The sequence below is a fragment of the Pan troglodytes genome, chromosome X (assembly GCF_028858775.2).
Source record: "Pan troglodytes isolate AG18354 chromosome X, NHGRI_mPanTro3-v2.0_pri, whole genome shotgun sequence".
In the NCBI taxonomy this organism is placed as follows: Eukaryota; Metazoa; Chordata; class Mammalia; order Primates; family Hominidae; genus Pan; species Pan troglodytes.
Window position 1 is genome coordinate 98,378,934 of NC_072421.2, and position 144,179 is coordinate 98,523,112.

General features: G+C 40.7%; 4 protein-coding genes, 1 non-coding gene and 2 pseudogenes across 9 annotated transcripts; 2 read left to right on the forward strand and 5 right to left on the reverse strand.

The window, feature by feature from the left end:
- The first annotated feature begins 22,118 nt into the window (after positions 1–22,118).
- CSTF2 (cleavage stimulation factor subunit 2) lies at positions 22,119–43,209 on the forward strand. Of its 3 annotated transcripts, XM_009439331.5 has the most exons (16): positions 22,459–22,758; positions 23,811–23,889; positions 24,532–24,701; positions 25,569–25,705; positions 26,163–26,282; positions 26,397–26,534; positions 28,910–29,033; positions 30,316–30,378; positions 33,096–33,155; positions 33,338–33,424; positions 33,803–33,944; positions 35,022–35,197; positions 35,468–35,760; positions 39,622–39,732; positions 40,519–40,644; positions 42,988–43,209. In XM_009439331.5, exons 1-15 carry the CDS (start codon positions 22,701–22,703, stop codon positions 40,639–40,641), a joined length of 1,881 nt encoding a protein of 626 aa, XP_009437606.1. In that variant the 5' UTR covers positions 22,459–22,700; the 3' UTR covers positions 40,642–40,644; positions 42,988–43,209. The 3 variants fall into 3 exon arrangements, with proteins under 3 accessions (XP_003317595.1, XP_009437606.1, XP_529072.3); XM_529072.7 differs by lacking the exon at positions 33,338–33,424; XM_003317547.6 differs by lacking the exons at positions 33,096–33,155; positions 33,338–33,424 and having other exon boundaries at positions 22,119–22,758.
- LOC112207204 (small nucleolar RNA SNORA9) lies at positions 24,901–25,033 on the reverse strand. The gene has a single exon (XR_002941659.2). It is a non-coding gene; the product is annotated as a small nucleolar RNA SNORA9 (small nucleolar RNA).
- A 2,388-nt stretch (positions 43,210–45,597) lies between the features above and the next one.
- On the reverse strand, positions 45,598–76,708 carry NOX1 (NADPH oxidase 1). The gene is made up of 13 exons (XM_016943719.4): positions 76,417–76,708; positions 73,037–73,132; positions 65,787–65,897; positions 65,461–65,545; positions 64,971–65,122; positions 64,694–64,875; positions 64,473–64,605; positions 53,645–53,737; positions 52,561–52,796; positions 52,182–52,344; positions 51,690–51,836; positions 50,902–51,026; positions 45,598–46,348 (listed from the first exon to the last, which is right to left on the reverse strand). The coding sequence occupies exons 1-13, from the start codon at positions 76,459–76,461 to the stop codon at positions 46,222–46,224; spliced, it is 1,695 nt and encodes a 564-aa protein (XP_016799208.3). The 5' UTR covers positions 76,462–76,708; the 3' UTR covers positions 45,598–46,221.
- LOC107971140 (heterogeneous nuclear ribonucleoprotein A1-like) lies at positions 57,322–58,673 on the reverse strand (annotated as a pseudogene).
- A 13,164-nt stretch (positions 76,709–89,872) lies between the features above and the next one.
- LOC112206857 (heterogeneous nuclear ribonucleoprotein A1-like) lies at positions 89,873–91,128 on the reverse strand (annotated as a pseudogene).
- XKRX (XK related X-linked) lies at positions 91,028–131,819 on the reverse strand. Of its 3 annotated transcripts, none has more exons than XM_009439318.5 (4): positions 130,246–131,819; positions 125,058–125,326; positions 116,945–117,407; positions 91,028–91,166 (listed from the first exon to the last, which is right to left on the reverse strand). In XM_009439318.5, exons 1-4 carry the CDS (start codon positions 130,617–130,619, stop codon positions 91,127–91,129), a joined length of 1,146 nt encoding a protein of 381 aa, XP_009437593.1. In that variant the 5' UTR covers positions 130,620–131,819; the 3' UTR covers positions 91,028–91,126. The 3 variants fall into 3 exon arrangements, with proteins under 3 accessions (XP_009437593.1, XP_063659868.1, NP_001182063.1); XM_063803798.1 differs by lacking the exon at positions 91,028–91,166 and having other exon boundaries at positions 115,769–117,407; positions 130,246–131,057; positions 131,172–131,568; NM_001195134.1 differs by lacking the exon at positions 91,028–91,166 and having other exon boundaries at positions 116,125–117,407; positions 130,246–130,666.
- On the forward strand, positions 113,019–113,913 carry LOC104003950 (ribosome biogenesis protein NSA2 homolog). The gene is given in 3 exon segments (XM_054676908.2): positions 113,019–113,129; positions 113,132–113,158; positions 113,161–113,913. Coding segments are annotated over 3 exon segments (777 nt in total). The 5' UTR covers positions 113,019–113,035; the 3' UTR covers positions 113,817–113,913.
- Positions 131,820–144,179: the final 12,360 nt, after the last annotated feature.

Sequence of the window (144,179 nt, forward strand, 5' to 3'; positions counted from 1 at the left end):
GACACCAATGGAGTGTGGGTGAATAATCAGGCAGGTGTCCCCGCAGTGATTAAACATCAAGGGAAGACTGTCTTCCCAAGTTCATGACTGGCGCCGGAGTTTTGGGTCCATGGATAAAATGTGTCTCCTTTGTCTCTACTAGAGAGGAAAAAGAACTGGAATTGGAAGGACAGAGAGATTGAAGGGTAGCGAGAGAGGGAGACTGAAGGGTGGCAAGAGAGGCTGGAGAAGAGAGTAAAAAGACCACTTACCCGATTTGAAATTGGTGAGATGTTCCTTGGGCTGGTTGGTCTGAGGACCCGAGGTCATAGGTGGATCTCCTCATGGAGTGAGGGCGAGGACAGGGGACTGGTCTCCCAAAGGAGTCCTCCTGTCCCGGGTCTTCGGCACCAAATGTCACACGCGTCCATGTGAAGAGACCACCAAACAGGCTTTGTGTGAGCAACAAGGCTGTTTATTTCACCTGGGCGCAGGCGGGCTGAGTCCGAAAAAGGAGTCAGCAAAGGGAGTTAGGGGTGGGGCAGTTTTATAGGATTTAGGTAGGTAGTGGAAAATTACAGTCAAAGGGGGTTGTTCTCTTGCGTGCAGGGGCTGGGGTCACAAGGTGCTCGGTGGGGGAGCTTCTGAGCTAGGACATTTCACAAGGTAATGTCATCAGTTAAGGCAGGAACAGGCCATTTTCACTTCGTGATTCTTCAGTTGCTTCAGGCCATCTGGATATATACGTGCAGGCTTGGGCTCAGAGGCCTGACAACCACCTCATCTCCCTACAGGAGGCCAACAAACAACTTAGAAATGCTAACCAAGAACTCTGTAATCTTGTATCTCTCTTAAAGAAATCCTCAGAATTCCTTACTTCCCCCTTGGTACCTCCCCCTACACCCCTACTCTACCCTGACCAATCTGAACTTCCTGGACCAGATCTGTCCGCCGCCTCTACTGCATGTCTAACACTTGCTCAACAGAAGGCAGTTCAGAGTCTGACTGCAAAGACCCCACCCCCTCATGATTCCCTGACAGCTCCAATGGCAACATCTCATCTGGAAGATGTGAAAAAGGGGGACCGTGCAGGGATATCTCTCATGATCACCCTATTTTGGGAACAACTGCTAACAGGTAGGGGAACCCTGGTAATTGTCTACCAACACCCTGGTCAAAGGCTGAATTCCAAGGCATAAAGAATTTCCTGACCCCCATAAAGATCCAATTGGGTTTGAGTATTTGAGCTCATTGTCAGAACCTATGACCCAGGTCATTCAGAGTTTTATCAGCTAGTCTACATGTTGGTCTCAGAAGCTAAAGCTAAGGAATGGCTGGGAAAAGCACAATGGTCAGACTCTATAGCAGATTTGACCCCTGAAGGCCCAATGGAGCCACAACAACCAGCCCCCACAAATCCAGAAGACAGGCACAAAGATGTGCAGGAATGAGCAACCACTCTATTAAATATCATTCCTTCAGTGTTCCAAAGTGTTGTGGATTGGAATAAAATCCAACAATGTCACCAGAACCCAAATAAATTAGTTTTAGATTATTTAACACATTTTGATAAAACTTTAAAACAACATTGTGGGATGTCAGCTGATTGCTTTGAAAACAATAAAAATGATACATTATTAAATGCAAATTTCTTAAACGGACTAGATGATGATTTAGCCACCCTTATAAAACACAAATTGGACCACAGCCAGAACTAATGAACTAGTTAACTTAGCTGACCAATTATCCCGCACTATGATAAAACACGGAAAAACAGAAGATTGCCCAAGTTATGCATTTACAGCTAAAGCAATTAACTTCTCAAGCCTCTCAGCCCCAGAAAGATTTTAAGCTCCCTCGGTCTGAGGACTCTTCCCTCCCAGTCTGTTACAACTGTAAATGACCGAGACACCTTATGATGGATCGCCTTAGGCTGAAACAAAAGAAAAGGCAGAATGCAACTCAGGAAGACAAGGGGTGCTCCAAGGAAATACAGGGGTTTCACCTCTCCAAATATTCTACCCTGACAAACCAATTGGGGGAGATTAATATAATAATAAACCATGAGTTTACAACTGCCTTAACTGACATAGGTGTGACTATCTCTGATAAATCCCACCTTATTTAGAAACCCCATTCCTCAGAGTAATGAAAGAATGAACATGGTGGGTATGTCTAATAAAATGATCTCATGTTGTAAGTCCAAACCCGTACCTTAGGGTTCATCAGGTTCCACTACCCTGTCACAGGCTCTAAGTGTGACACACTCAGTAGGTCCCATATGTTTCTAATATGCACTGGGGCCCCTGTCAATCTTTTGGGCTGTGATCTCAACATCCATAATGCCCATATCTCTTTTTCATCAAAAGGTGAAACTTTTTTAGAATTGGAGCCAGGAGACCAAAAATACCATATTTAAAAATGTCCTGACAATGTACAATTTAGTACTAGTAATGTTAAAATGTCATCTTGTGACCAGGAAAATAAAATGGAGACAGAGAAGGAAATATTAGGGAAGAAGAGAGAACATTGGAATACAGAGCAGGAAACAGTAAAACTCCTTTTAGTTTCCCCAGTCTTCCTGTTAACACCAGAAGCGGAGCACTTGCTCAAGGATGTGTCCTCCCACTTATAGTCTCAGTCAAATACAGATACAGAGAAAGTATTCTCAGCCATTCCAATAAAGGTAGAGATAAATCCAAAGAAACCTCTATCCAACCTTAAACACTATCCTCTGCAAAAGGAAGCCATAGATGGAATTGCTCCTATCATACAAGATTATCTGAGAAACGGGCTCATTATTCCCTGCACAATCCCCTGAAACAGCCCTATATTCCCTGTAAAGAAACTAAGCGGGAGAGGATGGAAATTTGTGCAGGAATTGAGGGCAATAAACAATATCATAATTCTCAGGCACACAGTAGTCCCCAACCCACAAACCCTTCTATCACCTATATCCACTACCAGCCAGTATTTCTCAGTTGTGGATCTCTGCAGTGCCTTCTTTAGTATTCCTGTAGAACCAGACAGCCAATATTTGTTTGCCTTTATTTGGAAAGAATGGCAATATACGTGGACTGTAATGCCCCAAAGGTATACAGAAAGTCCCACTTAGTGTTCCCAAATATTAGAAGCTGATTTAGAGAATTAAATATTTTCCCAGGGCTCAACATTCATCTACTCTCCTTTGTTCAGACACACTCTCTTCCTCTCAGGAAGATAGTCTATATTTACTCAAACAGCCACCAAGGGACACAAATGTCTAAAGACAAACTTCAGCTATGCTTACCTTAAGTTAAGTATTTGGGACATATTATCTCAGCCAAAGGACTGAGTATTAACCCTGATAGAGTGAGGAATTTTAGCTTTCCCAATGCCCGTCACTAAGAAACAACTTAGAGTATTTTGGGGCCTGGCAGGCTATTGTAGAAACTGGATACCAAATTTCTCCCTTATGGCTCAACTTCAGTGTACATACCTAAAAAATGAACAACCTGATCCCATCATGTGGACTCCAGAGGGACAATCAGCTGTACAACAAATAAAGGAAATTCTGACTAATGCCCCAGCCTTAGGGCACCCGAACTACAAATTGCCTTTCCCCCTTTTCATACACGAAGTTGGAGGTACTGCATCCGGAGTACTGACCCAGAAACATGGTGATCATCAGAGACCTACAGGCTATTATAGCCAACAGCTGGACCCTGTGGCTCAAGGGCTGCCTCCCTATGTGAGAGCAATAGCAGCCACGGCCCTTCCATATAAGTCTGTTGAAGAAATAATTATAGGTTCCCCCCTTAACATTTTTGTGCCACATTCTCTTGAGACCCTTCTAAACTCTCATCATACACAACATCTGTCTGTCAACCGGTTAGCCTCTTATGAAATTTTGCTTTTATCATCTCCCAATATTACTAGTTCCTGCTGTAATAATCTTAATCTGGCCACTCTCTTGCCAGGCCCTTCTGACAAAACCCCCTCATGACTGTGTTCTGATGACTGGCTGACTTCTCACCCCCAGGACAGACCTACAAGAGATGCCACTGGATAATGCTGAGATAGAATGGTATACAGATGGGTCTTATTTAAGAGGAGAGGATGGAAATTTTATAGCAGGATATGCTGTGGTTTCCTTACTAGAGGTAATTGAAGCCAATCCTCTCCCCCAAGCCAGATCAGCTCAAGTGACCAAATTGGTTGCCCTGACCGAAGCTTGTCAATTGGCAAAAGACAAGGCTGCAAACATTTACACTGACAGCCACTATACTTTTGGGGTTGCTCATGACTGGGATGTTATGGAAAGAGAGAGGATATTTAACCCCCTCAGGGCAACCCATAAAAAACGGACAAGTATCAGAGTTGTTAGAAGCTGTTCTAACACCAAAACGCTTGGCAATTATAAAAATCCCAGGTTGGCCAGGCGCAGTGGCTCACGCCTGTAATCCCAGCACTTTGGGAGGCCGAGGCAGGAGGATCACGAGGTCAGGAGATCGAGACCATCCTGGCTAACATGGCGAAACCCCGTCTCTACTAAAAATACAAAAAGTTAGCCGGGCGTGGTGGCGGGCGCCTGTAGTCCCAGCTACTCGGGAGGCTGAGGCAGGAGAATGGCATGAACCTGGGAGGCAGAGCTTGCAGTGAGCCGAGATGGTGCCACTGCACTCCAGCCTGGGCAACAGAGAGAGACTCCGTCTCAAAAATAAATAAATAAAATTAAAAAAAAATCCCAGGTCACTCAAAATTAGACACCACAGTAAGTCAGGGTAACCAATTTGCTGAAGCCACAGCTAAAAGAGCAGCATTCAAGCCATCAGCCCCAAGTTGGAAAATGGCCATAAAACCCAAAACACTTAAATACATGTTGAAAGAAACCCAGAGCATAGCTCCTACAAAAGAGAAATCTACTTGGAAACAGGCAGGGGGATACTTGTCTCCCAAAACTGAAATATGGTGTGGACCTAATTATTCCATTCCAAGAAACCCATTATTCCAATGGAATGTCAGGTGTCCCTTATGAAATATGTTCATAATCTAACCCATTGGAATCCAGATAAAATAATATCCTGGTGTAAACAATATTATTGGAAACCATCCTTCACAGTGGCACAAAAAGTTTACTCTCAGCCGGGCACCATGGCTCACACCTGTAATCCCAGCACTTTGGGAGGCCCAGGCAGGTAGATCACCTGAGGTCAGGAGTTCAAGACCAGCCTGGCTAACATGGCAAAACCCTGTATCTACTAAAAATACAAAAATTAGCCAGGCGTGGTGGTGCGTGCCTGTAATCCTGCTTCTTGGGAGGCTGAGGCAGAAGAATCGCCTGAACCCAGGAGGCAGAGGTTGCAGTGAGCTGAGATCACGCCATTGCACTCTAGCCTGGGCGACAAGAGCGAAACTCCATCTCAAAAAACCAAACAAAAAAGTTTACTCTCAATGTGTTATCTGTCCCAAACATAACCCAGGAAAACCCCTCCATGGGGCCCAGGGTCATTTTCCCCTTCCGGCTGACCTTTTGAGGTATGACAGCTTGATTTTATCCAGCTGCCATCATCTCAATGTTACAAGTATGTTTTAGTAATGGTCTGCATGTTTTATCATTGGGTTGAAGCTTTTCCCTGCAGGCAAGCAACAGCCACGACAGTTGGAAAAATCCTACTAGAAAAAATTGTCCCACTGTGGGGAGTCCCCTGTGAACTTCACAGTGACGGTTTAATTTAAAACTATGGTATGAGTCTTTGAAAAGAAAAAAAAAAGCCTTTCCATCAGTAGTAACACTGGCACTCTTCTTGTTAACCACTCTCCTTAGGGATGGTACCTGAAATAACAAAGGTCACCCTCTTGAGATTCATTTTAAGTGTAATTCCCTAATGAGCAAAGGTGTACGTGAAATTGTGTTCTGACTGATACCCTTCAGCTACAGATAGGACTGACTTGGTTTAAAGTGTTCTATTTTGTAAATCATTCCATTTGAGTCTTTCTGATGAACTTCGCTATCTCAAAATCTGTCATTTTAGTGAGGCTCCAAAATGAGCAGAAATAGGCCTGATTAGAGTAGAGTGACTATCAAATAGCAGACTTTCTAGGAGCTATAAATAGAAGTTTTAAAAAGATGTTTGGATATATTTGACTATTCAGATCATGAAAACAGAAATTACCCTGCCTACTACAAGGACAGACTGATGGGAAATTATACACCAGGTCAACTTAACCTTTAAGCAGACAATGCTGTAAAAACTAATGGCTTCTCTGATATTTATTGTAAGTTTTAGTACTGATCTCCTTTTCCAGTGCTGCACACTCCTGTGTTTGGAACTTTAATAGCTTTGCAACGAAATCCTATATCCAGTTTCCTATAATTTAACTGAAGAAAAACACATCCAAATAAAGGTCTATATTAACAGACCAGATAGCATCAGAAATCATGTGACTATTATGATTATCAGAATATGTCTTAACTTTTTAGGGCAAAATTAACACTGAAAGTTCTAGCTTAAGTGTTGACACTTTCGTGGGGAAAAAAAATCACTTTTGAAACAGACTTCAGTGTATACCCAATAATTTAAAATTATGTGAAATGTTTTAAATTTGTGAACTCATTACTGTTTTAATGATTCCGTTTCTTGAGAGTTTAACCATAAAAAATTGCTATTGCAGATTTATTTTCAATATGCTGTGCCTGTAAACCATGGAGTTTTCCCTGTTTGTAAAAAGACATTGTAGATAATTGAATGTTTGATTTTAGAAAGGTCATTGGTTTCTTGTTACACATTTTGTTAGTCTGTTTTTTTTGCTTATTGGGTTTAATATTGTTCTTGAAAATAGTTGATGCTATGTTATGTATAACTTTTCTAATAAAAGTTGTGTTATAAGTTGAAACAAATTATAGTATTACAGACTGGCTACAATAACTTTATAGGAAGTCTGAAAAATACTCAAAGTTCTATAGCAACCAAGCAAACACCTAGTCAAGAAAACGATACAGTCAAAATGGTTAGAAATTTTGTGACATTTTTACTTGCCTGTACCCCATCCTTCCCTCCTGGCACACCTGGGGAAGCAGCAGCCCTGCTCCCAATTCCCTCCCTGGAACCCCAGAGAGAGGAGAGTGGACTTTATTTGCAACATTCTAACCTGTCAAGGGGCTGCCTGAGGTACTGGTCTCTGTTTTACCTAATTCGGAGGTCAGACAGGGAAAAGCAACATGGCTGGATACTCAGGCTCAGGAAAAGCCACAGGAAATGATGGGCACTACTCATGAACACTGCAGGGGGCCTACAAACTCACAGATACCTGGAGCAAGAGATCAGAAGTAGAAGAATACAATAGAACATCTAAGCCCACCCTCCGAGAAGCAGAGGTGAGACTCTTTAGGAAATTGAGACATTTTAAGCAGTCATGCATTCAAGGGAACTGGAAAACAACAACAACAACAGATACCCAGGCCAAGGCAAAATGCATAGCCAGAAGAGGTCTAAGAAGACCTTAAGACCTCACATGGGGCTGATCCCAAAGCTGACAGCATGCCCTGCTAATTAGTGAAGGTCTTCCCTGGCACAGAACCTACTTGTAATGACTAGCAGAGGTGGCTGTTTTTTTGAATGATCAATTTTAAAAATGAACAAAAAAATAACAAACCATGCAAAGAAACAGGAAAATATGGCCCATTCAAAGGAAGAAAATAAACTGTCAGAAACTGTCCCTGAAGAAACACAAGGATCAGAAGTACTAGACAAAGACAAAATGTCTTAAATATGCTCAAAGAGCTAAATGAAAACTCAAAGAACTAAAGGAAATGAGAAAAATGACACATAAACAAAAGAGAATATTAACAAAGAGAAACTATAAAAAGGAACCAAACAGAAATTCTGGAGCTGAAAATACAGTATCTGAATTGAAAAACGCCTAGAGGGTTTCAACAGTAGATTCAAACAGGAAGAAAAAAGAATCAGTGAACTTGAAGATAAGTCCTTTGAAATTATTGAATCTGAAGACCAAATAATAATAATAATAATTAAGAAAAGTGGACAGAGACTAAGAGACCTATGGGATACCATCAAGCTAACCAATATATGCATTACAGAAATCTCAGATGGTGACAGGATAAAGAAAGGAGCAGAGGAACTATTTGAAAAAATAATGGCTGAAAACTTCCCAAATTTGAGGAAAGGCATTGATTCACAAATCCAAAAATCTTGCTGATCTCCAGGTAGGATAAACCCAAAGCAGTACATACCAAGACACATTATATTCTAACAAAAGCCAAAGACATGGAACACTGCAGGGGGACTACAGACTCACAGAAACCGGGGGCAAGAGATCAGAGGTAAAGGAATACAATACAAAGTCTAAGGCCCCCTCAAGAATCTTGAAAGAAGCAAGAGAAAAGTAACTCATCATGCACAATGGATCTTCAATAACATTATCAGTGGATTTCTCAGCAAAAACCTTGAAGGACACAAGGAATTGAATACCATATTTAAAGGAAATTTTTTAATTGTTATTTTATTTTTCCATAAGTTATTGGAGTTCAGGTGGTATTTGGTTACATGAGTAAGTTATTTAATGGTGATTTGTGAGATTTTGGTGACCTGTCACCGAAGCAGTATACACTGCACTATATTTGTAGTCTTTCATCCCTCACCCACCTCCCACTCTTCCCTCCAAGTCCCCAAAGTCCATTGTATCATTCTTATGCTTTTGTGTCCTCATAGCTTAGCTCCCGCATATCAGTGAGAACACATGATGCTTGGTTTTCCATTCCTGAGTTACTTCACTTAGAATAATAGTCTCCAATCTCATCCAGGTCACTGCAAATGCTGCTAATTCATTCCTTTTTATGGCTGCACAGTATTCCATCATATATATATACCACAGTTTCTTTATCCACTTGTTGATTGCTGGGCATTTGGGTTGGTTCCATGATTTTGCAATTGTGAATTGTGCCGCTATAAACATACATATGCAAGTTATCTTTTTTGAATAATGACTTCTTTTCCTCTGGGTAGATACCCAGTAGTGGGATTGCTGGATCAAATGGTAGTTCACTTTTAGTTCTTTAAGGAATCTCCACGCTATTTTCCATAGTGGCTGTAGTAGTTTACTTTCCACCAGCAGTGTGGAAGTGTTCCCTGTTTACCACATCCACACCAACGTCTACTGTTTTTTTTATTATGGCCATTCTTGCAGGAGTAAGGAGGTATTGCATTGTGGTTTTGATTTGCATTTCCCTGATCATTAGTGATGTTGAGCATTTTTTCGCCATTTGTGTATCTTTTGAGAATTGTCTATTCATCTCCTTAGTCCACTTTTTGATGGGATTGTGGGTTTTTCTTTCTTATTGATTTGTTTGAGTTTGTTGTAGATTCTGGATATTAGTCCTTTGTCAGATGTATAGATTCTGAAGCTTTTCTCCCACTCTGTGGGTTGTCTGTTTACTCTGCTGACTGTTCCTTTTCTGTGCAAAAGCTCTTTAGTTTAATTAGATCCCAGCTATTTATCTTTTTATTGCATTTGCTTTTGGGTTCTTGGTCATGAAATCCTTGCTGAAGCCAATGTCTAGAAGGGTTTTTCCAATGTTATCTTCTAGAATTTTTATAGTTTCAGGTCTTAGGTTTAAGTCCTTAATCCATCTTGAGTTGATTTTTGTATAAGGTGAGAGATGAGGATCCATTGTCATTCTCCTACATGTGGCTAGCCAATTACCCCAGCACCATTTGTTGAAAAAGATGCCCTTTTCCTACTTTATGTTTTTGTTTGCTTTGTTGAAGATCAGTTGGCTCTAAGTATTTGGGTTTATTTCTGGGTTCTCTATTCTGTTCCATTGGTCTACGTGCCTATTTTTATACCAGTACCACGTTGTTTTGGTGACTATGGCCTTATAGTATAGTTTGAAATCAGCTAGTGTGATGCCTCCACATTTGTCCTTTTTGCTTAGTCTTCCTTTGGCTATGTGGGCTCTTTTTTGGTTCCATATGATTTTGGGAATTGTTTTTTCTAATTCTGTGAAGAATGATGGTGGTATTCTGATAGAGATTGCATTGAATTTGTAGATGGCTTTTGGCAGTATGGTCATTTTCACAATATTAATTCTACCCATCCATGAGCATGGGAGATGTTTCCATTTGTTTGTGTCATATATGATTTCTTACAGCAGTGTTTGTAGTTTTCCTTGTAAAGGTCTTTTAACTCATTGGTTAGGTATATTCCTAAGTGTTTTTTTTTTTTTTTTTTTTGCAACTATTGCAAAAGGGGTTGAGTTCTTGATTTGATTCTCTGCTTGGTTGCTGTTGGTGTATAGAAGAGCTACTTATTTGTGTACATTAATCTTGTATGCAGAAATTTTGCTGAATTCTTTTATCAGTTCTAGGAGCTTTCTGGAGGAGTCTTTAGGGGTTTCAAGGTAAATGACTGCTATATATAAAGTTTCAGTGGCACAAAAGAAATAGCACTCAAATATAAAATTTTCTTTTTAATTCTCAGCAAGGCTAGTTACTTCTCTATAGAAGGGTGCGCCCTTACAGATGGAACAATGGTGAGCGCACACTTGGACGAGGGGAAGGGGTTCTTTTCCCTGACACACATGGCCCCTGCTGCTGTTGTTCCCCTATTGGCTAGGGTTAGACCGAACAGACTAAACTAATTCCGACCAGCTAATTTAAAGAGAATGACGGGGTGAATGCTTTGGAGGGAGTCAGGGCAGAGCAGGTAGCAGGTAATTGGAATGAGTTAGGGTGGAGCAGGTGATTGGAATGTAGGGTGGAGCAGGTGATCAGAATGAGTCAGGGTGGAGTAGGTAACCGAAAAAGGTTGCTTTACGAGGAAGTTAAGTTTAAAAGTAGAAGGCAAAGAATTGAACATACTGACATATTAATTCTTCGAAAAGAAATTTAGAACTCATATCTAACATGATCATATCATCAGCAAACAGTGACAGTTTGACTTCCTCTTTACCAATTGGATGCCCTTTATTTCTTTCTCTTGTCTGATTGCTTTGGCTAGGACTTCCAGTACTATGTTGAAGAGGAGTGGTGAGAGTGGGCATGCTTGTCTTGTTCCAGTTCTCAGAGGGAATGGTTTCAACTTTTCCTCAATCAGTATTATGCTGGCTGTGGGTTTGTCATAGATGGATTTTATTACATTAAGGTATGTCCCTTGTATGCCGATTTTACTCAGAGTTTTAATCATATAGGAATGCTGGGTTTCGTCAAATGCTTTTTCTGCATGTATTGTGATGATCATGTGATTTTTGTTTTTAATTCTGTTTATGTGGTGTATAACATTTATTGACTTGTGTAGGTAAAACCATCCCTGCATCCCTGGTACAAAACTTACTTGATCATGGTGGATTATCTTTTTGATATGTTGTTAGAACTGGTTAGCTAGTATTTTGTTGAGGATTTTAGCATCTGTGTTCATCAAAAATATTGGTCTGTAATTGTCTTTTTTGGTTATGTTCTTTGCTGGTTTTGGTATTAGGATGATGCTGGCTTCATAGAATGAATTAGGGAGGGTTCCTTCTTTCTCTGTCTTGTAAAATAGTGTCAAAAGGATTGATACCAATTCTTTGAATGTCTGCTAGAAGTCTGCTGTGAATCCGTCTGGTCCTGGACTTTTTTTTGTTGGTAATTTTCTTAATTATCATTTCAATCTCACTGCTTGTTGTTGGTCTGTTCAGGGTATCTTATCCTTCCTGATTTAAACTAGGAGGGTTGTATTTTTCCACGAATTTATCCATCTCTTCTGGGTTTTCTAGTTTATGTGCATAAAGGTATTCATAGCAGCCTTGAATGATCTTCTGTTTCTGTGGTGTCAGCTGTAATATCTCCCATTTCATTTCTTTCCTTTTTTTTTTTTTTTTTTTTTTGAGATGGAGTCTCACTCTGTCCCCCAGGCTGGAGTGCAGTGGTGCCATCTCAGCTCACTGCAACCTCCACTCCTGGGTTCACGCCATTCTCCTGCCTCAGCCTCCCGAGTAGCTGGGACTACAGGCACCCACCACCACGCCCAGCTAATTTTTTTTCTATTTTTAGTAGAGACAGGGTTTCACTGTGTTAGGCAGGATGGTCTCGATCTCCTGACCCCGTGATCCGCCCACCTCAGCCTCCCAAAGTGCTGGGATTACAGGCGTGAGCCACCACACCCGGCCCTCTCCCGTCTCATTTCTTACTGAGCTTATTTGGATTTTCTCTCTTCTTTACTTGGTTAATCTTGCTAATGGTCTATCAATTTTATTTGTCTTTCAAAGAACCAGCTTTTCATTTCATTTACCTTCTGTATTTTTGTTTGTTTCAATTTCACTTAGTTCTGCTCTGATCTTGGTGATTTCCTTTCTTCTGCTGGGTTTGGGTTTGGTTTGTTCTTGTTTCTCTAGTTCCTTGAGGTGTGACCTTAGATTGTCTGTCTGTGCTCTTTCAGACTTTTTGATGTAGGCATTTAGGGCTATGAACTTTCCTCTTAGCACTGCCTTTGCTGAATCCCAGAGGTTTTGATAGTTGTGGCATTATTGTCATTCAGTTTGAAGAGTTTTTAAATTTCCATCTTGATTTCGTTTTTGACCCAATGCTCATTCAGGACCAGGTTATTTAACTTCCATGTATTTGCATGGTTTTGAAGGTTCCCTTTGAAGTTGATTTCCAGTTTTATTCCACTGTGGTCTGAGAGAGTGTTTGATATAATTTCAATTTTCTTAAATTTATTGAAGCTCATTTTATGGCCTATCATATAGTCTATCTTGGAGAAAGTTCCATGTATTGTTGAATAGAATGTTTTATTCTGCAGTTGTTGGATGAAATGTTCTGTATATATCTGTTAAGTCCAATTGTTCCAACGTATAGTTTAAATCCATTGTTTCTTTGTTGACTTTCTGCCTTGATGAACTGTCTATGGCTGTCAGTGGAGTAATGAAGTCCTCCATGATTATTGTGTTGCTATCTATCTCATTTCTTAGGTGTATTAGTAACTGTTTTATTAATTTTGGAGTTCCAGTGTTAGGTGCCTATATGTTTAGGATTGTGATATTTTCCTGTTGGAAAGGCCTTTTACCATTATATACTGTCCCTCTTTGTCTTTTGTAACTGCTATTGCTTTAAAGTTTGTTTTGTCTAAGAATAGCTACCCCTGCTCGTTTTTGGTGTCCATTTGCATGAAATGCCGTTTTCCACCCCTTTATTTTAAGTTTATGTGAGTCCTTATGTGTTAGGTGAGTCTCCTGAAGGCAGCAGATAGTTGGTTGGTGAGTTCTTATTCATTCTGCAGTTCTGTATCTTTTAAGTGGAGCATTTAGACCATTTATATTCAATGTTAGTATTGAAATGTGAGGTACTGTGGCTTTCATCATGCTCTTTGTTGCTTGTGTACTTTGGTTTTTGTTGTTTTTGCTTTTTAACTTATATTTTTGTTTCATAGGTCCTCTATGATTTATGCTTTAAAGAAGTTCTGTTTTTATGTGTTTCCAGGATTTGTTTCAAGATTTAGAGATCCTTTTAGCAGTTCTTGTAATGGTGGTTTCCTAATGGCAAATTCTCTCAGCATTTGTTTGTCTGAAAATGACTGTATCTTTCCTTCATATATGATACTTAGTTTCTCTGGATACAAAATTCTTGGCTGATAATTATTTTGTTTGAGGAGGCTGAAGATAGGTCCCTGGTCCCTTCTTGCTTGTAGGGTTTCTGTTGAGAAATCTGCTGCTAATCTGATAGGCTTTCCTTTATAGGTAACCTGGTGCTTCTGTCTCACAGCTCTTAAGATTCTTTCCTTGGTCTTAAGTTTGGATAACCTGATGACAAAGTGCCTAGGTGAATATCTTTTTGTGATGAATTTCCCAGGTGTTCTTTGTGCTTCTTGTATTTGGACATCTAGGTCTCTCACAAGGCCAGGAAAGGTTTCCTCGATTATTCCCTTAAACATGTTTTCTAGGCTTTTAGAATTCTCTTCTTTCTCAGGTACACTGATTATTCTTAAGTTTGGTCATTTAACATAATTCCAGATTTCTTGGAGGCTTTGTTCATATTTCCTTATTCTTTTTTCTTTGTCTTTGCTGGATTGGGTTAATTCATAGACCTTATCTTAAAGCTCTGAATTTCTTTATTCTACTTGTTCAGTTCTATTGCTGAGACTTTCCAGAGAATTTCACATTTCTAAAAGTGTGTCCAAAGTTTCCTGAGTTTTTGACTGTGGTTTCTTTAAGCTATCTATTTCCATGAATATTTCTCCCTTCACTTCTTGTATCATTTTTTGAACTTCCTTGTATTGGGCTTCGCCTTTCTCTGGTCCCTCCCTGATTAGCTTAATAACTAACCTCCTGAATTCTTTTTCAGGTAAACCAGGTATTTCTTCTTGGTTTGGATCCATTGCTGGTGAAGTACTGTAATTTTTAGGGGGTGTGGAAGAGCCTTGTATTGTCATATTACTGGGTATCTCAGCCGTGGATACCAGCACCTGTTCCAATGGAGGTGGCGGAGGGTGCAATGGACTCCGTGAGGGTCTTTAGTTTTGGTGATTTAATGCTCTATTTTTGTGCTGGTTGGTCTCCTGCCAGGAAGTGGTGCTTTCCAGAAAGCATCAGCTATAGTAGCGTGGAGAGGGACTGGTGGTGTGCAGGGCCCTAGAACTCCCAAGATTATATGCCCTTTGTTTTCCACTACGAGGGTGGATAGGGAAGGACCATCAGATGGGGGAAGGGCTAGGCGTGTCTGAACTCAGACTCTCCTTGGGTGGGTCTTGCTAAGGCTGCTGTGGAGGATGGGGGTGAGATTCCCAGGTCACTGGAGTTGTGCACCTAGGAGGATTATGGCTGTCTCTGCTGAGTCATGCAGGTTGTCAGGGAAGTGGGGGAAAGCCGGCAGTCACAGGCCTCACCCAGCTCCCACACAAACTGAAGGGCAGGTCTCATTCCCACCGTGCCCTGACCAACAGCCCCAAGTCTGTTTCCAGGCGGAGAGTGAGAAGGGCTTGAAAACTTGCTCAAGGCTATCTGCCTCCCAGCTGTGAGAGAAAAGGGCTTTAATTCTTCTCCCTGCCTGTGAAGTATGCATGCCCAATTCACGCCCTCCGCTGAGTTCTGGCCAGGAGGCTTCTCGCCACATTCAAATTGTTACAAAGTTCAGCTAGAGAATTCCTTCTCCCTGTGGAGTTTCACCCCCTGCTCCTCTGGCCGATGGATCCCTGTGGTGCCAGGCAGGAATGGGCTGCTTGGGTCCCAGCAAGTTCCTGGGTCCTCTACCTCTGTATTTCACTCGGCTCTCTAACTTGACTCAGCTCCAGGTAAAGCTGGAAACTTTACCTGCAAACAGACCTTCAGCCTCTCCAGTGGGGGTGTGTCTTCAGGAGAGGAGGGTCTACCTTTCCCACTTCCGCAGTTGGGAAACTCACAGGAATTTTTTTTTTAATGTCAACAGATAATTCTACATCTTGGAAAACTGCCCTTCAGAAATGAGGGACAAATTAAGACATTCCCAGATAAATAATAGTCAACATTGCATGGGAATTTTTGGCCAGAACAATTAGGCAAGACAGAAACAAAAGGCATCCAAATTGGAAAGGAAGAAGTAATATTATCTCTGTTTGCAGAGGATATGATCTTACAGGTAGAACACTGTAAATATTTCCCCAAAATCACTGTTAGAACTAGTAAATGAATTCAGCAAAGTTGCAGAATACAAAATCAACACACAAAAATGAGTTATGTATCTATATTGGCATTAAACAATCTGAAGAGGAAATTAAGAAAACAATTCCATTTACAGTAGCATTGAAAATAATAATATTCTTAGAAATAAACTTAACCAAAGAGGTGAAAGACTTGTACACAGAAAACTACAAAATGTTGCTGAAAGAAGCTAAAGAAGACACAAATAGATGGAAATACATCCCATATTAATGAGTTGGAAGACTTAAAATTGTTAAGATGTCAATACTACCCAAAGTGATCTACAAATTCAATACAATCCCTATTATTAAATAAAATCCTAATTATGTTTTTGCAGAAATAGAAAAATCAACCCTAAAATTCATATGGAAATTCAAGGAATCGCAAAGAACCAAAACAATTTCGAAAAAAAAAAATTTTTTTTAACTTGGTGGTCTCTCACTTCCTGATTTCAAAACTACAAGCTACAGTAATCAAAACCATGTGGCATAAAGACAGACATACAGACTAATGGAATAATAAAGAGCCCAGAAATAAACCCTTGCATATATGGTCAAATAATTCTCAACAAGGGTGCCAAGACCATCCAATGGGGAAAAGAAAGTCTTTTCAACAAATGGTGCTGGGAAAACTGTATGTCCACATAGAAAAAAATGAAGTTGGACCCTTACCTTGCACCATGCAAAAATTAATTCAAATTCAAATTAGATTAAAGACCTAAATGTAAGAGCTAAAACTATAAAACTCTTAGAAGAAAACATAGGGGGAAATTTTCGTAACAAGATTTAGCAAAGATTTCTTGTATCTGATACCAAAATTACAGGCAACAATTTAAAATTATATGAGTTGGACTCCATCAAAATTAAAAACTTTTGTATATCAAAGGACACTATCAGCAGAGTGAAAAGGCAACCCACAGAATAGGAGAAAATATTTGCATATCATATATGTGATAAGGGACTAATATCCAGAATATATAAAGAACTGCTATGACTCAACAACAAAAAAAACAAACAACCTGATTTAAAAATGGGCAAAGAACCTGAACTTCAAAGAAGTTATACAAATGACCAGTAAACATATGAAAAGATGTTCAACATCACTAACCACTAGAGAAATACAAATCAAAACCACAATGAAATACCATTTCACACCCCCTAGGATGGCTATTATAAAAAACAGAAAATAACAAATGTTGGCAAGGATATGGAGAAATTGGAACTCTTGTGCATTGCTGTAGGAATGTAAAATGGTGCAACCACTGTCAAAAAGAGTATGACAGTTTCTCAACAGATCAAACATAAAATTACCATGTATATTAGTCAAGGTTCTCCACAGAGACAAAACCAATAGGCTATATATAGAGAGAAAGATACAAGAGGGGATTTATTAGGGGAATTGGCTCATGTGATTATGGAGGCTGATAAGTCCCACAACAGGCTTTCTGCAAATTGGAGACCTTAGAATGCCAGTAGCATGGCCCCATTCAAGTCTGAAGGCATGAAAACCCAGGGGGCTGCTAGAGTCCAAAGGATAAAGAGCCTGGAGTGCTGATGTCTAAGGGCAGGAGAAGAGTGTATCCCACCTGCAAGAGCCAGAAAAATCTTTCTGCTATTTTTGTTCTATCCTGGCTCCAGCTGATTAGATGGTGCCTGCCCACATTGAGGGCAAATCTTCCCCACTTAGTCCACTCACACTCACATGCCAATATCCTCTGTAAACACACTCACAGAAACACCAAAAAATAATGCTTCACCTGTTCTCTAGTTATTCCTTAATCCAGACAAGTTGACACCTAAAACTAATCATCACACCATGGGACCTAGCAATTCCACTTCTGGGCACAAAAGAACTGAAAGCCGGGACTCAAAGAGATACTTGTATACCCATGTTCATAGCGGTATGATTCACAATGGCCAAAAGGTGAAAGCAACCCAAGTGTCCATTAACAGGTGAAAGCAACCCAAGTGTCCATTAACAGATGAATAAACAAAATGTGTATTTATATATAATATATATACAATAAAATATTCAGTCTTAAAAACTAAAGAAATTCTGACACATGGATAACATAGATGAACCTTAAAGACATTATGCTAAGTGAAATAAGTCAACCACAGAGGGACAAATATTGTATGATTCTACTTACATGATGTACCTATAGTAGTCAAATTCATAGAGACAGAAAGTAGAAGAGTGGTTGTTAGGGGCTACGAGGAGGGGATGGGCAGTTAGCATTTAATGGGTATGAAGTTTCATTTTGGGAAAATAAAAAAATTCTGGAGATGAATGGTGGAGACTGGCGCACAACAATATGAATGTACTTAATGACCCTGAACTGTACACTTAAAAATGGCTAAAATGGTAAATTTTAAATTATTTATATTTTACTACAAAAAAAAGGTAACATACTAAAATGATCTCATGGGTTTTGTGAGAATCAAATGAGATCCATGTAGAGAAGCCTTGTAGTCTATATAGCCCTTCGCAAATGTTAGCTCTTCTTAGTCATTATCACTCCATTTTCCCCAATCTGATACCATTATCCACACACTTTACCCAGCCACACTTACCCAACAGCACACTGTTTGAGTTTGAGTGCTATCTGGTGAATACTCACCTTCATTTTGCTAAACCCTGGATGCCATGTGCTAGCCAACAATATCCCATTGTTCTGGTTCTTAAACAAAACAAAATCTCAAAGACTTCTCCCTCTTACCTAGTTTTCCCCAATGATTGGCTTTGAAGCAGTCCTTATTCAGTAATAAGAGGTCACCATGCCATGGCCAAGAATAGGGCAAATCTTCCTCCAATTCAGTTGAACTCCCTGGCCGTCTAGCAAACAACATATCTCATAACACATCCTTTGAGCAGGTGAACAACTCTGAACCTTCTTTGAAGGAACAGGATTCTGGGAAAGGAATAAAAGAAATGCATGCAGTGTGTATTGAGAATAAAATCTATTAGCTAAGAAATAAAAAATGAAAATGCTACAACATGATCAGTTTTGATGGACTAGACAACTCTCTGTAGAGTAGCCACAGGGCTGAACCCTCAAATATTCCCAGAAAGTATAGACATTGCTGTAGAACCAGCCTGATAATGCAGCAGTGCAGAACTTAAGAGTGATATTTCTTTCTAGAAAGCAGACCAATTGATATCTTCATCCTGTAATTGATCAGAATCCACGTCAGCATTCAGGTGCTCTCTGGCTACAAGTTTCCTTAGCTCTTGCAGGCGCTGCTCATTGAAGATTTCTCTTAACACAGGTAATGCTACCAGTCTCATCTGGCACCTTTTTCATGCAATGACAACTATCCAGGAGTTGCTGCCTTTCCAGATATCCCCTGCGAGACCAATGAGGGATTTTATTCCATGACTCTTTGAAGAGGTTCAAACATGGATCAAACATGAAGTAGTATGTACCCCAGCCTTAGAAATTTAATCTTTTATGACTGGGAGAAAGAACCCAAGTCTCTGTGCCTTCACAGTCTTGAATATCTCTGCTTGTTTCACTTGTGTTTACCTCACTCAAGATTCTTAGTGTCATCGACATGACTGGTTAAGAACTCAGGACTTTTCAACAAAGTTTTCTGCCAGTGCCCCACAAATCATGACTGTGGTCTCCCAAATTCTTTGATTCTCCACTAGGTTCCCTTTCTCCTCCATTCAAAGCCCCAAATAACATTTACCCTATATATTTAGTCCCGTTTTTTGTAGAAATGCTTCTTTGCTTGTGTTCCCCCTACCTTTTCATATCATACCTACATCGTTAACTGAGGCTCAGTCATAACATCAACAACAGCATGAAACATCCCACCTTCTGTCTTCATTTTGCTATAAACTGGAGGCAAAGGAAATGCTGTCACTCAGGGAGTATATCAATGAAGGGAAAGACTCTCACAAGACAGGCACTGAGGCAGGAGTCACTAGCACACAGTGTATAAGTGAAATCTAAATATAAAAAAGCAAGCACTTGGGATACATCCCTTGCACACACCTCCTCTTTTATAACCAGTAGAGTGAAGTTGGTTGCTGAAGTCACAGAATCAATAGTCTATTTCCCACAGACGGCTGATGATAGCAGAACAAGCCCTGGCTAAGTCCCCCACCCTTTTCTTGAGTAGCTCATTGTTATGAGCCACGGACCCACCATCACCAGGTCACATGTTCTGTACTCTTTCCTAAAAACAGTGACAAAATATGCTGAGCCATCCATATTTCCTCAGTTACATTGAGAGGCAGGAGATATAACAATTAAGCAGTCTCTGGAGCCAGAGCAACCTGAGCTCAAACCATGCCTTAGCTTGCTTGTTGTGGGACCTAGGCAAAGTTACTGAAACTTCTTTAGACATGTTTATCAATAAAATGGGTACAGTTGACTGGCTCCAAGACTTCTTGACCTCTTGATGTATTTGCCCTGCATAATTCCTAAGACTGTGATTATAATGGATTTTACTCTCATGATTAGGTTTTCACATAGCACAGTTGACTTTAATACAGGGAGATTATCTGGGTAGGCCTTGCCTAAACACAAGAGCCATTTAAAAGCAGAGTTCTCCCCAGCTGGTTAAAAGAGAGAATCTCTGGTCAGAGATTCACAGCATCAGAAGGTTTCAATGTGCCATCACTGGCTCTGAGATGTAGAAACCCACATGTAAGGACCAAAAAGAAGCCCTTAGGAGCTAAGAGCTACAGCCCTCCAGCCAATAGCCAGCAAAGAAACAAGGACCTCGGTCCTACAACCACAGCCAACCAAATTCTGCCAACAAGAAAAATGAGCTTGGAAGCTGATTCTTCTCCCAAAGATTCCAGATAAGAGTACAACACCTTGATTTCAGCCTTGTGAGATCCTAAGCAAAGAACCCACTCATGTCCACCCAAACTTCTGACCTACAGAACTGTGAGCTAATAAATGAGGGTTGTAAGCCACTAAGTTTGTGGAAATTTGTTACACAGCAATAGAAAACTAATACAATGAGGACACAGCAAGTGCTTAATAAATGTTAGCTTTTATTATTACTAATTCATTGGGATCAGCTACACAGTTGTAAGAAGGCTAAAGTAAAAATTATTTATGCAAGGCTGGCAGTGCAACATAGCATTCAGATCCAGGGTCCATTTGGTCTAATATGGCTGATATTAAGTGTTTCTCAAGGGGAGAGACATCATTGGCATTCAATGGGGGGAGGGGTTCATCCTGTAGAACTGCCTTGGACATGGCAGTCCATTTATCATCTCTGGCTTCTCTTCCCCTAGCAGTAATCATTGCAACAACTGAAAATGCCACTGTACATTTCCAAAAATGCTCCTCCACAAGGGTTGAGAACTTTGAGAACTACTTTAAGGGAAATTTCATAAGAAAGCATGCGTGTCTTAAATGCTGCCATAAAGCTACCTCAATAACTACAATGCTTCTCAAATTACCTGACCCTAAGAATCGCCAGTGGCACTTGTTTAAATATAACGATTCCCTGGAGTCCCATTCCATAGGGCTGGGGTGGAGCCCCAGGAATCTATACTCTTACTCAAAGACCCCAGGTTAATCTTTTGTTTATGTAAGTTTGCCAAACACTGAGTTAGAAATATACTCAGCCGTACATGCATTTAGCAAAAGTTCACCACAACGGAACAATGACACACCAAAACTCTTTGAAACTGTGCCTTCTACAGAGCTGTAAATCTCCTTTTGGACCATTCCATTACACAAGGTGTCCTCTTGGTCACACAGTGATTGCAAATGGGACTCTAGAGTCATGGAAATGGGTATACTCTTCTCAAACTTTCCATCTTTACCAGAATTACTTCTTAAAGTGATATGCTTCACGGTGTAAACTAGCACTTATTAATTTTTTCTAAATATTTATCATATTTCATATACTTTTATTTTGGAGATGGAGTTTCGCTCTTGTTGCCCAGGCTGGAGTGCAATGGCAGATCTCGGATCACCGCAACATCCATCTCCCGGGTTCAAGCGATTCTCTGGCCTCAGCCTCCTGAGCAGCTGGGATTACAGGCATGCGCCACCACGCCCGGCTAATTTTGTATTTTTAGTAGAAAAGGGGTTCTCCATGTTGGTCAGGCTGGTCTCGAACTCCCGACCTCAGGTGATCCGCCCGCCTCGGCCTCCCAAAGTGTTGGCATTACAGGCATGAGCCACCGCGCCCGGCCCATATACTTTTAATACATGTGGAATTAATAAAAACGTCCATGCCTCCAATTCTGTGGCTATTTTACCGTCTTCCTTTTTCGGACAAGTCCCTCAAAGGTAGCGCTCTTGGCTCCTTCCTTTGCTTCTCCCCTAACCCTGTCCTCCTGAGGTGCCCCCTGGATTTCCTCCAAACCCGGCAGGGTCTGCCTTTCCGGGTTGATACAACGACCTGCCCTGCATGCCATATCCCAGGCGCGTGGGCACCAAAGTGTGGAAAAACCGATGAATGACGTTTTCTGTTTCCGATACTCTGCCTGCCAGAATCCCCTGCCGCACCGCCCCACCACGAAGCACATGGAACCCACGGACTACACGAGGACAGAGGTCTGTTCTCCCTTTACCTCTCCCATTTCTTCAACTATGCTTCTCTCGGCTGGCATGCCCTTTCCTCATCTCACTCCACACACGAACAGGTTTAGCAAATAATATGCACGCTGCTGGGACGGGCCCAAGCATTTCCCTCCCTTGATAGGGCGGAACTAAAATGCAAGCCCCACAGTTGTCAGCAAAGGACTTCCCTGTTACCATGGTAAAGCCGCTGCGCCTTTATTGTGGTTGAGGAGTACTTGCATCAACCTAAGAGAAAATTAATAAGAAGGAAGTCTGCAGGCTGAAACCCTTCAAATTAGCCTGGACTCGCCTGCATCTGGCTCGGAACAGAGTTAATCTCAGGAGTGAGAATATAGCCCTCCGGTGGACGCAACTCGCGCCTGCGGCTAACAGAATGTCTCCAGGGGAGGGGCTCTGCGTCCGTTCCGCCCAGGCCCTTCCGGCTCACGCGCCGTACGGAAGCGTGCTCAGCGCTGGGCCTGTGCTCCGTACGGAAGTGTGCTTTGGCGCACCGGAAGCCGACTCAACAGAGCTATGGCGGGTTTGACTGTGAGAGACCCAGCGGTGGATCGTTCTCTACGTTCTGTGTTCGGTGAGAGGAATTCGTTGTAGTCAAGCTTTGGGGAGGGACTCCCCTCTGCACCTTCTATCTCATGAATCGCTACCGGAGCCGCTGACGGTTCGGACGTGCAGTTCTCCCTGCTTATCCTGTAGGGCGTCCAACCTGGTGGACTCATGAGCAAAGAGATGTTCCCATTCTGCCGAGGTCTCGTAGGCTTTCCGCAATATCAGTGGGGAAGTTAGACTAGCGTTCAGCTTCTGTGCGTTTCTCCTTTCATGAGCTTCAATTATTCTCTAGAGGAGAAGGCGCACGGCAACAGCTCCTCACTGTCCCGTACTACTTCTCATCCTCTGCCCCAGAATACAGACTATATGCTGAGGGTATAGATCCTAGTGTCCACTTACTGTCCTCTCCTAAGGACTTTCATCCTTTGCTTTTTATCTGTAACATTTTAGTGCATCAATAGTGGTAGCGGCCACCTGGTGTCCTGAGATGGCTTGTAAGTGAATGAATGAATGAACTATTAAGATCTCCTCAGAGGAATTTTAAAAAGGATCGAAACGATTCTGAATTATCTTTTTGGCTGAAATAAGTTGTTTTTAAAAATACGTGTGATTATTTTAGAGTACCATTTGAAAGGGACATGACAAAGTAGTTCAGAATACTTTGTAAACATCTTTCACTACATTCATCGTCATTCTCCCTTAAATGTTGTATGTGTGGAAATACATAGGAACCTGTTTTAAAAATTATATTAAATAACATTGATATTTTTTGTAGTCACTGATGAGACTTGCAGATCTTTAGGTAAATACCAGTGCCGAAGTATTTATTTGCACCAAAGTTAAGGAAAATCTAACACGTGTCAGATCAGTCTGAGAACTAACATTTGAGAGTACCTACACATTTTGTATTTAGTTTCAGTGGTATATTTCCTTTGTTAAGAGGTCTGAAGAAATACAGTGGAATTGGGATTGGAGAACACTATTTTGAGTCTTATATTTGATGATATAAGTTTACTTTCTCACTAAAGATCTATGTTATAAACTCAGAATTTTAATGTTACCTATTTTCTTCCTTAGTGGGGAACATTCCTTATGAAGCTACTGAAGAGCAGTTGAAGGACATCTTTTCTGAGGTTGGACCTGTTGTTAGTTTCAGGTGAGATCCCCTTTTCCTTCACGGTGGGAGCTTCTTAAAAATCACCACAGATTTGGCTCTTAGTAATAATGGCAGGTTTTCTTTACTGGTGACTTTTCACATACATTTTGTTCTTGTAACAGCTTTATTGAGATATAATTGATATACTATACAATTGACATTTATTCTTACCTAAAATATGTTTTTTTCATTAAAAATGTTTTTTAGGCAGGGCATAGTGACTCAAGCCTGTAATCCCAGCACTTTGGGAGGCCGAGGCAGGCGGATCACCTGGGGTCAGGAGTTCGAGACCAGCCTGACCAATGTGGTGAAACCTTGTCTCTACTAAAAATACAAAAATTAGCCGCCGTGGTGGCACATGCCTGTAGTCCCAGCTACTCGGGAGGCTGAGACAGGAGAATTGCTTGAACCCGGGAGGCAGAGATAGCAGTGAGCCAAGATCATGCCACTGCACTCCAGCCTGGGCAACAGAGCAAGACTCCATCTCAGGAAAAAAAAAAAAGTTTTAAAAAATATTTCTGTGAGGCTGTCAGAGATATAAGGTTATTTATGTTACAGTGGGCCCAATTAAAGCATGGCAATGTTAGCAGGAACCCTGTATGTGTGTAACATTTGTTCCTGACACTTGGTTCTGCTCTCCAGATTGGTATACGATAGAGAGACAGGAAAGCCAAAGGGTTATGGCTTCTGTGAATACCAAGACCAAGAGACAGCACTTAGTGCCATGCGGAACCTGAATGGGCGCGAATTCAGTGGGAGAGCACTTCGAGTGGACAATGCTGCCAGTGAAAAGAACAAAGAAGAGCTGAAGAGTGAGTACAAATCCAACTTGGATGCAGTATGAGTTAGTAAAGATGTAACAATGAAGATTTTCCATTTCTGATATGTTTTAGAATATGCTGAAATGGTTAGCCACACAGCTTGTTTATTACTTGACTGACCTGATGTGCCTGAGTTAGGCAAGTATTATATATATCTTTTTAAAAACTTTTTATAAATTTTTTTTCAAGTAATTGTCTGAAATTTCTATACCCTTGCTCTGGATGGAGCAGGGCAAGGCCTCAGACCGTTTCAGAACTGTTCTGGCAAGCACTGTAGGGATGCATAGGGTCACTGCAGACCTAAGCATGCTGGAGGCTTGCTAGTAAGTGTATATCTTTAAGAAACAGATAAAGTTGACATTAGAAATTCTTCAGTTGCTCCAGCCTGGGCGACAGAGTGAGACTCTGTCTCAAAAAAAAAAAAAAAAAGAATTTCCATTGCTAAGGAGTTATTTCCAGTTAAAGATGAATTCAAATTCATCAAGCCATTAGTAGTACTAACTGTGGCATTAGTCATTCCTGTCACTCTTTTCAGGAATTTTTGAAGTTAGCGTATTTTTCTCTTTTAACCTTTTGTTTCTGAAATGACTTGTTAAAAGAAGTCAATGTGTCTAGTTCTCTAACTTAGGTTAACATTGTCCTTCCATGTGATCATGATCCCCAGCTTTCCTCTGAGAACAGAAAATACACTCTCACTTTCCTCCACAGAAACAAGAGGCTTTCACATCATTTATTTCTCAGCTCTGGAGAATCTAAAATTATCAGCTGGTTCTTACAGCAGCCCTGAAAAGTAGATATTTGAAATGATTAGCTTTTTGTTTTGCCTCCCTAACTTTCTTGTACTTTCTTCTTGATTAGGCCTTGGCACTGGTGCCCCTGTCATTGAGTCACCTTATGGAGAGACCATCAGTCCTGAGGATGCCCCTGAGTCCATTAGCAAAGCAGTTGCCAGCCTTCCACCAGAGCAGATGTTTGAGCTGATGAAACAAATGAAGGTGGGAGGAGGCATTAGGTTATGAATAAAGCAAATCACATCAGGTTTTCAAGGAGTTACTTGAATTAGTTCCCTGAGCTCAAATAGAAGTTGTCTGTAGACCACCATTTCTTGCACCTTCAATATTCTGTATGTACACAGTATATTTTACCTTTTGTACAAAGAGCTTTCTATTTTTGTACACAAACACAGCTATCCAAACAATCCAGCTGGAGTTTTGTGGCCCATAGATGTCAGATGTAGATATTAAAATTTGGCTTTTTTCCTAAATGATAATATCACAGTATTTGAAATGCCTCTTTCTTCTCTTGCCTGCCATGACCAAGGTTTTTTTGTGCCATGCAAAAACTAATGATAAAGAGCCTCTTGAATATTACATTTCTCAGAGGGGAATGGCTCTAAATCACTATCAGTTTCTAAGTCATAAGTATTAAACCTGAATCTGCTTATCTTCTCAGCTCTGTGTCCAGAATAGTCCCCAGGAGGCACGGAACATGTTACTTCAGAACCCTCAACTGGCTTATGCTTTGCTGCAAGCACAGGTAGTGATGAGAATTGTGGATCCGGAAATTGCCCTGGTGAGTGCTTCTGGTTCTTTTATGGAAATGGTAGGGTAAACCTTGAATGGGATAGGAACTACCTGATTGCTTTGTTAAACAGACAGCTCATAGGTTTGTCTTTTCACTTTTTAGAAAATTCTGCATCGCCAGACAAATATCCCAACGCTGATTGCAGGCAACCCTCAGCCAGTCCATGGTGCTGGGCCTGGCTCAGGATCCAATGTGTCAATGAACCAGCAGAATCCTCAGGCCCCTCAGGCCCAGTCTTTGGTAGGGCTTTATCCCTTAACATTTTTTTGTATCTGTCTTAGAATGTCATTTTCTTTTTAGGAGAATATATTGAAAGAAGAATGGTCAGGAACCAGAGATGATAATTTCAATTTCCAGGCATAAAAGCAATTTCCAGGTTGCAGAGCACATGACATCTGAATGAATATAGATTCGATTCCAAGTTTGTAAAACAAAGAGATCCTTCCCGTATGCCCTTTTCTTATAAGCTAACTTTGTGTGTATGTGCATGCCTGGCACTGTGGTTGGCACTTCGTTATTCCATATGCATTATCTCATTTAATCCTCAAAGCAATTGTATGAGGTTGGCACTCTTATTATCTCCATTCTTACTGATGAAAAAAGTAAAGCTTGCTTTCAAAGCATGACACAAAACCTTAAAGCCATAAAAAATTGATACATTTGAAAACTAAAAAATTTCTATATAAAGAAAAAAATAAGTATCAAAGACATGACAAATTGAGAAAAAGTATTTACCACACATGTGATGGAAAACAGACTAATAAAGAGCCCATAGTCATTCACAAGAATGTTTATTGCCTTAGAGTGAAAAATTGGAAATGTCCTAAATGTACATCAGTGGAAGAATGGAGAAAATGTGTGGTACATTCATCCAGTGAAATACTGTACAACAGTTAAATAAACTACACGTATCAACATGAATGACTTTGAAAAACATAATTCCATACAGCAGTTAAGATGAACTAGGATACATAATATCAACACAACTCCAAAACAGTGACATACGGACATGAAACTAAGTGAATATGGATGCATTCCCGAAATGTAGGATATATGTTTCTGCATAAATCCCCAAAATATGTGGAGTGAGTTGCAAAATAATATATTAAGTATGTAATGATTCATATAAAATTTTGAAACATTAAGAAGACATCTTAGTGGTCGTCTAAGGAGAAGAGAGCACAGGATGCAATTGGGGAAGACCGTACAGGCCATTGGTTTATTTTATTTACTTATTTATTTCCTAAGCTGGGTGGCTATTTTATTTTCTATATGATTTGTATATCTGTAATTTTTCATAATAAATTTTAAAAGGCCTCCTATAAATTAGTAAGAAAATTTCCAATAACCCAGTAGAAAAATGGGAAATAGACATAAATATTTCACAAAAGGAGAAATATAAATATATAAAAATTTATTCAACTTCAAAATAAGATAATGTAATAAATTATTTATATATGTAATGTTATAATGTAAATAGAAACTACAATAAGCTACCATTTTTCATCTCTCAGGTTGGCAGAGGTACAGGGCAGGGACCAGCAAACATTTTTCTGTAAATGATCAGACAGTAAATATTTTTGGCTTTGCAAGTCACAGGATCTGCCACAGCTACTCTGCCATGGTAGTATGAAATCAGCCATAGGCAGTAAGTGAACAAGTGTGTGTGGTTGTGTTCCGTTAAAAGTTTGTTTATAAAACCAGGCAGTGAGCCCGATTTGGCCCATGGGTCATAGTTTGCCAACCCCTGCTCTAAATAAATAAATACATTTTCAGAGAGAGAAAAAAAAAGCTAAGGCCCAGAGAGGTTAGCTGGTCCAAAAATTGACACAATTATAAGTGGCAGATCTATTTCTGAACCTGGTTTTATCTGACCTCACAGCCAGTTTTCTCTTAACTACTTTCCTATACAGCTCTTCCTTTTCTTTTGTAGAGTTTTGTGTTCCTTAAACGTATATGTGATTTTTTTTATATAACTTGGCTTTTATTCTTTATTTATTGAGCTGTTTCTAATTCAAGGGACTACTCAGTTTTTTGGGGAATGCACAGATGAAAAGATGACATTCTCTTTTTCTCAACGAGTTTTAATGTTAGCATTAAAAGAAATATATTTCACATTCCCCCGAAACCAGAATTATATCTAAGGACAGGAGTGAGAAAAGATTGGTTAAATTAAAAAAAAAATTTAATTTTAAAAATGTGGACTACCAGCAGTTTTTTTTTTTAAAGAGTCCCAGTCTCCTTTTATGTTTCTTGGGTTTAGGGCTTTTTTTTTTTTTTTTTTTTTTTTTTTACTCTTATTGGCAGCCCCAATCATGAAGTTAACAATAGGTGTTATGTGCTGCCTTGCCACACAGATAAGACTTGTCAATCTCTACATTGAGAATATGTTCCATCTTAACCGTGTTCCATATAACCAGGCTCATGACGTGTATTGCTTCTGTGGAGTTTAAAGTGTGTGACAAATCTAATGCTGCATAAGACATGCCATACAAAAAGGATGTTTAGTAGTGTATTTGGGGCTGTTCATTTGAAGAGGACTTTTAAGGTCGCAGACTTAGTATATTGAGTATCCACAGAGGCATATACATACTCTGTTTTTTTTGCTTGGTCAGGGTGGAATGCATGTCAATGGCGCACCTCCTCTGATGCAAGCTTCTATGCAGGGTGGAGTTCCAGCACCAGGGCAAATGCCAGCTGCTGTCACAGGACCTGGCCCTGGTTCCTTAGCTCCTGGAGGTAAGTTTCATTTAGTCTTCACCATTTCAGTACTTGCTAAAGTTTTGTCATAGCCACTGTTGCAGTGCAGCCAAATATGATAATGGGACCCTTAGGTAAAATTAATACACAGCTAGAAAGTATATATCTTAGGTGGAGGAAATAGTAGATTTCTTACGTTAAATCCTATATGTCTAATTATAAGAACAGGGAAAGGGACAGTAAAGTGAAAGAGCATAGTAAAACTTCAAAGTTAACAAGGGGGAAAATGGAATGAGTGGAAACGAAATCAAGCCAGCAAAAATAGAGAAGAGGAAAAAAGGAAGAGACAGTGTAAAATAAGTAATAATAAATGTAGAGTAAGATGGAAGGAATAAAAACTAATGTAGTTGTTACTCTGCTAAATATGAATGAACTGTTAGATTAGGTTCAAAAGCTCATGAAGAAAACAGACCAAAAAATACAAGGTCACATTTGTTATAGCATATTAAACTGACATAAAATTGTATTTTAACAAACATAATCAGAACAAACAACAAAAGGGAAAAAGAGAAATTTAAAAGCTATATACATTTATTGAAAATGTATAGATCGGCAATTAATAAGAGTATTGCTCATATACTTGTAACTGTTCCTTGTTCAACAATTGTAACTAAGAAGATTGAGTGAAATAATGATTCCCCATATGAAACATCTGTATGAACACATGATGTATTACCAATATTTAAAGTTTTTTTATGTAACAAACTTGGTTTTTGTTAATTTATCTAATCTAGGGTAGGTTGAGTACAACACTACTCATGGAGAATGATTTAATTCTAAATTGTTCTGTTCTGTAGAGAATCCAGTCTGCAGAGCTAAGTTGATGAGGAATGGAAGAAGAGATTTTTTGAAGAAATTTCTGCAAACTCAGGAATTTTTTGTATCTACTTTAGGATTGTTATGTATCTACTTTATCCTAATAGAGTTATACTTGTATTTAAATTATCTTTCATGATAGGAGGTCCATGGGTAAGTGACATTGTTTTCCTGTATTATAGAAGAGCTTCCTGCCAAGAGTTTGGTAACCAATGAGATGAATTATTCTTATTGAACTCTCTATTCTGTCACTGAAACATAAAGTACAAATTGTAAATATACTAACAAACCCCATCTTCTCTCTCATTGCATTGTTGAATATCTTCCTTTGTAGGTTTCTGCTTGTGGAGCAGAATGAGGAAATTTGTAAACTCAGCCACTGTTCTAATTTTTCTTTTCAGCTGTTCTAATTGGTGTTTTTTCTTGTCTGCCCTTTATCTTCTAGGAGGAATGCAGGCTCAGGTTGGAATGCCAGGAAGTGGACCAGTGTCCATGGAACGGGGGCAAGGTAAATAAATATTAATGTCTGACTAATGTTAATTGGTCATGGAAGTGTTCCACATCCACAGTATCTAATATGGCAGCCACTAACCACCCATGGCTATTTCAATATTAAGTTAATTAAAATTAAGTAAAATTTAAAACTCAGTTCCTCAGTCACAATAGCCACATTCCAAGTGCTCAGTGGCCACAGGTGACTAGTGGATACCATACAGGACATTACAGATATAGAACATTTCTATCATCGTAAAAAGATCTATTGGACAGTGCTGGTCTAGACTTTCCACCTGGTGATTCAGAGTCCAGCTCTACAAGAATTGATAATGAAGCAAGTGGATCGTTTGTTTCCTGATTCCTAGTCTAATAATTCCACTGACATGTTCTCTCTCCCTGTATGGATATCTGTTGACTGAGTAAGGAATTTTAATAATGAGCATGTAAATATGTGGCTGGGTATGTAGAAGACTAGATTTAAACCCCAGAGAAAACTGGGAGGGAATCATAGGTCTGTAAAGCCTACTTAATGAACATATGTTGTACCGTGGCTGTACTGCTATATACAACAGTAGCTGCTGCTCCAAAATCTCCATGTTGTTTCTTCATGTTACTGGAGTTTGAAGGACAAGAAAGTGCAGTGGTTCAGTTGGAAACAATGTTAGGAGGAGAGATCGTAAGAAAAGAAAAGGAACTGAGTGCATACTATATGCCAGGCACTTTAATTTTCATAAATAATCTTGTGAGTTAGGTGGCAGCACCTCAGTTTTACAGGCAAAGAGTTGGAAGCTCAGAATAAGTTACTTTCTCAAGGGGACAAGGTAAGTAAATATTACTGTATGAGTAATGTGGACTGGATTTGGTGCTCTTATTTTCTCTTCCAACTAGTAAGTGGCAGAGCTAAGATTCAGAAGTCTTTGACTCCAGAATCTGTCCTCTTTCTGTCACTCCACACTGCCTCTGTTAACTTCCAAGCATATTCTTCAGTGTCTTCTACTCTTATTCCTTGGGAATAAAATGATGGGAAAGACTGCTTTGGACAAGCATAGAGAAGCTTAAGGTTTTTTCTTTTGTAGCATATGGCTTATAAGTGGAACCCATTTAAAAAGCAAAATATTGGCCAGGCACAGTGGCTCATGCCTGTAATCCCAGCACTTTGGGAGGCTGAGGTGGGTGGATTGCTTGAGCTCAGAGGTTTGAAACTAGCCTAGACAACATGGCAAAACCCCGTCTCTATAAAAAATACAAAAACTAGTTGGGCAATGGTGGTGTGCACTTGTGGTCCCACCTACTTGGGAGGCCGAAGTGGAAGGATCACTTGAGCCCAACAGGTTGAGGCTGCAGTGAGCCATAATCGGGCACCACTGCACTCCAGCCTGGGCAACAGAGCAAGACCCTGTCTCAAAAAATATATATATATACACACACACACACACATATATATACACACATACATACATAAACATTAATATACAAGCCTGTGGTTTTTACACTGGGGTTGGTTGCTGAAGTGACAGAATTAACTTTTTCTTGTTAGAAGTCTGACAGCAGGACAAACTCCCTGGCCAAATATCTCATATTTTCTCTAAGCATCCCATGCTTTTGTGCTGTTGTACGTCCCTCTATCCCCACCGCACCACTGTCAATAGATCATATATGTTCCCCAGAGTATTTCTGCAGTAATGAGAAGGTATTAGGGTTTCAGTCATACTTCTGCCTGTCATGGGGCCAGCACTCAATCCATCAGGTTTTAGCTGTTTAACGCATACTTGCACAAGACATCTTCCTATTATAGTTATCTTCACCTTTTTGTCAGAAATTGACAAAGGGAAGTGACTCATGTTTTGAGGGTATTTCCAGGATGTCTTCATGCAGAGACTAAGTGAGATGAGCTTTCTTTTATAGTCTCCTTCAGTACCCAGCAGAGGAAGCAAGAGTCTTTTCGTGTGTGCCTAGTTTGTCTTACTTTTCCTGAAATCCATGCTGCTTTTGTACATTTGTAATGCTGAAAGGAGACGGAGATGTTTGAGAAGATACTTCTTGCTTCCCTGCCATGTTTGTTTAGTGTCGGTTCCCATGTCATCTCATTAGTCTTTGTTTGCTGTTGTCATGATGTGTATTATCAAAGACTTGCTGTGGCAGAGTATTTCTTGTGGAGTGATATTCTCTTTCATCATGTAAAGTTCATTCACTGCATTTCCCCATCTGATACATTTTTGACAGCAGAAATTTTTGTGCTTTAAAATGTGACAAAAATAGAATTGCCGTACTTCAGTTATGGCCGTTTCAGAATGAATCTTGCCTTCCAGATTCAGTGCAGTTTCTTTTATGTTTTGCTTCTGAAACTACATTTATGTTCTTTGCATAACTAGAAGATTCAAAACTATCCTTTTTATATATTTTTTTCCTAATGATTTCATAAGGAGACCTAACGGAAAACTAGTAGCAGAGGTGAAAATCGAAAATGTCAGGTTATTCCCACCTAGATCAAACCAGTGCCCCCATGGGATTCCCTTTCAAAAGCTATCTGGTCAAAATGGAACTATTTCAGAGACCCAAAGGAGCTAGTGTAGTTTAGGGAGATTTTGTAGCCTGGAGCAAGCCGATGAACTCTTGGCTTTTTAACTTATATATGTAAATCTCAGTCTCCATGTTTGTGTGTTTCTGCGTGTGTATGCAAGCTATTTTAAGTGTCTGCTCTTTCTCCTTTTGAACTTACTGCTTACCTAGGAACCCTACAGCACTCGCCCGTGGGACCCGCCGGGCCTGCATCAATTGAGCGAGTTCAAGGTACCCATTGTATCTGTGGGTTTCCTTTTGCTTGTGGTGTTCAGGGTGGGACGTTGAGAGGAAAAGAGCTGCGTGGCAGTCGTCCTCGCGTTCAGAACCCAAAAGGGTAGTGTTTTTGGGTTTTTGTTTTTTTAATTTTTTCCTGTTGAGGCCACAAGCCTAAGATTGACCTCTTCACACAGGGCAGAGAACATGGATGATATGGGCATCTGTCCGAGGCTGTACTCCCTCCCTACTGGTGTCAGGAGGCTTGGATGGAATAGCAGTCTGTAAGGAGACAGCGGGTTCTTGCAGAGCCATGGCAGTGTTCACATATGCCAAGACTCTACCTCTGTTTTGTGACTCTGGTCCTTGAACTAAGATTGATTAGAAGGAAAACCAGGAGCATAAGTTTCTCCAGGTCGCAGTGCTAGTCCTTGGCAGGTTGCTCCCCAGTTTGCTCTTTATATAATTCCATCCATACCTCTGACATGGCACAGATTCTGCCTACACCCTGCTTCTGTTCTTGAGCTGCAAGAGGATTCTGCTGTGGTGAGGTTTCACCCACTCTAAGGTGTCTGAATTATGTTGTCAGTGGTATATAGAGTCATTTCTTGTTTGCTTATGTGTCTTTCACAGCAGTAACTCCCCGTTTGTTTCCCTGTCAGTGCCGATGCAAGACCCCAGAGCAGCTATGCAGCGGGGATCCTTGCCTGCGAATGTCCCAACCCCTCGAGGCTTGTTAGGAGATGCTCCGAATGATCCACGGGGAGGCACTTTACTTTCTGTAACTGGAGAGGTAGAGCCTAGGTAAGCACTAACATAGAAGGAAACAGTTGAAGAAATCAGAATTGTCCCTTCTTCCCTGAGAACAAAATCTTTCTGTACCAGTTGTACCTGTTTGCCTACTTCAAAAGATAGATCAATATTCATGGCCACTGTCCAAGGATAAGCACTTCTCCTAAGGCAGAACTATGTACTTGAGTATGTCATTTTGAGCTACTATATTTTTAGAAATTGGAAATTTTAGTATACATACTTGAACAGGGAAATTTATAGTAGTGGAAATATTAATAATAGCAATAATAGGCCGGGTGCAGTGGCTCACGCCTATAATCCCAGTACTTTGGGAGGCCAAGGTGGGTGGATCACTTGAGGTCAGGAGTTCGAGACCTGCCTGGCCTACATGGTGAAATCCCATCTCTACTAAAAATAGAAAAATTAGCCGGGCGTGGTGGTGGGCGCCTATAATTACAGCTACTGGGGAGGCTGAGGCAGGAGAATCGCTTGAACCCAGGAGGTGGAGGTTGCAGTGAGCCGAGGTCATGCCACTGCACTCCAGCCTGGGCAACAAGAGTGAAACTCCATTTCAAAAGTAAATAAATAAATAAAATAATGATAGTAATAATAATTGACATTAATGGGGATCATGCCTCTGACTCTGCTCTGAGTACTTTACTTAGATCATCTTATTAAATCCACAAGATCCTGTGAGATGGATACCATTATTAGTCCCATTTTACACGTGAAACTGATGTGTGGAAAAGTTAAGTAATGTGTCCAATATCACACAGCTAATAAGTGATAGAGCCTAGATTTGAACCCATACATTCTGAATCCAGAGCTCATGTTCTTATGCATTGTTCTGCAAACTCATACATATAATGAATATTCGTTGATTCCTCCCTAATTATGAACCAAATAACGAAATTCTAGAATACGTGGATTTATATCTCTGTAGCTTTTCTTCCATCTATTTGGTGTTATTTTCTTGTTAGTATTCATAGACTACATCAGCTGTTTGTTGGATGTTTACTTACTGATCTGGTTGGTACTTTGTTGTTGTTTTGTTCTATTTTAAAATATAACGTTTTTCTCCATCTCCAGAGGTTACTTGGGACCACCTCATCAGGGTCCACCCATGCACCATGTCCCTGGCCATGAGAGCCGAGGACCACCCCCACATGAACTGAGGGGAGGGCCATTACCCGAGCCCAGACCTCTAATGGCAGAACCAAGAGGACCCATGCTAGATCAGAGGGGTCCACCCTTGGATGGCAGAGGTAAGGGGAGATCACATTGCAAATGCCATAATGAACTCAACTGTCTCAGGCTCTAATCTGGGATAAAGAATGCTGGAACATTAGGTTTGCAAGCATCTTTAAGGTTTATCCACAAATCTGAGAAACTGGGGAGGAGACAGTAGTCTCATATGTTAATAGCTGAGGGGACAAATGTGACTAGAAGAGATTTCTATCTTTCTTGGATTGTTCATCATTCTTGCAGTACATGCAAGTAGCTACATAATGGTTTTCTTACATTTTTCTTTATAGGTGGAAGGGATCCCCGAGGAATAGATGCACGAGGGATGGAGGCCCGAGCCATGGAGGCAAGAGGGTTAGATGCCAGAGGATTAGAGGCCCGTGCAATGGAGGCCCGTGCGATGGAAGCTCGTGCAATGGAGGCCCGAGCGATGGAGGCCCGTGCAATGGAAGTCCGAGGGATGGAGGCCAGAGGCATGGATACCAGAGGCCCAGTGCCTGGCCCCAGAGGACCTATACCTAGTGGAATGCAGGGTCCCAGTCCAATTAACATGGGGGCAGTTGTCCCCCAGGGATCCAGACAGGTATGTGTAACACTGACTTCTGGCATCCAAGTGAAATCTTGATCTATTCAGGAATTGATTATTGAGCCTAATTATTACTGCCTTCTGACTTGGGCTGTTTCTTAGCTTGTTAGAAAGGGAAGACTCGGATCTCCCTGTAGCTTCTCTATCCCTTAGGGTGGTGATTTTCTGGCTATCAGGATTGTAGTTCAAAAAAAAACAACCTTATCCCACAATAAATAGCTATTCATTTGGAGCAGAGCCCCTGAAAATTTAGGGGTTAGAAAGTAGTCTTCATTGGGGTACAAACCAACATCATGTACACGGTTTTTTCCAAAATATACTTGCCCGGATCTCATCCGAGGTATAACTCAGAATCTCTTATCAGTAGGATCTGAGCATGGATAGTTTGAAAAACTTCCCCCAAATGATTCTAATGTGAACCCTGACTGGGAACCACTGGGTTAGAGTATATGAAGAGCTGTTAGTGGCCATTTAGATAATCTTAGGTTTAGAGAGACCTGTGTTAATTTATTGTCATCACATAGCCTAAGTGAACAGTGGAATGTGAAAGGCAGTTTATTAATAATCACCTTAAAAGGTGTGGAACCGAAGTCTTGTCTCCTCTCTTTTATTTGGATCTCTCTGCCTGTGTGTACATGCTCCCTCTTCATCTCGACTTGGTTGTAGAGAGGTGGTATGTGTGTTTCTTCCGTGAGTTTTTATATGCTGGCACCTTCATTTCCCTCTAACTGCTCCACCTTCCTTTTCCCCCCTTCCTCTGTGTACTTCTCTCTTCTATTTTTTTATGTGTCTTCCTCCCCATGTCTGTGTGTATGAGAGAGAGAAAGATAATGGCAGAGCTGGAATGGAATACATCAATCATCTAATTCCCTCAGTTTATAGATTTGGAAATTAAGGCCCAAGAATTCAGGTGACTTGACCAAATTCACATGACTAAAAAGTGGCAGAGCAAGGAACAGAAGCCACTACTTTTTCCACTTTACTACTCTGTCCTGTTATCTGCACATTTGTGTGTGTGTATATGTGTGGATATGTGTCTACCCCCTCCTCTGTAATATGAAATACAAATAGAGGGTTTTTTTGCTATGTGTAGAATAAAACTGTTCTCTATTGTGTTTGAAGTGTTTGTGGGCCTTGATTTTTATTGTACTCTCTATGGTCAGTAGCCTAGTAACAGAAATGGTTTTTATGCATTCATTCTGTCACTCAGCAAATATTTATTGAGCACCTACTATGTACCAAACATAGATCTAGGTACGGGAGATACTGCAGTGTGAACAGAACAAAGCCCCTTCCCCCATGGGCTTACATTCTAGTTGGGAAGACAGATAACAAACAAATAACTACATAATGCGCTTACGTAATTTTACTGGTAGTTCTATGATGCAAGACATTGCAAGTAAGGGTTGGAAGAACATTTCTGGATAATATTTTGCTCCTTTCTCTCTGCTGGTACTTGAACTTATTACCCTAATACTAGGTTTATACCATTTTTATTAGTAGATTCGATAAAGCCAATTAGATCTGAGGCAAGAGAAAATACAAATTTTATCTTCAAACCTTTAAAAAAATTTTAAATTAATATATTAACTTATAAATATATATATTCGTTCATCTATAAAAGATATATGTATTAAGAACTTCAAGCCAGGCATGGTGACATGCACCTGTAGTGCCAGCACTCTGGAGGCTGGGGCAGGAAGACCATTTAAGTCTAGGAGCTTGAGGCTGTGGTGCATTCTGATCGCACCTGTGACTAGCCACTGCACTCCAGCCTGGGCAGCATATTAGACTCCCATCTTTAAAAAAAAAAAAAAAAAGCCAGGGTAAAATCCTGTAGTCCCAGCTACTCTGGAGGCTAAGGCAGGAGGATCAGTAGAGCCCAGGAGTTGGAGGCCCGCCTACACAAGATAGTGAGACCACATCTTAAACTAAAAGGAACCTTGCTTCCTCTCCTATGCTTGTCTCCCCTGTGGCCCTCTAGGTCCTGTAGATAATCACTTTTATTAGATTTTTCATGTTACTTTCTGGAAAATATGAATATATATTATTTTTCCCCTTTCACTGTTCTGTACCTTTTTTTTTTTAACTTGTCCTTAATTCATACTTTTAAATTAGATTTTAAAATTAACTCTAGTCCACTTAGTTAGAAACTTGTGGGCAAAAGGCTTATTATTACTAGGGTGATTATATAATTTATCATCTAAAGGAGAACATGAAAGAAAGTGCTGTTACTTTACTTGGAGGCAAAAACATAAACTGGGACTATCTTAGGGAAACCAAGATGTATGGTCACTTTTGCTAGTACTTGTCTGCCTAGAACAAGCACACCTAGAAACTTAAAATGGCCGTTATTGAGTGGTTAGATCACAATTACAGTACCTCAGATTAAAGCTTCAAAAAGATTATACTCAATTCCGAATTGTGCTGCTATAAACTCATGTGACCAAACACCACCTGTTCCCCAATAACCTATGGAAATAAAAAATTTTAAAAAAAAAGATTATACTCATAGGTGTTTCAGACCCATAATAGCTCGTTAATGTTCAGACTGGTCTCTGGAAACTTGTCTCTGGTTTCAGTATTGATAATGAACAGAACAGTGATAATATTCTAGCAGTCTATACAAATCTGTACTAATGTTTCATCTATCCATTGTCTTTGGGAAATGAGTTAATGCATGTAAGTGAATGTTCCAGATAATAGAACTATTCTACCAAGTTTTTTAACTTTTTTAATAAAAAATTATAAAAAGTATTTGATATTTCCTTTCTTGAACAGGATACAAAAAAATAGTTTAATCAGTTTTGACTACTCAAGGTCATCATTGAATAGATTCATTATTGTCTATACCGTAATATAAAACATAGTTATCTCCTGTTTGGTTTCCGGTCTCCTTCACTGTCAGGCCGTCACCTGGCTCTTCATATTACTGAAGTGGTATCTGCTCCTAACAGTTATTTATCCGTATTTCTTTTATGTTTTGCTGCTTCTAATCTGCTGGGTAAGCAGGTAACAAGTTTGTTAACAATATGTGTTTATTAAGAGAGTACCTAAGCCCTGGGTGAATGCCTGAGTGTGAACATAATGCTTGTATAGGGACATTCTAACAGTTACATTTGGTACTCAAGAGGTCTTTTCCTTGGGTTCTGGTAGTCTTGCAAAGGGTTGAACTCATTGAAGATCTTAAATACCAGTAAGTATGATATCACTGTACTTGGTTTTTTCACTCCAGTCAGTCATATTTTTTGGTCTACATTTAGCAGAAAGCATCTGCCATATGTTCTCTATGGAAAGCTATAAACAGCAAATGTTGGGCTAATAGCAGTCTTTTTCCTGGAGGCCTTCCCATTGCCTTTCTGCCTCTCTGACATTATGAACATTTCTGCCTCACTTGTGGGATAGGGCCCTTTGGGACAAACTACCTGTATCTGATTGAACTAGGGTAGGGGGTGGCCCTGTGAATGTAACTTCCCCAGTGGACCAGCATACATTTTCTCTAGACTCTGTTGGCTTTCATTTGTATTTCCAGTGAGCACTAGTTTCCAGGGTGTTCTCAGTTTTCACTGTGCTTATTTGGCTGAATTTTGATTAATTCAGTGGTATCCAGTTGTGCTGTGTGATATTTGTTGATGATGCTGGAGGTGTTGTAAGCAAGTATGTCGAACTTGCTAGTTGATCTCTGGCTAAACCCTGCCTTCTGCTATTGCTAACAGTAGAAAATGATCTTCAGAGTCATTGATTTGCTGTTTTTACTCATATCTGTATAGAGATCGTAATTTGTCACATTATTACTGAATTCAGGTTACCTATACATTAAAAATGCCAAAAATCTCTCTTTTCTCTTTGTACATATAGGTCCCAGTCATGCAGGGAACAGGAATGCAAGGAGCAAGTATACAGGGTGGAAGCCAGCCTGGCGGCTTTAGTCCCGGGCAGAACCAAGTCACTCCACAGGATCATGAGAAGGTAAGCAACACTGTCTGACTGCCTCCTTATGCACAATTCTAGCCTTTTTGATTCCTCTTTTCACAGTTACCATGTGATGATCCTGGGTCTTCAAAGTCCCTTTGGAGGTGATGTTTATTCTAACTTAGAACTCTTTTATGATCTTGTTACCTGAAAATTTGTGAGTCTGGTCCTGAAGTTCCTAATGGATGTGAAGTTCTTAAGTGGATGTAAATGGCAGCTTATTTTATATTTCACACTCATCTGCCAATAGCAGGTTTTTCTTGTTCAGGCCAGATTGACCTGAAAATCCACACCCTTTTTCCTTCCCTTTCTACTTTATCCCTAAAAACAATAGTAGATTCCCCATCTTTCTGTTTTTATATTTGACCATTGTGGGGAGCTTATGTCTGATGGAAAGGCTAAAATTTGTGAAAAAGAGAGACTTTCAAAACAGGATTAAAACTTGAAGGATTTCCAGGGCTCACAGATACCATCTTAGTCTCCAGGAACTTTGAGTTCATGAAGTTGTCTGTTTTGAATCGTCTGATCTTAGGTATTTTAATTTATGCTTGTTCTTTTCATTGTACCTTTTCTCACCAGTTTTTTTTTATTTTTTATTTTTTTTTGGAGGGGGGCTGTTGGTTTTTTTCTGTGTGAAATGTTCTTCCTTTTTCCATTTTGCTTCATATCCCACTACAGTAGCTTTTTGGACAGAAGCTGGTGGTGGGTTTTTTGTTTTGTTTTGTTTTGTATTTTTTAGCTGCCATCATTAAAACTCACTACCTTTTTTTTTCCTCTGCACAGGCTGCTTTGATTATGCAGGTTCTACAACTGACTGCAGACCAGATTGCCATGTTGCCTCCTGAGCAAAGGCAGAGTATCCTGATTTTAAAGGAACAAATACAGAAATCCACTGGAGCACCTTGATAGGTGAGCAAACTTAATCCCCATCTGAGTAGGACTAGCTCCTTGTCTATTCTGGGTATATACTTTTAACCTTAACCAACAAGATTGTTCTCTCAGCGGCCCTCAATCCACTCAGCTAGACTCTTCTTTACCCTTCAGTAGGTCAGCTCCTGTAGGGATAGAGTAAGGCTATACAATGTTTGTTCAGTTGTTGAATTGCTTATAATCTTTCCTAATGACAAAGGTAATGTATGATCAGTTTAACAAAAGTAATCATATACAGAAATGTAGAAGGTGAAAGGTAAAAAGCCCTGTTTCCTCAATCTCATTCCCCAGACAAAACCTCTAAATATAGTTTGGTGTGTATCCTTCTACAATCAGTTGTATTATTTTATTCCAAACTGTCCTGTCAAAATGGAAAAATACAAAGCATTTCAATAAAATGTGTAAATATTTTGTTTCTTGTATTTATTTTATAGGGAATATTTTGATGTTGAACTATAGTAGCACATAATTTAAGGTAGTAAATGTCCGTCATCACCATCAGTTTCTATATATTTTGGAGATCGCTGTACCCCGCTACCCTTATTTTTCTTGCTCATCATTTAGGCAGAAAGAATCCAGGGGCCAAGCACAGTGGCTTAGCCCTGTAATCTCAGCTTTGGCAGGCTGAGGTGGAAGGATTACTTGAGACCAGGAGTTCAAGACCAGCCTAAGCAACATAGTGAGACCCCATCTTTACAAAAATTTTTTTAAAAATTAGCTAGGCATGGCGAGATGCGCCTATAGTTCCAGCTACTTGTGAGGCCGAGGTGGGAGGACTGGTTGAGTCCAGGAGGTCAGGGCTGCAGTAAGCCATGATTATGCCACTGCACTCTAGCCTGGGTCACAGAGTGAGACCCTGTGTCAAAAAAAAAAAAAAATCCAGGTAACCTGCTTCATAAATAATCATGTGACAACTTGATTACACATACATGTATCAGTGTTTCTTTTTTTAAAAAAATTTCCCCAGCATTTTGTATTTTATAAACAGTTCTTTTTTCTAAAAACAGTTTAAAATTCATGTTGCCCCACTATCAGGTAGGACAGCACAATTTAAATTTCTACTTTTTACCCCATCCATATTATAATTCCTATTCTTATGTTATATAATAGTGAACTCATTTAACTATTAATAATTACCACTCTTACAAAATATATCATTTTAATCCATACTTGTGATGTCTTTAAACATTTAAACTGCGACTATGCATCATATATGTATTTAGACCTTAAATGAATTAATGAGAAGCTATCATAGATAGAAGGCTCAGTAGACTTTTGGTACCTTACCGTTTTATTCCACAAACCCCACATACTCTTTTTTTTTAGTAAAAGTATAGACTACCTATTACATTCAGAGGAATAAATAAAAATTATTTCTTTTACTAATTTACTTAAGCCAGAGAAGGCATTCCCTACAATGTGAGAAAATTACTCCTTACTGTTTCTGGATAGTGGAGGTGGAAATGTTTCTGAAATTTCTTTCATTATAGTTTTGCTTATAGGATGTTTAATTTAAGGCCTTGCATATTAACCACAAGGCAAAGTTTTTGTCTATTTTTTTACCTTTTATTTTTAAATAATCATAGACTCAAGGAAAGTTGGAAAAATAGTACAAAGAGTCTCATGTACCCTTCACCCAGTGTAGTGCAAAACCAAGAAATTGACATTGGCACATTACTGTTAACTTGACTGCAAACTCAGTTTTCACCATTTTAAAAAAACTATCATGATTTGTGTATATGTATGTGTGGTTCTATGCAATTTTATGTGGGCAAGATTTTATTGTGTGTCTACTGGTGTTTGTGCATACCATGGCTAAAGTGTTGGGTTTTCCTCCATCCTATACGTAGCTAGTTGTGATCCATCTCTGCCATCATGGACAGGCTTCTATACTGTTGTCATTAGAGATGAATGGTTCTCAAACAAGGGCAGTTTTGCCCCCTAGGTGACATTGTCTTGAGACGTTTTTGGTCATCACAACTTTAGGGAGTATGGCATGCTACTGGCATTCAGTGGGTAGAGGCCAAAGATGCTGCTAAACATCCCATAATGCACAGGATGGTCCCCCTCACCCACTTCCCAACAGCAACTAGTACTCCAACCCAAAACGTCAGTAGTGCTGAGGTTGAGAAACCCTGCTGCAAGGGCTGATTTCTTTGAGGAGTCAGGAGGCAGGAGACAGATACTTTGCAAATCTGTCCTGGTGATTTGATTGTATGCCTGTCCTCCCTCCCCTAGCCTTTTTATTTTTTTTCCTGAAGTTTTTCCGGAAGAGAGCTTTGTCTTCACTTCTAATGGCTTTGTCCTAACTTCTTCTTACAGGTTTTCAAAAATACCTGGCAAGAAATCTGGAAATTCTATAATTTTGTTGAAATATTGAAAAAAGATGACCTGCATCCTAACCCTTGAATGACTCAAATCAGTGCCAGGTGGAGGACTCCCATCACCTTCTCTCAGAACAAAATCACTTCATTTTATTGTCTTAGTTTGTATATTTTCTGTGACTTGAAATAAACTTTGAACACAATTTTAGTACACTGCAAATTGATACACATGACCTTTTTGCTTTTAAAAAGCTTAACACTAAGGGTGAAACCTTAGATGTGTTTTCTACCCTTACTGCAGTATTGTACTTTAACATATTGCCATAGTTTTGTTTTTAAGTTAACCATTTATTCTTCTTGATGATATTTGAGAATTTCTCAGAAGCAATGTTTTCTGGAACTTGGTTTTTGTTTAGTTTGCTTCCAGTAAGAATTATTATAAGGCTTTGCCCTCTGAAAATATTCTAGCACTTCTGAGTCTTCTGGGAGAAAATATCACATGCTTAGAGCTATAAAATGGTCAGAAGGCTAACAGAGCAAAGAGCCTAGCACAGCCGTGTGTTTAGTTTAGAAAAATCCAAATATCAAAATGCATTTGTTTCAATAGCAGGTCTGAACATGTATAATTCAGAGTTAAGACAAAAATTGTTTTAGCACTGGTTTGAGTGTGTCAGCAACACAAGAGACTGTTGACATTTACTTGTGTGTTCTTAAACTTAACAGTCTAGGCAGTCAACTTTGAAAGTTTAAAAAGCCACTGATTTTTCACATGCTCAAGATGAAATAAAAACAGAAATCAAATGAACAAAATACATTTCATCCTATCTTCCAGGCAGTCCCTAACCTGCAGCCCTACCCTGTAACTACGTTTATTCTGGGAACTTACAACACAGAAAACCCTAAAACTTGTACATTCTTCTCATTTTAAGTGGACCAAATGTAGAGCACAGTCAGGTTGCTCATTAGGTCTGCTCCTGTCTGCTTCCTTGCGGATAGGTATGAACATAATTAGTGCCATTAGCTCTAATCTATGGGTCTTATTGCCTAGTATTTCTCTCTCTCGCCGCGCCGCCGCCTCCTCCTCTCCCCCCACCCCAACCCCATCTCTCTCGTAGTGGCATTAAGGAGGAACATGGTTTCTCTCTATCAGGCCAACCTCAAGAGGTTAAGAGTTGCCTTAATAATCAGTAAAGTTCTACTGGAACTACTTTTGAGCCAATTTATATTCTTGGAATTCTATCCCCTGGGTTAGGATTATGGTCAGGTGAATTAAAAGCCTGGCATAGGCTTAGAGAATGTAATAGCATATTGCTTACATGTCAAGCAAAAGAATGCAAAGATAATCAACTTTTTGAGTGACAATGAAATTGAGGGATTTTCTACTCATATAAACATTTATAAGAAATTTGCTGATTAAGGTATTTCATATTACAACTTTGCAAGAAAAACTTGCTCAAAGCAGGTGAGGAGCTTTCTGTGTATCCTGCTCATCCCCAGTTCAACTTGGATGTTGGCTATGCATAGGATTTATTATATTCATTACCATGAATATAATCACGAATTTATGCCTACTCCCATAAATATTCAAGCCTTGGGATATTGATTTTGGCAGCCATCATATCTTGAAGTGAGTGTGTCAATATATTTAGACATGGAGACCAAGAGTGATGCCTTTCTCATTAGGAACTCGTTGTAAGTTTCAAGATTCCAAATCAAGGTCATTGAAGATGAAGTTGTCATTTGGTCAGTAGTTGTCTAATAAGAATCATGTCTTCAAGGTTTCATTGTGCATTTTCCCAAAGCCTTATTAAACCTGAATTAGCTGAAATCCGGGTGAACAAATTGGCAACAGCAGTGGTATCCCTCCCTATGTAAACAACCATCAGTATTGTTTTACTGTTGTAATAAATGAAACATGATTAGCCACCATGAGTTCATGACCTACCTTTATTGTGCTCAGACTAGTGACAAAAAAAAACCAAAACCAGTTTTATCCCTCAAGCCGTAGAGGTTCCTAAACTATTAGAAACAACCATTTGTTCATTCGTGGTCACTTAATGGTAGAAAAAATAGATAATATAATGCCAATTCAGTACAACCATTCTTCTAATCTATAATGAGTTGAATTGTCTGGGCACAATGAAGTGTGAGGTTTCTCTCTTAAGAGCCCTGGGCTTCTCTCCTTCTAGTGATTGACTGTGACGACTAACATCCCAGAGCCAGTGTGGTCCTTGTAGGCCAAGGTTGGGTAGATGGCAGAAATAAAAAGCATTCTGATAGAGAATGAAGGCATTTTGCTTATGTTATTAGCTGAATGATTCCTTAGCGATATAGGTAGGAGTCCACAAAAATCTATGAAAATTATAAATTGTTATTTTTTAAACTAGACATTAATAAACTCCCTTAATAGTGATAAAGAGCTCCTCTTGACTAAATAAGTCATCCTAACATGGAGTTCAAGTTTTCACAATCGCTTTTGACAGAATAATACAAGATGACAGTATAGCTGACTTGCAATTATAATACAATTTCAATTACAATTAGCATACTTTCTAGATTTTCTTTCCCAAATGGAGAGCCCAAAAAGAAGTAACAAAAGACTCATTCATCAAGTGAAGAAGAAAATCCTTTATTTTTTGATGAGCAAAAATAAGAATAAATTGCTGTTCACACTGGATAAGACCATATCAAAAGTGACAGTAAACATGTACACTGTTGGTGTTATATGGGGATGGGGTTCTCAGTAATTTTATTATTTATGTTTATTATTATGTTTTGTCATTAATTATTCAATAAATATTTATTTAAAAAGTCACCCTACTTAGAAATCTTCTGTGGGGGTGGGAGGGACAAAAGATTACAAACCAAAACTCAGGAGATGGTAACACTGGAATTGATAAAATCACCTGGGATTAGTTGTATAACTCTGAACCACCAAACCTCTGCTATCAAGCCTTGCTACAGTCATGGCTGTCCAGAAAGATTTACAGTTATTTTTCTGAGAAAGGATCCATGGGCTTTAAGAACTTCAGAACTTTAAGAACTTCAGAAGTTCTTAAGTTGCTGAAGCTCAAGTAACAAAGTTGAATGCAATCAAAAAAAGAATACCAGGGAGTCAAGGCTTGAGAGGCACATTCTTATCCTAAAGTGACTGCTCAAACCTGACGAGACCAAGTAAATTACTGAAGATACAAAGAGACAAAATGCAGATTACCGTCCTTATTCCTATAACTCAAAAATTTTCTTTGTTGAAGTAGAATTGAACCTTTCTAGGATCCAGACTGGAATATCGGTGACAGCATTTGCACAGGCTCTTTGCCAAAGTCCGAGGGCCACATAAGAAAACTCCCACTACAGACCTGTAGGAACAGAACAATGGTAAGGGCTAGAATGCAGCAATGATAGAATGGAGAAACTGCCTCTGTTAGGCCTCTACTACTTCCAAGAACCTTGAATAAAAATTCGGTTGTTAACTCCCACGTTCTTCATGGTAGTTTTTTAACCTTTTCTGCGCACAAACCCCAAATATGCTCTCAGCCCTTAACACTCTCAGCACTCAGCCTTCCCTGTTTTGAGAACACAGATGACAGACATAAGACAGTGCAGTGGCTAAGTGCCAGACTGTGCAGCCAGTCTGTCTGGGTTGTCTGGGCTCAAATCTCAGCTCTGACATTTATCCCACCTGTGGGACTTTGGGCACATTTCTTTTTTTCTTTTTTCTTTTCTTTTTTTGAGATGGAGTCTTGCTCTGTCCCCCAGGCTGGAGTGCAGTGGCACGATCTCGGTTCACTGCAACCTCCACCTCCCAGGTTCAAGCAATTTTCCTGCCTCAGCCTCCTGAGTAGCTGGGACTACAGGCACGCACCAGCATGCCCAGCTAAATTTTGTATTTTTATTAGAGACGGGGTTTCACCATGTTGGCCAGGCTGGTCTCAAACTCCTGACCTCAAGTGATCCGCCTGCCTCAGCCTCCCTAAGTGCTGGGATTACAGGCGTGAGCCACAATGCCCAACAAGGGAAAATTTCTTAACCTCTCTCTGTTTCAGCTTTCCCACCTGTAAAATGGGGATAAAAATAGTACTCACCACATAGGGTTGTTTTAAGGATTAAATAAGAACATGTAAATAAATAAGAAAAATGCCTGGCACATAGCAAGTACATATGTATTAGCTCCCATTAAACCCATCCACTGTGAGCTTATCCCTACCTCAAAATTTCTCCTAGTGGAGAGGTAGTGTTCTTTCTTGCCAAAGCTAATCTTTCCAACTATGCTCTGGGTCTCACCGTCTTCTTCCTTCTCTCATACCTTTCTCTCCCCCTCTTTTTTAAAAATATAATTATGGTATAGTTTCTATACCATAAAATTCGCCCCTTTGAAGTGTGCAATTTGTGCTTTTTAGCACAGCCACAAAGTTATGCAACCATCACCACTATCTAATTCCAGAACATTTTCATCATCCGCAAAGAAACCCCATCCACATTAGCAGTCCTCATTTCCTCCCAACTACCCTGTCCTACCCAAGACAATCACTTTACTTTTTGTCTCTGTGGGTATGCCTATCCTGAATGTTTCACATAAGTGGAATCATACAATACATGGCCTTTGGTGTCTGGTGTTTTTCAGCATGATGTTTTCAAGATTTGTCCATGTTGTAGCATGATTCAGTACTTTGTTTTTTTTTTAATAGCTAAATAATATTCCAGTATGTGAATATGCTACATTTGCTTCATCCATTCATCTATTGATGGATGCTTGGCTTGTTTTCACTTTGGGGCTATTATGAGTAATGCTGCTATGTACATCATGTACAAGTTTTTGTGTAGACATATATTTTCATTTCTCTTGGGTGTATAACAAGGAGTGGGATTGCTGGGTCATATGGAAACTATGTGTTGTTGTTTTTTTTTTTTTGAGACAGAGTCTTGCACTGTCACCCGGGCTGGAGTACAATGGTATGATCTGGGGTCACTGCAACCTCCACCTCCCGGGTTCAAGCGATTCTCCTGCCTCAGCCTCCCTAGTAGCTGGGATTACAGGTGCCCGCCACCATGCCCAGCTAATTCTTTTCACCTTTTTTTTTTTTTTTTTATGGAATCTCGCTGTCGCCCAGGCTGGAGCGCAGTGGCACGATCTTGGCTCACTGCAAGCTCTGCCTCCTGGGTTCACGCCACTCTCCTGCCTCAGCTTCCCAAGTAGCTGGGACTACAGGCGCCCGCCACCGCACCCGGCTAATTTTTTTTTGTATGTTTAGTAAAGACGGGGTTTCACCGTGTTAGCCAGGATGGTCTCGATCTCCTGACCTCGTGATCCACCCGCCTCGGCCTCCCAAAGTGCTGGGATTACAGGCATGAGCCACCACGCCCGGCCTAATTTTTTGTATTTTTAGTAGAGACAAGGTTTCACTATGTTGGCCAGGCTGGTCTTGAACTCCTGACCTCGTGATCCATCTGCCTTGGCCTCCCAAAGTGCTGGGATTACAGGCGCGAGCCACCATGCCCAGCTGAAAATTGTGTTTAACACTTTGAGGAACTGCCAAAGAGTTTTCCCCGAGTGTGGTATCATTTCACATTTCCACAAGCAATGTACTAGGATTGCAACTTCTCCACTTCCTTGCCAATACTATCGTCCATCTTTTATTATGGCCATCTTAGTCCTCTCCCCTCTTTCATGTATTTATTTTATTTTATGTACTGGTCCTTGTTCTGTCTATAAATATGCTTAAGCTAAATAAACATTTCCTGACCCTGCTACTCTTCCAACACTATTGACCACGCTTCTCTAATATTTGCTCCCTTGGGTTCTGTGACACCACTTCTCTGTGTACTCCTATTTCTTCCCTGGTTTGTCTTTTTCCCTTCCCATTTAACCTAGGCAGCATTCCTTGGTACTCTGTCCCTCACTAGTCTCTCTCTCTCCCTCCCTCTCTCTCTCTCTCCTGACAACCTCATACTCTCTCAAAACTTCAGTTACATTCAACATGATAATTAGCATCTTTTATGCTTATATGCTGCTTTAAAATTTACAAAGCATTTTTTCATATATTGTCTCACTTAATTGTCATAACAACCCTGCAAGTGAGTAGAGCAGGCATTCACTAATATGACCCTTGTCTTACAGATGAGGAATCAAGATCAGAGGGTTCAGAAGTTCAAGGTCTCATAACTAGAAAGTGTCAGAACCAGAATAAGGGCCGGGCATGGTGGCTCATGCCTGTAATCCCAGCACTTTGGGAGGCCGAGGTGAGTGAATCACCTGAGGTCAGGAGTTCGAGACCAGCCTGGCCAACATGGCAAAACCCCATCTCTACTAAAAATACAAAAAAATTAGCTGGGTGTGGTGGTGGATGCCTGTAATCCCAGCTACTCGGGAGGCTGAGGCAGGAGAACTGCTTGAACCCGGAGGCGGAGGTTGCAGTGAGCCGAGATGGCACCATTGCACTCCAGCCTGGGTGACAAAGCAAGACTGTGTCTCAAGAAAAAAGAAAAAAAGAGAGAACCAGCATGAGGACCCAGGATCATCTGAATCCAAGTCACTAAGTGCTCTAGCCACTGCCTTCCTGAAGCCTTTCCTAATCACCCCATGTGGCCGTAGACTTTTCTTCCCTCTAGCATCCGTGAACCTCTTTCACGGAGTGCATTATTCTGCTTTGAGGTGGTTGTGTGCATCTCTTATTCAAATGTATGCTCCTTGAGGGCAAGAACCATATCCTATTTCTCTTTCAACCTCCAAAGCTTCTAGAATGATGAGAGCTGAGCTTATAAAAGGTAACCAAGGCGGGGCTTGGTGGATCATGCCTGTAATCTCAGCACTTTTGGGGGCTGAGGCAGGTGGATCACCTGAGGTCAGGAGTTCGAGATTAGCCTGACCAATGTGGTGAAACACCATCTCTACTAAAAATACAACAAATTAGCTGGGCATGGTGGTGGGCACCTGTAATCCCAGCTACATGGGAGGCTGAGGCAGGAGAATCGCTTGAACCCGGGATTCGGAGATTGCAGCAAGCAGAGATCGCACCACTGCACTCCAGCCTGGGCGACAAGAGCGAAACTCCATCTCAAAAAAAAAAAAAAAAGGTAATCAAGAATATTTGTAGCATTGAATTGATCATCACCTCCCTGCTTGTTCAGGGAATCTCAGCTTCATCTCCTTCCCATTGGAATGGCTGATTTCATAGCACCAGGATTTTTTGTGCTGTAACATGTCTCAAAACCCTCCAGAAAGATTGAGCTCAGGTGGCCAGTAAACTAGATAATACCTTTGTTACTTTAAGTAGAGATTATTGAGTCCCCTCCCCGCAAAAATGCATTTGAATTGCTCCAGTTCTCTAGTTTGTTTGGTAGTATAGATCAGAAGTGGGTCCACTTGCCTCACTGTTTGAATGGAGTTTGCTGGGGCAAAAAAACCTCTTTTCATCATTTTCAAGATCATGACCCTATTTTTCTAAAACCCCAGATGAAATTTCCTCAGTCTTCACCAAAAATCTAAGAATGGCACAAAAGATTTCTGCCCCAGAGATCTTTTCTTAAGAGTGTTCAACATGTTGTAATACCTTTCCTAAATCCTAACTCCGCACTCATCTTTTTTTTTTTCTTTTGAGACAGAGTTTCTCTCTTGTTGCCCAGGCTGGAGTGCAATGGTGCTATCTCAGCTCATTGCAACCTCTGCCTCCCAGGTTCAAGCAATTCTCCTTGCCTCAGCCTCCCAAGTAGCTGACAGGCATGTGCCACCACGCCTAGCTAATTTTTGTATTTTTAGTAGTGACGGGGTTTTGCCAAGTTGGCCAGACTGGTCTCGAACTCCTGACCTCAGGTGATCCACCCACTTCGGCCTCCCAAAGTGCTGAGATTACAGGCAGTAAGCCACCACGCACGGCCCCTGTAAACTCATCTTACTAGAGGAAAATATACTTACTTGGGGTGGGAGGTAGCTATTGTAGAAAACTCATTGTCCCACATTGGTCTCCCAAAGGAGGTTTTCTGTTTCAGACCTGTCACGATGTCAGTGGCCTTGTCAAAGTTTAATGCTGCATGACCAACCTGGATTCAGAGGAATAAAAGTTAGAAAAACCAAGTCCTAGGCTGGGTGCGTGGCTCACGCCTGTAATCCCAATACTTTGGGAGGCCGAGGTGGGTGGATCACCTGAGGTCAGGAGTTCGAGACTTGCATGACCAACCTGGGTTCAGAGGAATAAAAGTTAGAAAAACCAAGTCCTAGGCTGGGTGCGTGGCTCACGCCTGTAATCCCAATACTTTGGGAGGCCGAGGTGGGTGGATCACCTGAGGTCAGGAGTTCGAGACTAGCCTGACCAACATGGTGAAACCCCATCTCTACTAAAAATTCAAAATTAGCTGGGCATGGTGGCGCATGCCTGTAATCCCAGTTACTCGGGAGGCTAAGGCAGGAGAATTGCTTAAACCCGGGAGGCAGAGGTTGTGGTGAGCCAAGATCGCACCATTGCACTCCAGCCTGGGCAACAAGAGTGAAACTCTGTCTCAAAAAGAAAAAAAAAGAAGAAGAAAGAAAGAAAAGAAAAACCAAGTCCTGATAGCTGCCTCTTCTTTCCACCACTTTTAAACTTGTGTGTGAGTGTGAGGGCAGGTAGGAAATCATAAGAAATAACTTCTAATCCATATGCACTATCCTTTGTCTGACATTCGTCTTATGTTTAGTAGGGGAATTAGTGTGTTATTTGGACTCACAATATTGCTGTCCCATCCGGTGAGGAAGAGACGGTAGTTTAGAAAACCCACTTTGCCTAATTCCTCCATCTCCTGTTCCAGGGAAGTCAACAGGTTGTTGAACCAGGAAAAGGCACCTGTCTCCCTGCAGATCCAGTAGAAATAGATCTGAAATCAGCAAGAGAGAACATAGCCTTATTAGGTGACCTTAAAAGTCACATTTATAGAGCCGCAAACTTTAGGCAGCAGGAATGTTCAGAGTTCTGACAATTTTCCTTAGGAACGAGCCTTCCAACATCTTTGGTCAGGGTGATCTTAAACTCCAAATTGAAAAGAAGACCCTGTTCTTATGATAAATCTGTAGAAGTGGATGTCCTGGCCAAGAGAAATGATCACTTATTCTCATAACTCCAGGGATAGGTTGCTCCCTTATCAATTGTAAAGAGCTTAGCCCAAGAAGGCAATAGACTTGTCAGACTCAGGCCAGAAGAAAAGTGATATACGGGATTATACCTTTTTTGTTTTGAGGTTGTGGTCTGCACACTGGAATTTGTACCAGATGGATTTCAAGATAGAAGCAAAGGGGGTGACCCCAATTCCTGCTCCAACCAGCACAGCCACTTCATACTGGAAAACATCCTCACTGGCTGTGCCAAAGGGACCATCCACTTCAATCCTGGCAGAAGACAGAAGATAACGGGCAACTGAAGACTCCCCTCCACCTCCAACCTCAAACATCCTCCCAGAAATATAGTTGTTCCCATGGCTGACTTCTGCATATTTATTATAATCCTATTCTATTGTACCAAACTTAAGATTCAACGAAGAATTGCTTTCTCTTTTCTGCCAGTCTGCATCCTGGTCTGGGACTCTCCTGGTCTCAAGGACCTACCTGGGAATTGGTGAATATTGTTGTTCAAAAGCCCTTATGAGATTTTCTGTCCAGTCCCCTGCTGCTCGGATATGAATGGAGAAGAAATCTTCCTCTGGAGCAGAGGTCAAAGTAAAAGGATGCCATTCCAGGAGAGAGATTGAGGGGCAATTAACAAAGATATACTGCCCCACTTCCATGCTGAAGCCACGCTTGTTCATCTGCAATTCCAAAACTTTGGATGGGTGCATAACAACCTGTGAATGAAGCACATAGACCAAAGAAAGCAAACTCTAATGGCGACAGGGACAGGCAGATAAAGCAAATGAGTGAAGCTGGAGGGCTGGTGACAGTGGTGAACTACAAACACAAGTCCTCTCTAAAGAGGGCAGCAGCTACTTAGCTCCAGACAGTGGTTGCGATATGGAACCATGACAGTGTTATCAGGTTTCCTGATTCTTCAAGAGAAGCAAGAAATAGCTTTTAAAAAATCAAACGAAAGCTTCCATCCAGATTTTTAAATGTTGGCAACCAATTCAACTTTATAAACAAACATTGTGTGCACCAAACAAAATATAGCTGTGAACTAGCTGTGGCCCAGGCTGCCTGTTTGCAACCTCTGACATAGACTCATCCTGATGATTTCGGCCAAGCCCCTCTTTCCCAGTTCTGTCCAGTGCTGGAGGAACTGAGGTATGCCAAACCCAAGTTCTTCTTCTTTTTTTTTTTGAGACAGAGCCTCTCTCTGTCACCCAGGCTGGAGTGCAGTGGCGCTATTTCAACTCACTGCAACCTCTGCCTCCCGGGTTCAAGCGATTCTCCCACCTCAGCCTCCCAAGTAGCTGGAATTACAGGTGGGCACCACCACGCTCAGCTAATTTTTTTTTTTTTAATTAGAGATGGGGTTTCGCCATGTTGGCCAGGCTGGTCTCGAACTCCTGACCTCAACAGATCTGCCCTCCTTGGCCTCCCAAAGTGCTGGGACTACCACCCACTGTGCCCAGCTTCCAAGTTCCTCTTTCAGGGTGACAACATAAAAATTTAGTTCTGTAGTCCGGTAGAAGATAACTCTTATCACAGCAAGAGGAAAGTGCATATTCTTTACCTTGGTAATCACAACCTTCTGCTGGGAGCGGTAAAACCGGAGGATCCTTTCACAGATATAAAGAATGACCGGTGCAAGGATCCACTTCCAAGACTGCACAGAGACAGGGTTAAGAATGAGATTACACACTAATTTCTTGTTTAGGACTTATTTGTGTAGCAGTTCATCCTTCATTCTTTACTGAGTTCTCCAATGTGTATCATTTTTAAGCTACTAATTTCACCAAATCTGGAAGATGGAAATAGAAAAAATAAAGGACAATGGTTTCGTTTGCTAATCTGTTATTCATAAAACAGACCATTTCCTGAAAATTTACAAGTCTGACCAAGAAGCAGAAGAAAAGCACAGAAATGGAACACATGGTAAATATTCTTATTCTTAAATTACATATAAAATTTAATTTTAAGGCCTGGCACAGTGGCTCATCCTAGCACTTTAGGAGGCCAAGGCGGGCAGACTGCCTGATCTCAGGAGTTGGAGACCCAGCCTGGGCAACATAGCGAAACCCTGTCTCCACTAAAAATACAAAAAATTAGCTGCGCGTGGTGGTGCATGCTTGTAATTCCAGCCACATGGGATGCTGAGGCATAAGAATCGCTTGAACCCAGGAGGCAGCAGAGGTTGCAGTGAGCTGAGATCACACCACTGCACTCCAGCCTGGGCAACAGAGCAAGACACTATCTCCAAAAAAATAAAATAAGATTTAATTTTAAGAATCTAAGACTGTCTTTGAGGACAGCTTGTCCAATCTAAAAAACCAACAGAGAAAGTAGATGTGAAATAGAGGCAGATGTTTAAAAACAAAACAAACACAAAAAAGGGAAAGTATGTGACTGATGCTACTGGTACATAAAACTCAGTACTTATCCATCACCTCCTTTCTCAAGTGCTTAAACATTTAACATAGTAATATCTTTTTTACCTTGTCTACATTTTTTTTAAAGGCAGCTTTTTGGCCAGGCGCAGTGGCTCACGCCTGTGATCCCAGCACCTTGGGAAGCCAAGGCGGGTGGATCACTTGAGATCAGGAGTTCAAGACCAGCCTGGCCAACATGGTGAAACCCCATCTCTGCTAAAAATACAAAAATTAGCCGAGTGTGGTGGTGGGCGCCTGTAATCCCAGACACTCGGGAGACTGAGGAAGGAGAATCACTTGAACCCAGGAGGTCGCAGTGAGCCCAGGTCGCGCCACTGCATTCCAGCCTGGGTGACAGAGTGAGACTCCGTCTCAAAATAAAATAAATAAATAAATAAATAAATAAAGCAGCTTTTCTATCCCTGAGATCTTTGCAAAGCAGCAGTTTGCTTCTACCTGCACAGGAACTACTAAAAATGTACTTCCTAGCAATACTAAATTATGTCCTTTCTTGCACAGTTGCTCAAGTGTGATACATTGGGACTGTGTGAAGTGAGGTTTCTTAAGCTGGTGCAAGCAAATAACTTCCTTGAGTATCTCTAGGGAAGGAAGAGGCAGAGATGGGACAAATCAAACAGAGTGAACATTATGCAATTCAGTGCTATTTCTTATTTGAAGAAAATTCCCCAGCTCAATTTGAGGAAAAACATATTTAAGAAATGGATAATAACAATGTGGAAAAAATATTGGCCTCAGAAATAGTCAGAGTAATAAATATTAAAACAAGATACCATTTTAGTCTCTCAAATTGAAAAACAATTTTAAGTAATAATGCCCAGCATTAACTGGGATTCAGGGAAATGGGAGTGTTCACGTGGGCATGCAAATTGAACATGCATTTCACATGGGTGAAAATGCAAATTGGCAACATCTTCCCAGAGAGCAATTGAGCAGTACGTCTCAATAGCCTCAAAAGCATTCCTTCTCTTTTACCCTGGAACTTCACTTCTGGGAAATGAAGATAAATAATTAAGGTGTGAAAAAGTATTATGCACGAGTAAAGTAATGGCCACAATGTTTACTTTAAGAAATGATTAAAATGGTATATATACCATACACATATTTTCCTTCTCTTTCTTTCTTTTTCTTTCTTTCCTTTCTTTCTTTCTTTCTTTCTTTCTTTCTTTCTTTCTTTCTTTCTTTCTTTCTTTCTTTCTTTCCTTTCTTTCTTTCTTTCTTTCTTTCTTTCTTTCTTTCTTTCTTTCTTTCTCTTTCTTTCTTTTTCTTTCCTTTCTTCCTTCCTTCCTTCCTTGCTTTCTTCCTTGCGTCCTTCCTTTCTTTCTTTCTTTTTTTTTTTTTTTTTGACAGAGTCTCACTCCGTGCAGTCACACAGTCTCGGCTCACTGCAACCCCCGCCTCCTGGGTTCAAGCAACTCTCCTGCTTCAGCCTCCCAAGTAGCTAAAACTACAGGCATGCACCACCACACCTGGCGAATTTTTGCATTTTCAGTAGAGATGGGGATTCACCATGCTGGCCAGGCTGGTCTGGAACTGCTGGCCTCGAATGATCCACCTGCCTCAGCCTCCCAAAGTGCTGAGATTACAGGCATGAGCCACCACTCCTGGCCAACTATTTTAAAACAAATGTTTCAAGGCCGGGTGCGGTGGCTCACGCCTGTAATCCCAACACTTTGGGAAGCCAAGGCAGGTGGATCACCTGAGGTCAGGAGTTCGAGACCAGTCTGGTCAACATGGCAAAACCCCATCTCTACTAAAAATACAAAAATTAGCAGGGCGTGGTGGTGCGCGCCTGTAGTCCCAGCTACTTGGGAAGCTGAGGCAGGAGAATCACTTGAACCCAGGAGGCAGAGGTTGCAGTGAGCCAAGATCACACCACGGCACTCTAGCCTGAGTAACAGAGGGAGACTGTCTCAAAACAAAAAAAAATGTTTCAAAGGAAAGCATCCATTATATCAATCAAGGAAAAACATTATTTCCTCTAGGTGGTAGAACTCTATGAAATTTTTTATTTACTTCTAGTATTTTTTGTATTTTCCAAACTTTCTATAATAAATGTATATTATTTTTCTAATTTTTAAATGGGGTGAATATGGAGAGAGTATTTTTTAAATGTTTATGGAAGAAACAAAGCAATACATTCAGGTGGCAAAACTGGTGTTCTCTCTCTTAGAGTATTATACGACCAACCAAAGCAACCCCTAAGTTTTAAGGATACCAAATAGACCAACTATAACTTAACTCAGGTAATAGATGAGAAAAAGACAGAAGCTGATGTGCAAGATAAGACAAGGTATTAACCATCTTAGCTAGTAAGCTTTCCTAATAATCTTTAAATAGCTCCCTATCTTTTTTTCAAGAGAATTAAATTGTTTATTGATTACACATGATAATGGATGATACAAAAGCTTCATTCCCATCTATAATTTTATCTGGTACCATTATTCAACGTAGATATATTGCATAGGATGTGCCAACAATTATTTTTATAACCAATAATTCCATGATTTTGCTTGGGTAGTCCCTTTTAATGGTGAACTTCAGGTCACAACAGTAACTATCAATTCAATTACACCAAGGTTTCTGAAGACAATGGCTTCTCCACCCAAGCAGGTTGTATATAAATTCCAAATAGAACCTGGAATCACCCTGAAGGAATTCTAACTTCACACTGTTGGGGAAATTTACCAAGATGGCTTCAGAGTAGACTAACTTTACACAGCACATTAAAAAAAAAAAGACATTTATTCAGCGTCATGATCAGACTATCACATATAGCAATTTTTTGCATGGGTGCAAAAAAAATCTACATTAAAACCCTTTGTTGGAATGCTTTACACTTTCCATAGAACAGAAACTAAAATAACCTGTTATACAATTAGTCACAAATATAGTCCTCGAGTTTTTTGCCCATACACATGAATATTTGTATAAAACATGTCTTCTTTGTGGCAGCTAGGCCCTGCCACCACTGTGCTTGGCTGAGTTCATGAATCTGTTGTAACCTGTAGCTTCTCTGTCACTTCTCTGGCTCTCCTCTCCTGCTAAGCTTTGATTCCCAATTAACATCTTCTGCCACTGCCATAGCTACTGCTGCTACTGGAACCGCCATAGCCACTGTGGTTTGGTGGTTTGGCAAAGTATTGGCCTCCATCACCCTAGGGGCCAGAGTGTCTGCCCCAAAGTTTCCTCCCTTCATGGGTCCAAAATTTGAATACTGATTGTTGTAATTGCCAAAATCATTGTAGCTTCCACCACCTCCAAAATTGCTTCCACTACCACTGCCAAAGCCGCCTCTGCCTCCCTTGTTACAGCTGTCATAGCTGCCACTCCTGCCATAGCCACTGTCCTGATTTCCACAACCCTGTCCACCACTTCCATAGCCTCTGCTTCCTCCAGAGTAACCAGGGCCGCCTCCTGGATAACCACCATCATTACCAAATCCATTATAGCCATCCCCACTGCCACCATATCCACCACCATCATGGCTGCCACCAAAGCCACCATGACCACTGAAGTTTCCTCCACAACCAAAGTTTTCATTCCCACCAAAACCACCTCCACGACCACTTCGACCTCTTTGGCTGGATGAAGCACTAGCCATCTCTTGCTTTGACAGGGCTTTCCTAACTTCACAGTTGTGGCCATTCACAGTATGGTATTTCGGAATGACAATCTTATCCACGGAGTCATGGTCGTCAAAAGTTACAAAGGCAAAGCCCCTTTTCTTGCCACTGCCTCAGTTATGATTTCAATCACTTCCATTTTTCCAAACTGTTCAAAGTAATCTCTTAGGTGATGTTCTTCCGTGTCTTCTTTAATGCCACCAACAAATATCTTTTTCACAGTTAAGTGGGCACCTGGTCTTTGAGAATCTTCTCTTGAGACAGTTCTCTTTGGTTCCACAACTTTTCCATCCACCTGGTGTGGCCTTGCATTCGTGGCTGCATCCACCTCCTCCACAGTGGCGTATGTGACAAACCCACAGCCCCTGGAGCGCTTGGTGTTTGGATCTCTCATTACCACACAGTCTGTGAGCATTCCCCATCACTCATAATGGCTCCTCAGGCTCTCGTCAGTTGTTTCAAAGCTCAAATCTCCAATGAAGAGCTTCCTCAGCTGTTTGAGCTCTTTAGGAGACTCTGACTTAGACATGATGGAAGGGAGAAGAGAGACTTTAACAATGCTTCTTCGGTGGCGTACACGGGCGGAAAGGCAATAGCTCCCTATCTTTAAGGTCCTCTTGTCTACTAGTCCGCTAATACAGATCCCTGGTTATGATCTTATAATTTCCTCTGACTTTAGAAATGAAATGTGCTATTAACATATCCCAGGTATGTCCTTCCAAAATTACTTTTTTTTTTGAGATGGGGTCTTTCTCTGTCAACCAGGCTGGAGTGCAGTGGTGCCATCACAGCTCACTGCAGCCTCAATCTCCTGGGCTCAAGTGATCCTCCCATCTCAGCCTCCCATGTAGCTGGAACCAGAGTCGTGCACCACCATGCCCGGCTAATTTTTTAATATTCTGTAGAGACAAGGTCTTCCTATGTTGCTCAGATTGGTCTCGAACTCTTGAGCTCAAGCAATCCTCCTGCCTCAGCCTCCCAAAGTGCTGGGATTACAGGCATGAGCCACTGTGCCCCACCCAAAATTACTTTTTTTTTTAACTTCTATTTTAGGTTCAGAGGTACATGTGCAGTTTGCAGGTAAACTACATGTCACAGGGGTTTGGTGTACAGATTATTTCATCACCTAGGTAATAAGCCTACTACCCATTAGATAGTTTTTTGATCCTCTCTCTCCACCCTTTCTCCATTCTCAAGTAGGCCCCGGTGTGTTATTCCCTTCTTTGTGTGCATATGTACTCAATGTTTAGCTATCACTTATAAATGAGAACATGTGATATTTGGTTTTCTGTTTCTACATTAGTTTGCTTAGGATAATGGCCTCCAGCTCCATCCATCTTGCTGCAAAGGACATGATCTTGTTATTTTTTATGGCTGCGTAGTATTCCATGGTATATATGTACCACATTTTCTTTATCCAGTCTACCATTGATGGGCATTTAGGTGGATTCCATGTCTGCAGTTTTGAATAGTGCTGCAATGAACACACAAGTGCATGTGTCTTTGTCATAGAATGATTTATATTCCTTTGGGTATATACTCAGTAATGGGATTGCTAGGTCAAACGGTAATCTGTTTTCAATTCTTTGAGGAATTACCACACTGCTTTCCACAATGGCTGAACTAATTTATGTTTCCACCAGCACTGTATAAGTGCTCCCTTTTCCTTGCAACCTCACCAACATCTGTTCTTTTTTGACTTTTTAATAATAGCCATTCTGACTGGCGTGAGATGGTGTGTCATTGTGGTTTGGATTTGCATTTCTCTAATGATCGGCGATGTTGAGCATTTTTTCATATGCTTGTTGGCTGCGTGTGTGTCTTCTTTTGAAAAGCGTTTCTTTATGTCCTTTGCCCACTTTTTTTTTTTGAGACTTTACACACTTTGTTATGGGATAATTTGTGTTTTTTTTTTGTTGTTGTTAATTTGTTTAGGTTCCTTATAGATGCTAGATATTAGACCTTTGTCGGATGTGTAGTTTGCAAATATTTTCTCCCATTCTGTAGGTTGTTTGTTTACTCTCTTGGTAGTTGCTTTTGCTGTGCAGAAGCTCTTTAGTTTAATTAGATCCCATTCATCAATTTTCATTTTTGTTGCATTTGCTTTTGGTATCTTCATCATGAAATCTTTGCCAGGGCCTATGTCCTGAATGGTATTGCCTAGGTTGTCTTCCAGGGTAGTTGTCTTCTACTGTGTTTATAGTTTGGGGTTTTACATTTAAGTCTTTAATCCATTTTGAGTTGGTTTTTGTATATGGTGTAAGGAAAGAGTCCAGTTTCAATCTTCTTCATATGGCTAGCCGGTTATCCCAGCACCACCTATTGAACAGAATCCTTTCCCCATTGCTTATTTTTGTTGACTTTGTTAAAGATCACATGGTCATGGATATGCAACATTATTTCTGGGCTCTCTATTCTGTTCCATCAGTCTGTGTGTCTGTTTTTATACCAGTACTATGCTGTTTTGGTTGCTGTAGCCTTGTTGTATAGTTTGAAGTTGGGTAACATGATGCCTCCAGCTTTGTTCTTTTTGCTTAGGATTGCCTTGGCTATTTGGGCTCTTTTTTGGTTTCATATGAATTTTGAAATAGTTTTTTTTTCTTACTCTGTGAAGAATGTCATTGGTAGTTTGGTAGGAATAGTGTTGAATCTGTAAATTGATTTGGGCAGTAGGGCCATTTTAATGATATTGATTCTTCCTATCCATTAGTATGGAATGTTTTTCCATTTGTTTGTGTCATCTCTAATTTCTTTGAGCAGTGTTTTGTAACTCTCATTGTAGAGATCTTTCACCTCCCTAGTTGGCTGTATTCCTAGGTATTTTATTTTTTTTGTGGCTATTGTGAATGGGATTGCATTCTTGATTTGGCTCTCAGCTTGGGTGTTGTTGGGGTATAGCAATGCTACTGATTTTTGTATATTGATTTTGTATCCTGCAACTTTGCTGAAGCTGTTTATCAGATCTAGGAGCTTTTGGACATAGACTATGGGGTTTTCTAGGTATAGAATCATATTGTCTGCAAGCAGGGATAGTTTGACTTTTTGTCTTCCTATTTGGATGCCTTTTATTTCTTTCTCCTGCCTGATTGCTCTGGACAGGACTTCCAGCACGATGTTAAATAGGAGTGGTAAGAGAATGCATCCTTGTCTTGTTCCAGTTTTCAAGGGGAATGCCTCCAGCTTTTGCCCATTCAGTATGATGTTGGCTGTGGGTTTGTCATAGATGGCTCTTGTTATTTTGAAATATGTTCCAGCAATGCCTAGTTTGCTGAGAGTTTTTCATATGAAGGAATGTTGAATTTTATTGAAAGCCTTTTGTGTATCTACTGAGATGATCATATGATTTTTGTCTTTAGTTCTCTTTATGTGACGAATCACATTTATTGATTTGCATATGTTGAACCAAACTTGCATCCCAGGGATAAAGCCTACCTGATCGTGGTGGATTAGCTTTTTGATGTGCTGCTGGATTCAGTTTGCCAGTATTTTGTTGAGGATTTTTTCATCAATGAATGATCATCAGGGATATTGGCCTGAAGTTTTCTTTTTTCGTTGTATCTCTGCCACGTTTTGGTATCAGGATGATGCTGGCCTCATAGAGTGAGTTAGGAAGGAGACCCTCCTCCTCAATTTTTTTTGCAATAGTTTCAGTAGGAATGGTACCAGATCTTCTTTGTACATCTGGAAGAATTTGGCTGTGAATCTATCTGGTCCTGGGCATTTTTTAGTTGTAGGCTTTTTTATTACTGATTCAGTTTTGGAACTCAATATTGGTCTGCTCAGGGATTAAATATCTTCGTGGTCTGGTCTTGCGAGGTTGTATGTGTCCAGGAATTTATCCATTTCTTCTAGGTTGTTTTTTTTTTTTTTTAGTTTGTGTGCATAGAGATGTTCATAGTAGTCTCTGAGGGGTTTTTTTTTTAAATTTCTGTGTGGTCAGTCGTAATGTCCTCTTTGTCATTTCTGATTGTGTTTTTTGGATTGTCTCTCTTTTTTCTTTATTAGTGTAGCTAGTGGTCTATTCTTTATTTGTGTAGCTAGCATTCTATCTATCTTATTAGAAAATTACTTTCTAAATAGGTAATATATGTATATGGTACAAAATCTGAAAGTACAACAGTACAATAGTAAAAAGCAAATCCTCCTGCCCCTCCAGATCCCCAGAGGTAATGTTATTATTTTGTGAATTCTTCTGGAGAACATGCATTTAAATGATCTTTTCAATGCAAATGATAGGAGACTCTACACACTGCCCTGCCTTTTGCATTTAACATCTTAGAGACTGGTCCCTATTAGTGTCTATGGTACTGTCTCTTTCGTTTTACTGGTTGCAGACTATTCCACTGCATGAAAGTCCCAAAATGTAACTAGTTCCCCACTGATGGACACTTGTTTCCAATCTTTTTTTCTATTCAACAATGCTGTAATGAATAACTTAATGCATGTAATTTAACACATATTTAAGTATATTTGTGGAATAAATTGGAAGTCGAGTTTTAAACCTTAATTGCTACTGCCAAATCACTCTCTACAAGCAGTTGTATAGGTTTACACTCTCACCAGCAATGCATAAGAGCATTTTTCCACACTTGTCAACACCATACATTAGCAGGTTTTTTTATCTTTGCTAATCTGTTAGGTTAACAGATTCTTGTAGTTTTATTTGGCATTTTTTTCCATTATGAATAACATTAAGCATCATTTCATATATTTAAGATAAGGATATATCTCCATTTCTGAGATTATTCTGTTCACATCTTCTATTTCTTTTTTTATCATGTTATTAGGCTTTTTCTTATTGATTTCTAGGAGTTATTTATATATTAGAAAATTAGTCCATGCCCTGTGAGTTGTAAATACTTTTCCTACTTGGTAATTTTTTGTCTATCTTTATTTACAATGGGAATTTTTCTTTGTTTATTCGTTTGTTTATTTTGACACAGGATCTCACTGTCACCCAGGCTGGAGTGCAGTGGAATGATTACAGCTCACTGCAGCCTCAACCTCCCAGGCTCAAGTAATCCTTTCACCTCACCCTCCACACCACCATGCCCAACTAATTTTTGTATTTTTTGTAGAGATGGGGTTTTGCCATGTTGCCCTGGCTGGTCTCAAACTCCTGGGCTCAAGCAATCCACCCACCTCAGCCTCCCAAATTGCTGGGATTACAGGTGTGAGCCACTGTGCCCGGCCCGATGGGGATTTCTTTTGCCATGCAAAATTATCTCTTCTTTTATGGCTTCAGGGTGGTTTATCTTACTTAGAAACATGTTCCTCCACTTCAGTATTAGAAAAAAACTTCCCACGTGGTCTTAAAGTGCTTTTATGGTTTTTTTGCTTCATGTATCCTCAATTCATATTTTAGTGCAAGGCGTGAAATGAAGATATAGCTTTTTTCCCAGATGATGATCTTATTGTGCTAAAAATTATTCATTTATCCTTTTCCTGCTGAATTAAAATGCCAACTTTAGAAGACTTTTTGTTTTATATATTTTTCCTGTTTCAGATGAGAACTAAGCTATTGCTCTTAATCCTGAATCTGATTTAAAGACCTTAATCATTCTCAGAGTACTTTGAGGCACCACAAATCAACCTTCCCCTTCCATTTACTCCTCAATATAACCTATTTTGTGAGCAAGCAAAGGTAAATAGTAATATCCACAAGAATTACCCTGGGGCACACCTTGAGTTCCCTAGAACACAGTTTCATAATCACCCAGTATCTAACAAAAATTTCCAAGCATATTCTTAGAACACCAAAGAAAGCCCACTTCAAGAATGCTTTATTTCCCCCCAGAATTTGACTGGAATATCACAGCTGAGCTTTGGGACAGTATAGTGGTCAAGAGTTCAAACCTTTGGAATCCAAAAGGCCTGGGTTTGTATTCAGGCTCCACTACTTATTTACTGTAAGAGCTTGTCAGTTTACTTAATCTCTTGGAATCCTGTCCTTTTGTTTCAAAATTTAGACAAAAAAGAAGTAATATCTCATAGGTTATGCTATATATAAATGAAATAATCTATATTATGCAGCAAGGCTGGCAGATGATAAACACAATTAATAATGTGGGCTATCATTATTACCTTTGCAGAGGGTCTCACAACATGCAAGAACTATTAGTTTTTTCTCTTCAAGATCCCCTTGTAATTGCCTGTTGCCAGTGATACTGGAAGTTTCTTAAAGGTAGGAACCCCATAGATATCCTTCATAAGACCCAGCACAGGACTGAACTAATAATAATGACGATAATAACAATAAGAGTAATAATAAGAATAATAACAGTAACAGCTCCTAACAAGAGTCTGTCCTTGCCCGTAGGGCTCTTACCTCAGGGGGATGCCCTTCAAACTTAGGGCGCCTACAGTGGGAGTCACGATCATCCCACATCTCAAAAGACTCTGCACACTTGCGAGGATGACTCTCATTCATGCTCTCCTCTGTTTGACCCCGGACAATTCCACTGAAATAGACAAAGAAGGATGGTTTGGGACAAAGAATTATGCAAGGTCAGGGGCTGGGGCATGAGAATGAGGGTTCGAGGATCTTACCCAATGCCGTGAATCCCTAAGCCAAGGATATAGAAGATAAAAAGGTGGTGAGTATACCAGAAGACTTCAAAATAACTCCTCCGGATGAACTCAGTAGCTGAAGTTACCATGAGAATCAAGGCTATTGTCATGATCACTCCAGTGAGACCAGCAATGCTGGTGAATGTCACATACTCCACTGTCTGTGAAAGGAGAAATGTCAGCCTGACACAATGTCCACCTGTGCACTTCCTGCTCATAACCAGATCTCAGATGCTTTGCTAGAAAGTCAACTCACCGTGTTTCGGGACTGGATGGGATTTAGCCAAGAACCCCCCTTTTTCTCATCATGAGATAGGCTGGAGAGAATGGAGGCAAGGGAGCCATCTGTGGCCTGTCGGCTTCTGCTATAGCAGTCAAAGTTAAACAGGTGTGCAATGATGTGAATAGCTAAATGGAAAGATGAAAAGAAATGTTAAGAGGCATCTCAGCAACATCATGGCAGGTGTGCCCCACTAGACTAGAAGAATCCTACATTATAGTGCTTAGCAGAATGCTGAGTGCACAGAAGGTGCCCAATAAACCCTCGATTGCGGAGAGATCTTTTTTATATTTACTCTGTTCCCAAAGGAATAGAACTTAAGCTCCATGAAAACAGGCCAAGAACAGTGCCTGACAAATAGTGCCCAGTGCTCGATAAATATTTTTTGAATGTGCATATGGATGGATGAATGAAGCAAGATTCTGAATGCCCTGGAGTCTGCAGATTCATGGATTGCCTGAGTTACCTGTATGTAGGCAGATCATATAGGCCACCAGCTTGTGGAAGGTGAGGTTGTGATCCAATTGCTTTCTCAGTGTGCGGCTGCAAAACTACAAATGTAAAATGATCATGGTCAGATGTCGCCAGCCAGCTTTATTAAATTCACTAACCCATAACCAATATGTCTTGCATATAGCATGCCAATACTCACCCGCCCTAACCCACCCCCTTAGCTACCAAAGGAGACTTCTAGCTTCCATTCCTAGGAGCATGGTGTTGGACTGTCCTACTGAGGAGTCTGGGGTCTCCTTCTTTAATGTGAAAGTTGACTTAGGAGTGGTTGGGACTCACTGAGCAGGTGCCCCTCAGGAAGGACAGCAGATTGCGACACACGGGAAGCAGGATCAGCATGCTGTTAAAATTCAAGCAGAGAGCAGACGCTCGGGCACAGGCCAATGTTGACTACAGCAGAGGAGAAAAAGAGACCATCAGCTGCTTCATTTCACCATCTAGCACGTGAGCAACTGACCCAGCCCACTCATCTGAGGCCTGCAAATGAACAGGGCTACAGCTGCCTCTCCTCTCTCTCAGTAGCTAACACCATCAGGCCAGGCTCTGTTTGCAAAATACATAAAACATACTGAATTTAATATTGAGTTGAGAAATTCCCATGACAGTAGTTGGGAAATGTTTGACTACATTTATTAACATGAAAGAGAATAGGATTTAATGATTACATGTTAGCAAAACATTCTATGGCTGTAACATTTTACTTAATACTCTTTATTATAATTTTGTTATTTGTCACTTGTAAAAGAGTCCTAAGGATCAGATATAGATATAGATATAGATATAGATATAGATATAGATATATATTTTTCTTTTTGAGACAAGATCTGGCACTATTGCCCAGGCTGGAGTGCAGTGGCGAGATATCGGCTCACTGCATCCTCTGCCTCCTGGGCTCAAGCCATCCTCCCACCTCAGCCTCCTGAGTAGCTGGGACTACAGGTGTGCACCACCATACCCAGCCAATTTTTGTATTTTTGGTAGAGACAGGGTTTTGCCATGTTGCCCAGGCTGGTCTGGAACTCCTGAGCTCAAGAGATCTGCCTGCTTTGGCCTCCCAAAGTGCTGGGATTACAGATGTGAGCCACCATGCCTGGCCAAGGATCATATATACCTTTATTTGCATTTTAAATAAAGCTCATACTTAGAGGTACAATTACAGATGGTATTTTATTCTTTTCTGTATTTTCTAATATTGCAGTTATAAGCACATAAGAGTTGTATAATAAAAACACTTAAAATTTTTAACCAATTCTATTTAAGATGTCTTTAAAAATTGAATAAAGTTAGTCAAGACTAGCAAACCTCTTAGAGCAAAATTTTTAAACAGGTAGATATTTGAGAAGGGAGAACTTCAGAGGAGCAAAATTTTAAGCTGATTTCCTTGGGTGGCCAGGCAGCATAAATCAAGAACAACCTGATCCAGCAGTAGAAGCTGCTAGCAAAGGAGACAAGGAATCAATGCTTCAAAGAAGCATTTAGCCCAAAAAAACAGGCCTTACTAGGTATAAGCTGGACAGAATATGCTTAACTCCATGGCAGCTAAATCTGACTTCTCTCCTCAACTCTGTACAACTGGTCTCTGAGTCTACTTCATGAACTTGGGACTGCTATGGAGTGTGACAATGTTGTAGTAGAGGAGCTGACAGCAGCAGCCAGGCAATTTTTGTTGCACTTCTGCTGACTGGCCAGCCTTACATTGTGTGCCTGTCAAAGACTTTCTAAAAGGAGGGGTATGGGTTAAGGTTAACAATTTCTTGGGCTTTTTGTAATTATCTATGAAGCACAAAATTGATTTTTCCTCATATCGTAAACCCAGGAACATGTGATGTTAGTTTAATAAGCCAGGACAAGATCTGTCTAGTATCTATAATGGCTAAGAATGTCAGGCAATGTGGTGAACAAAAGCTGCCCTACTGTTTTCCATTTCTGGCTTTTCCACATGACCTGTGTTTTCTCCCTCTGCTGAGTCACGCTCTGACTGTTTTTGGTACAGACAGCCTGTTCCACTTCTGAGTAAATTTCCTCTGCTCATCTCAGAGATCCTGCATTTCCACATTGGTTCCCACTACTTGCTTATTTGAATCACAGAGATTTCTTAAAGCTAAAATTGGCAAGTGAATTGAAAATATAGGACTATAATTTCACAGTTCCATATTCTGTGGTGGCTATCTGTATAGGATGAATTCTTTTTAGAGAAAACATTTTTTCCTCATTGCAGCACATTTAAATACGCCAATGTATGTTCATTTCTCTAGATCTCCACTCACTGGTGTTATAATTGAACTCCTGCTGTCATTAATGCATAATTGACTATGGATTTAAACTTCTTCCTCTGCTGCTTATCTGCTCTACTTCATAGTGAATCAAATTGTTATCTGTATTTTCCCAAGGTGAGCAGAGCATGAATTTAAGAAATAACCTGTGGAATGTTTAAATAAATTATGGCATATCAATGCAATGAATTGTTATTCTCTTAAAAGGCTGAGAGCTCTATGCAGTGATGCAGTGATGGTAAATGTTTTAATGACTAGCTTTTTGGGAGGAAGGGGATTCTTGATTTCCAGCATTTGCCAATTTTGATGATGTAAATACTCCCACCATGCCAGATTTCAAGACACTAACTTGATGTCATTGAATACCACTGAATGCAGAGTTGGGAAGAGATGCACGCAACTGGCATTGCAACCTGGTATGAGCTGGTTTCAGCACACCACTGGTTAGGCACTCACATGGAAAGATATCTGAGGCTGGGAGCAGTGGCTTACGCCTGTAATCCTAGCACTTTGGGAGGCCGAGGCGGGTGGATCACTTGAGGTCAGGAGTTTGAGATCAGCCTGGCCAACATGGTGAAACCCCGTCTCTACTAAAAATACAAAAAATTAGCCAGCCATGAAAGTTCGCACATGTAATCCCTGCTACTCGGGAGACTGAGGCAGGAAAATCACTTGATCCCAGGAGGTGGAGGTTGCAGTGAGCAGAGATTGCGCCACTGCACTCCAGGCTGGGCGACAGAGTGAGACTCCATCTCAAAAAAAAAAAAAAAGAAAGAAAGATATCTGAGATATATTAACATAAGCAATTTCCAGCCAATATCTACAAAGTGATCCCTTTTTTGGTTAAAACAAAAAGCTGTGTGTCTTATTATATGTGTTTACCCAAACTCGTAGAACTGTATACCAAAAAACAGCAAATTTTACTATATGAAAATGAAAAAGTGAATAAACGATAGTACCCACCTCAAAAACAAAACCTACGTGTCTGATACATTTGTGAGCTTATGTCAGTGTGTGTGTCTCTGTGTGTGTGTGTGTGTGTGTGTGTGTGTATCTCTGGGGAGTAGGATGGGAGGGAGATTTTCACATTTTACTTATACACTTCTATTCGGTTAGCAAAAGTAATTGCGGTTTTTGCAAACAGTTTTAATAGCAATAATTTTTGCACCAACCTAATATATGGTTTAATCTCATTGGAAGCAGCATTATTGATAATTAAGGTTTTAAAATAGGGATTTAAAAAATGAAATGTCCTACAGAGTGGAATAATGGACATTGGAGACTACAAAATGTGGGAGGGTGGGAGGGGAGTGAGGGTTGAAAAATGACCCACTGGGTACAATGTTCACTATTCAGGTGATAGGTAACTAAAAACCCAGACTTCATCACTATGCAATATATGCATGTAAGAAACCTACACTTGTGGCTGGGCATGGTAGCTCACACCTGTAATACCCGGCCTTTGGGAGGCCGAGGTGGGAATATTACTTGAGCCCAGGAGTTTTGAGACTAGCCTGAGCAACACGGAGACCCCATGTCTACAAAAAAAAAAGTATTTATTTATTTATGTATTTATTTTTTGAGACAGAGTCTGGCTCTGTCGCCCAGGCTGGAGTGCAGTGGCGCGATCTCGGCTCACTGCAAGCTCCGCCTTCCGGGTTCACGCCATTCTTCTGCCTCAGCCTCCCGAGTAGCTGGGACTACAGGCGCCTGCCACCACGCCTGGCTAATTTTTTGTATTTTTAGTAGCGATGGGGTTTCACCGTGGTCTCGATCTCCTGACCTCGTGATCCGCCCGCCTCGGCCTCCCAAAGTGCTGGGATTACAGGCGTGAGCCACAGCACCTGGCAAAAAAATGTTTTTAAATTATGGATTTAAACTTCTTCCTCTGCTGCTTATCTGCTCTACTTCATAGTGAATCAAATTGTTCCCTGTATTTTCCCAAGGTGAGCATGAATTTAAGAAATAACCTGTGGAATGTTTAAATAAATTATGGCATATCAATGCAATGAATTGTTATTCTCTTAAAAGGCTGAGAGCTCTATGCAGTGATGCAGTGATGGTAAATGTTTTAATGACTGTGGAATGTTTAAATAAATTATGGCATATTAATTAGCCAGGCTTGGTGGCGCACACCTGTGGTCCCAGCTAATCAGGAGGCTGAGGTGGGAAGATAGCTGAAGCCTGGGAGAGTCGAGGCTGCAGTGAACCATGATCATGCCACTGCATGCCAGCCTGGGTAACAGAGAAAGACCCTGTCTCAAAATAAAGAGAATGAAAACAAAGAAAGAAAGAAGGAAGGAAGGAAGGAAAAGAAAAGAAGAAAGAGAGAGAGAAAGAGAGAAGGAAAGAAGGAAGGAAGGAAGGAAAGAAAGAGAGAGAGAAGAAAGAGAAAGAAAAGGAAGGAAGGAAAAGGAAGGAAGAATAAAGAAAGGAAGAGAAAAAAGAAAGAAGGAAAGAAAGAGACCTGCACTTATACCCCCTACATATATAAACAATTTTTAAATAATTTTGAAAAAAAAATGTCCATGGGACATCAGCATAATTTATTTTTGTGCTGCTGACATTTTGGTCATGTAGTAATCAAGCTGTTAATAACTAGTCACATTTATTGCATCATTCTCTTAGTAAAAAGCTATTTTTAAAGCAAATTAATACCTCCTTTGGAGTTATAGTTTCTAAAGAAGGATCAAGGATGAACATTTAAAATGGAAAACAGCAGGGTGAAATAAACCATGAACAGAACGTTCAAATTAATTGTGACCTCAACATGGATTCTTTGATTATGGAGAGAGAAAAAAGCATTTTTTAAAAGGACAAGCTGTCTTTAAACATGTACATTGGGAAGATACCGAAAGCTACTGAAAAAATGACACTGTCAAGATGAAAGTGATTTAAAATCCTCTATCTGTTATTGCATAATAAACTAGAGGTAGCAGTCAAATATGCTCTTCTAACCAGGCAGCATCCGGGTTCATTAGCCTGTGAGAGAACCATCCTCAACTCCGTGCTTCCTCCTGGTCACCTCCACACCCCTGTGCCCTACCCACTCCCTCCCTCTTCTGTTTTTGATCTGCCACTTCCCCAAGCTTCTCAGGTTCTGTAACCTTGACCTGAGCCCTCCTTTCTGCAGGCCTTGAATTCTGTAGCACCCATGAGACTCCCCTAAGTATCCCTCCTATTTGATAGAGAGGTATGTTTCCATGACAGCAGTGTTTTCAAGTTGTGTTTGTTTTTTCTTTTTTACTTTCCTTTTTTTTTAAAAAAACCAAACTCTTTCTTAAAATTGTAAGCAGGTGTTCATAGATAGATATAGGCTGCTTTGGTTGAAATAGGGGCAGGAGCCTTAATCCATCTTGAATTGATTTTTGTATAAGGTGTAAGGAAGGGATCCAGTTTCAGCTTTCTACATATGGCTAGCCAGTTTTCCCAGCACCATTTATTAAATAGGGAATCCTTTCCCCATTGCTTGTTTTTCTCAGGTTTGTCAAAGATCAGATAGTTGTAGATGTGCGGCGTTATTTCTGAGGGCTCTGTTCTGTTCCATTGATATATATCTCTGTTTTGGTACCAGTACCATGCTGTTTTGGTTACTGTAGCCTTGTAGTATAGTTTGAAGTGAGGTAGTGTGATGCCTCCAGCTTTGTTCTTTTGGCTTAGGATTGACTTGGCGATGCGGGCTCTTTTTTGGTTCCATATGAACTTTAAAGTAGTTTTTTCCAATCCTGTGAAGAAAGTCATTGGTAGCTTGATGGGGATGGCATTGAATCTATAAATTACCTTGGGCAGTATGGCCATTTTCACGATACTGATTCTTCCTACCCGTGAGCATGGAATGTTCTTCCATTTGTTTGTATCCTCTTTTATTTCATTGAGCAGTGGTTTGTAGTTCTCCTTGAAGAGGTCCTTCTCATCCCTTGTAAGTTGGATTCCCAGGTATTTTATTCTCTTTGAAGCAATTGTGAATGGGAGTTCACTCATGATTTGGCTCTCTGTTTGACTGTTATTGGTGTATAAGAATGCTTGTGATTTCTGTACATTGATTTTGTATCCTGAGACTTTGCTGAAGTTGCTTATCAGCTTAAGGAGATTTTGGGCTGAGACAATGGGGTTTTCTAGATATACAATCATGTCATCTGCAAACAGGGACAATTTGACTTCCTCTTTTCCTAATTGAATACCCTTTATTTCCTTCTCCTGCCTAATTGCCCTGGCCAGAACTTCCAACACTATGTTGAATAGGAGTGGTGAGAGAGGGCATCCCTGTCTTGTGCCAGTTTTCAAAGGGAATGCTTCCAGTTTTTTCCCATTCAGTATGATATTGGCTGTGGGTTTGTCATAGATAGCTCTTATTATTTTGAAATATGTCCCATCAATACCTAATTTATTGAGAGTTTTTAGCATGAAGGGTTGTTGAATTTTGTCAAAGGCCTTTTCTGCATCTATTGAGATAATCATGTGGTTTTTGTCTTTGGCTCTGTTTATATGCTGGATTACATTTATTGATTTGCATATATTGAACCAGCCTTGTATCCCAGGGATGAAGCCCACTTGATCATGGTGGATAAGCTTTTTGATGTGCTGCTGGATTCGGTTTGCCAGTATTTTATTGAGGATTTTTGCATCAATGTTCATCAAGGATATTGGTCTAAAATTCTCTTTTTTGGTTGTGTCTCTGCCCGGCTTTGGTATCAGAATGATGCTGGCCTCATAAAATGAGTTAGGGAGGATTCCCTCTTTTTCTATTGATTGAAATAGTTTCAGAAGGAATGGTACCAGTTCCTCCTTGTAAAAAAAAAAAAAAAAAGAAATAGGAGCAGGAGCAGGAGGAGGAGCACTGCCCAGTTAGCCTTCCCCTCATACCCTGTAGGAACACCTGAGTTTCTGGAAACCAGTTTGAAAACAACTGCCTAATAGTTTTCTTTATTGCATGTTTCCTTTATTGGGTCTGGGTAGTGTGCCCTAGATGGGGTTATCAGATTTATTTAATAAAAATACAGGATGCTAAGCTAAATTTTAACTTCAGACTTTTTAAAATAAATATTTTAGTATACCTGTGTTTCATACAGTATTTGGAGCATACTTACATAAAAAAATAATTTGTCATTTATCTGAAACTCAAAGTCAGTTGGGCATTCTGTACTTTTTCTGGCAACCCTAGCCCTAGAGAATATCAGGGCATTGGGTCACAAAGAAGCTGGAATCAGAGATAAGGAAAACAATAGAGATTCTATCCGTGACAACCGTGATACTCACCCCAAGGATTTTTCTTGTGTAGTAGTATTTGTCGGCCTTCTCATATTTCAGGAAGGCATCCACAAACAGGAAAACATTCAGCCCTAACCAAACAACCTAGAGGAAGAAAAAAAAACATGCAAAGAATAAAGTGAAATTTGAGTATGGGAAGGAGTAAATAAGGGATAGGGATAGCAATAGTGTCGCCGTTTTGGCTATTTTGTGTTTACCTGTTTTCATTTTAAATGAGTGCAATCCTGCTAGTATCTAACTGGCTTTCAGAGTGAGTTAGCACTTTGAGACATGCATTAGACTAGAGCAGGGTCAGCAAACTGAGGCCCATGGCCCATTACCTGTTTTGCCACAGCCTGCAAGCTCAGAATTGTTTTTTATATTTTATATTTTCAAATTTGCTAATGGTTGAGAAAATCGAAAGAAGAATATTTTGTGGCATGTGAAAGTTATATGAAATTCAAATTTCAGTGACCATAAATAAAGTGGTATTGGAACTTAGCCACTGCTACTCATTTCTGTATTGTTTATGGCTGTTTTTGTGATACAATGACGGAGTAGAGTAGTTGGGACAGAGACCATATGGCTTGCAAAGCCTAAAATATGTACTATCTAGATTTTTACAGAAACATTTGCCATTTCTTGGACTAGAGCATTCAAACTGTTGCACCTAAAAGATGGCAATAAGTGAATAAATGGATATCTGAAGAAACAAAGAACAAATTTAGCACCTATAACAATACCTAACTGAAAAGAACTAAACCATTCCAGATGGGCCTGCCTTTTTAATTACACCCTGACACACATTTTTCTGTTTTCAGATTGTGAGTCTTTTTTCAAATTAATCTATTTTTCCTTTGGACTTGTTTGAGCTCTTAAGACTGCTTTTGCCTGTTCCAAGTTCTGTCTCTGCACTGGCTAAAGGTGAAATTTGGAACTCACTGCCCATTGCCTTGAGGACCAACCAGCTGGTCTCTAGCCCAAGTGTGGAGGTGCTAGTCTGTAATTCGACAGGTCTCCAGGGCGCTAGTATATATCCCTCGCCCCACAGTATGAGTCAGAACCATCTCAGCACAACAGGCAAAGGGCCTTTAGCCTAGGACATGGCCTATTCAGACTCCCTAGATCTAGACCACTCACACACCTTTAGTACTATAATATAGTGATTTAAAGTGTGATATTGGAGTCAAGTTGTAGCATCACCAATTAATAGCTCTATAATCTCAGACAGACATATGATTTAAATTTTCTAAACCTCAATTTCTTCACCTGCAAAATGAGGATAATAACAGGACCTACTTTATAGTAATGCTATGAGGCTTACGTCAGATAATGCGTGTAAAGTGATTAATGCAATGCTTGGGGCTTAGTAAGAGATCAATAAGTGCTAGCTACAGAGTTGTGTCACCACCGAACCTGCTTTACCAATCAATTTCTTCCGGCCTCCTTTGCTCAGTTACCCTTTTCCAGAGCTGAGTGTCTTCCAGAGAAACGTCTTTGAAAGAAAAGAAAGTCAACAGTCACAGACACCTCAAGAATTTGGAAGACAGAGGAGAGAAGTTTATTTAGAGGGAGCAGAAATATTTCTGGATCACAAAGAGACACAGGGGCAAATAACTGTGTCAGCCCATCATCAATTGTAGGCAAGGCAAATGATGAAATACAGTGATATCTAGGAGTAAGGCATTCCATTCCCCATCTTAGCTGTCATTTCCTCCACTATGAACGACAAAGAAGGTAAACTACAAGACCTGGGAGGAAGGAGGAATAAAACTATTTTTAAGTAATTTATTTTTTATTTAAAAATCAGTGCATAGGAGTATATGTCAGAGATAATGAGAAGTCTAAGCTTGCCAGCTGGTTTGGTGGGGGATGAAAATTCAAAGCTAGAGAGTTAAATGTGAGTCACCATCATAGCTGGTAAACTCTCCCAGCAAAAAATAAGAGAGGGGGAAAAAATGCAGGTAAACGTGGATTTCAGAGCTAGAAACACCCTTATATTTGTATCTAATCTAGTCACTTTATTAATCCCCTGCTCCCCTCCCCTGCCCAATTCCCCCCACCTACACACCCACAGGACCTGAAGTCTAGAGAGGATAAATAATTTGATCGAGATCACCCAGTTAGTAGCAGAATTCAAAGTACTTGCCAGGTTCCCTTTCTCCTAAACTAGTGTTCTTTCCATTGTAGTGCAAAAGGAACTCAATATAAGGCATTGAGCATTTAAAATATGTCATGGGATAACCTGACAAAATAAGCACTTTTGTTAAATGTAAAACAAACAACCCTCCAGGGAAACTCCACATATTTTTCCCTGGAGCACCTGGTCGGGGGGCGGGGGGGTAGACAGGAATAAAAAGAAGCATCACACCTTCTCTCTTCTGTTTTGCCTGTGGGACCCAAAAGCAAAACAGGAGAAAAGAGAAAGAGTAATGAATGAAGATCTAGGAAAGTGAGAAAGGACACAGGGAGCCCCAGGCTCAACTGTGGCTCAGAAATGGAAGAATGAGAGTGGAGAGAGGTGTTCGAGTGTTAGGAGAAAGGGATTGTGCATACAAAGGGTGATAAAGGGGTTCTGGCCTGAACGTCATTGGGGAGCTGGGTTCGAGTGATGCCAATTCAGTCAATCCATTCATTGTGTGACATCTAGGTCTTATTTTCCTTTGTACAATCAATAAGTTGGTTTACATCTGCACTATGCAATGCCACAGCCACTACCCACATGGGGCTGCTGAGCACTTGAAATGTGGCTAGTCCTCACTGAGATGTGCTGTGGGTATATATACACATCAGATTTTAAAGACTCAGTAAAAATAAAAATATGTAAATTATCTTCTTAATATTTTCAATATTCAATACATACTGAAAGGATTTGTTGATATGTTGGGTTAAATGAATTATATTGTTAAATATTAACTTCACCTGTTTATTTTTACCTTTTCGGTGTAGGTATTAGAAAATTTAGGAATTACATTATGTGGTTTGCTATATTTCTAGTGGTCAGTACTGGGCCAGATGATCTCTAAGATCACTTTCATCTCAAACATTCAGTGACTTTTTGAAATCTTGATGGGACCAGTATAGGAAAGATAGAGAGAAATCAGCACTCATGGTAGTAGTTAGAAGTGAGATGGAAGAGAAAGGGAGATGACAGAAAATGAAAACAGATTGAAATTCCAAATACTTGTGATTTGACAACATGAACAATTGCATGTTATTTGCCTCTGTCCTCTCATCTGACCCACAGTTGTATTTTTTAACTAACTGGTCTTGATGAGCCCAATAATCGGCATGGAATCATCTTTCTCTTTCAAATTGCTTTACAAATATTAAAAAACATGATTTCTCCTTAATCCTTCCTAATTAATAGGAAGTCAAACATCACTTACCAGAAACAAAACTGAAAACCAGTGGTTAACCACCCAGTTTCCCATTGTCAAGAGGTGGTTTGGAGCCCTTCTAGGCAACAGGGAAGATTCAGCAATCCGGATTCTGGAGAGGTCCTTCAGGAATGGAACATTTGTCCAGCGCAGGGTCTGTGAGTCTTTAAGATGTGAAAAACACACACCTACCCCAAGAGTTCCTGGGAATGAATAAGTTTATTCTGCCTTCCTTCTCTGGACAGAACTGTGCTATCAGCTTAGATAGACCAGCCCTACCTATGAGAACCACAAGGGTTTTACCTGTGGGGATTTTACTGCTTCAGGAAATAGCAACATTCTTGGATGAAAATATTCTCTCTCATCATCTTATCAACATGACCTAATATGAAGCATTGCCTTCCTAGATAAAAGATTTGCTAAAGTTTCTCATAAAAAAGATTATTAGTCTGGGTCTGTAAACAGATTACTTCAGGAGAAGTAGGGAGGGAAGCGTGTGTGGTAAGGAAGCTGTTTCAAAGTGCACTTTTCAAACTGTTGCCACATCTGCCGGCTGCCATTTGGATTTCAGCCTGGCTAGCTCAGAAACTTTAGCATACCAGTTCCCCTGGAGGATGATCCGTGGTTGACATATATGATGATGGCTTTGGGGAGAACTTGACTGGCTGGAAGGACAAGTGAAAAGAAGGGCCAAATAGAGCAAGAGAAAATTTAACAAGTATAAAAGTACACTTTGGTTCAAAATAAACAGAGGCAGAGCACTCAAAAGAATGGAGATGATTGTCTTCTAGTATGATAGATTTACTAGAGTTGTATGTTCAGCTCTGGGCTGATTAACTAGAGTTGTATGTTCAGCTCTGGGCACTGATTTTTTTTCCCTTTTCTAAAATGGTGAAATATACACAGAAGAGTATATAAAACATACATATGTAACTTAAAGAATAATTTTAAGGAATAAGTGTCTATGTGTTCACTACTCAGATTAAAGAAAATAGACTATTTTTCTCCAGTATCTTAAAGCTCTTTGTATTTCCCTCCCTGATCACATCTATCTTCTTCCCCTCCTCTACCCCACCGGATGTAATCACTATCCTGAAATTTGGGGTAATCATTCTGTTATTTTTCTTTATATTTTTACTAACTATAATTGCATCCTTAAGCAATATATTGTTTAGTGTTTCCTGTTTTTGAACTTTTTGTAAATGAAACCTGGCAGTGTGTATGTATGCTTCTGTGGTTTGCTTCTTTCAATATTGGGTTTTTGAGATTCATACATGTACATGTAATTGCAGTTCACTTACACTGCTATCTAACATGCCATTGCATGAATGAATATACATTAATGTATTCATTCATCCTACTACTAATGGATATGATGATGGAACAATGTTGTTCGAATGTCACACATATGCTACAGTTTCTCTAAGGTATATACCCAGGAGCAAAATTCCAGGGTCCTGAGATTTGCACATATTCTACTTTGCTGTGTAATTCCAAACCCGTTCCGAAGTGACCACCTAAATGTATACTACAGAGAGTTATGAATGAGAGTTCTACTTCCTCTACATGCTTACCAACCCTTGGTATTTTCCAGACTTTTTTGTTTTTATAATTCAAGTAAGTGTGGAAAACTATCGTATTATGATTTTAATTTGCATTTCCCTGATTACTAATGAGTTTGAGCATCTTTTAATTCAACTGCTGGCCACTTGAGTTTTCTCTTTTTAAAAGAGCCTATTCTGAGCCTATTCTACTTTTTGGTCTATCTTTCTATTGGTTTTTCTTTTGCTTTTAGATTCTTAGGGTTCTGTTTATAATCTTATACTAATCTTTTATTGCTTACGTTTATGGCTTGTCTTTTCACTCTCTTAATAGTGTTTTCTGATAAATGGAAGTTCTTAATTTTAATGCACTCTGATTACCAGTCATTTCTTTTATGATTTATGCATTTTATGTCTTGTTTTAGAAATCCATCACTACCCAGATATCAAGATACTCTTTTATATTTTCTTCTAGAAATTTTATATTTTTGCATTTTACATTTATGTTTTGAATCCACCTGGAGCTGATTTTCATGTATGGTATCCAATTTACTAGTTTTAAATATGGAAAACGAATTGCTCCAGCATCATTTTTGAAAAGTACTTTTTATTTTTATTTTTATTTTTTTGAGACAGGGTCTCACTCTGTCACCCAGGTTGGAGTACAGTGGTGTGATCTCCCTTCACTGCAACCTTCACCTCCCGGGTTCAAGTGATTCTCATGCCTTAGCCACCCGAGTAGCTGGGATTACAAGCAAGCGCCATCATGCCTGGCTAATTTTTGTATTTTTAGTAGAGACAGGGTTTTGCTGTGTTGGCCAGTCTGGTCTTGACCTCCTGGCCTCATGTGATCCACCCACGTGGGCCTCTCAAAGTGCTGGGATTACAGGCATGAGCCGCCGCGCTCAGCCATTTTTGAAAAGTACTTTCAAAAATATACTTTCTTCGCTGATCTAAAATGTCAGTTCTATTATATATGAAATGTCTATATACACGAGTTTGTTCTGCAGCTCTCCATTCAGTTCTTCCATGCCACTGCCTTAATTACTAAGTCTTGACATCTGATAAGACAAGTGTCCCCACCTTGTTCTTCAAGAGTGCTTTGGCTATTCTTGGCTTTTTGTTTGTTTGTTTCTTTGTTTTGGTGGGGGGGGTTCTGTGTTTTGTTTTTATTCTTGGCCTTTTTCATTTTCATGTAAATTTTATAATCAAATTCTTGCGTCTCCTTTGTTATATTCACTTCTTCTTTTTTTTTTTTTTTCTTTGAGACGGAGTCTCGCTCTGTCGCCCAGGCTGGAGTGCAGTGGTGCAATCTCGGCTCACTGCAAGCTCCGCCTCCCGGGTTCACGCCATTCTCCTGCCTCAGCCTCCCGAGTAGCTGGGACCACAGGCGCCCGCCACCACGCCTGGCTAATTTTTTCTATTTTTTAGTAGAGACGGGGTTTCACTGTGCTAGCCAGGATGGTCTCGATCTCCTCACCTCGTGATCCGCCTGCCTCGGCCTCCCAAAGTGCTGGGATTACAGGCATGAGCCACCGTGCCCAGCCTGTTATATCCACTTCTAAGAACTTTATATGTTTTCATGAGGTTGTAAATTATATTTTTTAATTTTAATTTTTAATGATGGCTGTTAAAGATACAATTTGTTTTTACATATTGATTTTTATGCCCAGCAACATTACTAAACTCACTTATTAATTGTAATAATATTTTTGTATTTTGTCTTACATTGTCTATAAACACAGTCACATTTTTCGCTCTAAACACAGTTTTATTTCTTTTTCTAATTTTTTTTTTTTTTTTTTTTTTTTTGAGACGGAGTTTCCCTCTTGTTGCCCAGGCTGGAGTGCAATGGCTCACTGCAACGTCTGCCTCCCGGGTTCAAGTGATTCTCCTGCCTCAGCCTCCCGAGTAGCTGGGACTACAGGCGCCCACCACCATGCTTGGCTAATTTTTCTATTTTTAGTAGAGACTGGGTTTTACCATGTTGGCCAGGTAGGTCTGAAACACCTGACCTCAGGTGATACGCCTGCCTCGGCCTCCCAAAATGCTGGGATTACAGGCGTGAGCCACCGTGCCCAGCCTTCTTTTTTCTAATTCTTATAACTTTTATTTCTTTTTCTTCGCTTACTGCACTCACTAGAACTTCTAGTACAATGCTGCACAAAGGTAGAAGTAGTGATCCCCTTGCCTAATTCCCAATCTCAAAGGGGATTCTTCCATTTCACCCTTAAGTAGAATGTTTTGTATAGGTTTTGTAGATATCCTGCTACATATTTTTATTTTACTTTACTTTAGGCACAAAAGCAAATATTTATTTAAAATAGAAAAGAAAGCACAGCACAATTAACAGATTTATTGAGGTATAATTTATATGCCATGAAATGTTCCCATTATAAGGAGTATAGCGCAATGCACAGCACATTTTATATTTATTGTAAAAAGCTGAAAAATCTCTTCAACATCACAAAACCCATAAAAATAACATTTTCATTAGCTGCTGAACACACCTGCAATTTAGTATCATAATGCCAGGTGAAATTGGCACAGTGGGTGGTAGGAGTTTTCCTGGAAGCCATTTCTACACTAAGGCAGCTATCAATCAGTTAACTAGATATAGAAGTGTCAGTGAACTATATAATGTATATTCTCCTAAATCCAAACTAAATATACCACCAACACAACAACCTCTTATCTGTATTCCAGAAATGCTCATGGCCACTCCAGCATCACTTGACCTGAGGGGAAGTGTGACAGAGGGAAGTTGGAGTGGTAAGAGACAGTCAATCACTAGCAATGAAAATATTTTACATTTGTAAATTTTACGAAAACACTTGCCCGTGCCCAAGACCACACATTAAAAGAGAAACTAAAGCCTGTCCATGGAAGGCTGACCAAGATGATGTAATGAGTTGAAAGCATCCTATATTAGGAGGATTTAAAGAGTGTAGGGAATTTGGCCTGGAAAGAGGTTTATCGGGGACATGAGTTTATCTACATTTTTTTTAAGAAAATTTAGATTGTTTTGTATGTGACCCAAGGAGTCAACCAAGGAATAGAGGCTGTAAAGTAACACACTTTAGATTGGGCATGGTGGCTCACGCCTATAATCCCAGCACTTTGGGAGGCTGAGGCGGGCAGATCACCTGGGGTCAGGAGTTTGAGACAAGCCTGGCTGGCCAACATGGCAAACCCCCATCTCTACCAAAAATACAAAAATTAGCCTGGCATGGTGGTGCATGCCCGTAGTCCCAGCTACTCGGGAGGCTGAGGCACTTGAATCGCTTGAATCCAGGAGGCGAGGGTTGTGGTGAGCCAAGGTCACGCCACTGCACTCCAGACTGGGCGAAAGAACAAGACTCTGTGTCAAAAAATAAAAATAAAAATAAATAGTAACACAATTTTTTTTTTCAATATAAAGCAGAATTTTCCAACACGGGTATTCAGAGAAGTAAAGAGGTAATGAGTTTCCTATTACTTGAGACTCTCAAGGAAAAATGGACAACCCCTTGTCAGCTTTTTATAAGGGGAATATCAGCACCAGGTAGATGGTTAACTAAATGTCCCTTAAATATACTCCAGCATTGAGATTCTGTGATTCATAAAAGAATGATCTATAATCTGGATGACAATTTATGTATTATCTAAAGAATTATATATGCCATGCTGATTGGACCCTTATGTCTGTGAGGTAGGACCCCCATTCCCAATATCAGAGTACTAGGAAGTCTTTTGATAAGCTGGTGATCACAGAATCTGAGCTAAGATAGTCAGATGATCTTAACGGAATATTACTATTAAGCTGCAGCAGCAAACTCACTTGGCCCTTTTCAAGGTAAGATTACACGAGCAAATTCAACTAAAATATCCATGCCCCAAATCTGAAACCTCCCTCTCTTGGGCAATGCCGGACACACTAAAAACTTCTCACCATCAAGACATTTATGTGGCCAACAAACATACGAAAAAAAGCTCATCATCACTGGTCATTAGAGAAATGCAAATCAAAACCACAATGAGATGCCATCTCACGCCAGTTACGATGGTGATCATTAAAAAGTCTGGAAACAACAGATGCTGGCGAGGATGTGGAGAAATAGGAATGCTTTTACACTGTTGGTGGGAGTGTAAATTAGTTCAACCATTGTGAAAGACAGTGCGGTGATTCCTCAAGGATCTAGAACCAGAAATACCATTTGACCCAGCAATCCCATTACTGGTTATATACCCAAAGGATTAGAAATCATTCTACTATAAAGACACATGCACGTGTATGTTTACTGCAGCACTATTTACAATAGCAAAGACTTGGAACCAACCCAAATGCCCATTAATAATAGACTGGATAAAGAAAATGTGGCACATATATACCATGGAATAGTATGCAGTCATAAAAAAGAATGAGTTCATGTCCTTTGCAGGGACATGGATGAAGCTGGAAACCATCATCCTCAGCAAACTAACACAGGAACAGAAAACCAAACACTGCATGTTCTCACTCATAAGTGGGAGTTGAACAATGAGAACACATGGGCACAGGGAGGGGAACATCACACACTGGGGCCTGTTGGGGGGTGGCAGGCAAGGGGAGGGAGAGCATGAGGACAAATACCTAATGCATGCAGGGCTTAAAAACTAGATGATGGGTTGATAGGTGCAGCAAACCACCATGGCACATGTATACCTATGTAACAAACCTGCATGTTCAGCACATGTATCCCAGAACTTAAAGTAAAATAAAAATAAGTTAAAATAAATAAACAAAACTTCTCACCATCAACCTCCCTTTTTTGTAAATTCTCCCAGAATTGCTTTCCTTCTGTTGGCTCTAGACATTATAATAGTCCCCTCCACCCTGTATTGCTTCACCTGTCTTAATGTTTGCATTTCCCAGGTTTATGGATTATGCAGCATTGACTAAATTTGAAGTTGCTTCCTGGAGATCTCTAGGGAGTACTTAAATGTCATCAGTAACTTATTCACAGTTTTACCATAGACTGCAGTCTTTCGGAAAGATTTCCTGTAGACGGTTGATCCCACCCATGGTAGGTGGAGTCTTGCAAACTGTAAACACAAAGCCCTTACCTGACCTGCATGTTGTGTCTTCTCCCTGATCACTTGTGTCTGTTCTCATTTGTCCCAAATTTGCCTTTACAGTTACAACTCTTGTACACCTCTTCCAGGAATTAATATATAACAGAGAGTGTTGAATTACTTAACAGTTTAAACATGTGCTTAGGACATCAGAAAAAATTGTTTTGAGAATTATTTTAAGAATTTACAAAAGAATTTGATGGTTGGTTTTCAAAAACAAAAATTTAAGTAGTCATGGGGAAAATGATAGTTTGTTTTACTTATTTTGTTGTTTATAATTACATTTAATTTGAATCCATAGAGGATGGTGTTGGGAGGACATTCGTTTATTTATTTATTTATTTATTTTTATTTTTTTTTTTTTTAAGACGGAGTCTTGCTCTGTTGCCCAGGCTGGAGTGCAGTGGCGCGATCTCGGCTCACTGCAAGCTCCGCTTCCTGGGTTCACGCCATTCTGCTGCCTCAGCCTCCCCAGTAGCTGGGACTACAGGCGCCCGCCACCGCGCCCGGCTAATTTTTTTTGCGTTTTTAGTGGAGACGGGGTTTCACTGTGGTCTCGATCTCCTGACCTCGTGATCCACCCGCCTCGGCCTCCCAAAGTGCTGGGATTACAGGCGTAAGCCACCGCGCCCGGCCCATTCGTTTCTTTTAAATCTTAGAGCCTTTAAAGGTATTAATTTGGTCTTGATTACAGCGTCCAAAAATGAAACATCCCATAATGATAAGAGGGACTGATACATGTGGAATTATTTGAAATCAATTCTTTTTACTATGTTGGAGCAGAACCAGACCTCACCAAAGTAGCACCTCGTAAAGGCAATATGGTATGATGGAGCTGGATTTGACCTCCAGCTCCCCACTCACTATTAATGCTGCCTTGGAAAAGTCTAACTTTGCTCAGCCTCAGTTTCTTCATCTGTAACCTAATGTACTGATCCCTCATGGAGAAAGTGTTCAAATTGTAGCCTATATTGACAGGCAGAAGGCAAAGTGGTGGTACGGAAGAGATGGTAGAGCAGTATGGTGTACTGGTTAGAAATAGATTCCAGAGCCAGTCTTCCTAGGTTTGAAGCCTGCCTCATTATCCATAAAATGGGTTGTTATAAGAATTAAATGAGTTAAAGTATGGAAAGCAATGAGAACACTGCCTGACATATAAAAAGCACTCCATAGTTGCTTGCTATAATAATGATGATGATGAGCCCTAAAAAAATAAAAGCAGAGGACCTAAACTCAATGGTACTTTCTTTTGCTATTGAAAAGGGGAGCAGAAACTATAGATCAGAGACCATTATTATACAAACTTTGTAAGATTATGAAACTTTTATCACTACCTTATGTCTGTCGGTTTTACCCTGTTTTCTCCAGAGTTTAGCAAATTTTAAATGAGCCTGTGTGCTTGGCTTCAATAGTAGCAAGAAACTGGGAAGGTGCAGAGTTTGTGTCTCATTCTGCAGCTAGGCTTGGGGAGTAATTACCAAAGGAGAAAACAGGTGGTATCCCCATGGCCACAAGGAAGAAAGAACACTGGGGGTGGCCCTAGGCCTGGAAAGGGGCCTGGGGACTCAATGATGGAAAGGTTTATGTAGTTCCCTGTTCTCCCTACTTCCATCACAGGGCTGTGGTGAGCATCAAATGAGCTGGTATGTATAACAGTGATTTTTAGGCCAGTAATTATCATGGAGACATCACTAGAATAGCAATGAGTACTTTCATGTTACATCTGCTACTTTGGAAATCTGCCCTCAAAAGTGTATATGTGAGACTTATTCAGCTCAGAAACAATATTCAACTCTTGCCTTTTCTTGAAGACCGATTAAGCTCTGCCTCTTCCAGGAAGTCTTCTCTGACCACCTCAGTCATCATACCACACTGTCTTCCAATTTTTATAGCATGACATAGCATGAGTTCCTCATCTTCTTACCTCTCTCATAGCCTGTGAAACCTCCCTTTGTTATTTACCCTTTTCTGAGCAAGTCCTCTCTTATCCAGATTGCTCCTTAAGGCAGAGCACAAAGCTCTCTATGCACAGTAGATGTTCAATAAACATTTGTCATGTGATGGTGTGGTAGGCAGAATAATAGCCCCCTAAAGATGTCCACATCCTAAGCCTGTGAATACGTTACCTTGCATGGCAAAGGGGAATGAAGGTGGAATTAAGATTGCTAATCAGCTGACCCCAAAGCAGGGAGATTATTATGGATTCTATGGATGGCCTAATGTAATCACAAGGATCCTTAAAAATGGAAGAGGGACACAGAAGTCAGAGTGACGAGATATGAGAACATGACCCACTCTTACTGACTTTGAAGATAGAGAAACGAAGCCAGGAGCCAAGGAATGTGGGCTGGAACTTCTCCCCCAGAGCCTCCAGAAAGGAATGCAGCCCTGTCAGCACCTTAATTTTAACCCACTGAGACCCAATGCAGAATTATGACAACCAGAACCATAAGATAATGATAAGTGTGTGTTGCTTTAAGCCACCAAGTTTATAGTAATTTGTTATAGCAGCAATAGGAAAGTAATACAGATGGTAAAGAAAAGACGTTCCTGCAACCATATTTACTGGCTCTGAACTGACTACTCTGCCTGGGAAAGAAGATAGGCCGGGTGCAGTGGCTCACACCTGTAATCCCAGCATTTTGGGAGGCTGAGGCGGGCGAGTCACTTGAGCTCAGGAGTTTGAGACCAGCCTGGCCAACGTGGTAAAACCCCATCTCTACTAAAAATACAAAAAATTAGCCAGGCATGGTGGTGGGCACCTGTAATCCCAGCTAACTACCTGCGAGGCTGAGGCAGGAGAATTGCTTGAGCCCTGGAGGCGGAGGTTGCAGTGAGCTGAGATCACGCCACTGCACTCCAGCCTGGGTGACAAAGCGAGACTCCGTCTCGAGAAAAAAAAAAAGAAGAAGAAGAAGATAAAGTCACAAGTTTTCAGAGCTAAAGGTTGACAATGTACAGTCCCTACCATCAGCATAATGTGCTGTGGATAAATGCATTGGAACTATTTCGGTTGCAAGTAAAGCAGTGTGTAAATGATTGGCCTTTTAAATAAGGAAATGCAACTGCTTTAAAAAAAATCCTTTTCCTTTGTTGTATTAGGAGCACTTAACACATTCTTAGCGGAAGGGACCTCTCCCAGAACAGAATGCAAATATTTGCCCTCCCTTCCGGAGAGTACAAGATGAGACAATTTGAATTTTGAAGACTGAGCCCTCTTTGCAGTTAAGAAAAATATTTTCATGGTTAAGACTTTGGACGCTGCTTAGAAGCTGTTAACCATGGGTCATCAAGGTCTCTCAGTAAAAAAAAAAAAAGAAAAAAGAAAAGGAAAAGATAAATTGGTTGCTTCCCTTACTTTGGAATTTCAACCACTTTGGACATAACCATGAAATAACTGGTCATTTAACAGTTTCATGGTTCCATTTCTAAAATAAGACAATGTTGCTTTTAATGGGACCAGAGCAGATGAGAGGCAGAGCAGAGTGTAAGCAGGTCAGATTGGCAGTTACCTAGGTAGGTTGTATGGATTTTTTTTCTGAGAAATTAGAAATTCTATTCCTCCTCTCCAAACCACTAAAAAATAGCCTTTCCATTAGTGTGTTATAAGGCAGAAAAATTTTACCATTTGGAATTTTTCCTTTGAGAAAAGCTTTGTTCCTGAAAGCTATAGTTAAATTCCATTGTTACCTTGTGGTGGTGGAGGGATGAGTGGACTTGGTCTTCTGTCCAAGGGAGAAAGAGAAATAACTCATCAACCCACGATCACCTGTTGCTCATTATATTTTCACTGAGAGTAGGGTCCAGAGAGAAACACACCTAAGAGAGGTAAACTTGAAGGTGAGGTAAAAACAGAAAGATTTGTAGCAGGGGCATCTGACAAGAATTAATAGTTAGAATGGGATACTGCAGCAGTGGACTTTGAAAAACAGGAGTGCATTGGGCATTTGGAGGTGGGCTGAAGCCAAAGTGGGTGCCCAAGTGGGGAAGCTTGGAGATGCATTTGATCCATCCAACAACGCCCTCCCCTGACCTACTGAATCAGAATTTTCATTTTAGTAGGACCACCAGGTGGTTCATACCCATATTAAATTTGAGATGCTTTGTCCTAAGGTGTCTGCAACTCACAAGGGCTTAAAAACTACTGACTTAAGCAGGTTTGGAAAAAGATTAAATAGAAAAAAGTTGGAACCTGATCTCAGAAAATTGTTAAATTAAATTCTTTCTTGTGTTCATTTAAAGATTTGTCTTTTACGAAACAGTTTTTAAAAATCAACTTTTCTCTCCTCCTTTGCTTAAATCTTCACAAACCACAAACAAGCTTACTTTCGTTATTGCAGGAAAAACCTGAATTTACTTGGATAAACATCAAAGGTTCCTGTTAGAGTCCTCTTTTGATCATTCAGAAGATATGAAAGCAAACAATAATCAAAAATCCCCAAGAGACTTTGTTTAGATATCAATTTGTCTTAGTAATTGTCATAAGTCATATAAGAGCTGGGAGGCAGCAGGCAGGAGGTCATTAGGTTCACCACTCAATTTTCAGGCAGGTCAGAACTCGAAGTGGACAATTCTCTTTTGAAAAACCTCTGAGGAACAAAACAGCCATTGCTCTGACTTAAAGCTCTTACATTCAGAAATCTCAGCTAGAAGTCAGTTTAGGGCTGGGCGCGGTGGCTCACACCTGTAATCCCAGCACTTTGGGAGGCCGAGGTGGGCGGATCACGAGGTCAGGAGTTCAAGACCTGCCTGGCCAACATGGTGAAACCCGCCTCTACTAAAAATATAAAAATTAGCTGGGCATGGTGGTGGCACGCCTGTGATCTCAGCTACTCAGGAGGCTGAGGCAGGAGAATCGCTTGAACCCAGGGGGTGGAGGTTGCAGTAAGCTGAGATTACGCCATTGCACTCCAGCCTGCGTGACAGAACAAGACTCTGTCTCAAAAAAAAAAAAAAAGAAGAAGAGGAAATCAGCTTAGGCTGTGTGCAGTGGCTCACGCCTATAATTCCAGCACTTTGGGGAGGTCAAGGCGGGTGGATGACCTGAGGTCAGGAGTTCATGATCAGCCTGGCTAACATGGTGAAACCCCGTCTCTACTAAAAATACAAAAATTAGCCAGACGTGGTTAATACCTGTAGTCCCTGTAGTCCCAGCTACTCGGGAGGCTGAGGCTCGAGAATTGCTTGAACCTGGGAGGTGGAAGTTGCAATGAGCTGAGATCGCACCACTGCACTTAGGCCTGGGTGACAGAGCCAGACTCCGCCTCAAAAAAAAAAAAAAAAAAAAAGGCGTCAGCTTAGTTCCCTAGTCTTTTCTGAGCCTGTTAATCTAATGGAAGGGATCACCCTTTTCTGTCTCATAGGTGGTCCAGCCAGGCCCATTAATGTGTGCCTATCGGGCCTGAAAAGAGCTAGCCAGGCTGGAGAGAGAGCAGGTGATGGACAATCTTTGAGTAAAGATTGACAATGTGTTTCTGTCTTGGAACTAACCTCTCTTCACTCTGATTTTTGCTACCATTAAGTAGTTTCCTGGTAGTACAAGAAGAGAGAAAAAAGGCAACTGTGGGAGAGAGGAGTATTTTATTGTTTTATAATTGGTCTCTTAGATAGGTGTAGTTTATTTCAAAGGGGGAAAATGAATGTCTTTAGGAGTTTGAAATAAGCTGTATTTTCTCAGTGGAAACTTGATTCTACTGGATTTTTTAGAGACTCAGTTGGAGAACAAAGTGAGTGTTCATTCAATGTTCATTCAACATTTATTAAATATTTAATTTTGAACAGGCATTATGTTAGGAGCTAATGATACAGAAGTAAGTAAGACGAACAAGTTTCTTGTCCTCAAGGAACTTATATTCTGGTGGGAGGGACAGATAAAAACAACTGAAAATAAAAGTATTTCAGGTAGTAATGAGTGCTATGAAGAAAACTGAAACAGGAAAGGGAGTAGGGAATGATGTGTGTGAGGTAGAGAGGCTATTTTATTTTATTTTTTTCCTTTAATGGAAGCCTATCTTTATGCTCATTAAAATGCTTTCTGATATGGTCATTTTTAAAAGGCCGCCCAAACACTTCATATCTGTGGGTTTATGGAGCAGCATTAGCCAGCAGCTAGTTTCTATTCCTGGTAGAGCTTTGAACTTGAATTGTGATAGAAGCATTCAACATAATCAGGGGTAGTGGGTAAGGAAAGTCCAAATCTCTGCCAGCCCCAAATCCATAGAGTTGTCATTTCATTCAAGAGAATTAAATTGTTTATTGATTACACATGATAATAGATGATACACAAGCTTCATTCCCATCTATAATTTTATCTGGTACCATTATTCAATTTAGATATATTGCATAGGATGTGCCAACAATCATTTTTATAACCAATAATTCCATGATTTTGCTTGGGTAGTCCCTTTTAATGGTGAACTTCAGGTCACAACAGTAACTATCAATTCAATTACACCAAGGTTTCTGAAGACAATGGCTTCTCCACCCAAGCAGGTTGTATGTAAATTCCAAATAGAACCTGGCATCACCCTGAAGGAATTCCAACTTCACACTGCTGGGGAAATTTACCAAGATGGCTTCAGAGTAGACTAACTTTACACAGCACATTAAAAAAAAAAAAAGACATTTATTCAGCGTCACGATCAGACTATTACATTTAGCAATCAACAATATGGGTGCAAGGAAAAAAATCTACATTAAAACCCTTTGTTGAAATGCTTTACACTTTCCACAGAACAGAAACTAAAATAACCTGTTACACAATTAGTCACAAATACAGTCCTCAAGTTTTTTGCCCATACACATGAATATTTGTCTAAAATATGTCTTCTTTGTAGCAGCTAGGCCCTGTCACCACTGTGCTTGGCTGAGTTCACGAATCTGTTGCAAACTGCAGCTTCCCTGTCACTTCTCTGGCTCTCCTCTCCTGCTAAGCTCTGTTTCCTAATTAACATCTTCTGCCACTGCCATAGCTACTGCTGCTACTGGAACCACCATAGCCACTGTGGTTTGGTGGTTTGGCAAAGTATTGGCCTCCACCACCATAGGGGCCAGAGCTTCTGCCCCAAAGTTTCCTCCCTTCACGGGTCCAAAATTTGAAGACTGACTGTTGTAATTGCCAAAATCATTGTAGCTTCCACCACCTCCAAATTGCTTCCATCATTACCAAATCCATTATAGCCATCCCCACTGCCACCATATCCACCACCACCATGGCTGCCACCAAAGCCACCACGACCACTGACGTTTCCTCCATGACCAAAGTTGTCATTCCCACAGAAACCACCTCCACAACCACCACCAAAGTTTCCAGAACCACTTTGACCTCTTTGGCTGGAAGAAGCACTAGCCATCTCTTGCTTTGACAGGGCTTTCCTAACTTCACAGTTGTGGCCATTCACAGTATGGTATTTCGGAATGACAATCTTATCCATGGAGTCATGGTCGTCAAAGGTTACAAAGGCAAAGCCCCTTTTCTTGCCACTGCCTCAGTCATGATTTCAATCACTTCCATTTTTCCATGCTGTTCAAAATAATCTCTTAGCTGATGTTTTTCAGTGTTTTCTTTAATGCCACCAACAAATATCTTTTTCACAGTTAAGTGGGCACCCGGTCTTTGATAATCTTCTCTTGAGACAGTTCTCCTTGGTTCCACAACTTTTCCATCCACCTTGTGTGGCCTTGCATTCGTGGCTGCATCCACCTCCTCCACAGTGGTGTATGTAACAAACCCAAAGCCCCTGGAGCGCTTGGTGTTTGGATCTCTCATTACCGCACAGTCTGTGAGCATTCCCCATCGCTCAAAATGGCTCCTCAGGCTCTCGTCGGTTGTTTCAAACCTCAACTCTCCAATGAAGAGCTTCCTCAGCTATTCGGGCTCTTTAGGAGACTCTGACTTAGACACGACGGAAGGGAGAAGAGAGACTTTAATGATGCTTCTTTGTTGGCATCCACAGGCAGAAAGGAGCAAGCTGACAAACGTATCTGGAGAGGCTATTTTAAATAGAGTGATCAGGGAAGTCCTTTTTGAGAAGGTGGCATATGAGATAACATGTGTATGCTGAGACGGGAACAGCCAGGCTTCTTTAGGGTTCTAGACAGAAAGACTTGCCATGTACAAAGGACCTGAAATGAAAATCAGCTTAGTGTGCTAGAGGAACAGCAAGAAGGCAAGAGTTATATGTTGAATTGTGTCTCCCCAAAAATTCATATGTTGAAGACATAACCTCTAGTGCCCTAGAATATGACCTTATTTGAAAATAGGGAACTGGCTGGGTGCAGTGGCTCATGCCTGTAATCCTAGCACTATGGGAGGTTGAGGTGGGCTGATCAAGTGAGGTCAGGAGTTCAAGACCAGTCATGGCCAACATGGTGAAACCCCATCTCTACTAAAAATACAAAAATTAGCCGGGCATGGTGGTGCGTGCCTGTAGTCCCAGCTACTCGGAAGGCTGAGACACAGGAATTGCTTGAACCCGGGAGGTGGAGGCTGCAGTGAGCTGAGATCGCACCACTGCACTCCAGCCTGGGTGACAGAGCAAGACTCTATCTCAAAAAAAGAAAAAAGAAAAAGAAAAAGAAAAAAGAAAATAGGTACCTTATAGATGCAATTAGTTAAGATGAGGTCATACTGGAGTAGGGTAGGCTCCTAATCCAATATGACTGTGTCCTTATAAAAAGGGGGCAAGTTTTTTTTACTTATTTATTTATTTATTTTTTAAATTTTTTCAGAGACAGGGTCTTCCTAGATCATCCAGACTGGTCTCGAACTCCTAGCCTCAAGCAATCTTCCTGCGTCAGCCTTGCGAGTAGCCATGATTACAGGTGTGAGGCACTGTGCCTGGCTAAAAACACGGAGAATGTTTGAATGCAAACATGCACATGGGGAGAACACCATATAAAGATGAAGGTAGAGATCAGGGTGATGCTTCTATAAGCCAAGGAATGCCAAAGATAGCCAGCAAACCACCAGAAGATAGGAGACAGGCATGGAACAGATTCTTCCTCACAGCCCCCAAAAGGAACAAACCCAGGCAGATGTGGTGGCTCACACCTATAATCCCGGCAATGTGAGAGGCTGACGTGAGTGGATAGCTTGAGCCCAGGAGTTTGGGACCAGCCTGGGCAACATGGTGAAACCCCATCTCTACAAAAAATACAAAAATTAGCCGGGCGTGGTGATGCATGCCTGTGGTCCCAGCTACCTGGGAGGCTGAGGTGGGAGGATCACCTGACCCCAGGAGGTCGAGACTGCAGTGAGCCATGATTGTGCCACTGCACTCCTGCCTGGGCGACAGAATGAGACCCTGATAAGGAACAAACCCTGCCTCCAGAAGTATGAGGCAACACATTTCTGGTATTTAAACCACTCAATTTGTGATACTTTGCTATGGCATCCCAGCAAATGAATACAACCAGAGTTGCTGGACAGAAGTGAGGGTAGGTGGGGAGAGGTAAGTTCAGAGAGGTAGATAAAAGTCAGATTACCTAGGGCTTTGCAAATGGACCTAAACTCGTTGTTTTTGGTAGATTTAGGAAGCGTCTGAATATTAGAGGTAGGCGAGGGCCATAAGTCACCTCTCCTACAACCTCCTTACTAGGTAGAATATTAAAATGAAAGTAATTGTCAGACTGAATTCTACGACACATACAGTTATTAGCAATCAGGGACCAAAACAGTCACACAGTCTTTCCTTGTAAAGTGGGTCAAGTATAGGTTGGTGCAAAAGTAATTGCGGTTTTTGCCATTAAAAGCAATGACAAAAACTGCAGTTACTTTTGCACCAACCTAATACATGCTCTGATCTTTAGGAACTCCAGCAAGTCCTTTGCATAAAAAATCCACATGAAATAGTTGGCCTAATATTATGGTAACAGGATCAACCTATCTTCTGGTTGGAACAGGAAAATCTTCTATTACGTGATACTATTTATTTATTTTATTTATTTATTGCTGTGTTACAAATTACCCCCAACATGTAGTGGCTGAAAATAACATTTATTATCACTAGGGACATCTAGCAAGCTGGCTCTATATAGGATCACACAAAGTCTGAGGCCTAGATGCCATTCCAGAACATGCTGAACTGTTGGGCTGGCTTGCCAGATTTTTATCTTTTATTCATGCAAGCATGTACCTTCATACATGGACAAAATTTCTAGCCATTGCACATATGTTTAACAGAATTCATTTCACCAATGAAATATTATTTCTTACGTCCTTTATACTAATTAATGGACTCTCTGGTACAAGATTTCCTCCCCTGAGGTTCTGTGAATAGAATTTAGGGGTGCTCTTTGGACTTTGATGGGAAAAATTACACCTTTATTTTTATTCATTTCTAATTGAATGTAGTCAACAAATTACAGTCTTATTATCAGTGTCTGCAACTTTCTCACCAACATATATCAAAAATATTTTCATATCACATTATAGCTGTTGCAAATATCTCATAAGATCAGTTATGCTCATCACTATTTAAAAATTGTGATGATTATAGACCTGCTCTAGATCATGCTATTTGCTAGGTTAATAAAAAAGAACACACAATATTGTTAAAATGTCCATGCTACCCAAAGTGATCTACAGAGCCAATACAATCCCTATCAAAATTCCAAGGACATTTTTCACAGCAATAATAATAAAAAATACTAACATACACATGGAACCACAAAAGGCACAGAATAGCCAGGGGCCATCCTGAACAAAAAGAACAAAACTGGAGGAATTATGTTACCCGACTTCAAATTATACTGCAGAGAGATAGTAACCAAAACAGCATGGTAATGGCATAAAAAAGACATATAGACTAAGGAAACAGAATAAGAGTCCAGAAATAAATCTACACATTTATGGTCAATTGATCTTTAACAAAGGCACCAATGGGGAAACAGCAGTCTCTTCAATAAATGATTTTGGGGGCCAGGCATGGTGCTCATGCCTGTAATCCCAGCACTTTGGGAGCCCGAGGCAGGTGGATTACTTGAGCCCAGGAGTTTGAGACCAGCCTTGGCAATATAGTGAGACCCCATCTCTATTCATAAAAAAGGGAAAGAAGGAAAGAAGAAAGAAGAAAGAAAGAAAGAAAGAAAGAAAGAAAGAAAGAAAGAAAGAAAGTTAAAAAAATTAATGGTGTTGGGAAAACTGGATATCCACATGCAGAAGAATGAAATTGGACCCTTATACTATATTTAAAAAAAACTCAAAATGGATTAAATACTTAAACATAAGGCCTGAAACTGCAAAACTACTAGAAGAAAACATAATTTAAAAGCTTCTTGACATTGGTCTAGACAATAAATTTTTGGATATGACCCCAAAAGCATAAGCAAAACTAGACAAATAGAATTGCACTAAACTAAAAAGCTTCTGCACAGCAAAGGAAATAATCAACAAAGAGAGACAATCTACAGAATGGGAGAAAATATTTGCAAACAGTATATCTGATAACAGGTTAATATCCAAAATATGTAAGGAACTCAAACAACTCACTAGAAAGAAAACTAATAACTCAATTAAAATAGCTTGAATGAATGAATAAGACCTAGTATTTGATAGCAAAACATGCTGACTATAGTTAATAATAATTTAATTGTATAAGTAAAAATAACTAAAAGAGTATAATGGGAATATTTGTAACACAAAGGTTTAATGCTTGAGGGGATGGATACCCCATTCTCCATGATGTGATTATTACACATTGCATGCCTGTATCAAAACATCCCATGTGCCCCACAAATATATATACCTACTATGTACCCATGAAAATTAAAACTAAAAAAATTTAAAATAAATGTAAAAAAAAAATTAAAAATGAGCAAAGGATCTGAATAAATATTTTCAAAAGACGACAAACAAGTGGCCAACAGGGATATAAAAAAATAATGTCCAACATCGCTAATCATCACAGAAAGGCAAATCAAAACCACAATGAGATATCACCTCGTACTTGTTAGGATGGCTACTTTCAAAAACGGGAAAGATAACAAGTGTTGGTGAGGGTATAGAGAAAAGGGAACCCTTGCATACTGTTAGTGGGAATGTAAATTAGTACAGCCATTATGAAAAACAGTAAGTGGTTCCTCAAAAAGTTAAAAACAGAATTACCATATGATCTAGCAATCCCAATTCCAGGTATATATCCAAAGGAATTGAAATCAATACGTTGAAGGCATACCTTTGCTCTCAAATTCATTGCAGCATTCTTCACATTAACCAAGATATGGAATCAACTAAGTGTCCACCAGTGGATGAATAGATAAAGAAAATGTGGTATGTATGCACAACAGAATACTATTCAGCTTTAAAAAAAGAAGGAAATCCTTTCATTTGTGACAACATGGACAAACCTAGAGGATATTACACTAAGTGAAATAAGCCAGGCACAGAAAGATAAATACTGCATGATCTCACTTATGTGTGGAATCTTGAAAATTTGAGCTGGTAGAAGCAGAGAGTAGAATAGTGACTACTAGGGACTGGGGTGGGAGAAATGGAAAGATGTTGGTCAACATGTACAAAGTTTCAGTGAGGATGAATCAGTTCTGGAGATCTATTGTACAGCATGGTGACTATAGTAAATAATAATGTATTATATACTTGAAAATTGCTAAGAGAGTAGATCTTAAATGTTCTCACCACACAAAAATGGTAAGTATATCACTGTTGGTGAGGATGTAAATTAGTACAACCTCTACAAAAAAACAGTATGGAGATATCTCCAAGAACTAAGAAGGGAACTACCATTCAATCTAGCTATCCCACTACTGTATATCTATCCAAAGGAAAAGAAATCATTGTATAAAAAAGACACCTGCACACATATGTTTGTCACAGCATTATGTGCAATAGCAAAGACATGGAACCAACCTAAGTGTCCACCAACAGTTGATTGGATAAAGAAAACGTGGTGGCAATACACCATGGAATACTACACAGTCACAATAAAGAACAAAATAATGTCATTTGCAGCAACATGGATGCTGCTGAAGGCCATTATCCTAAGTGAACCAACACAGAAGCAGAATATCAAATAGTGCATGTTCTCACTTACAAACAAATGGCACACATGGACATAAAGATGGGGCAAATAGACTCTGGGGACTCCAAAGGAGGGAGAGTGGGAGAGGAGGAAGGGGTGAAAAATTACCTACTGGGTACAATGTTCAATATTTTGGTGATGTGTACACTAGAAGCCCAGTCCTCACCATTACACATTTAATTCCCATGTAACAAACATACACATGTACTACTTGAATCTAAAATAAAAATTTTTAAAAAAGTAGGCCGGGTGCGGTGGCTCATGCCTGTAATCCCAGCCCTTTGGGAGGCCGAGGCAGGCGGATCACGAGGTCAGGAGTTTGAGACCAGCCTGACCAACATGGTGAAACCCCATCTCTATTAAAAATACAAAAATTAGCCCGGCATGGTGGCGCATGCCTGTAATCCCAGCTACTCAGGAGGCTGTGGCAGGAGAATTGCTTGAACCCGGCAGGGGGAGGTTGTAGTGAGCCGAGATTGTGGCACTGCACTCCAGCCTGGGCAACAGAGCGAGACTCTGTCTCAAAATAATAATAATAAGTACGTGAGATAATTATATTTAAATTAGCTTGACTTGGTCATTTCACAATACATACAGATATCAAAACATCATGCTGTACACCATAAATATATACAATTTTGTCAATCATACCTTAATAAAGCTGAGGGTGAAGAAGCACATGTTAATGTCATAAATTGTATCTTTAATATTTTGATAACTGCATTTGAATGCATTTATGTGTTTTTCAGCCTGTGGTGTAACCATAGCTCATTGCAGCCTCCACCCCCGGGGCTCAAGCGATGGCAGGGGAGTAATCAGCCTCCCAAGTAGATGGGACCACAGGTGCACAGCAACATGACCAGCTAATTTTTAAATGTTTTGTAGAGGCAGTGGGGAGGAGTGGGATGGGATGGGGGGGTGGTCTTCCAATGTTCTTCAGACTGGTCTCAAACTCCTAGCCTCAAGCAATCCTGCCGCCTCAGCCTCCCAAAGTGCTGTAATTACAGGCTTACACAATTGGTTTTGATTGTAATCCTATGTATTTTATTTTGGGTATTAAAAGCATGACTCTGAAATGGGTTCACCAGTTGGCCAAAGGGGACTATGGCAAAAATAAAGTATAAGAATTTCTGAGTTAGTGCAAGTTCAGATAGGAAAAAGTGAATATCCTGGGGTATAATTACTTCTGGGATGTAAACACCTGAGTAGGATCTTTCAAATAATAACTAATCACTCCTGAGTATGTATTCCTGATTAGGATAATTCGGATGTTAACTAACCACCCCCAGAGTGTGGATTAAAACTAATTAACAATGAATTGTAAAAATTGTTTATCAGTATGAATAAACATTACCGGTTTCTCCTCCACTTCAAAGTATATACTAAATCCACCCCTTCTTCCTACCTCCACTGTCCCCAGCCTAGGCTGGTATTTCAAAAGATCATTTCATAGACAGACACAATATTTTGTTAAATAATTAATTCATGAATCCAAAATGTCATAGGTTGTAAGACTCATCATTCTTTTCTGCACCCAGAAAGAAAATTTGCTGTTAATTAAATTATGACATATTATTAATGGTAAAATTCATCCTAATTTCAGAGGTGATTAAAAGTGAAAAAGATATGCATTTTAGAATAGATGAAATAACGTATATCACACAGCTGGTACTGAAGCATTTTGAAGCAAATTATAAACAGTATACATTGCACATATACAGTATAGCATGGTAAGGAGTTTGAATTTGATTTTCTTCACACTTAGGTAAAGTCGACATTTCCGTTCTGAAGCCTACTGACCTGCCACAAGATGGCGAGAGCTCCAAGGAGACACAGGGAGAGGCAGCGAATGGAAGTGAAGGCCAGCACCACAGGTGAAAGATCAACAACAAAAACAATGATGGGTCTGTCTTGCGGGGCCTCCATTGGGTCTATTTCAATGTTGGTAATAATGAATAGAAAGCAAGCACTTCAGAGAAGCAGAAAGATGAACATCTGATGTTCCATTCTGCCTTGTGTATACTGGGGTATACCCTCCAGACACAGGTTCATGGGCAAGATCACTTGGTTAGTGTAGACAGCTGACAATGTAGACTCATTAGCAATCAGGCTGTCAGGGCTGTTTAACATGTTTCAGAACCTTCCTCAGCCACAGGCAGCCAGGCAAACTTGAGAAGTGGCTCATAACAAGACAAGGCTTGCCACAAAGGGTTGCTCATTCCTGCTAGGCAACCCATTTGTTTTAAGCACAGGGTATGTAATAGGAAAAATAATAGGATGTGAGCTGTGGTGTATTTCTGTGGGATGAGTGGTGAGGGAGGTGAAGTCTCTCCCAGGCCATAAAACTCAGAGTTACCAATTTGGTCCACACTGGCTCTGTGGAAAGATATAAAAAGACCTGGATTCCCTCACACATTGCTGCTGGGAATGCAAAATCGTATAGCCCATTTGGAGGGGAACTTGTTAATACATAGAGCAATCTCACTTCCTGGAATCTATTCCAAAGACATACTGGAAAAAAATGCAGAATGACATATGCCCAGTGCTATTTATTGGCATTACTTATAATATTAAAAGACTGAAAAAACCCAATATAACCACATAATGGAGTAATACACAGTTGTAAAAAGGAAAATAATTCTCATATATTCACATGGAATGATCTCTGGATGTATGAAGTGAAAAAAATCAAGGTAAAGAACAGTTTTTATCATGTATCATCTTTGTGTACAAAAAGGGAAATACACACATACATGTGTGGTTATACATATATTTGCTTATATTTTTAAATAAGAAACATTAAAAGTATGAACCACAATCTTACAAAACTGGGGGAAGGAGGGAACAGGATGAAGTAATAGGAACGGAAGCTAAATTTCTCTGGATGTATCTTGTTAACTAGTTTCATCTTTGGAAGCATAATTAAAAATAAAATTAAGTGACCAGGCACAGTGGCTCACGCCTGTAATACCAGCATTTTAGGAGACTGTGGCAGGAGGATTGTTTGAGCCCGGGAGTTTGAGGCTGCAGTGAGCCGTGATTGTGCCACTGTACTCCAGCCTGGGAGACAGAGTGACACCCTATGTAAAAAAAATTATTAGAAAAAATTTTTAATAATATTAACTCAAAGGGAAAATAAGAATCAATCCCAAAAAACTAAAAACAAACTGAAACAAATGAACTTCACTGTTTATCAAGTTGGTGGCATAATCATACAAATAGAATACCTTCAAATTACTTTAAAACAATATTTTGACCGTACATCCCTAATGATATATGATCTAAGGACAAAATGAAGCACAAAGAAATCTTAAACTGCTTTCCATAGTCTTAATGTTAATAGTAATATTGGTATTGTTATTTTTAAATTATTATTGGTTTGTTTAGAATTAAGCAAATAAGTATGAAGTTAATATACTTAGAAACAAAGATTGTCAGGGTAAGAGAAAAAAGACACAAGTACAAGATAAAGAAATTGGGTAAAACCCTGTACCATTAAATTTGAATTGGAAATAGCTTTATAAACTCATTATATTTTTCACATTTAAAAATATCTTTTTCGGCCAAATGCGGTGGCTCACACCTGTAATCCCAGCACTTTGAGAGGCCAAGGCACGTGGACCACATGAGGTCAGGAGTTCGAGACTAGCCTGGCCAACATAGTGAAACCTGTCTCTACCAAAAAATACAAAAATTAGCCGGGTATAGTAGCATATGCCTGTAGTCCTGGCTACTCGGGAGGCTGAGGTAAGAGAATCGCTTGAACCGGGGAGGTGGAGGTTGCAGTGAGCTGAAATCACATTACTGCACTCCAGCCTGGGCAAAAAAAAAAAATCCCACAAATATATATATATATATATGTGTGTGTGTGTGTGTGTGTGTGTGTGTGTTTTTCCTAGTTCTTTCTACTGAAAAGCCCAGAAGCAATGACAAATCAACAGTAAAAAAAAAAAAAAAAAGACCTTTAGCACCCAGCCTTTGGTCTTTCAATACCATTTCCCACTGAAGGAGTCAGAATCCTTTGGAGAAATTGCTATCCGGGTCGGGGTCAGTAAATGTATGAGATGAGCCTAGGACATCTTGCAGCAGAAAGCAAGGAAGCTATCAAAGATTACTGGGATTCTGTCAAAAAAACAAGGAACCACTTTGGAGGGGATTCTACTGGCCAATGATAAGACAATTTGTGCATAAAAATAATGAAGGGACATCTGGTTTTGGCTCAGGCATGTTACGAGTGGCAGTGCTGTCCTTACACAAAAATTAAAAGCCGAGGTCACTAAAAATGGTGGAGTAGATAATTCCAGGGTTCTGTCCTCCATAAAGGTAACTAATAAGCTGTCAAACTGTCAGAAGCAACTTTCACAATACTCTGGAATCTAGTCAACAATTTACACTAACCAAGGGAAAGTTTAATGAATAAAGAAGCTGCTACATTGTAATAACTGAAGACTCTGGCATTTAAAATTGCCTGTCTGCTGTCCTCACTCACCAGATCAGTAGCACCTATGAAAATGGCAGCCTACATTCTTGGTGCAAGTTGCTTTTGCCAGAGGAAACAATACAGACCTATTCTCATTGTGGATGTGTATTTTGATCTGTCTGGTGACTCCCTGAAGGAAGGGTGCAAGGGCTTGCCTTTTTTTTTCAACTGACTTGAAATGTTCCAAGGTCTGGGGCAGCTTACTGGGAAGATTTGCCAAAAGCATTTCACAGCAGCCTTGGCAAGAGATAGCACTTAGGACAAGCAATAGACAGACTGAAAAGAATGGGAAGGAGGAGGCTAGGAAAGGAGATACCGAGGGGAATAATGGATTTCAAAAGCTCCCACCTAAACAAAAAAAAAAAAACAAGAAGGCCATGCACATGCCCAGGGTTGAACACATGCTCTGTAAAGGTTTGAGAGAATCTTAAGCTTTCATGGGTGGCTGACCATCAGACTCCACACAAGCAGGACATGAAGTCTGAGGCATAGTTGCAAATGTGTTGGCTAAGCATTGAAGGACTACCCCCCCAAAAAGAGCCAATCTACAAGGCTTGGAAGAGCATTAGTTTCTTTTTCTCTTTTCTTTCTTTATTTTTTTTTTTGACTCCTGGCATTAAGAAGAAAACTTCATCAAAACACTTGCTGACCACTAAGCTAATGGAACACAGACTTCATGGCCACATGTAGCAAAGAAATCAGACTTTAACAAGTAGTTTAGAAAAGTCACTAAACAAACAACAATCCACAACAAGCAGAAACAAAAATCCTGCAATAGAGAAGAATCCGAGTTCCAGAGTTCCAACTTTTAATACTCAAAGTATCCAGTCTTCTACAAAAAAATAATGAAACATGCAAAGAAACAAGAAAGCATGGCCCATATGTATACAAGAGTAAAGAAATGAATGAAACTGCTCCTGAGGAAACCCAGGTAGTGGAATTACTAGCGAAAGATTTTAAATAAACTGTCTTAAGAGAATACTAAGAACAGGCTGGGCGTGGTGGCTCATGCCTGTAATCCCAGCACTTTGGGAGGCCAAGGCAGGCGGATCACTTGAGGTCAGGAGTTCCAGACCAGCCTGGCCAACATGGTGAAACTCCATCTCTACTAAAAATACAAAAGCTAGCTGGGTGTCATGGCACGGGCCTGTAGTCCCAGCCTCTTGAGAGGTTGAGGGGGGAGGATCACTGGCGCCTGAGAGGCAAAGGATACAGTGAGCCGAGATCATGCCACTGCACTCCAGCCTGGGTGACAGAGTAGGACCCTGTCTCAAAAAAGAGAGAGAGAAATTGAGAAAGCCCATTCAAATGGAAAAGGAAGAAGTAAAATTATTCACAGATGACTTGATCTTATATATGGAAACTTCTAAAGAATCCACAAAAGCAATTCGAACTAACAAACAAAGTTACAGGTTGTAACCTGTTGTGCTGTGTAAGATCAGCACAAAAATTCAGTTGTGTTTCTATGCACTAGAAGCAATGTAAAAGTGAAATTAAGAAAACAATTTCATTTCCAATAGCATAAAAAATAATACATAGGAGTGAATTAAACCAAGGAAGGGCAAGACTTGTACAATGAAAATTATAAAACGTTGTTGAAAGAAATTAAAGAAGACCTAAATAAATTGAAAAATATCCCATGTTTATGATTGGAAGATTTAATATTAACATGACAATACTACTCAAAGTGATCTATAGATTCAATGCAATCCCTATCAAAATCTCAGCCATCATTTTTGCAGAAATGGAAAACATGAATGTAAATTTTAAACGGAATTGCAAAAGACCCCAAATAGCCAAAATAATATTGGAAAAGAAAAACAAAACTGAAAGGCTTGGCCGGGTGCAGTGGCTCATGCTTGTAATCCCAGCACTTTGGGAGGCACAATCTCAGCTCACTGCAGCCTCAACCTCCTGTGCTCAAGTGATCCTCCTACCTCAGCCTCTGGTGTAGCTGGAACTACAGGTGTGCACCATTAGTCAGGATAATTTTTTATTTTTTGTAGAGATGGGGGTCTCACTATGTTGCCCAGGCTGGTCTCGAACTCCTGGGCTCAAGTGATCCTCCTGTCTTGGCCTCCCAAAGTTCTGGGATTACAGGTGTGAGCCATCACACCCAGCCCCAGTCCTTATTTTTTCACTAATATTACCTTTCCTCTCCAAGCTACCTGGACTCAAAATCTCAGTTGTCTTTGACAATTACTTTTTCTTGTCCTCAAGTAATAAAGAATGATCATATCCATAATTTAATATTTGATATCATTTTAAGAATGTATGTCCTGGCAGGGCATGGTGGCTCACACCTAAAATCCCAGCACTTTGCAGAGCCGAGGTGGGAGAATCATTTGAGCTAAGGAGTTCGAGACCAGCCTGGGCAAGATACCGAGACCTCGCTTCTGTAAAATTAAAAAAAAGAAAAAAAAGAATGTATGTCCTACTGGTTTTCAAAGACTGAATCTATCATATATATAAAAACACCTTAAGGGGAAGGGGGGTTTGAGAATGTAGGACCTCTGGCCCCTATCCTCGAGACCCAGCTTCACAATCTCCTTTTTTTTTTTTTTTTTTGAGACGGAGTCTCACTCTGTCACCCAGGCTGGAGTGCAATGGTGCAATCTCGGCTCACTGCAACCTCTGCCTCCCGGATTCAAGCGATTCTCCTGCCTCAGCCTCTCGAGTAGCTGGGACTACAGGTGCGTGCCACCATGCCCGGCTAATTTTTTTGTATTTTTAGTAGAGACGGGGTTTTACTGTGTTAGCCAGGATGGTCTCGATCTCCTGACCTCGTGATCTGCCCGCCTTGGCCTCCCAAAGTGCTGGGATTACAGGCGTGAGCCACCGCACCTGGCCCACAATCTCCATTTTTAACGAGCTCCTTAAGTAACTCTGATGTACACCAAAGTTGGTGCCATTGGTTTGTGTGTATGTATCTATCTATATACATATGTGTGTATATATCATGTGTCATAAGTGTAAATAATAAAGAAAGAATAATGGGAGAAAAAGCCCCAAATGTAAGCAGTCTATAAGAAATTCACTTTACATTTAAAGAATTAGGTTAAAAATTAAAGAATGAAGATATACCATGCAAACACTAAGCAAAATAAAACTGGAGTAGCTATATTAATTTCAGAAAAAAACAGTCTTTGAACAAAAGAGGCATTACATAATAATAAAATGGTCAATTCTCCAGGAAGACATACCATCCTAAACATGCATGCAACAACAGAGCCTAAAAATCCATGAAAGAAAACTAGTAAAACTGATAGGAGACACAGAAAAATCCACAAGTGAGAGATTTCAATACCCCTCTTTCAGTAATTTAAAGATCAGACAGAAAATTAGTAAGATACAGATGACCTTAACAGTACTATCAACCAATTTGACCTAATGGACATTTACAAAACACTTCACCCAACAGCAGCAGAATACATTCTGCCTAAGTGCACATGGAACATTCATCAAGATATCACATTTTGAGGCTGGGCATGACGGCTCACACCTGTAATTCCAATGCTTTGGGAGGCTGAGGCGAGTGGATCACCTGAGGTCAGGAGTTCAAGACCAGCCGGACCAACATGGTGAAACCCTGTCTTTACCAAAAATACAAAATTAGCCAGGCATGGTGGCACATGCCTGTAATCCCAGCTACTTGGGAGGCTGAGGCAGGAGAATTGCTTGAACCCAGGAGGTGGAGGTTGCAGTGAGCTGAGATTGTGCCATTGCACTCCAGCCTGGGCAACAACAGCGAAACTCCATCTGAAAAAAAAAAAAAAGATATCACATTTTAGATGATAAAATACACTCAACACATTTAAAAGAATAGAAATCATACAAAATGCATTCTCAGACAAAAAAAAATTAAGCTAGAAATCAGTAACAGAAAGATAGCTGAAAAGTTCCCAGATATTTGGAAATTAAACAATACAGTTCTAAATAACTCACAGGTCAAAGAATAAGTCTAGAAATTAAAACATATTTTGAACTAAATGAAAATTAAAATACATCTTATCAAAATTTGTGGAATGCAGTGAAAGCAGTGCTGAGGGGGAAAATTATGGCATTATATGCATATATTAGAAATGAAAGATATAAAATGATACCAACTGCCTATAACCTTTCCCAGAAAGTGGAAAAGAATGAAACAATTCCCAACTTATTTTATGAGGCCAGCATTACCGTAATACCAAGTCCAGACAAAACATTACAAGAAAATGACAAATACCTCTCATGAACATAGGTGCAAAAATTCTTAACAAAGTATTAGCAAATTTAATCCAACAATATAAAAAAGAATAATATATCAAGAACAAGTGGGATTCATCCCAAGAATGAAAGTCTGTTCTATCATTTATAAATCAATTAATGTAATTCATCATATTAACAGACTAAATAGCAACCATATGATCCTATTAATACATACAGAAAAAAGCTGACAAAATCTAACATCCATGCATGATAAAAATGCTTGACAAACTAGGAATGGAGGGGAATTTCCTCAATTTGATAAAGAACATCTATTTTTTTTTTTTTGAGATGGAGTCTCGCTCTGTCACCCAGGCTGGAGTGCAGTGGCGTGATCTCGTCTCACTGCAAGCTCCGCCTCCAGGGTTCGCGCCATTCTCCTGCCTCAGCCTCCCGAGTACCTGGACTACAGGTGCCCGCCACCATGCCCGGCTATTTTTTTACATTTTTAGTAGAGATGGGGTTTCACTGTGTTAGCCAGGATGGTCTTGATCTCCTGACCTCATGATCCACCCACCTCGGCCTCCCAGAGTGCTGGGATTACAGTCGTGAGCCACCGCACCTGGCCAAGAACATCTATTTAAAAAACAAAAACAAAAAACCTACAACTAACATCATACTTCATGGTGAGAAACTTGGAGCTTTCTGCTAAGATCAGAAACAAGGAAAAAAACAAAAAGACAAATAACAACAAAAAAAGGCAAGAACGTTTCATCTCAGCACTGCATTCCAACATATTGGAAGTCCTAGATAATGCAATAAAGCAAGAAAAGGAAATAAACTGTATATGGATTGGGAAGAAAGAAATAAAAGTGTCTTTGTAGTTAACATAATTTTCTATGCAGAAAATCTGAAATAATTGACAAAAAACTGCTGGAACTGGAACTAATAAACAATTATAGCAGGGTTGCAGGATACAAAATTAATATACAAAAATTAATTGCTTTCCTATATACCAGCAATGAACAAGTAGAATTTGAAATTTATAACAGATCAAGGAGCATGATTGCTGGATTGTATGGTAAGAGTATATTCAGTTTTGTAAGAAACTACCAAACTGTCTTCCAAACTGACTGTACCATTTTTATTCCCACCTTCAATGAAATGGAGTTCCTGTTGCTCTACAGCATTTGGTATTATCAGTGTTTTGGATTTTGGACATTCTAACAGGTGTGTAGTAGTATCTTGTTGTTGTTTTAATTTGCAATTCCTTAATGACATATGATGTCAAATATCTTTTCATATGCACATTTACATTAGCACCCCCCAAAATAAAATACTTAAGTATAAATTTAACAAGATAAGTACAAGTTCTATATAAAGAAAACTACAAAACTTTGATGGAAGATATCAAATAATAACTAAATAAATGAAGAAATAGTCCATGTTCATGGATAAGAAGAATCAATATTGTCAAGCTGTCAGTTCTTCCCAAATTCTTCTATAGCTTGAATACAATCCCAATCAAAATCCCAGCAAATTATTTTGTGGATATCAATAAACTGATTCTAAAGTATTTATGGAGAGGCAAAAGGCCCAGAATAGCCAACTCGGTATTGGAAAGGAAGAACAAAGAGGTTGATGCTACCAAATTTCAAGACTTACTATAAAGCTACAGTAATCAAGACTGTGTGGTATTGGTGAAAGGGTAGACAAATAGATCAATGGGACGGTAGAGATAGCCCAGAAATAGACTCACGTAAATAGTCAACTGATGTTTGGTAAAGGAGCAAATGCAATACCATGGAGCAAAGATGGTCTTTTCAACAAATAATACTGGAATAACCAGACATACACATGCAGAAACAAACAAACAAACAAACAAACAAAAAAACACCCAGACCTTACACCCTTCAAAAAATTAACTCGAAATGGATCAGAGACTTAAATGTAAAACACAAAATGATAAAACTCCTAGAAGATAACATAGGAGAAAATCTAGATGACATTGGATATGATGATGACCTTTTAGATACAATACCAAAGGTATGATCCATGGAATAATTGATAAGCTGGACTTCATTAAAATTAAAAAGCTTTCAACTTCATTCTTAACTAAATAAGTTCCTGCTTTCCTGCTCTGGTGCTGAATTCCTGGCTTGGCCCCCTAAGCACATGATTCTTCCATGCCACTCCCAGGGAAGTTCAAGTTTTCTGACCTGGCTATGCCTGTTTAATCCTACTCTCCTGGCTGGGAGACAAGGAAGCTTGTCCAGCAGGTGTTGATACCTGGGGGTTGAGGCTGGCAGAAGGAAGGTCTTATGGGTAAGTGAGCCAATCCAATGGAGAAGAGCAAGTTGGAAAATCAAGTGAGGCAGGTAGAAGTTGGTAAACCAGAGAAGCAGAGCCAAACGGGTCAGGAAAGGAAGAAGGGCTGGAGCCCAAAGCCAAGAATATAAGCACATGGAGGGCAGGGAACCATATAGAGAAGGCTAAACCATGAGCTGGTTTGGATAAATATTGGAAACAGAGGCCTTTTGCCTGTTTTCTGTGTGATGTATGAATAGATCTGCCCCAATTTAAAGAACCAACAATGAGTATAAAATGCTCACTGACTTCAGTCCTACCCAGTCCAGACCATGGGTCCCAACATCTATGGGAGGTAGTATAGTAAAATGGAAAGAATATGAGCTTTGGAATAAGACCAGGGCTTAAATTCTGGCTCTTTGTCTTAGTAGCTGTGTGACCGTGGGCAAGTTACTCTCAGCTTCAGCTTTTTTATATGAAAAAGAGAGACAGAATCTACCTCACAGAGTCATTGTGATGATAAAATGAATCTATATTAATGATCCAAGATGGCCTTTGGTATCTCATAAGCACTCAACAGATGATAGCCCTCTTCCTTCAAAGGCACCTATCATAACTGGCCTTGTATTTCTATTTAGTTGAATGAAGCATGTCTCTATCTTTAGCCAGATCTTAAACTTGTTGAGGGCACACACTGTGTGTGAATCATTTTCATACATATTTACTTTTTAAAGCAATGTATTTTTCTGATTACAAATATCGTGTAAATTTATACAGAATCTAAATGTTGCAAAACACTAAACACAGGAGAAATCTCTAGTATTCTCTCCCACCTTCCCAAACAGAACTGCTGAAAAAAGCTTGAAACATTTTCCTCTACCCCCCCATATTGTTGGTTTTGTATTTTACAAAAATGGGATCATTGTTAACATATGATTCTCAAAATAAATCTAAAACAAATAAACATAAGTTTCATACAAATAGAGAATTCATATGTATCAAAGATTTATTTAACTCATTGAGGAGGAAACTAGTAAGGTGGCAGCCAACTCAAAAGAGGATATGAAAACAGGTATTTTATATATAGTCAGTAAAAACACCAAAGGAATGCTAAAATAAGATTGCTAAATTAGAATCAAAGCTGGTTAATGTTCTACAGGGCAATAAGAACCAAAATAGTGGTGTCTTTTAAAAAATAATTTAATGAACATATAGTTTAAGATATAGTTTCATTTCTACAAAGATGCATTTAAAATTACAATTTTAGAGCCAAGACAGTTCTATTAAATCAATTGTCAATATTAACATAATTGATTGTTTCATCCAATAATGTTATATTCCAGGTTTTTCTTTTAAAAAAGACTACTTTTAAGAGCAGTTTTAGGTTCACAGCAAAACTGAAAGGAAGGTAGGAAGATTTTCCATATATCCCCTCCCCCCATAAGTGCATAGCCTCCCTCTTCATCAACATCCCTCATCAGAGTAGTGCATTTGTTACAATTGATGAAGATACACTGACACATCATAATCACCCAAAGTTCATAGTTTACATTAAGGTTCACTCTTGATGTTGTACATTCTATGGGTTTGGACAAATATGTAATGATATGTACCCACCAATGTAGTATCATACAGAGTAATTTCACTGCCCTGAAAAATCCTCTGTGCTCCACTTATTCATCCCTCCCCTTCTCCCTGTGGTGTCTTCTTTAGGTGGACAGAAAACAATGTCACTGCATCTTGCCAGTTTTACAGAATTGTAAAATGACTGGAATCTCATCAATTGTGTTAAATTGCAATTATCTAGACCTAGAGAGTCAGATGACCCTCAGAGAGGCCTGTTAAAAAAATTATCTTAACATGACATTAAAGCATCAAGTAGTCATCTTTCCTTTTGTATTTGTTTCCTAGTGCTGCTGTAACAAATTACCAAAAACTAGGTGGCTTAAAACAACACACATTTATTCTCTTAACAGTTCTGGAGATCAGAAGTTAGAAATCTGTTTCACAAGGCTGAAACAGCCATGTCAGAAGGGCCATGTTCCTTTTGGAGGTTCTATGAGAGAATATTTCCATGCTTTTTCCAGCTTCTGAAGCTGCTTTCTCACATTCCTTGGTTCGTGGCCTCTTCCTCCATCTTTAAAACCAACAGCATAGCATCCTCAAATCTCTCTGCCTCCATCTTCGCATCACCTTTTCTCTTATAAGGATCCTTGTGATTACATCAAGCACACCTGGATAATTCAAGGTAACTCCCCTATTTCAAGGTAAACTGATTTGCAACCTTAATTCCCCCAGCTATGTAACATAACATATTCACAGGTTCTGAGGAGCAGGACATGGAGATCTTAAGTAGGGGTAGTCATTATTCTTCCCGTCTTACTCTTGCTTCCAAATTTTGAATGATTCTTTATAGCCTCATCTTAGACATTTTATTCTTCAACTTGCTTTTGTCACTTAAAAATTTTTTTTTTAGTTTTTGAGACAGGGTCTTGCTGTGTCACCCAGTCTGGGGTGCAGTGGTGCGATCATGGCTCACTGCAGCCTCAATCTTCTGATCTCAAGTGATCCTCCCACCTCAGCCTCCCAAGTAGCTGGGACGACAGGTACACACCACCATGCCTGACTGATTTTTCTTTTTCTTTTTAGTAGAGTCGCGGTCTCACTCTGTTGCCCAGGCTGATCTCAGATTCCTAAGTTCAAGCAATCCTCCTGCCTTGGCCTCCCAAAGTGCTGGGATTACATGCGTGAGCCACCACACCTGACCTGTCCCTTATCTTTTCATTCAGCACATGCTGTATGCAGCTACCCCATTCCTCTTAATGGGTAGATAGTATTCCAATTATGGAACTGTTACAGTTTAGTCATTTCCCCATAGATGAAAATTTAAGTTACCAGTTTTTCACCATGATAAATAGAGGGGCAATGAACACCCCTATGCATAATTCTTCGTGTAATTGTGACTATGTTTCCATAGGAAAATTTTCTGGTGGTTAAAATTCTGAGACACAATGTATGTCAATTTAATTTTCACAAATATTAACAAATCACCTTTCAAAATGTACATCAATATCTTACACTCATACCAATAATGTGTGAGAGTAACTGTTTATCTCCCACATCTCTTACACTAGGTATATGGAATTCATTTTTAAATCTTTCAGGATCTACACAGCATTTTGAGATATCCATATAGGTTTTCTTGGCAAAAAATAAAAGCTTAATCCTTGGTGAATTGAATGTTAAAACAATGCGAATCCATATGTATAACTCAGAGGGCTTATCCTAACAATGATGCATTGGTAACAGATAATGTATGTAAATGTGCTTTTCATATTATAAAGTGCTATTCAGATATTATTTTCATGCATGGAGTGTGTGTGTGTGTGTGTGTGTGTGTGTGTGTGTGTGTGTGTGTGTTTGAAACGGAGTCTCACTCTGTAGCCCAAGCTGGAGTGCAGTGGCATGATCTCGGCTCACTGCAACCTCCTGGGCTCAAGCGATTCTCATGCCTCAGCCTCCCAAGTAGCTGTGAGTACAGGTGCGTGCCACCATGCCTGGCTAATTTTTTGTATTTTAGTAGAGACAGGGTTTCACCATGTTGCCCAGGATGGTCTCGAACTCCTGAGCTCAGGTGATCCGCCTGCACTGGCCTCCCAAAGTGCTGAGATTACAGGTGTGAGCCACTGCGCCCGGCCAGAATGTGTGTTCTTTTCATACTTAGTTCACATATCTCACACAGGTTGGCCTCACTACTTGCCAGTTTCACACAGTGTACGTTCTTTTGCCAAGACTCAACATATTTCCGCTATGTACCCCAGAGGCTCTAAGGTCTAAAGTGTGTGACTGATTGTGCCAATCCTTCAGGAGGAAAGACATGGTAAGATTATGGACATATGTGTCCTCTGAAGATAGTAAGACAGCCCAATAGCAAAGGCTTCAGAGAACAAGGGTTCCCACTCTTAAGTAGGTAAGTATTTCACAGGGTAGAGTCAGCTGATTATGTACTAAAGAATTTCCTAGATATAAAGCCCCATGGGCTTAGATGGAAAGTCCTGGTGAGTACCCTACCCCACAGATGCCTGCCCCACCCTCACCCTGGAACATGACAATAAACTCTGTAATGTTAAGGACCATGACCATATGAGATGCAGGCATGAAGGGGCTAGCTGAAAGGGCACTGAAGGTTGACCTAGGCTCTAGGAGGGGCATTATTCTCTACTGTCCACTTCCCTTGGCCTGCTCTAGAACTAGAAGTCAGCTTCCTAGCAGGAGTAAGAGCAGTGCTGGCAAGATGAAGTGGAAGGGAATGGGCTTCAGCACTGGCCTGATTGGTTGTTCCTGGAGTCAGAGTTCATACAACCCTTAGCAGGAACTGCCCTCTCCAGTTTTCTTCCCATAACCACGGTTTGAAAGGTGTGTAAGGAAGAGCATACAGGAGTTAATGTCCTGAAATTAGAAAGGAAATGGGCCCCTCTACCATCCTTCTCCTCACTATCCCAGTACGAATCTATAAGTACATGTGAGCATACGCTCAGCTTTCATCCCAGGCGTTTTAGGACTTCTCTCTCTAGAGAGAATTCAGTGGTGCCTCCTGATAAGGAGTGTTTAAGGGGAAAAAATGTTTGGGATGAACCCAACCATAGCTCAGAAAATACTGCTGAAACCACTAACACATTAAAATGCTTTCATAAGGACCTAAGAGGACTTAGAGGCTTGTACCATGATTAAGAGCATAAGCTCTGGAGCCTAAGGGCATAGGACTGAATCCTGTCTCTGACACTAGCTGTGACCTTGGACAGGCCTCTTAACCTTCTTATGCCTTAGAATCATCTGTAAAATGGGAGATAACAATACCTACCTCATAAGGGTTGTTGTGAGGATCGAATGAAATAATGCATATAGGCCTGGCACAGTGGCTCACGCCTGTGATCCCAACAATTTGGGAGGCCAAGGCAAGTCGATCACCTGAGGTCAGGAGTTCAAGACCAGCCTGGCCAACATGGTGAAACCCCGTCTCTACAAAAATACAAAAATCAGCTGGGCATGATGGCGGGTGCCTGTAATTCCAGCTACTTGGGAGGCTGAGGCGGGAGAATCACTTGAACCCACAAGGCGGATGTTGCAGTGAGCCGAAATCGCACCACTGCACTCCAGCCTGGGTGACAGAGCGAGACTCCATCTCAAAAAAAAAAAAAAAAAGCATATAAAACACCTAGTACCGTGCCAGGAATATAGTAGGTGCTCATAAATATAAGCTATTATTTAGTTCTCCCACAGTGCCTCACAGTCCTATGCCCATAGTCTTTGAAGTTCTTGTGGAGCAAATGAAATTGAAAACTATTAGTTTATTTCTTTTCCTAACATGCAAATTTGCCCATACTTAGCCTACCAAATTTCCAATAATATGAGAATAGCTGTTGTTACAATGGCCTACTTCTTTTCCCCAAACTTCATAGTGATGTCTGCCTTTTCCAGAAACCATTTTCTGGCCCTGTCTCTGCCTCCTCTCCACTCAGCAAGACTTGTCCCTACACATGTACCCTATGTTGCTTTAAGATTTAAGAGAGTAGGCCAGGCGTGGTGGCTCATGCCTGTAATCTCAACATTTTGGGAGGCCGAGGCAGGCGGATCACCTGAGGTCGGGAGTTCAAGACCACCCTGACCAACATGGAGAAACCCCGTCTCTACTAAAAATACAAAATTAGCCAGGCATGGTGGCACATGCCTGTAATCCCAGCTACTTGGGAGGCTAAGGCAGGAGAATCACTTGAACCCGGGAGGTGGAGGTTGCGGTGAGCCAAGATCATGCCACTGCACTCCAGCCTGGGCAACAAGAGCAAAATTCCGTCTTAAAAAAAAAAAAAAAAAAAGATTTCAGAGAGGACTGCGCGGCCTCGGCTCGTGGGTCTCTGAGACCTGAAAATTGAGAGCATTTTCGCACTCCAGAGGCTGCTACTGGCAGCTCTGCGGCCTTCACCATGCCACAGAACGAATATATTGAATTACACTGTAAACGCTATGGATATCGTTTGGATTACCATGAGAAAAAGAGAAAGAAGGAAAGTCGAGAGGCTACGAACGTTCAAAGAAGGCAAAGAAAATGATGGTCTGAAGGCTAAGCTTTACCATAAACCGTGCCATGCTGAGAAAATACAAATGAAAAAGACTATCAAGATGCATGAAAAGAGAAACACCAAACACAAGAATAATGAAAAGACTCCACGGGGATCAGTACCTGCCTATCTGCTGGACAGAGAGGCACAATCTCGAGCTACAGTACTTTCCAATATGATTAAACAGAAACGAAAAGAGAAGGTGGGAAAATGGGAAGTCCCTCTGCCTGAAGTATGTGCCCAAGGAGAAACAAAAGTATTAAAAGTTATTCGAACAGGAAAGAGAAAGAAGAAGGCATGGAAGAGGATGGTTACTAAAGTCTGCTTTGTTGGAGATGGCTTTATAAGAAAACCACCTAAATATGAAAGACTCATCAGGCCAATGGGCTTGCGTTTCAAGAAAGCCCATGTAACACATCCTGAACTGAAAGCCACCTTTTGCTTACCAATACTTGGTGTAAAGAAGAATCCCTCATTCCCACTGTATACAACTTTGGGTGTTATTACCAAAGGTACTGTCATTGAGGTAAATGTGAGCAAACTGGGACTTGTGACGCAAAGAGGCAAAGTTATTTGGGGAAAATATGCCCAGGTTACCAACAATCCTGAAAATGATGGATGCATAAATGCAGTCTTACTGGTTTGACAGCAATTTAATATATAATTATTGAGGACTACAAACCAATTGAAAAAACTGCCATTACTGTGATGTTTCTGAATACCACCAAACAGCCTTATATGTCTGCAATCATCAAGAGATTTATTTATTAAATTGCAAACATTAAAATGGTTAAAAAAAGATTTCAGAAAGTAAAAAGAGAGTAGTCAATTTTAAAAGTGTTTGCAAATGGAAGGGAGCAAGTTCCCTGCCCCACTACCATATTTCACAATTCCATCTTCTCCTGTGTATCTGGAGGATTTTTACAGAACCAAAAGGCCACCATCTGTAGGAAGTTCTAAGGGTTCATTTACATAATGTATCACTAGAGTCTTTTCTCCTTGGGTGAGGGCAGCAGGTTTTTCAGGTCAGAAACTGCTCCACACCCCTAAACTCTCTGCATTCCCAGGATGTTAAGTCACTGAGGAAGCTGGGGAGAATATACGGAAGGAAAATTTTGCCTGGTCCAGTACTGAGGCACACTTTTTGCCCTGTGTAGCGTCATTTTATCTCCAATTGACTTCCTTAGATCAGTATGTGTCTATATGTTTCCATAGCACCCACTCCTTAAGTAGCTGATTCACATGGCTTTTATGGACCAAATTATTGTTCCATGCTGCTCTTGATTTTACTTGAGGGTACAGTGACTATTGGGGAGAAATTCTTGCTTGAATTCCAAAGAAGTAGTGTGTTCTTCTGGAGGTCTGATAGATTAGTTCTTTCAAGCCTCACCTTGAATAACATAGTTAGAAGACAGCAGGTGAGCTTTATATGACAATAACCTAAGTCTCTTCATCATGAAAAATGGAATGGGGGAGTTGGGGTTGAAGAAAGGAGCTCTCCACTGTTCCAAAGCAAGTCCATACAGTCTCTCCCAAATTAAGTATATAATCCTTCTAGTCCCAAACAGTGGCTGATGAAGGGAAAACCATGCTAGCCATGCCAAGAAATAAGATACTTTGGTTAACAGCCCTGCTACTTAGAAGAGAGAACTCCCTCAACATAATGTCCTGACATTGGATAAGAGGAGAGGAAATGACTAAAGATAAATTCTTAGCATGCTACCAAGAGCAAAATTGGATGAGGACAGGAAGCCCTAGGTCAGATTGTTCACAATTTCTTGAAGTGTTGTGGTGGCCACGACTAGGAGTTCTTTTAATTTTCCTGGTCTGTGAGGGGCAATCATTAGTTAGGTAAATGCTGGGATATTTGGTCCCAATAGGCAGTGGCCATAGTAACTTCAATCCCTTGGTTACCTCAGAGGTAGCTGGCTGACATTCCTATCAAAATACCCAACTGATATGAGATGTAAACATTGAGATATAGGAGAAAAGGAGACATGCATTCGTCCACTGGGGGTATAGGAACGAACAGAGGGTTGATAAACATATGTTCCTTGTTATAAAGTAAAATCCTGGCCGCGTGAGGTGGCTCATGCCTGTAATCCCAGTGCTTTGGGAGACCGAGGCGGGTGGATCACTTGAGGTCAGGAGTTCGAGACCAGCCTGGCCAACATGGTGAAACCCCATCTCTACTAAAAATACAAAAATTAGCCATGCATGGTGGCGGGCGCCTGTAATCCTAGCTACTCGGGAGGCTGAGGCAGGAGAACTGCTTGAATCCAGGAGGCAGAGGCTGCAGTGAGCCAAGATCACACCACTGCACTTCAGCCTAGAAAACAGAGCGAGACTCCATCTCAAAAAAGAAAAAAAAAAAAGTAAACTCCTGTAGGCAGAAACCAGTACTGATGATGATTTAATGTGATCTTGTTTCCCTCCTCTGCCTTCACTCTACCTTGGAGTGTTAGTCACCCATCCCAATCGCAAACAACATGAAGGTGATGTCTCAGCCATTATTACTTTCTTCCCTACACACATACACATACACACACACACACACACACACACACACACATTAATGAAATACTCAGGACAACAGCAGACACAAAGTAGTCTTCATTTCTTCCACACATCGGAAACATTTTCAATTACAGTTCAGCTTCTCTGAGGTCCACATCAAGTAGTAAAATACCAAGAGCACAGAAAAGCTGGGTTGGAGGAAATCTCTGCTAATGAGGCACTAAGTGAGAGGCTTCACTTAACAATTCCAATAGACAAGCTGGAGGCCCATGCAGGTCCCTGAGAAAAAGAGTCATTTTGGCTTATGCCCTGAAGGAATTCTAGTCTGCACTTTCTCCTTAGAGTGTGCCTATGAAGTGCCACTGTAAAGAGAGGTCCTTGCTCAGTGGCCACTAGTAAAATCCTAACAGAGAGCTAATCTGCTTGGGGAGCAGCTTTTTTAATAGTGGTGATTTTCTTCTCAGCCAGAGCTTCTCACTGGAATTAAAAAGACCCCAGCCACACTGACAGTTGCAGGTTCCACATTAGTCAGACTGTTTCCTGGGAGGTACTCTTAGCTGGTAAGCTGTCATATCCTCTGATCAGTCAGGATATATTCTAGCGGGATTCTGGGCCTTCAGCTCAGCCCAGGAAAGCTCAGAAATGCATCAAGCAAATGAGCAGAGCTAGAAGGTCACTTTAGAGAGCCTAAAGTGTTTGAAGGCAAGTTATTCCAATTGACTTGGGTAAGAAGGGTGTGAATGGTATTTCTGACCCTTTCAACTATATAGTGGATACCCCCTGTTTCCAAACATAGTGGTAACTCTTAAGAAAATAAAACCTATTTGGGAGTTGCTCTTTCTTCTGATAGGCTTAACAGAAAAGTCAAGAAAATGTACTGATGGGTATCTCACCCATGAACCTCATCCTTTCGTTCAATTTCATGGTTACTCTTGGCAACTCCCAACTCTTCCTAAAATACCCAGAAAATAGAATCAGACAACACTTTGCCTTGCTTCAGTCTCAAAGGGTGGCTCTGAGTTCTCAACCCTGGTCCGAGGGTGCTGGTGACAGCAGACACAATGGAGGTAGTCTACTACATTATGGGTGAAGAGTGAGCGCAATGGATGCAAGTACTGGAAGAAAAGGAGCATGAAGCCAATGGAAATCAGATAAGCAATAATGAGCTGCAAGGCAATCAAGGAATGACAGTAATTCAGTAACACTTTCACTCCAAAGAACTTAAAAACCAAGACCATGATCACATTCTCTACCAACCTCACACTATAGTGCAGGCCCATATGTCCCCAGTTCTGCCCTTTGTCGACGAGATCTCTGTCTGCCAACCTCAACTGCAAAGCTGACCAGCAAGAGAAGTTGATGCCAGCATAGAGGATGGTGACTGAAATCAGGACCACCAGAGTGCCGACCCGGCTGAAGTTTTTCTCAATGTTATTGGGCATCTGGGCACCACTTCTCCAGAACTTAATCCAGGGCTCAAAGAGGATGATCAGGAAGTTGAGCACTAGGAAGGGCACAGCCTTCAATTTCAAAGTGGCTGAGAAGAGCACCAGAATCAGGAGGCGGGAAGTGATCTCCAATGTCCGCCAGATGGTGATGCAGAGGACTTCTAGTGGCCCAAGGCGAATCTTGTAGTCATCGTACTTGATCTGGATAGCCAACATATTGCAAAGGGTGGCCCCATAGGTGACAGATACCAGGGAAAATACCATTAGCACAACTGTTAAAAACAAAAAGAAAAACAAAAACAGGCAATCAGTCAATGTTGGTAATGAAGGCTGTACTTATAACCCAGAGGTCCAGAGAGATGACGGTGAGACTTGAGAGCTCCAGTTAAGAGCAAATGCAAATATGATCACAGCTATGTAAACAAATAGCATGCACTTGAATAGACTTTCTCCAAAGGCGGTATACAAATGGCCAACAGGTATATGAAAAGGTGTTCAACATCACTAATCATCACAAAAATGCAAATCAAAGCCACAATGAGATATCACCTCACACCTGTTAGAATGGCTATTATTAAAAAAAAATAAGTGTTGGTGGGGATGTAAGAAAAAGGACCTTGTACACTGTTTATGGGAACATAAACTGACACAGCCATTATGGAAAACAGCATGGAGGTTCTCCAAAAAAATTAAAAACAGAACGGCCAAACGATCAAATAATCCCACTGCTGGGTGTATACCTAAAGGAAATCAGTATCTCAAAGAGATATCTGCACTCCCATGCTCATTGTAGTACTATTCTCAATAGCCAAGATATGGAAACAAACTCAGTATCTGTTGACAGATGAATGGATAAAGAAAATCTGGTGGGTGTGTCTGTGTGTGTGTGTGTATGAATATTATTCAACCATAAAATTACGGAAACCCTGCCATCCGTGACAACACAGATGAACCTAGAGGACATTATGCTAAGTGAAATGAGCTAGACACATAAAGAAAAATACTGCATTGTCTTACTTATATGTGGAATCTAAAAAAGTTGAACACCTAGAAACAGAGTAGAATGGGTGGTTACCAGGGGATGGGGATTTAGGGAAATAGAAGGATTTTGATCAAAGGCTACAAATTTAGAGTTATAAGATAAATAAGTTTCAGAGCTCTAATGTACAACATGATGACTATAGTTGACAATAATGTATTGTGTACTTGAAATTTTTAAAGAGAGTAGATCTTAAGTTTTACCACACACACACACACACACACGTACAAAAATGATAACTATGTGAGGTGATGAATGTGTTAATTAGTTTGGTTGTGGTAATCATTTCACAATGTGTACATACATCAAAACATCACATTGTACACCTTGAATATATACAATAAAACAAAATAGATGCACAAAAAATTGAAAAAATGAACCAAAATATCTTTTTTTGTGTGTGATAGTCTTATATCAGTTTTAGAAATCTTTTTCTCTACATTTCTCTATTTTCTAAATTTCTCATGATGAACATATACTGTAACACTTTAATAATCATATAAATATACAAAATAAACTTCCTTAAAAAGCATGGGTCTTAGAACATTGAGAAGTCACTAACGTGAGAAGAGTACATATAAAGGTATCAGGCAGACTTTGCTGATGAAGCAGGCTTCGGAGCAAACATTGAATAAGGCAGAAAGAACTCTATCTGAAAAAATCCAGTCTTAGGAGACTCATAGAGAACGCTCTTGCTAATAGAAGTCCCTTCTTTGATGTATATCTTCTTCAAGGAACTAACATTGTTTGTGTGTTTCTAGAACACTTAGCTTCAGTGATGTGTCAAAATGTGTATTGAAAATTCCATGAAGGCAGGAGGGACCATGTTTTCTTCACTGCTGTATTCCCAGAGCCTAACATATTACCTGGAACATAGCAGGTGCTCAATAAATGTTTGTGGAATTAATGAAGACTTCTGAGATTAGAGAGGTGCATAAAATACCTAATTAGGTTGGGTGCGGTGACTCATGCCTGTAATCCCAGCACATTGGGAGGCCAAGGCGGATGGATCACCTGAGGTCAGGAGTTCGAGACCAGCCTGGCCAACATGATGAAACCCCATCTCTGCTAAAAATACAAATATTAGTCAGGCGTGGTGGCGTGCACCTGTATTCCCAGCTACCTGGGATGCTGAGGCAGGAGAATTACTTGAACCTGGGAGGCAGAGGTAATAGTGGGCCACGATTGCACCACTGCGATCCAGCCCGGGCAACAGAGTGAGACTCTGTCTCAAAAAGAAAAAAAAAAAATTAGCCAGGCATGATGGCATGCCTGTAATCCCAGCTGCTCAGGAGGCTGAGGCACGAGAATCACTTGAACCCACGAGGCAGAGGTTGCAGTGAGTTGAGATCGCCCCACTGCACTCCAGCCTGGGTGACAGAGTGAGACTCCTTCTCAAAAAGAAAAAAAATAAAAAATAAAACTAATTAGAAATCCTTGGTTCCAGCCGTGCACACGGTGGCTCACACCTGTAATCCCAAGCACTTTGCGGGGCTGAGGTGTGTGGATCACCTGAGGTCAGGAGTTCAAGACCAGCCTGACCAACATGGTGAAACCCGGTCTCTACTAAAAATACAAAAATTAGCTGGGCATGGTGGTGCATGCCTGTAAGGAGGAAGGGAAGAAAGAAAGGGAGAAAGAGAGAAAGGGAGGAAGGGAGGAAGACAGAAAGAGAGAGAGAGAAAGAAAGAGAGAAAGAAAAGAAAGAAAAAGAAAAGGAAAAAGAGAGAGAAAGAAAGAAAGAAGAAAGAAAGAAAGAGAAGAAATAAATAAATAAATAAATAAATAAATAAATAAATAAATAAATCCTTGGTTCAGCTGTATGGGAACTTTTGGAAGTCACTGAATATCTATGTACCTCAGTTCTCAATTCACTGAGATACTCAAGAGTTGCTTATATTTGCCATCAGCAATGTCAATTCATTACCCCCATATGTTAGGAATCTCTGAGTTTGCAGCAGAGTAGTTCAAAAATTTCCAAACCCTGTTGCCTCACCCATGACATCCATGGAACCATATGTTAGAGTAGTGGCCCTAAAGAGCCAGGATGCTCCCTAACCTACCTAAGCCTCAACTATAGATGACACAGGTGGCCCTTTCCTTTTCTTCCTTTATGTCAAAGGATGCTGATTACTAAGAAAAATCCAGTGCTCTCAAGAGAAGTGGGAGGGCTGAGGAATACTCATCCAAAAGGAAAGCTGGAGTTTTCTGTTCCTATTAAAACACTTGATCTAGGGAAAAGGTGGCCATAGAGATGTCAACTTAATCTTTTACTTTCAGTGGAGGAAAAGTTAAGATTTCCCCCATGTAAACCCAAAAGGAAGCACAGCTCTGAGTTCTTCAGTTTTAAGTAGAGTGTTGGAGTCTCAGAGACTGGAATTGGAGACTCTTGAAGTGGTGACTCTTGTCTTTCTCAACCATTCTCAGTCCCATCCTCAAGAGCTGATGCATCTTATGTAACTGGGAATGTGAGAGCATACATCCAGCTGTGTGGCGATGCTTTCCCTTACATTAGAACTCATTTATTGATTAGTAGTGTAACAGAAGGAAAAAAACCTGTTGCTTCCAATAAATGTCAAAACATTTTCAGTCTGTGTCCCTACAAATACACTCATGCCATAAGAGAACAAAATACACAGGCTCTGGAGGCAAACACCCTGAATTCCAATCCAATCTTTGCTTATGGGACCTTGGGGGAATATACTTAAACTCTCAGTGCGTCTGTTTCTTCGTCTGTAAAATGAGAATGATAATTATCTCATAGGGTTGTGGTAAAGATTAAATAAACATTTACATGTAAAGGGCTTAGAGAAATGCCTAGAACCTAGTAAATTCTTTTAGCTGTGTTCTTCTTTCTTCTTCTTCCTTCTTCCCTTCTTTCTTTCCTTTTTCTCCTCCTCCCCCTCCTCCTCTTTCTTCCTATTCTTTGTCATCTTCATCATCCCCCTATTTCCAAAAGTATGGTAGGTGGGTTTACTTTACCTGGATACTATCCTGCTACTTAGAAAATCAGGTCATTTTAAAACTGATAGAACATCTGAAAGTAAGCCTTATAAAAATGTAAGACTCATAGCAAGAAAACTATACAACTTTACTGAAGAAAACTATACAATTTTACTGAGATACATTTTAAAATATTTAATAAAATGGAGAGATTTATCATTTCACAATATGAAATCCAACAATCCTATAAAGATGTAAATTCTCCCAAAATAACCTAAGTAATTTGATGCAAATCTCAATCAGAATCTCAATGAAATGTTTTTTTCTTTTGCTGTTATTATTTTGCTTTGTTTTTTGTAGGATGAATTAAAAAATTATCTTGAAAATTAATCTACTTAAAAGACTGGGGAAAATTGTTCTACCAGATGAGAGATGTGATAGGCCTTTGTAAGAAAGGCACAAAATCTAAAAGCAATAAAGAATTTGAATACATAAAAATGTAATACTTCAGAATGCCAGAAGATACTACAAAGTGTATTGTGGATATTAAATATATCACACACATATTACATGTATGACATGTATATACATATTTAAAACGTGTGTATGTACAAGCAAAAAATTATACAAATATATGCATACATACTCATTCACAGCAGAGAAAGGATTAATAACAAGAATAAGTAAATAGCTCCTAAAAATTAATATGAAAAAGACAACCCACTAGAAAAAGCGAGTAAAATATATAAACAAGCAATTCACAGAACACACAATGACCAAACACAAAAAGATGCTCAGCTTCATTCATAACCAAAGAAAGCGAATTATTTTAAAAGCCAATTATTTTAAAAGCCAATTATTTTATAATTATACAAATAAAGAATATTGAGTTTAAGATATGAAGAAACAGAAACAGGCACATTTGTATACTGTTGGTGAGAGTATAAATTCATATATCTTTTTGGAAGAGTTATTTGGCAATATCAATAAAATTTTAAACATACATATCCTTCCACCCAGCAATTCTACTGCTATAAATATATCCTACAAAGTCTCATTCATGTACACAGGCATTTATAAAGATGTTTACTGTGGCATAATTTGCAATTAGGAAACAACTTTTTTGTGAAAAATTAAAATTTGTGAGGCTGACATAGGGCTCCTGCTGCCCCTCTTTCTTCCACAGTGTGAAGTCCTTAATCATGGCCTCCAAACATCTGCAGAAGTAAAGCATCATGGGAACTTAACTAAAGCTGTCCTGAGAAGGGAGGTTGTAATGAGGGGAAAAAATAACTTGGGGAGGTTGTGCTACCTTTTTTTTTCCTTTTTGAGACAATCAATAGAATCCTATCAATAGAAAATTAGGAGAATAAAAATAGTCTAATTCATATAAAGGAAATGTATATTATATATTTATTATTGTTATACATGTATATATAAATAACTTGAGAAAAGACATACTGGCATACTGTACTTTTGAAAAATACTTTGTTGACAGAATGTTTCATACAGTCCATTTTGGGGCAAAAACATGTACAATATATATTGTATGTATGTTTATGTTTACATAGTAAAAATAAGTCCAGAAGGATATATACTGGATGATTAACAGAGGTTATCTTTGGGGAGTGAGATTACGTTTCCTATTTTATATCTATTCTGTATGGTTTTTAATTTTTACTATAACCATGTCTGACTTTTGTAATTAAAAAAAGATAAAGACCAAAACTAGTAATGCATGATCACAAAAAAAATTTTCAAACCATACAGAAGAATTTTAAAAAGTAAGACTGCTGACTTTTCATTCCCACTCCGCAGAGGTAGTTTCTTGCATAGTTTCCAGAAATTTTCTGTGCAAATACAATTACTTATATGTCAGTTTGTGCATGTATTACTTTTGTTATTTATTTATTTATTTATTTATGAGACGGGAGTCTCCCTCTGTCGCCCAGGCTGGGGTGCAGCGGTGCAGTCTCAGCTCACTGCAACCTCCACCTCCCAGGTTCAAGCAATTCTCCTGCTTCAGCCTCCCAAGTAGCTGGGATTACAGGCACCCACCACCACGCCTGGCTGAATTTTTTTTTGAGACAGAGTCTCGCTCTGTTGCCCAGGCTGGAGTGCAACGGTGAGATCTCGGCTCCCAGGTTCAAGTGATTCTCATGCATCAGCCTCCCAAGTAGCTGGGATTATAAGCATCCACCACCATACCCAGCTAATTTTTGTATTTTTAGTAGAGACAGAGTTTCGCCAGGCCAGGCTGGTCTCAACCTCCTGACCTCAGGTGATCCACCTGCCTCGGCTTCCCAAAGTGCTGGGATTACAGGTATCAGCCACCATGCCCATCCTTGATTTTTTTTGTATTTTTAGTAGAGATGGGGTTTCAACATGTTGGCCAGGCTGGTTTTGAACTCCCAACTTCAAGTGATCCACCTGTCTTGGCCTCCCAAAGTGTTAGGATTACAGGCATGAGCCACCATGCCCAGCCGTAATGTACACTTATTTTTATTAGATGATTTAAAGGAAAAGCATCATCATTTCCAAAGAGTTTTCTCCTCAAACTACTATGTATGTGAAAAGCTTCAAGACCAACAGAACTTCAAGAACAATTCTTAGTGGGGAAAAAAGACAAAAGAGGGCAAATTTTCTCCTTACCTTATTTGAGACATGGGACTTTGCCAAACAGGGTTAGAATCTAATAGGAAATGGTCCAAACCTGTACCCACACCTATACCAGTGCCTGCCCAAGCAGATGAAGCAAATCTCAGGCTGTTAAAATTCATTAACAACAATTTATCTCAACTTTGAAAACACTGACTCACATTTCATCTTCTGCTAGAGGTCTTACTCATTTCAGGATCACTCTTCTACAAGTGGGAAATTAGGTCAGTGATTGCTTTGTAACTTCCTCCAAAGATCACAGTGAAGGTCAGAACTTGGTCCAGGCCTGACTCTCATTAGTATTAACCCCACGCTTTTTTTTTTTTTTTTTTTTTTTTTTTGAGACGGAGTCTTGCTCTGTCACCCAGGCTGGAGTGCAGTGACGCGATCTCGGCTCACTGCAAGCTCCGCCTCCCAGGTTCACGCCATTCTCCTGCCTCAGCCTCCCGAGTAGCTAGGACTACAGGCGCCTGCCACCACGCCCGGCTAATTTTTTGTATTTTTAGTACAGACGGGTTTTCATCATGTTAGCCAGGATGGTCTCGATCTCCTGACCTTGTGATCCACCCGCCTTGGCCTCCCAAAGTGCTGGGATTACAGGCTTGAACCACCATGCCCAGCCCACGCTCCTTTTCTTTCTCTCCACTGGCATTAGCAGAAATGATTAAATCATTGGTTCCCAAATGTGGCTGATCAAAATCAACTGGGTACCTTTTAGAAATACATATTAAGATTGATTCAAGTCTGGGGAGTGAATATAATTTCAAAAAGAAGCTCATCACATGATTCTGATGATCAGTACTATTTGGGAACCTCTTATTAAAGACTGCCATCCTTAAACAAACAAAACAACAGCATAATTTAAACATTTTGGGCAAGGGAAAATATCCTACTGACTGCTGGTATTACTAGCTTCTTCTGGGCCCAGAGAAGGTTTATCTGTGACATTTTTAGTCTAAACAGCTTACCTGTTTAAGAAATCTGGCAGGCTTGAGATGTCTGACTCCACAAGTTCTTTAACTATCTCCCAGTGCTGTCCAATAGAACTTTCTGTGATGATGGAAATGTTTATACCTGTGCCATCCAATACAGTAGTTGCTAGCAACACACGGCTGCTGAGAACTTGAAATGTGGCTAGTATTAATGAACAAGTTTTTAATTTTATTTAATTTTAAGTTAAATAGCCACATGAAGCTAGTGGCCAGTTTATTAGACAGCTTGGGTCTAGACTTCTAAGACCCTTGATTTAACTGGAGCCCTCCCCTCTCCTGACCCCACTCACCTCTACCCAGGGGAACCTCTGCAGAGATCAGGCTCACATAGAGCTGATAGGTCAGCTGGGGCACTGAGCCCAGGAAGGCTTGGATCTGTGACATACGTTTGTAGGCATTGCGGTGCATAGCCAGGGTCCGGATGGAGTGGCCCACCTCCCATTCTATCAGCACCTCCTCGCCATCTATTAGCATCTTCTTTCGGGTGAGGCTGACATAGGGCTCCTCCTGCTCCTCTTTCTTCCACAGTGTGAGGTACTTAATCATGGCCTCCAAACATCTGCAGAAGTAAAGCATCATGCAAACTTATCTAAAGCTGTCCTGGGAAGGGAGGTTGTAATGAGGGAAAAAAATAACTTGGGGAGGTTGTGCTACTTTATTTTATTTTTGAGACAAGGTCTTACTCCATCACCCTGGCTGGAGTGCAGTGGCACAATCATAATTCATTGCAGCTTTGACCTCCTAGGCTCAAATGATCCTCCCACCTCAGCCTTCTGAGTAGCTAGGACTACAGGCGCATGCCACCATGCCAGCTATTTTTAATTTGTGTAGAGAGGAGATCTAGACATGTTGCCCAGACTGGTCTCAAACTCCTGGGCTCAAGCAATCCTACTGCCTTGACCCAAAGTGCTGGGATCCTAAAGTGCTGGGATCACACGTGTGAGACACCATGGCCAGCCTGCACTACTTTTTGTCTTTTTCTCTCTTCTGTTCTGATCATTTCTCATAAGTCAAAGGGTGGATCTTGCCTTCTACAAGTTACATGAATCTAAATCCATTTTTGTTCAGTCATCGACTGACCTAAGAACACTGTTTCAGAAGTACTTGTTTGAGGACTCGAGGAATTGTTTTGTCTTTTTAAGAATAGGCCTGTGGCAGGTAGAAAAGTGCCTTGAACACAAAGGTATTAAGTCGATACTGTTTTCCTAGCAAAATAATGAAGGTTCCAAAGGCCCTGTTTTCTTACCTCAAATTCGTGAGGTAAAGCATTCCTCCCTCAAAGCATTCAGCTCCATAACCAAAGTTTTAGATTCTGCTTTTTCTTTCTTTCTTTTTTTTTTTTTGAGACAGAGTCTTGCTCTGTCGCCCAGGCTGGAGTGCACTGGCGCGATCTCGGCTCACTGTAACCTCTGCCTCCTGGGTTCAAGCGATTCTCCTGCCTCAGCCTCCTGAGTAGCTGGGATTACAGGCATGTGCCACCATGTCCGGCTAAGGTTTTTTTTTTTTTTTTTTTTTTTTTTTTTTTTTGTATTTTTAGTAGAGACGGGTTTTCACCATGTTGGCCAGGCTGGTCTTGAACTCCTGACCTCAGGTGATCCACCCACCTCAGCTTCCCAAAGTGCTGAGATTACAGGCATGAGCCACTGCGCCTGGCCAGATTCTGCTTTTTCAAGAAAGGGCTCACAACCATATCTCAGCCAAAAAGTCTTGGGACAGATCAGAGAAAAAAAAATATCTCATATACACAGGAAGCCATCAAAGCAACAAAAGTACTTAAAAGACGACAACTCAAACCTGAATGAGCTACATAACTAGGCCCTCGAAAGATCACTGTAATAGTTACTTTTTGTGCCTCTTGACCTGTTTGTGGACAAAAGCCTTTTAAACTGGATTCTTTCTTTACAAAGAGAAAAACATCCTTATGAAAGCCTATCATCCTTGGAATAAGGGTAAGATGACATTTCCTGCTCTGCCCCTCCCACCTCCCCCATACAAATCAGAAGTCTTTAGCAGTTCTGATGTAAGTGGAAGAGAAGCAACTAGAACATCTTGTTCTGGAACACCTGAGTTACCACTTCGCCACTCACCTTGAATGAATAAAAACTGTGGACTACTTATGACTAGTAAGAACATTTGTAGTGGACATTAAGACATCTTGCCCAAGAGACTGAGGTCAAGGGTTGTATTTATCTTGTTTACAGCTCTTATCACTTAGTAGGTATTTGAGAAATATTTGCTGAGTAAATGAAAGAATAAGAAGGAAGAAAATAATACAGGGTAAGCAATTATGGGAGGAGAGGATAATAATAACAGCAATGAAATTTAACAGAAAAGTAGACCAAAGACAAGCCCAGAGGTTGATATGCTCTCTAGCCTTTAGCTCCTGATAGGAAAATTTGGAACATATGCTGGCTGCCAGTCTCCATAGATCACCCTAAGACTGATGCATGTGTACCACTCTGAAGCATGTAGTTTGAAATTTTCACCTTCTAGGGACAAACTCTAAGACCTGGGAAAGAAAAAGATATAAAGAAAGAACAGAGAAGAAAAAGCAACACTTTTTTCCTATTCTTGTTCTGCATAAGAGCATTTTCAATGAAAAATTTTAGATTTTAACCCCAACCCATCAGTACTATTGCTAAATTGGAGAACAGTATTGGAGAAGGTGGTGGCATGAAATGTTCCGTTTACATTTACATAAATGTTCTGGTTCTATTCTCAGGGCTATTTTCTGGTTTAAGTAAGGGTGTTTGCCCATTTATAAGCTTCAATAAATTAGAGTACATTTTCATTTCAGAAGTATGCTTGCATTTCATGTAAGGCACCCAGACTCTACAAGCACCTTCATGTGCCCGATAACACTAATCAAGTTCCTACCTATCTAACAAGTAATTGGCCTTGAAAATAAGCGAATCCAGAGTATAATTTATGAGTTTTTATCTTTTCTCTGCTGTGGGCTTAGCTGCCTGAGGTTATAAATGCTTCCCAATCATTTCTAGTGGAAGCTAAACAACAAAAATGAAAAACAGTACTCAACATTCTACACAGAGGGTTCACAAAGCAAACAAAGGAAGTCAAAAAGAGGGGAGGGTGCAGCTGGGTACTTTCTGAAATTTGTATCTTGAGAGTTTTCGATTGGTTAACTCAATATATTGTATTTGAAAAAGGAGGGACGAATGGTTTATTTGCTCCTGTAGTCACAACTTTAAATTTTTTGGTTTCAAGGTCAAGATGAGGTCTTCCTTTTACAGCTTAACTTCAAAGATTTAGAACCGTAAAGGACCTTTAGATCACCCAGTCCAAAGATGCATATAGGCCAGCTGAGTTATATCTGACCAACAGATATGGTTTGGTCCATCCTGCGTTGTTGTTGTTGTTGTTGTTATTGTTTTAGTCAGCTGTGAAAATTTAAAATCATGACATTTCATATAAAAATCCTGTCTTGGGAGCATCTCCTGAAAAGTTAGTGGATCTGGCAATACTGGGTCTGAATTCCAACATGGAAACAATGGGCCAGGACTCTAGAGGGGCTACCTCCTTCAGGCAGGTCATGAAGATTTCAGATTACCATGGTACTCACTACTCCTCAGTATTTCTCTGAGACTTTGTTTTCATTTATCATCTCACACAAGGCTACTGTTTTTTCTTATACTAGGCCTGCTTCATTCATTTATGATACCTGCCTGGTCCCTGCAAGTGTTTGAGTTTGAGACCCATGATTTAGACTAACCCATTTGCTTTACAGATGAGGGAACTCTATATGCCTTCCTGTGAAGGCATCTTCAGAGATTTTACCAAGAACACACAACCAGTCAATGACAGGGGGAAGACTAGACTCCAAATTTCAGGCCACTGTTTCCATTGATATCCCATATTCTCTCTGATAGAGCCTAATCGATTCCTCCCCACTTAAAAATTTATTGATAAAAAAATTTTTTGGCCTTATTGAGGTATAAGTGACAAATAAAAATTATACATGTGTACAGATATGAAATTTTATAAAGGAGTGAGTTCCATCCTTAATTAGTTTCACAGACTTTTTAGTTGTCTAATGATGAGGTATCTTCCCATTGCAACACTCTGACCCATATTCCTCGGCTGACTGCAGTTGTCTGCCTCTCTTGCAATCAAGACAAACTTGGTCCATTCCTTACTCCTGAACTCATAAGTTTTGCAACATCTCTCTACCTTGAAAACCCCATAGCATCCAGATGAGACTGTTGACACAGGTGCCTATCTCGCTAGGATTAAGTGCATTCTTTCCACTTCAAGGCAATCTGAATGGAAATACTTGATACTATTAAATTGTGCTACTGCATCCACATAGAGAGATGAACTGCCTTCCTTTGCCCCCTCCCAACTTCGTATCTTTATTGCAGAAATATACAAAGAGATAAACAGGAAACTGACAAACCGACAGAGAACTGAACTATATTGGGTTGGGGTACAGATTACCACAGATGGTTTAAAATATTTTCCAGATGTCACATTACTCTGGAAAATTTGAAAATGGCAGTAGCACCAGCCCAAGCAGCTCAGGGTAAAGAAACTTTTATCCAATTTACAAAGCATCCAAAAGGTAGAGTCAAAATTACACACTCAGACCAGGCGCGGTGGCTCACTTTGGGAGGCTGAGGCAGGAAGATCACTTGAGCCCAGTCTACATAACGAGATCCCGTCTCTACAAAAAAAAATTTTTTTTTTTGAGATGGAGTCTCACTCTATCACCCAGGCTGGAGTGCAGTGGCACCGATCTTGGCTCACTGCAACCTCTACCTTCCGGGTTCAAGTGATTCTCCTGCCTCAGCCACCAGAGTAGCTGGGATTACAGATATGCGCCACCACACCCAGCTGATTTTTAGTAGAGACAGGGGTTTCACCATGTTGGCCAGCTGGTCTTGAACTCCTGACCTCAGGTGATCCACCCGCCTCGGCCTCCCAAAGTGCTGGGATTACAGGCATGAGCCACCACACCCGGCCTATAAAAATTTTTTTTAAATTAACCAGGCATGGTGACACATTCCTTTGGTCCCAGCTACTTGGAGGCTGAGGTGGGAGGTTCGCTTGATCCCAGGAGATCAAGGCTGCAGTGAGCCATGATTGCACCACTGCACTGTAGCCTGGGAGGCAGAGCAAGACCTTGTCTTAGAAAAAAAAATTTTTTTAAATAAAATTACACACTCTGCAGCTATGGCCTTCATGCACAGGGTGATCACGTCTTGTTGTTCCCATTCTAGTTTACACAGCCCAAATAGCATCGTTCATTGTTTTGCAACACAGGTACATACCACATGTTCATCATGGTGGCATTTAAGATTTCAAGTAAGTTTTCTGAATGGTAGACAGGGAAGCCGAGAGTGGGAGGAAATGAGAGAATTGATTAGAGCCATAGTATCCATCTTGTAAATCTTTCATCTTTCTCTGCCCAAGTCTGGGGTGGGGTTAGGGGGGTAAGGAAAAGATTTAAAAGTTGCTCACCTGATAACAGGTCCCAAGAGGATTAGATGCATAAATAATGATAGCGGTTTATCTTTGGCTAGATCTCTGTGGACAAAAATGAGGGTCAACTGGACCATAATGGATGAAAACATAAAGAAAGAAAAGGTGTATGTCATCCAGTAAGTTTCACTATTCTTTCGATAGATTCTAACCATGTACAAAGCAGATGCAGCCTCCCCACAGTACAAAAAGGTGGAGAAAAGGATGCTAAATGGAAAAGTAAATCGGGGGTTGGCTCCACGGATGACATCTTCCTCCAGAGATGAAACCGGATCCACATTTGGCTCCTCAGGAATTTCATAAACTCTGTCCATTGTCGAGGTTCTTTCTGAATGTTGTGGTCTGGTGTTCATAGCACCCTCCCACCCATCCCCAAGAGAACCCTATGGCCGCTACAGTCCAAGTATAGGTGAGGAGAGCTCTGTCAAGTCCAGTTTGGGAACAGAGATTCACTAGTTAGAGCAAGAAACCGCTCTCTTCTAGACTCAGATTCGACTTGGAGTCTGGGATGGAAAGCCCAGGAGTACCACTTTGAACTTGACTCTTGATTGGCCCCGATTCCAATCGTCAACATACTTGCTGTGAAACTTGAACAAGACAAAAGCAAGCATCCCAGCGCCCCATCCAGAGTCCAACTCCAGGGACGTGAAGAGTCATGAGAACAGCGGCTTCCGTGGCGGCTCCTTTCGCAGCCCCTCAGGCAGGGTGTAGCCGATCTGTCGGGGGCACCGACACTCAGCAGCTCCTCACAAAGAGTCCTGACCAGTGTGTCCTCTCAAGTCAGCGGAGAGCTGAGCCAGGGCAGAAGAGGGGGCGCAGAAGAAGGGGGGCAGAAGAGGGGATTCAGTTCAGTGCCTAGGTATACTAGCTATTGCTAGGCTGTAGCTATTAGCTCGCCCGCTCACCTGCGCGCTCTCAGGACCTTTCCTGAGTCCAGGGTTCTCAGGATAGCTCCTCGGATTCCCCCAAGCCCCGCCCCCAAGACCGCCTGGCCCGGGAGTGGAGTATTGTCACCACCCTGTCTCCGAATGCAGTGTTGAGGGACAGAAGCAGAGCGCGCTCGCTCTACAGGATCAAGAAAAGGCTGGAGGGGCTGCTTCTCCTCGGAGAAATTTTGCTAGTGAGAGGCACGACGTGCGGGGCGCCAACCTGGCTGGACGGATGTCGCCAAACTCTTGGACGCCGTCTGCTGCCAGGGTCCTGCCTGGTCTGCGATTCCAGCTGCGAGAGGTCGGCAGCTTCAAAAACTAAGGCACCGGGACGGCGGGGGCGGGCGAGATGGGCGGGACCGCTGGGGCCAAACAAAACCAGCCGGAGAGTTCCCGGGCAGGCGGCCAGCCGAGGGATGCTCGTTGTGAAGTGGCGGGACAAAAAGGGGCTTGGGCCGCTCTTCAGAAGCACTTCTGACCACGACCTCCAGACCCAGGCAGGAGCCACAGCTTTACTCTTCCCTAAGAGCAGCAGGCCCCCACTTCTACCCCGCCCTCCCTAACTAGTTAAGTGACTTGCTCCAATACTCACTCTACCCACGCGGTTAGGCAGGTGTGTCTCCCTCCGCCGCAGGGTTGAACCTCCCTAGGTCCTATTGCCCTCCAGATAATATCATGAAGGGGGACCTGGGAGGAATAGGGTCAGAGTTTTCGGCGGAGGGAAGATAGAACAGGATAAAGGTCAAGACTCAAGGTCAGCCCACAGACACTGAAAGCTCATATTTTATGCCTTGATTTCTCCACTTGCAAAATGAGGCCAGGATAGGAGCTTTAGAATGAACTTACAGGTCTTTGGTTGAAAGGTTATGAAGAGGTGCCAAATTCTAAACAGACTGGCAAAGAGCCAAGAGAGAGCTGTTAGTAAAAACTGAGAGGGGTGTCTTAAAGAGCTTTGAAAATTACCTGTATTCTTAAGTGTAATCCTCCCCACCTCACTGAGCTTTTGTTTTCATATCTTCATTTGCATAATTCTAAACCTCAGAGAAAAAGAGAACACATCTGCCTCCTGGTAATAATATAGATGAAGGCCAGGCACAGTGGTTCACGCCTGTAATCCCAGCACTTTGGGAGGCTGAGGCAGGCAGATCACTTGAGGTCAGGAGTTCGAAACCAGCCTGGCCAACGTGGTGAAACCCCATCTCTACTAAAAATACAAAAATCAGCTGGTCGTGGTGGTGCGTGACTGTAATCCCAGCTACTCAGGAGGCTGAGGCAGGAGAAAAACTTGAGCCCGGACGGCAGAGGTTGCAGTGAGCTGAGATCACGCCACTGCACTCCAGCCTGGGCAACAGAGCAAGATTACGTCTTAATAATAATAATAATAATAATAATAATAATAATAATAATGATGATGTAGCAGAGCCTGTGCCAATCTCCTTTTGCTGCAGGAAGTCAGTAAAACAAATCTATGTGAGGAGTGGCCAAGTAGCAGCCACCAAAATAATGGCCTCCAGGTTGTCCTGTCATTATGTTGTTTTTTGTTTTTTTAAGGTTTCCATGATTGCTGCCTCCTTTCCCCAGGGCTGATTCAGGGACAGATTCAACATCTAAAGGTTGTCACCTTCTGAAGCAGACTCCGCACCTTGGTCTGCACCTATGCTAGCAGCTGGGCTAGGAGGCTGCACCTTTCTCCTTCCCATTTCATGAAGGAGGTCAACACTATTGAGAACAACTTCAGAGAGTGTTCTTTTTCTTATTAGTTGGGACATTCCAACTGGGACAAGGTTCTCCACCACCAGTATATGGTGCAGAACCTCTTGGGGCTGCTCTAGATAACTGTTCACAAGGTGAATCTCAGGCAAGGTGACCAATTAATCCCATTTCACTGGGATAGGGTGAGTTGGTCCCCCTAACATGGGAGAGTCAGCCGGGTGCGGTAGCTCATGCCTGTAATCCCAGCATTTTGGGAGGCCAAGGTGGGTGAATCGCCTGAGATCAGGAGTTTGAGACCAGCCTGACTAACATGGTGAAATCCTGTCTCTACTAAAAATTCAAAAATTAGCTGGGCGTGGTGGTGGGCACCTGTAATCCCAGCTACTCGGGAGGCTGAGGCAGGGCAACCCCTTGAACCCAGGAGGCAGAAGTTGCAGTGAGCCAAGATAGCACCATTGCACTCCAGCCTGGGTGACAAGAGTGAAACTCCATCTCAAAAAAATAAAAATTAAAAATAAAAAAAAAACATGGGAGAGTAAAGCTAAGAAGAAGAATGTAGAATCCCAACATTTACCTTTTAGCCTTTCCTCCTTCTTCTCCATGGCCTTGTCTCTCCCCAAATACAAAAATTTACAATGCCTTCCTACTTTGTTCCAAAATGACTCCTTCTGTCTGTCATTCAAGGCTCTATATAATCATCACACTACTTCCCTCTCAGATTTTATTGCCCACACTACTCCTACCACAAGGCCAGCCGGTTTTCTCACTTCTCCTATTTGCCTTGCTCACTCCCACCTCTGCCTTGTTGATGCGATTTACAACCCCCTTCACCCTTTTCTCCATTAGTCCAAACCATAACTTTCTTTCAAGGGTCAGCCCAAGTGCTCCCACCTCCAAGAAGCCTTCTGTCACCTCCTCAACCCTCACTTTTCTCTCTTCATGCTACTGGCACATGCTCTCTCATACTAGTCCTTCAACTATTTCTGTGTTTGTCCTGCCTCCCCCCAAAAATGTAAAGTTAGTGAGGGAAGGATGCTCAATGACTGTTTATTGTGGCACTTGTTGATGACAATGGTGATTGACAAATGGTGATGATGATGACGCTTCCTCCCCCATACTTCCTCCATGAAACCATGCAAGACTCAGACACGCTCATCTCTAAAAGCTGTGGCCACTGTAGCTGGGGCATAAACTCCTCTGGCTGAATGAGCACTGTCTCATTCAGCCATCAGCTCACAGAGGTTCCCAGACCACATGATCTGTCCCTTCTCAAGGATTTCTATAGCATTCTTTTGTTTATACCAGAGTGTAGCACCAAAATTATTTCAAGTGTATTAATTTTTATTCCCCAACTAAATTATCACGGGCTCCTTGAGGGCAGAGCCCTTATTACTGTACTTTTGTTGGACTCCCCCATGACTGGTATAGACCTGTAAAGTTCCTGTCATCTGATCCCCCTCACCCACCAACTTCTCTATTTTCAGCCCTAGGATTCTCTGGCGCTCTAGGTCACTAAATCCTCTGGTCTCTTATTTCCCCGTTCCTTTGCCCTGCTGGGAGTAGCTAACTGAGAATTTGCTGTTTCTGTCCAAACACTCTTTGCTCTCTCAGGCCATCTCAAGATTCCAGCTCTTTACTCTTCTTGGGACTAAAGATGCTGGAAATGTTGGCAGTCATAAGGCTGCTGAGGCTCTAGGAACCCCTGTCCCATTAAAAGCACTGATCTCCCACAGACTAGTCATCTGAGGTGACACCTAGGCTGCCTCCTGAATGCCAGGTAGTGTTCATGCATAAATTTCTCCTCCTGAGAAGCACTAGAATTCTGCAAGAAAGGGGAAGAACAAGATCTGACTCCTTACCACTCTACTTCCAAACACTGACTCAACAGGAACAAAGAGCGCATCTAAAAGCCATGTGGTCTAAAAGCTCTTGGCATCTTTATCAGCATTCAGAATCCCTCTATAAGGCTCAGGGATGGGGTTGAGCTTTCCAAGCCTCTGCAGCCTGAAGACTGCCCAAAAGCCTCCAAGGAATGGATGTGTAAGAGGTGCGTGGCATCCATGAGGAAAGAGGAGAGGAAGGACAGAGATGTGCAGCAAGTGGCTGACAGTCCAGTCACAGAACACTTATTGGTGGGAGGTGATGGGCAAGGCCCAGAGAATCAATAGCCAGAATGGAAGATGGCTTCCCTCTAAAGAATGCTCAGTTTGGGCTGTTAGAATGCTTAAAAGATATCTAGAGGCCAGGCATGGTGGCTCACACCTGTAATCCCAGCGCTTTGGGAGGCTGAGGTGGGAGGATTGCTTGAGCCCAGGAGTTTGAGACCAACCTGGGCAACAAAGTGAGACCCTGTCTCTACAAAAAAGTAAAAACAAAATTAGCTGGGCATGGTGACACACACCTGTAGTCCTAGCTACTCTGGAGGCTGAAGTGGGGAGGATCGCTTGAGCCCAGGAGGTTGAAGCTGCAGTGAGTTGTGACTGTGCCACTGCACTCCAACCTGGGCAACAGAGCAACTGTGTCTCAAAAAAAAAAAAAGAAAAAGAAAAAAAGCCAGGCGCAGTGGTTCACACCTGTTAATCCCAGCACTTTAGGAGGCCGAGGTGGGTAGATCACCTGAGGTCAGCAGTTCAAGACCAGACTGGGCAACATGGTGAAACCCCATTTCTACTAAAAATACAAAAATTAGCCAGGCGTGGTGGCACACATTTGTAATCCTAGCAACTCCGGAGGCTGAGGCACGAGAATCGCTTGAACCCAGGAGGTAGAGGTTGCAGTGAACCGAGATTGTGCCATTGCACTCCAACCTAGGTGATGGTGAGATTCCGTCTAAAAAAAAAAAAACAGAATGCAAAACCAGTCGTATCACCTAGGTCTTATTTTTCTTTTCGCTATAAACTCCCTGAGAACAAAGACCCTTGCCTGTTAGTTCTGAGCCACTCCCTCATCAGTATCATCCATAGCTGGGATTTGGGCCTGGAGTTAAAACAGAAGTAACTTCCCTGCAGCCCTCACCCCTAGCATTTTTCTTCAACAAATCTGGTTAGAAATGACATCTAAATTAGTCTTGAAGGGAAAGAAGTGCAGCATGGCATTTGGGATGTTGGGTGTTGCCAGGCAGCTGGCAAGCTCTATTTATATTGCCTGGTGGAAGAGAAGGGTCAGGGAGGGGAATATAATGATATTATTTAATTTTTTAAATAATACCCTTTATTTAGAAATAACTCATATGCCATACAATTCACCCATTTAAAGTGTACAATTTAGTAGTTTTAGTACAAAGTCATGCAGTCATTACCACAACTTAGTGCCGGAACATTTCATCACCCCAAGAAACCCATACCCATTAAGCACTCAGTCCCCATTCCCCACTCCTCACAGCACTAGGCAACCATGAATCCACTTTCCATCTCAATATATTTGTCTATTCTGGATAGAATCATACAATATATGATCATATATGACCTTTTGTATCTGGTTTCTTTCACTTAGTATGATGTTTTCAAGGTTCATCCATGTCGTAGCATGTATTAGTACTTCATTCCTTTTTATGGTAATACTACACTGTATGGATCTATCACAGAGAAACAACCAATTGGCACAAGGGGATGGGTGGAGATATATTTTAAGAAATTAGCTTATGCAATTTAGGGGACTGGCAGGTCTGAAACTTGGGGCAGACTGGCAGGCTGGAAATTCAGAAAAGAGATGGTGTTGCAGTCTTGGATGCAAAGGCTTGAAATGCAGGCAGAATTTCTATATCGCAGCCTGAAGGCAGAATTCCTTCTTCTTCAGGAGACCTCGGCCTTTGCTCTTATTGCCTTAAACTGATTGGATGAAGCCCACTGACATTATGGAGGGTAATCTATCTACTGATTTTGTTAATCCCCTCTGAAAAATACCTTCACTACAACATCTAGACTGGTGTGTGACCAAACAACTGGGCACAATAGCCTAGCCAAGTTGACACATAATATTAACCACAACAGGATTGTCTCCACTTTTTGGCTCTTATGAGGATCATTTGCATGAATATGTGTTTTCAGTTCACTTGGGTACATACTTGGGAGTAAAATGCTAGATCATATGGTAACTATGTTTTGAGGGATCGCCAGACTCTTCTAAAGTGGCTGCACCATTTTACATTTCCATCAGCCGTGTTCAGCCGTGTATGATGGTTCCACTTTCTCCACATACTTGACAACAATTTTTATCTGTCTTTTTAATTATAGTCATCCTAGTGGATTTGGTTTGCATTTCCCTGAGAGCTAAATTGATTGACTGAGAGAGAGTGTGTGTGAGAGAGACAGAGAGAGACAGAGAGAGAGAGAGAGAGAGTACGTAAGGGCATTTGAACACCAGCTGGTTACGTTCATTCAGTTATTTCACTTTTCTTCTTCTTTACTTAGTCAGATATAGCATTGTGGGGCATTCAGTTACTTCAATAAACATTTATTTGTAAATATTTATAATTGCAATCAGCAAGACAAAGATCTTTGCTCTTAAGGAGGTCACACAGTATAGTGGACATTTGTCCTTTGTGGGGGTTGCTGTCCAGCATATGAACCCCTTTATTTGGGAGAGGGGGCTTAGGAACCTTGGTGGGAAGCAGGTCCCCCTTGCAGTCAGAACACAGGCACATGACCTTGGCTCACCCAATCCAAGGATCCATCCCTTGGACTGGGAGCCAGCGACCCAAAGCAGTGGAAAATCTCTGATTGAGACAGCTACGAAAATGTGCCTTTCAGTTCTCCCAGCATGGGGAATGTAAATGACCTTGGCCCTAGCCAGCTGCTAGGTTCTAAATTCACCCCAATATTCACAGCTTTTCTTTGAGGCCACATTGCTTCCAGCCAATGACTGAGCACAGCAGTGATACTAAGTCAGATCCATTTCTGGAAGACAGAACTATTCCAATAGGCAGCTTTGGCTAAAGGACTCCCATCAGCTAGGGCAAATTTTATTAGAACTGCTCTTCAGGCCAAGACTCTTCCTTCCGAAACTTCTTCTTGCCTTCTCTTATCCATAAATGTCAGATTTACATTGCAATCTGACAGTTCTTCCAGCCTCTTCCAGTTCTCACGCTTTCTGTCATGGGCATTTCCCTCAATCAATCTCTTGCATATCTAATTCCATCTTAGTATCTGCTCCTTGGAGAATCTGAGTTAACACTGATGGCAGTTAGAGTGGTGGTGGTAGGCACTCACTAGTGCTAGGGAGGTGATCTGGTAATGGCCCAAGATTCATGAACTTTCCTGTTGCTTTCAACTCTTAGCTTGTCCATTGAGTCATCATGTAGTCCAGGGAGAGTCCCTTTCTCCTCTTGGTGGTAGTAACAGTGGCAGCTGTGATGTTGGCTATATAGGCCTGAGTCTAGTTCTCCAGTCCAGCTGGTGATTTTGTGAGCTATTCAATATGCTTTCAATATATACGTTTTCTGCCTAAATTAGCCAGTCAATTTCTGTTGCTCACAACTGAAAACCCTCTGGATTATACAGGGAAGTGACAAAAACATTCAATCACAATACAGCATGATAAAGGTTGTGTATTAGTCCATTCTCACACTGCTATTAAAGAAATACCCATGGCCGGGCAAGGTGGCTCACACCTGTAATCCCAGCACTTTGGGACGCTGAGGTGGGCAGATCACTTGAAGCCAGGAGTACAAGACCAGCCTGGCCAAAATGGTGAAACCCTATCTCTACTAAAAATACAAAAATTAGCCAGGCATGGTGGTGCACACCTGTGGTCCCAGCTACTTGGGAGGCTGAGGCAGGAGAATCGATTGAACCCAGGAGGCAGAGGCTGCAGTGAGCTGTGATCACGCCACTGCACTCCAGCCTGGGCAACAATGCCAGACTCTGTCTCAAAAAAAAAAAAAAGAAAAGAAAAGAAAAGAAAAAGAAGAAAGGAAGGAAGGCAGGCAGGCCGGCTGGCCCAAGACTGAGTGATTTATAAAGGAAAGAGGTTTAATTGACTCACAGTTCCACATGGCTGGGGAGGCCTCAGGAAACTTACAATCATGGCAGAAGGGGAAGCAGGCACCTTCATCACAAGGCGGCAGGAAAGAGTGAGTGCAGGAACGAGGAAGTGCCACACTTTAAAACCATCAGCTCTCATGAGAACTCACTATCACAAGAACACCCCTATGATCCAATCCCTTCTCACCTGGTCCCCCCACCCCCCACACGTGGAAATTACAATTCGAGATAAGATTTGGGTGGAGACACAGAGCCAAACCATGTCAGGTTGTAACAGAAGCACAGGGTCTGTGGGAGCACATGGGGCACCTAACACAGCCTTTTTTTTTTTTTTTTTTGAGACAGGGTCTCACTCTCTTGCCCAGAATGGAGTGCAGTGGCGAGATCTCTGCTCACCGCAGCCTCTGCCTCCCAGGGTCAAGTGATTCTCTGCCTCAGCCTCCTGAGTAGCTGGGATTATGGGCACGTGCCACCATGTCCAGCTAATTTTTGTATTTTTAGTAGAGACGAGGTTTCACCATGTTGGCCAGGCTGGTCTCGAACTCCTGAACTCAAATGATCCACCTGCCTTGGCCTCCCGAAGTGCTAGGATTACAGGCATAAGCCACCGCGCCCAGCCACCTAAAAGTAGTATTTACATCTCCCCAAATGACATTAACTGTACACGACCTGGAATTGCTAGTCAGCTCTTATCACTAATTTTATAAGCTGCTTCAAATTGAAAGACTTGTGACCATCTCCCCAGTTTACCATTTCTTAGGCAGTAGTTTTCATAGTTAAGTTCATATAAGAATAACTTGAGGGCAGAGAAGGACTACTTGTAGACTCCAGAGTGCCAACTTTTGAACAATGCAGGTGGTCAGAGGATTATACTTCGAGAAAAACTGTCCTAGGGATAGCTCTACAGTCTATTCCTAGTACAGTTTTATCCATCATCCTAGTGTTGATTTCAAAAACGTTTGTAGCAGTTTACACCTCTGTGGCCTGGGCCAGAGTTAAGGTCAACTTCAGAGTCATTCGCACACAAGGGTCTGTCCCTGACACCAAGGCTCTTGATTTCCTTGGGCTGCAAACAAAGAATATTACTTCCCTAATATAATTCAGTAATAATGAAACTATGTGCGCACATTTTCATATTCTTCCTTATTGGGTACATTAAGCACTTGTTGGACCTTAAGGTGCTCAATCTTATGGTCAAGAAAAGGAGATATTCCAGCAGTGCCAAGAGAAGAAAAGGACTCTCTCTAGACTACATCACGATGACTCAATGGACCAGCTAACAGTAGAAAGCAATGGGAAAGATCATGAATCTTGGGCCATTACCAGATCACCTCCCTAGCACTCCTGCCTCACTTATTTGCCTTTACTACTAAAGAAAGGATCCCGAAACCATAAATGACTTTGGTTTTAATTTTAAAAGAAAAAAGTAGTTATTATTAGAGTAGTTATTAGTAGTGTCCAGAGCAGCAGAGAAAGTAGGGAAAGTTAGGCTGACAGAGTCAGACCCTAGAAAGAGAAATCAGGTAGACAGGATAGTGACATCACAGTGGGCCGGAAAATGCACAGTCCTGCTTTTTAGGACAGAAATCAGGCCATGCCAAATCTCTCTCACAAACAGCAGTGTGGTATAGTACAAAGAGCTACATTATGGACTGGAGTAAAAAACTGTGGGATTGGTCGGGTGCAGTGGCTCATGCCTGCAATCCCAGCACTTTGGGAGGCTGAGGCGGGCAGATCATCTGAGGTCAGGAGTTTGAGACCAGCCTGGCCAACATGGTGAAATCTCGTCTCTACTAAAAACGTAAAAATTAGCCGGGCGTGGTGGCATGCTCCTGTAATCCCAACTACTCGGAAGGCTGAGGCAGGAGAATCGCTTGAACCTGGGAGGCAGAGGTTGCAGTGAGCCGAGATCATGCCACTGCACTCCAGCCTGGGCAACAGAGCAAGACTCTGTCTCAAACAAACAAACAAACAACTGTGGGATTTAGTCTTGAATCTGCCTCTAAGTCTTCATGTAATCTTGGGTTTCTCTGGAATCTCTAAGATCTCTTCTAGCTCTAACATCCTGTGACTCCCTATTTAAGCATGGCAAATTGATTCTACACACAGCACTGTGGTTATACAGCCACTTGAAGAGGTCAATCACCAAAGTGTCCTAACCAATTTCTCCTAAAGATATACTCTCACATGTGAAATATGTATAATCATGTTGATAATCACCAAAGATGAGATGCAATGCAAATATCCATCAATAAAGAACTGCTAAAATACATTCTGGTACATCTGCAGTAATTATGAAATACTTAGATTCCACATAGTGCTGCCCTATAGCCATAAAGAAGCTCTGTATGTGCTGATATGAAACAGTCTCCAGTATATATTAAAGGAAAAAAGCAAGGTGCAGGATATCATTTATGGTATGCTACAATTTGTATAAAACTTAAGGATATAAAGAAAAAATATAAGGTTATACATATACATACATGTATAGCAGATCTCTGAAAGGATACACAAGAAACTGGTAGCTGATTGCCTCCAGGGAAGTGAAATGGACAACTAGGGAGATGGCAGGGAATATATGTATTAATCTTGTCAAAACATTAAAAAAAGAATCTTAACCAACTGTGCCATAGACCTCTCTTTTTCAACTATCTAACAGAACCTAAGAGATCAAAGTTAGGAGTGACTTTGTTTCTTAAAGCAGAAAGAAGATTTTGAGGCAATGTTTTGGCTCAGCCTGGCTCAGAAGTGTGTAGGTAGCTATCGTGGGTCTTAGCTGTTTCCTTCCCTCCCCGCCCTTGACTTGCAGGTGCATCTTGAGAGCTGCTTCAGGCAGCTGACAATGCAAAGGAAACTGGAGAGGCTAGAAGCCTCTGTGTCAGTGAGGCCTGGAAGAAGAGTGAAGCAGCAACCGGAAGTTCACGTATTCCCAAGTAAGGCACCTGAAGAGACTTTCTCACCCCTTCAGAAACCTGTTGCCACACCTCCAGGGTAAGTCATGGGATCAGCTGACACCAGGCCACATGCCCAGATAACAAATCAAATTTTATTTCCACTATCAGTCCCCCTGAAGAGCAAAAGAGTGTCCATTCTTTTCTTCAGAAATAAATATCACAAATAGCATCCACTGAAAGCTAGTAGCAATCTAAAAAGGACAAAGTTTAAAAAGATATATCATTCATAGCCAAGAACTAATCACAGATTAACACAATCAGTGGGAAAAACAATTCATCCTGTTTAGACTTATTTTATGAAGGATAATCATATATAAAATTAACTGAAGCACTATGCTTTGAAATACAACTCATTCAGCAAAAAGCCTAGCACTCAGTTTTAACATACCAAATGGGCACATTTAACATGTTTTTGTGTGTGTGAAAGGTAATTGACTGGTTTTAACTATTATACAAATTGTAATAAACTAAGGGGCTCTTTAGTTTAAATAATATTAATACCAACATTTATTGAGTGCTTACTATGTGCCAAGTACTGTTGTGAGCCCTTTATGATCTAATTTAACACCTGTAATGTCCTTATGATTTAGGAGCTATAATCATCTCCAGTTTATAGAAAAGGAAGTTGAAACGCAGAAAAGTTATGAAAACTTGTCTAAGCTAAAATCACTTAGGTAGTAGAGCTCGGATTTGAACCAAGGAAGTCAGGCTTTGGTCCCTGGGCCCTAGTCATTTAAAACAGCAAACAAATTGTGTTGAAAATTAAAATATGGCCTGCAGGGAAATTTTAGGAGTCAATTTGACAATTCCAAGGGTACCAGCCAGAAAGAAAATCTGAATTTGTGAAGTTCATATCTGAACTACTTTAACAGTCACCTAACTGGTTTCCTTACTCTAGTTTCTACATCCTACACTGTCCCACCCTATTGAGCTTCCAAAGATACTGCTATTATCACATCACTCCCTTCAGCAAAAGCTCCCATGGGCTCCTTTCTGTCTATCTAATAGATCTCAAACTTGAATGTGCATCATCAACATCTGGGGAGCTTGCTCAAAATACTGATTTCTTAGGCTCCAACCCAGAAAATTTGATGTAGTAGGTCAAGGTGGGGCCTGAGAATCTATGTTTTAAGCAAGCCTGGCAAAACATCAGCCTATGTGGACAGCCCAAACTCTGTGTGCTAGCATTCAAGACTGTCCATGACCTGGCCCAAACACGCCTAACTCCCAATACGAGTGCTCTATTTTAGAATAGTCATTGTCCTCAAACTTCTCATGTAGGAGATATTTTTTAACTGCAAACATTTGCCCACCCCCTCCAACCCATCAGAATAACCTCTTGCCTTCTTTTCTCCTATCCACTGTACATCCCTCTAGCTCAAGCCCAAGTTTCACCTACTTTATAAGACTCTCTTTAAATTCTCCGGCCCAGTGGATATTTGTTTTCTGAATAATTAAGTCTCTACTGTCTGACCCCAATTCTTTTGGTATTTAACTGGTCTCCAGAGTATATGCCTTGCTTCCCTAATAACAATGATGGCTTTTTCAGGGCAGCTAGAGCTGTCCATTAGGGTAGCCACAAGCTACATAGGGCTATTTAAACTTAAGCTAATTAAGATTAAATAAAATTAAAATTTCAGGCCTGGTGTGGTGGCTCATGCCTGTAATCCTACCACTTTGGGAGGCCAAGGTGGGTGGATCACCTGAGGTTAAGAGTTCAAGACCAGCCTGGCCAACATATAGTGAAACCCCATCTCTATTAAAAATACAAAAATTAGCTAGGCGTGGTGGTGCACGCCTATAATCCCAGCTACCTGGGAGGCTGAGGCAGGAGAATCGTTTGAACCCAGGAGGCAGAGGTTGCAGTGAGCCGAGATTGCGCTATTGCACTCCAGCCTGGGTGATAGAGCCAGACTCTGTCTTAAAAAAAAAATTAAAATTTCATTTCCTCAGTCACACTAGAGCACTAGCATATTTCAAGTGCTCAATAGCCACACATGTATGGATAGCACAGATATAGAAGATGTCCACATGACAGAAAGTTCTAATGGACAAGCATAAAGAGTCTGCTGTGGCTGTCACAGCTGCAGCTACCTTCTTACGTATTCTCCCTATAAACATTGCTTCCTGTGAACTTAACTAAATATGTATCCTGAGAACAAAAAGTGATGGAATTTCTTCTTAAACTCTGATTCCCATTTCCAGTAAAAATAAGGAGCTCAGAAGATGGGTTTCAAATGTAAATATCACTCAGCGTTTCTTTTCTTTTTTTTTTTTTGAGACTTGGTCTTGGCTCACTGCGACCTCCGCCTCCTGGGTTCAAGCGATTCTCCTGC

Coding starts and splice junctions, on each gene's coding strand:
- CSTF2 (XM_009439331.5), top strand. CDS start 22,701: ATGGCGGGTTTGACTGTGAGAGACCCAGCGGTGGATCGTTCTCTACGT. Junction 33,156..33,337: donor ATCAATTGAGCGAGTTCAAG/GTACCCATTGTA, acceptor CTCTTCACACAG/GGCAGAGAACATGGATGATA. Junction 35,761..39,621: donor TCCCCCAGGGATCCAGACAG/GTATGTGTAACA, acceptor TTGTACATATAG/GTCCCAGTCATGCAGGGAAC.
- NOX1 (XM_016943719.4), bottom strand. CDS start 76,461: ATGGGAAACTGGGTGGTTAACCACTGGTTTTCAGTTTTGTTTCTG. Junction 64,876..64,970: donor CCATCCAGTCCCGAAACACG/GTGAGTTGACTT, acceptor CTCCTTTCACAG/ACAGTGGAGTATGTGACATT. Junction 51,837..52,181: donor ACAACCTCAAAACAAAAAAG/GTATAATCCCGT, acceptor TGCTGATTTCAG/ATCTATTTCTACTGGATCTG.
- XKRX (XM_063803798.1), bottom strand. CDS start 130,619: ATGAACACCAGACCACAACATTCAGAAAGAACCTCGACAATGGACAGA. Junction 125,327..130,245: donor CTCTTGGGACCTGTTATCAG/GTGAGCAACTTT, acceptor TTACTTCTGCAG/ATGTTTGGAGGCCATGATTA. Junction 117,408..125,057: donor AGAGGTTCCCCTGGGTAGAG/GTGAGTGGGGTC, acceptor TGTTTTTAACAG/TTGTGCTAATGGTATTTTCC.